The following is a 106023-nucleotide window of genomic DNA, read 5'->3' as shown; positions in this document are numbered from 1 at the left end:
CGACTTCCTCCAGTGAGGCTGCGGCCGCCGACCCAGAGCTACTGCCACCTGCTGTTTGTATAATCCGGCGGAATGTGGGCCACCTGATGTTCATAACAACATTCCCATAACAGATTAGCGTATCTGCTCATCATAAAAAGACGTGCACTTCGTTTTTTCGTTCTTCTTTCTTTTGTTCTCTTTATTTAACTCTTTCCAGCAATCCAGCGTTCTTCTCTCTCCCTTTTCTTCCCTCTCAATTCCATCTATCCCCTCCCTCCTCTTTCGTCTCTGGTTTTTCTGTCCTTTATCTTTCTTCTTGCTCCTCTCTCTATGTCCTATCTTTCTTTCTCCTTCTCTTCCTTCTCTCTTTTTCTATTTTTTACTTAAATTCCACCCACACACAAAGCATCTGGTAGCCACTTGCCCTCCTCCCTTGCGCACATCTCTATTGCACACCTCAAGCACACAACACTATCCAGCAGCCCCTGTCATAGCGACATACAACACTATATTACAGTGATTTCAATAATTCTGATATGCATTTAAATTTAGTGATTTTTTACAATTAAAATGCTCTGATTTATATTATATTTCCTACTTGTGCTCTGTGACTTGGCTAGTGTCCTATTGTATAACATTCTACCAATATATCTGCCAATATATAGATTTTTGGGGTTTTTTTGTCATTAAAACAGCATCCCCTGCAAATCTAAAGTTCAAACGAGTTACTACACAGTAACAACACAGAATAAAGCAGAGTTCCAAATCACACAATGTATTGTGTAAACTAACAAAGAGAACGTACTTGGTTGGAAGCTCATTTTTCCAGTGTTTGTATATCAACCATGTCTATTAATACTTTACAGCCTAAAGGACATTTTTCTTACTTTATTTCATTTGTCTGTTACAGGCTGACTTGCTGTATCAAGTGAATTTTTCTATCCGAACCAGTGGTTTTATGGAGCCTTTAACAAATATACCAAATTATGTAACTCCTGACATATAACTACTCTTAATATGAAGCGTTGCTTCCACCTTTATGATGTCAATATTAATGGCTTAACACTTTAATACTGTGCATTTCAGCCATACAACTGAATGTTCCAGACACTGACCATTGTTTTTACTACTGGCCAGCATCAGTTTCAAAATGTTTGTTTTCAGGTAAATATCTTGTGTGTGTGTTCTAGTCTTATCCGGTCTGCTAAGTAAACAAAAGAATGGCTCAGTCTTAATAAACCATGACCTAGATGTCTTAAGTCTTGTGTCAAAATGAATTCATTTTATAAACAAGACTTCATTAACATTGCCATAAAGAATCAGCTCAGTGTGATGTTTCGCCCGGACACTCTGGGAGAAGCTCCGCTCCTCCTGTTCTACAGGTCGGCACCCGAATCCTCTGGGTCGCATGAGCGGGGTCCTGACACGCTTCACTCATCGCCCGTTTCCCCCTTCAATGGGGATGTGTGCTGCGAAATCAGCAGCATCCCACAAGTGAGGGCTCCGGGTAGCAGGAGTCTAAAAGTTTCCAGGTATACCTATAGGTCTGCATATTTACAAAGTTTATTGGAACAAAATGTATACAGCACTGTACGTAATGCTCAAAGAAAATATTTATTATAACCATGGACCCCCCACACTTAAATATGTCCTCCATGTTAAAGCTGTAGGTGAAACGACTAACTGTATCTTTAAGATATTCCCTAACATACACTCTATTTAACCTTAAGACAAGAGCAGAGGCAAGGTGGAAATCTCAAACCTAGAGTTTAGCTAGCCAGCAGAATGGGACCATTTTTTCTGATATCTTAAGTGTTGGCGCCATTTTTAAACATTTTTTGCACCTCCCCAGCATTCTTAGACTTAGAGTCTCCAAGCACGTTTATGCTATAATTGTATGTGGTATTCCTTATAACACCTTCCTAGCGGTACAGCTTTTGACTGCATGATGCCTGGGTTTGCAATGTAAATCCCACTGATGGAATTGTTAAGTTATGAGTAATAAGCAGCATATTCTTTAACCAACTGGGCATGTCACTACATGATGATGGTCTTGTTGCAGGGAAACCAGTACAAGTTATAAATCGAGTGAATCTAAGTTAAGTTTTGTCCCAAGAGTATAGCCACATTTAGTGGATTGATGGCATGTGTTTGTGTCTCCAGGAAATAATTTCAACCCATGTTAAGTGAAAATAGGAATTGAGTAGGTGTACTTCTCATGCAGGTGATACTAGGTCATCTCTCCATTGTGAATGAGCATGTTTTAGGAAAATGGTAATGAATATTCTATTTTATCAAATAATCTAGGCTATTTACTAAAGAAAAGATTAAAAAACACATATTCACTGATTAAATGAACTATTAATAATAGAGCCATAATACACCTTCAAAAATTAGAGATTTGTAGGCGTCACATTAATTATTGTCTACATGGACACAACTCTTATTTACTTACCTTCCCGATAGAAACTGATAGTTATTTACCATGTAATTAAATCCTGTTATCATCGTGGACTTTTTTTTTTTTTAATAAGCACTTTCCTTAATTAACTCGTATTATCACTCATTTGTTAACTTGACTAATAGCAAAACAAACAAACCATCCCTATGTGTAAGTGATTTTAATAATGAAATCACGTAAAATGTAAGTGCTCCATCTCCCTAAGCTAAGGCTTAAAACAAAATAGGTATCTGTTTCTAGGTACATTTTCCAAATAAATATTTAGACCACATTCACAGCTGCTCTAAAAAAAAAAAGTTTAGGCAGAAGACTGTAATAGAACAGTCAAAAGTGATAGATCAGTGAGCACTGGGCAAATGGATACAGCTCACAAACTCAGGATAGAGGGACTCTTTCCTGCACCAAGATCCCCCCCATTCTAGCTTGCCAGTTACATGAGTTTACTTTTTAGTTTCCAACTCTGAAACAATGCTTAATATAATATGCATATAATAAATGTGGCCATTAGTATGGCAGGTGGTCGTGGCCATTTTAAAGACCTTTTGGAAGGAAAACCACAAAGACGTTTTGAGGGATGCAAAAATAGACAAAAAAACCGGGGGAAAAATCTAAACGTTCAAGGTAGAGAGAGAGGACATTATAGTATTTTGGTGAAATAGGGGACAATGAGAAATTCTGTGCTAGCAGAAAGAACAGATAAGTACAGTTAAGAGAATAAGACAGATAGAAAAAAGAAATAGCAGCTACTAATACCAATCAGCAGTCACCACTATCTAAATATAAGCCAGTATAAACAGAATAAATTGGTGTGAGCGCTATCAAATAGACTAGTTTGTATTAAAAACAAAATATGTTTTAATATATAATAATAACAATATACAATAATACAATTTGTATAGCATAAAAAATATCACATGTGCAAGTGAGCATACAAAGTGCTAACTAATTTATCAAACTCTGTTCTTAAGATTGTACAGAAACCTCACAATTACCTGTCCACGATCTATGATGTTACAATGTGATGTTATAAACAAGGGGGAAATCGCTGTCATACCACCAAGTACCCCCAATGTCTTCACAAGCATTTTGCTTCAAGAACAAATTTCCATTAACTTGCCACCATGCAGAGGGACAGACCCAACATTTTGTGTTACACTAATTGCGTTGGTTGCCAATGATTTGTGATTTTTGATACATGCCATGTTATTTCCCCTCTGGTCAATCAAATACTGAATTATTATTGGGAAAATGTAATTCCGAATATATTATCCATCATAATCATGGATATAACAGGTCTTCTCTTGCCCGAGAAAATCTTAATTTCTATGTTCATGGAATTGGACCTGGTCTGCGTGAGTGTCACTACTGCATTTTCAGGATCGTGGAGGCATCTGACACCCACACTGCATATATTAAACATTATTCTACTCTTTATCTGGGACATGAGCACAGAGCTGTTATGGTCTAGCTGCTTTTCTGCTGCATTGCTGGAGGCTTACAGCCTGGCTGGGTTGCCATGGCTACACTCCTGTCACTCCTGTGACTCAGCCCATTGTCCAGCCCACAGCCAACCCCTTTTGGCTATTTAAGCAGCTAAACTTCACTTCCTCCTGGCCCTTGTGTTGTTTCCGGCTGCAAGTGCTATTGCTGTGTTCCTGAATTCCTGTGTATGACCTGGCTTTCTCTGACGTCCATCCCAGCTCCTGATTCCTGGCTTGTTCCTGACTTCGCTGATCTCTGTATTCCTGACCCCGGCTTGTCTGAGTACCCGTCTTGGTTCCTGACCCTGGCTTGTCTTTTGGTATATGCTTTTGGATCACGATTTGGCTTTGTTCACTATTGTCATTACAATAAAGGTGATTGCATTTTACGTTTTGTGTCCGTCTGGTTCCTGGTCCCTAACATTACACAAGGGCCATGAACCCAGAAGGGGCAGGCAATCCACCAAATGTTTTTACCAGGCTGGACCAGGTAGACCAGCGCATGGACCAATTTGCGCTAGCTCTCCAGACCTTGTTGCTCCGTACTGCACATCTGGTTCTGCCAGCTCAGGTCCCCACGGCACAGGCTGCCTCTACACCTGCTGCTGCTTCCGCTCCGTCTGCCACTGGTGATTTTAATACTGCCAGAGGCTTGACAGGGTCTGCCCCGCTTCCCGAACGTTATGGGGTTAACCCTAATTTGTGCAGAGGTTTCCTGAACCAGGTCAGTATCTATCTGGAGATGGTACCTCAGGCCTTTCCGTCTGACAGGAGTAAGGTGGGCTTCGTGATTTCTTTACTCTCAGACAGGGCCTTGGCATGGGCGAATCCCCTTTGGGAGACACAGAAACCTTTAGTACACAATTACCCTGAGTTTGTTGCGTCTCTAAAACGGGTATTTGATGTACCGGCACGCTCTGCTTCGGCTGCCAAACGATTAATGTCCATTCGGCAGGGTACAAGGACGGTTTCGGACTATGCTATTGAGTTTCGCACCCTGGCCGCTGAGGTTGGTTGGAATAATGAGGCTCTCGTGGCTGCTTTTTCTAATGGGCTCTCGGATATACTTAAGGATGAGATTGCGGCCCGGGACCTTCCCAGTGATTTGGAGGAATTGGTCTCTTTTTGTATCCTTATTGACTCACGAATCCGTGAGAGACCATCCTTCCGGGAGCGCCTGCGGAGGCCTCCTATACCTTTAGCCCCGAGCTTTTCATCCCCACCCGTGCCTCCCTCTCCTCCCATGCCTCCTGGTCTCGACACTTCGGGCGTTGTGGAACCCATGCAGCTTGGATTTACTCGTCTCTCGGTTGAGGAGAGGGCCTTTAGGAGGAGGGAGGGTCTTTGTCTTTACTGTGGTAAAGCAGGGCACCTGCTGCGAACTTGCCCTACACGTCCGGGAAACGCCTGCACCTAAGGCTCCAGAGGGGACAGTCCTTAGGTGGCGTCTCGGCGTCCCCAGATATCCAGAAGGATAAACCTCTAGTCTCGGTGGGTCTCACTTGGGGCAAGATTTCCGTCATTTCAGAGGCACTCATTGACTCGGGGGCAGCGGGCCTCTTTATTGACAGCACCTTTGCTCAGAAGCACTCTATTCCGTTGCAGCTTCTGACTGCTCCACTTGCCATTGAGGCGATCGATGGCAGACCGTTACAGCCCCCGCAGGTCACCCATGAAACCGCTCCTTTGTCTATGGCTGTTGGGGCTCTCCATCATGAAATTATTCAACTCCAGGTGATACACTCTCCTCATTATCCTGTGGTTTTAGGATATCCATGGTTGCGCAAACATAATCCCGTGTTTGATTGGTTAAGGGCCGAAGTCTTGGCATGGTCGCCTAATTGTTCCAAAACATGCCTAGGGAGAGTGGTGAAGGTGCTAACCACTTCTCCGGTCTCTTTGTTGCCTGAGGAGTATCAAGAGTTTCATGATGTATTCGATAAGGGCCGGGCTGGTGAGCTCCCACCTCACCGCCCGTACGATTGCGCCATTGAGCTGCAACCTGGTGCCATACCCCCTCGAGGTCGAGTCTACCCATTATCTGTCGCAGAGAATAAGGCCATGGAGGAGTATGTTGCGGATGCGCTGTCCCGGGGGTTCATCCGTAAATCCTCTTCCCCTGCTGGGGCCGGATTCTTTTTTGTGAAAAAGAAGAGCGGCGAACTGAGACCCTGTATAGATTACAGGGGGCTCAACCGTATCACGGTTAAGAATGCCTACCCGATTCCACTCATTACCGAGTTATTCGATCGCTTAAAAGGGTCCAAGGTATTTACAAAGCTCGACCTGCGAGGGGCGTATAATTTAGTAAGGATTAAGGAGGGCCACGAATGGAAAACCGCGTTTAACACCAGGAGTGGGCATTATGAATACCTAGTTATGCCCTTCGGTCTCTGCAATGCCCCCGCGGTTTTCCAGGAATTCATAAATGATGTCCTAAGGGACATGCTCCAACAATGTGTGGTGGTATACCTAGATGATATTTTGATCCATTCCACCTCCATAGAAAGCCACCACGCTGATGTAGCCCGAGTCCTACAGAGGTTACGAGAGAATAATCTCTTTTGCAAATTGGAGAAGTGCGAGTTCCACCGCAAGCAGGTCACCTTTCTGGGGTACGTAATTTCAGAGGTCGGTTTCGCTATGGATCCTGAAAAACTCTCGTCTGTTCTCGAGTGGCCACGACCTGTAGGTCTCCGCTCCCTTCAACGGTTCCTCGGCTTCGCTAACTATTATAGGAAATTCATTCGGAATTTTTCCTCTATTGTTAAGCCTCTTACAGACATGACCAAAAAAGATGGCAATGCCTCTCTTTGGTCCCCAGGGGCCATCAAAGCTTTTGAGTCATTGAAGGCCGCTTTTGCCGCAGCTCCTGTTTTGGTACACCCGAAACCCGAACTTCCATTCATACTTGAGGTCGATGCATCTGAGACAGGGGTAGGCGCCCTCCTGTCTCAACGTCCTACTCCTGAGAGCCAGTTGCACCCATGTGGGTACTTCTCCAAGAAGCTAGGTGCTGCGGAATGCAACTATGAAATTGGTGACCGTGAGTTGCTTGCGATAATACTGGCTCTCAAAGAATGGAGGCATTTGCTTGAGGGAACTTCCGTACCAATCCTAATTCTCACAGATCATAAAAATCTCACCTACCTGTCCGAGGCTAAACGCTTAACTTCGAGGCAGGCCCGTTGGGCATTATTTTTATCCCGTTTTAATTATGTGGTCTCGTACCTGCCGGGGACCAAAAATGTCCGGGCCGATGCTCTCTCTAGACAGTTCTCGAAAGCTAAAGAGGAGTGTCCTCCTAGTCCGATTATTCCCCCAGACCGAGTACTGGCTACCATACGTACCAGCATAACATCTCCCCTCGGGGACAGAATAAGGGCCGCTCAGGTAGATGCACCTGCTGAAACCCCCTCAGGGCGATGTTTTGTACCTGTCAACCTGCGTACCAAGTTACTTTCCACCTATCATAATCCTAAATCAGCAGGTCATCCCGGGAGGAACCAACTTCTCTGGTCGGTTTCCCGTCTCTTCTGGTGGCCAGGAATTAACAAAGATATTGTTGCCTTCGTAGCAGCCTGTCCTGTCTGCGCGCAGACTAAATCACCCCGTCACCTTCCAGTGGGCCTTCTCCAACCCATACCTATTGGTGAGAGGCCATGGTCTCACCTTGCCATGGATTTCATAGTCGATCTTCCGCTGTCTAACGGTAACACAGTTATCCTCATGGTTGTTGACCGGTTTTCTAAAATGATACACTGCATCCCATTCAAAAAGCTCCCTTCCGCTAAGGAGTTGGCTACAGTTTTTATCATGGAGATCTATCGGCTACATGGGGTTCCCAAAGTCATACTTTCTGACCGGGGTAGCCAGTTCGTCTCGAGATTTTGGAAGGCCTTCTGTGCGCAACTGGGTATCCAACTCTCCTTCTCCTCGGCCTACCACCCACAATCTAATGGGGCTGCGGAAAGGGCCAATCAGGGCTTGGAGCAATTCCTGCGGTGCTACATCTCGGACCACCAAAATAACTGGTCGGATCTGCTACCCTGGGCGGAATTTGCTCATAATAGTGCTGTTTCGGCCTCTACCCGGTTCTCCCCTTTCATGGTGAATTATGGGTATCAGCCCTCCATGATTCCTGATAATTTCACTTCCCAGGGGATTCCGGCACTGGAGGATCATCTCCAGCAGATCCGTTCCACATGGGTGCAGGTTCAGGAGGCACTTCAACGCTCACAACAGTGTCAGGAGCTCCAGGCTAATCGTAAACGCCTACCCGCGCCTTCCTATCAGGTCGGGGAGAGGGTCTGGTTATCCTCCAGAAATCTCCACCTCCGGGTGCCCTCCCAGAAACTGGCTCCCCGGTATGTGGGGCCCTTCCGTATCCTGCGACGGGTAAACCCTGTGGCCTATGCCCTGGATCTTCCTTCTAACATGCACATCCACAATGTGTTCCATGTCTCACTGTTGAAACCTCTGGTCTGTAATCGTTTTACTACAGTCATTCCTCGCCCCCGTTCGGTGACTGTAGACAATCATGAGGAGTTCGAGCTCCGCTCCATAGTCGACTCTAGTTGGTTCCATGGGAGGCTCCAGTATTTGGTCCATTGGAAGGGGTACGGTCCCGAGGAGAGATCTTGGGTTCCAGCCTCAGATGTCCATGCTCCCGCTCTCCTTCGTGCCTTTCACTCGCGTTTTCCCCTCAAACCCGGCCCTGCTCCGCGGGGAGGGGGTCGTTGAGGAGGAGGTACTGTTATGGTCTAGCTGCTTTTCTGCTGCATTGCTGGAGGCTTACAGCCTGGCTGGGTTGCCATGGCTACACTCCTGTCACTCCTGTGACTCAGCCCATTGTCCAGCCCACAGCCAACCCCTTTTGGCTATTTAAGCAGCTAAACTTCACTTCCTCCTGGCCCTTGTGTTGTTTCCGGCTGCAAGTGCTATTGCTGTGTTCCTGAATTCCTGTGTATGACCTGGCTTTCTCTGACGTCCATCCCAGCTCCTGATTCCTGGCTTGTTCCTGACTTCGCTGATCTCTGTATTCCTGACCCCGGCTTGTCTGAGTACCCGTCTTGGTTCCTGACCCCGGCTTGTCTTTTGGTATATGCTTTTGGATCACGATTTGGCTTTGTTCACTATTGTCATTACAATAAAGGTGATTGCATTTTACGTTTTGTGTCCGTCTGGTTCCTGGTCCCTAACAAGAGCTTAATGATGTGTTGAGTCTAAATGGGGAGCATTTAACCATCTACATGACAGCACAGGGTATTCCCATACCACCCAGTACAGTAGGGTAGGGTAAGAATTCTATTCTCAAGTTGGTGGCACACGAGATTCAGAACATAATCCAGCATGTCTACACATGGTGGTGAGTAACATTTCAAATTGGTGAAGATTCTAAATTCCAAATGGTGACGATTCTGAGTTCAAGTGAGTTGCTATTCTAAACTTGAGTTTGTTTTAAGCACGAGAACATCCACAACCACAACTGTTTCGGCAAATGTGCCATCAAGCAGGCTGACCAACACACATAAAGACACTGCATGGATGGTGTGACGGGCCGCCCTTTACCCCGACTGGGTACACCCACCAGATGTTCGTTGCTTCCTCCCGGAACCGCAAGGGTTAACCATTTCCAGTGCCAGACGATACTGCGAGGAAGGGATCAGGAACTGGCTTGGTGTCCTCGATGTAATAGCAACGTGGCCTGCTGAGACTAGCCAAATACCGTGCTGTAATTGTCCTGAAAAGGACAATGTGTGATCTAGCGAGCCCCTGAAGCATTAGACGAGACTTATGTCCAGGGAAGTAACACAGTGTCTTATATACAGTTCAACAGGGAAAATGGCCATAAATCCTGACCACATATCCCCGCCCTGCCCAGACAGGCCCATACTCAGGCCACCAAGCCTAACCAATGTCCCCTTAACCCAAAACCGGGGTTTTCGCGTGATCCTGAGGGAGCCGTGGCGATATGAATAAAAAAGGGTCATATACATATGGGGAGATTCTGCAGAACCCCCCATGCATTTGCAAGGGGGACACCATGACATTTTAAAAGGATCATACAGCCATCATGAATTAAAGTACATATGAGGGCTGGAGTGTATCTGTAAGGAAATGGCTTAGTTACAATCACTGTACATGGTGTATGGTCATTCACGTGAAGAAGGAACAGCCATGGAACAGCCAACATTCCATTCAGGAAATAAAAACTTACTTTAATGTCTTGATACTCTCACATGGACTGCACTTACATGTGGTGATGTTCTTTCTGCTTCACATTTAAAGCATTCCAACCACACAAGAAATGAGAAGCCTTAGAAGGTTAGATAGGTCCTTCACTGTGGCACAATTTTTGAAAAAATAACCATGTATTTTTATCTTACAGATACTCAAAAATAATATTGAATATTATAATATCTTCCTGGTAAACCCATTCTATTTATACTAATAATAGGATACATCCTTTTTTTCTGAAACATTCATCTAATTCTCCTAATACACACCCTAAGCATATCACTGTTACAACCTTGCTCTGTTTTCAAAACACATTTTACAATGTTTTGTAGTAACATGGGAAAGGTTAGAGTGATGTATGTATTATATCATCATTGTATGTGCTGATGTACACCACATCATCAGATACATCAATAAATAACAATAACTATAATACAGGATAACCACAACAATTAATAATGCATTATATTATCTACAAGATGTAATAAAGGAGACGTGTTTCATGCACATACTGATATTATGATGTCATTCTATGTTTGAGTCACTAAGAGATGGAGAAACTTGCCCGGACTCATATGGAGTCAGTATGAGGCCAGATATATTGAATTTTAGCTTCTAAAAATAATGTCTGAATTTGAAACACAGAGTTCCTTGGACCTCTGAAAAGAAAACAGAGCTATATTTACAACACATTAGCCAAGGGGAATTTTTTTTATTTCCTTGTTTGAATTTAAAATGAATTAGCCAGTGTGTTTATTGCGTGTGAATTGGCAATGTGAGGATGTTTAGCGTATCAAGAAGAGGGGTTACAATTTTACAAATGCCTTCAAGAATTAGTTTAATATTTACCTCTCAGTTTGGCGATATGCTTCAATATAATGTAGACAATATGCAGGAAGATGAATAAATTGAAAAGGACCTGGATTAACAAGAAAGTCTCATGGAAAAACAAACATTTTTCTTTAACTAGAAGTGTTTTTTTAAAAAAAAAATTTGAAAAAAAGAAAATGCAGTATTTTTAATGAGATGCTAGTAACAAGAAAAATTACTTTTTGTTATTTGATGAAAGGAAATCGATTTTCTAAATGTGTTTTGTTTTTATGCAAAATTATTTATTGTCCTATTTTATTATTATTTTGGATTTTTTAAAACAGATGTTGATGGGGTTTGTTAATCCAGAGATCAGAAATATTCATCCGACATAACCTAAGCAATACAATTTTGGAAAGATTTAATATCAGACATCATTTGCAGTCGTACAATAAATGTCTTGATAATAATGTCTTCTCGTGATGATATATATGTACATATATATAAAAAAAAATATCGGCAAGTTTAAAAACAATCCTCCTCTAAATTACTCAAACTAAGACAGGAAATAAATGACAAAAATGATATCATTTTTTTCAACATAGTATAGCATTGAAATACATATAAAGAATAAATATAATATATAACGCTCACTCATGGTGTGATGTATGCATACCTATTGCTTTATTTAGAATATACTGGCCAGAGTAAATCCTAGAGGTAGTTATAGTTATATTCAGTATTATGCCAATAAACAATTCAATGTATAGAGTGGAAATAAAAAAGACATTGAACTCAATTCCATGAGCCATCTAAAAACCTGTCAGATCATACACTGACCCATGAGCAATTCAACTCTAAGGCACACATAAAAAAACCCCCAATCCTTAACTGCTAAATCCATATACACCTTAAGCAAGTGTATACCACAATCACAACACAACATACACTAATTCCAAGTCCAAACCACTGTGAGTCTAATAATATCAAAGCAAAGCAATGAGATCAAAGTAATTGACAAATTCAGTTCAAAGCAATTAAATGAGCTGTTAAAATATGTAGAGATCCTCTTTAATTTAGTCTTCTTATAACCAAAGTGTGTTGTGCATATTTCAAGTGTAATATATTAAACAAGTAATTATGCAAAATATTTTTTTTAAATTAGAAGTTAAAGTACAACTGATCAGTAAGGCATTTTATGCTCAGGTGTAGCTTTGATTAAATTTATTTTAATCCTTAAATAGGAATCAGCATCAAAGGGGATTATAACAGATTTTATTGTTTTTGACAGTAATTTTGCTTGAAAATGAAAAGAACATGGATGTCTGCCAAGACTCTTAAGACTGATATATTTCTAGCAAACAGTTCAATTCAATAACTTTGATGTGGTTAATTGAACGGAGATACTTTGGCAGAAAGCCAGACCAAATCAACAGGCAAAATGAAATTATTGATACAAATGTGGTATTTATTGATATTGACACAAACATGTTTTATTTTAACCCTTTCAATGCTGGTATCTATTTGATGTATTTGACATTCACAAAGAGTGCAAGAGATTAGCAAGATGGACTGATGAGGAGTAAGGGTTTACATATATGTGTATTAAGGCGTGTGTGTGTGTTTGTATATGGTGCTGGATAGTATGTGTTTGTGTATATGTGTCAGTGTATGGTATTAGAATAGGTGTGCTTGAGAGTATGGCGGTAGAGTGTGTGTTAGTGTATAGTGTGTTAGCATGGGTGTGTTACCGCATGAAGTTATAGTGTGCATTGTAGTGTTTGGTGTTAGCATGTGTGTGTATTACTGTATGGTGTTAGCATTAGTGCGTGTTAGTGTTAGTACTTGGTTTTAGTGTGTGTATGTGTTAGTGTATGGTATTAGCATGAGTGTATGTGTGTCAGTGTCTGGTATTAAAATGTCAGGGGTAAGGCCAAGGCCAAGGCATCTGGAAAAAAGAAAAGAAGGGAAAGGTAGGAGTGTCTTTATGTATGATATTGGGGAAAACATTTTATCTCAACACCATAACTATGCAAGTACATATTTATGTATTATGTACATTTTATATGTAAATGTGACCACATTCCAGTATGCATTATACCTTTTGGGATATACATTTTTTAAAAATGAAGCAAACCATGAAAGTTGAGGGCATTACTAAATCACTTATGAAAATATAACTTTCTCCCTCATCCTAGTGGGATCGCTAATCCTCATCTTTCATCTCTCCACCAGAGGTGTTATAATTGCCCAGTGACATTCTGATTCCAAATTCTTCAACCTCACTATCAAAGTCTTGGCCTAGCTGTCCTGCCTCCCACGTGGTCATTACATGCCCTGCCTACCACATTGCTATCATAAGCACCGTACTGCCCTGACACCCACACTACTATGCAAAAAAAATGCCTTTCTCCCCACCCTCAATTCTATTAGAAGCACTTTGTCCATAATGGCAATTTGTATGTGATATTTATCCTACACAAACATTAAGGGATGACGCTGTATCTTCACTGTCAATTCATCCTTTAAGCTCTTCCTTGTGTCCTTAAAGGGGTTGTTAATGTCGCATGCCTAATCCAATTGAGAATTGAATTACAATTTATATTAAATGGCTCCATATCGATCTGGGTTTTTGTTTCCTATTTTCGTATCCTCTTTTTTTGCTTCCTGGATTATCAGATGTTTATATGTACGTTATGAGTCACAGAAATTGATTGCAAATCAAATCTTACATGAATGTGCTGAGGTCCAAGCTCAGTTATGTAAACAAAGCTGTGGCAATATGATCTCACAAACCCAAACTCATCCTGGAAAACAAAGCTTTGTCCCAGCATAGAGGAGGTTCTAATCCTACGAAATGAAGTTTTACACCAATACCTGAAAGAATATATAAAATGTTTGAAGGCCAATCTTACATCTGGGTGCCTCAAGTCTTCTTGGTCTGCATTGGAATCTTTCGCAATTAGAACTAATGGAATGTGCTGCTTGAGCCTTATTGTAATTATTTATTAGCAAACATGCTAGGTATAAGTTATGGTATCACTGGCCTTTTTTATTTTCAAACCTTGCATATGTTTACTGCATGATATTTGTGATCCTAAGTGAGTATGGATTTCATATATGTGCTGAAACGTGTCCTGATATGCTGCATGTAGATCTATAGGGCCGCCAGCATTTTATGTTGATGACCTGCTATTAGAGAATCAGATGATCATGGAAGATCATGATATAATCCTCATATTTAATAGTTTCATGTTGTATATTAAAAAGCCATCTGTTATGCAGTGAGAACAGGTAGACAAGGTGCTTGCTTAAAGATCCACATTTTAGAGGAAGATGGACAATGATATGGCCCTGTGAGCCAATGTGTCCACGTTTCTTTCAGTTCCTGCCTATGCTTCACCTACAAGTCTTGAGTGATAGTGCTAACAATATCCATTCTGAAAGGTGCTTTGAATAAATGTCTGTCCCTGAGTGAAAAAAAATCTTCACCCATAAAATATGGCTATTAAGAGGATGGAAGGATTTGTATTCTGTTCTGCAATAACTGTAAAAACTAGGCAAACAGGTTGAGTATTACTACTTTTCAGAAACATTGGGACTGGAGACCCTGTGTCCATGTCTGATTCCAGGACAGCTAACCCGCATGTGCTGGTGCTAGAGAGCATTATCTGGACAAACCCAACCCAGCATGTCCAAGAATATTGCGTTTAGCAAACCGAATATCCAAAGATTAGCCAAACTTTAGCTGCCATGAGATTTCAGGAAACATTCTTTTATACAATGAGACAGTGTATATAAAGATAATATTGGTCACAACGTATACTTTTCAGTTAGATTGTAAAGAAGGGTTCCCTCTGTGAATTGCATGACGAATATACAGAATACTGCATGGCTGCATTGAAACACCGCATTTGTATCACTTTTCCTAGCTTCCATCTTGTCTCTTTACTGTAAAAAAACCCCTTCCCATTAGAACAGTATGGGGGTAGCGCTTTGAGTAGGAGGCTGAATATTTAATATTCAGCCGATATTTAATATATGTGAAATAGATCCTAATTTTTATTGCTTATTTATTCATGAATGCAAAAATGTAAAAAAACTATTTAAAAAAAGAATGATCTGAATACAGAAAGTATACATGTGTTCCATATACATATATATATATATATATATATATATATATATATATATGTTAGTATGCATTTAACATTATTCTATACAACTAGAAGATGTTGAGCTGAATGATCCAATTTGCAACTAAACAGAGACCACTAAGATCCTGAAATATCTATGTTTAGGTACCGACTGGCACCAAAACCACCATGTGCTTACAAGCATATGTTTATTATAAAGTACAAGTTTAATATAGTGTATTATATATAAACGCTGTCAGTATAGCACAGAGGAGTATGTGTTTTCAGACACCAGTAATAATATAGGGTGACTGTAAAGTTTACTAATATGGGCCATAAACCAGCCAGAGATAAATATGTGACTTTTACATGTATTGCATTAGCATGTTTTATGTGTTAGAACAAGTCAAGTCATTTTCAAACTCTTCTGTTAACACGGTTATGTATTTTATTGCTTAGTAATGCAACTAATCTCACTGGCATTCAAAGAAGCAGAAGGACATTGCATTTATCTTAGATCACCTATGCCAGAAAAGCATTCTCTGATTCTGTGTAATTCCCACCATCCTACACATTACACTGCATTTCCGAAATTAAACCTACTAAGTCACTTCAAACACTGTAGCCATAGGTTGGCAAAATGGCATTTATTCAGATTCAAGGGTGTTCTCATTGAAAGGTGAGATCATTTCTAGATCTTGAGTCTAAATGCTCGCTAGAATTATTGAGAAATTGTCTTCAATTTAAAATAATAAGCAGTCATACTCCTTTAGGTGACAGATGGATCGCGGTTAGATGATTTGGACAGGAGGATTAAGTAAATTAAGCAGGCAAAAGAGAAAAGGAGAGGCATACTTTTAACCCAAAATAGTATAGGTTAAAATATAATAGTATGATTAGCCACCTGGTACGATTAGCCACCTAGTATTTCCACCCATATTCTAGAGCTCCTGTGGGTAAATCTACTCAGAGTTCCCAGGTATGCCTACAAGAAGAACAATCGTATTCCTAAAAACACACAATAGGGCGTATTGTGTATTAAATTACATTTTTACATTAAAAGTGCTTTTCCATCTACTCTGCGGAATGTTACCGGAAATGTAGGATAGCAATATTGTTTCTAGTAATGTGAAATACCCTAAACCTTCCTGGGCTTATAATCATGGCAGGAGACTTCAATATCAATGTATACTGTAAAGAAGATACAAAATCTTTCAAACCTAGAAAGAAAGACTCTGATCAGAGAAAACTTGAAATTCCAAGAATTGTTGCAATTCCATGGCTTCTATGTTATATGGCGATGCATGAAGATATGGAGAAATCATTGAATTCTTTCAACTAAATAACACATCATATATGTCTATTCTGACAACATGGCTTGCACATAAAGCCGTTATCAGGGGACTACTTTTTAAACAACACAACTTTGTTGAATGGAAGCACCTTTCACAAAAGAGGAAATAGACCAAGCTATAAATTCCTTAAAGCCGTCTAAGGCACCGGGGCCCTGATGGCTTTTCAAACTGCTACGTCCGTACTTTCAAAAACATGCTTTCCCCATTTTTGCCCACTGGAATACCCGGAAGCAGAGATTACCATATTTCACTTCGAAAAGCTGGGGAAACTCCCACGTACACCAGAAAACTTTAGGAAACTTTCTCTGCTGAATGTAGATAACAATTCTGGCTAATCGCTTGAACAATATCTTACCTCAACTAATTGAGAACGACCAAGTAGGCTTTACCCAAGGATGTAAAATCTCTGATAATACGAGAAGATTCATAAACCTGAAGTGAGTAATACATCAAAGGGAATGCCCAAGCTTATTTATTTCCCTAGAAGCAGAAAAAGCCTTTTACAGGCTACACCGGCTGTGCGTTGAAAAAACTAATTTGGCTTCCTAAACTCCTTTGTGGCTACAACCTTAACTCTCTACAGCGCACCACCTGCTAAAGTCTTTTACGCGAGTTTCAAATCTGACAGTTTCCCCATCACCAATAGCACATGACAAGGATGTCCATTGCCACCATTAATTATTGGCAGCAAGAATCAGAAATGATACGTGCATCCAACACAGGGTCCAGGAGCACAAAATTGCTCTGCCAGACCCATTTAATTCTATTCCAGCTTTAGTAGACCAGTTGGAGGCATACTCAGGGGTTTCTTACTATATCAAAGACAAAACCCAGGGACACCCAATATATATATAACTCCAGACAAGTTGGGAAAACATGCAAACACTAGCCAACAACATACACTAACACACGCTAACTCTAACATATACATATATACACACTAACTCACACTATTCATACATATATAAAAAATAAACGCTGACTCTAACACTATACACACACACTCTGCATATAGATTCACACACACAAACATACACACTTACAATAACAATATACAGTACATTAACACACATATTAACACACACAAATTGGCTCCAGGATTTTAAATGTCCGTACGAGCAACTCTATCGGTCGCCTACAGGGGCCTCCTCTGCCATCAACCAATGAAGTACACCTGTACAAGCCCCCTGCTGGCGACCAATAGAGTCGCTCGTACAGACTTTTAAAATCCTGGTGCAGCAACTTGGCTGACAGAGACCACTGGTCTCCCTGCTCCAACAGTTGAAGGTCCGTATAAGCGACTTTATTGGTCGTTCGTACCAAACACTACAATGCACAAACTTTTAACTGTTGACCAGTGGTCTCTGCCGGCCAAGTTGGTGCTGTGCGTTAAGGGGCTGTGCGAGTGAGCCTATTGGTAGCCTGCAGCTGCCTCCTCTGGCATCAACCATTAGAGTCACTTGCACGGCCCTTTAACCCCTGACAGCGAACCTACAGATTTCCGCTCCCGTTAATATTGATTGGACCCAGCGCTCTCTAGCATGCAATCACACCATCCACACCAACCCCCCCAAAAGTATGTGCCGCACTGACTCTGTAGATTAGGAGGAAACAGTGCAGGTATTAATCAACTGAATAAGACATACAAACACTGTATTTGCAGGTATAGATCAATTGGAATTCACATAAAAACACGTCATTAAAAGGTATATTTAAAACCCCCTAAATTACAGGCTCAGATCACAGGTTGCACACCCCAAAGCCAGCCCTGGCGTCCACACTGCCCACACAGCAATCACACTCTTATCATACCCAGGCAACCAGTAAATGCTGGTACCTAGGCATGATGGGACTTGCTGTGATTGCAATCACACTCCTATCATGCCAGGTCAGCCAGTACATGCTGGTACAGGGTGGCTGTAAGATATGTGTAGACCCCATACTGCTGGCAGCATCAATACACAAGGGGGGCAGCTAGCTAGGTTTCAGCATGTACTGGCTGATTTGGCATGATAGGAGTGTGATTGCTAACAGCAATCAAAGTACCACCATGCCTAGGTTCCAGAACCTACACATCCAACCAGTAAATGCTGGAACCTAGGCATGACGGGACTGTGATTGCTGTTAGCAATCACACTCCTATCATGCCAAGTCAGCCAGTACATGCTGGTACAGGGTGGCTGTAAGTGATGTGCAGACCCCATACTGCTGGCAGCATCAATACACAAGGGCAGCTAGCTAGGTTTCAGCATGTACTGGCTGACTTGGCATGATAGGAGTGTGATTGCTAACAGCAATCACAGTCCCATCATGCCTAGGTTCCAGCACTTACACATCCATCCTATCACACACACACTCATTCATTCATATACTCATTCATTCACAGATTAATTCCCTCAATCATGCATACTCATTCAAACACCCTCCCCACCCCCTTACCTGCACTGCAGCTCCTCGATGTCGCTCACAGAATTCAGCAGAGGGCGCGGCCTCCCTCTGCGTTCTCTGGTACTGCACAGAGGAAGCAGGACTGGAGAAGAGTCATGTGATGCCACGTGAACTCTGCTAGGTTCCGCTTCCTCTATGCAGTACAGAAGACCCTCCTACAGGTAAGTAGCAGGGCTCGAGGTGCGGCCTGCGTAAGATCGGTTGCCCTGGCGGGCCGCACCCTCTCTCTCCTCCGCATAAAAAAAAAAAAGAAGACGGTATTTAAAGTCGCATTGCGACTTTATTCCAAATTCGGCAGGGGGGCAACAGGGGGGGAAAGGATTAACCTAGGGGGGGCAATTGCCCCCACTTGCCCCCCTGTAGAGACGCCACTGCTCACATGGCAAATAAACGGTACAGGTTCGGCAAGTGATCCGAAACAGACACGTGAGTGGTGATCAGGTCCAGCTTTAGGCCTGTAGATGGAAACACTGCTCATGATACTAAAGAAATTAGATGTCATTCAAAAGACTGAGAGCCTCCCGCTAGGTTTTCTTGTACCCCAAGCAAATTATGGCTATAGCTCCACTTCTGAATGCAGATACAAAGAATACACGATATGCCACCTACCAGCTCACTGTCCTCGGCAGTCACTTTGTCCTCAAGAGGCCAGGTGCATGCTGATATTGCTTTGTACACATAATTATGGCAATATAAATGTTATCAATCATTAATAAATGTTACTACAGGATTTTTTTTTCTGCTTCATTGATTAATCCAAAATTAAGTGAAAAAAAGAGTGACAAGACTCTCTCGGAAGCATTCTGTAGAGCTCATAAGCCCCTCTTCTTTGCCACTCCTAGTAGCCCACCATGTCTAGCAAGCTTGGGATGCTGCCATGTCTAATTTGGAGGCTAAAGACAAAAGAGGAACTGTATTGTAAACATGTGGGCCTGCGCCACCAGTGACCGCGCATCCACAAGTTGTAAGGAGGCAGCCACCATTTAAATTGTTCTTAAATTCTACAGGGCCAGGGACAGTGACACCATGGCATGGCCCTAGTTAAAACACCTGTCGCTTATAAAGATCACATATGGCGTTCGGCTGGGTGTGCCACATTTTTATCATGTCACTTATGTTCCTTGTTCATCTGCTTTGGTCTTTGTGTTTACTGATGGCTTCAGCTTTTATTCCTACACATATGGGGACCATGCTGGATACCAGCATAATTGTGTCCAATTTCACCAAAGGGCGCTGGGGCATTTACAATTTTAATAATTCTAAAATGAAACCTAATCTTATACTATTTCATCGTGTTGTCAGAAGCTGTAGACCAGGTGATAAGTTTGTTTTTCTGGGACATGCAAGGACCACATCACAACCAGTCCTGTCATCAAAGAGGCAAAGTGCTGCGATTTACACGCATCCAGCTTCCCTGGGGAACTTGGCAGAGCTCCCTGTGAAGTGCTCTGCAGGGAAGAAAGATCCCATCTGAGCTCTGCAGCTATCAGTCCATCAGAGGGAGGCGTTGCATTTGCCTGTGTAGGAGGGCAAAAAACATTGCATGAAAGGTGTGATCCTCCTCCTGCTGGGGACATTAAGAGGTGACTGATCACAGGGTATAACATCTCAGCCTCATCTGCTACCCATCAGGATGTTTTAGGAGCCAGGACCACCTACAGGTGGAAGCTGTGTGTATCACAATGAGCCTGGGAGGTGGCTGCAAGGATCTGGAGCAGGTAAGTAAAGAAAGTCTGTCTAAAGACACAGTTACTGCTCCTGATTCTCTGTTTTGATCTGATGTCCTTACATTTGCTGAGTATATTTTGTAACAATCATTGATAGGCTTGTTTCTCTGATCTGATCTTAAATAGAGATGATGGGATTAAGAGGCATTGGTTTAAGTGTATAAGAACTGTGCAGTGGCTTGTCTGTGGCAGTCAAAGTGTTAAAGTCAGAATCATACACATCCATGTGTCTTGACAGTGTGTAGATACATTCCTTAGTCTCATGCTTTCTTGAGCAAACACTCCTCTGAGTCAAAGACTCTGCCTGGACAGCTCTAGAGCTGAAGCTTTAAGTTCAGACAGTGAAGTCTGCTTTCTTATGCTCTGTAACTCTTCAGGATCTATATCAATTTAGTTTGTTGATCCCAATCACTTCTTTCATAGTAATAGCGCTACAGAATATGTGGGCGCTCTATAAATAAATTGTAATAGAATGTCATTATTTAGCACAGAGCATTCTCAGTAATTCTCATGTCTCTGGGTATCTCTTTTGCATGCAGAGAGCAGTAGATAAATGGAACAGCCTCCCATCAGAAGTGGCAGAGCCTATTACAGTAAGGGAGTTCAGACATGCATGGGAAAGTAACAGTGCAAACTAGCATCCATGTAATGGAATATAATTTATAATAAGAATAAATCATATTTAGTATATGTGAATGTATAGTCTCTAGCCAATGGTTTTAAAGAGGTATTTGTTTTATTTGTGGCAGTTAAAAATAGAGCTTTTCTTAACATGACATACATGACTGCTTTTATTTATTGCAGAGTAAAGTTCTAACCTGCCTTCTTTGGTCTGATAGATAAAATTTACAAAGTCCTTATCAGAAATTCATGTGATAAACTACACAATGTCTGGATCTCCAGGGTGACCATATGATTAATGAAGGTCTATGGCAGAAGGAATTAACACAGACTTACCATAGACTTACCTTTAAATTAATAAGCAAATAATGCCTGGAAGTTGTCAAATATCACAATTTGTAAAAAAAAATAATAAAAAAAGCGCATTACTTTAATATGACGGAAAAACCTATTTAAAACTTAACTGCACTATTATATACCTTACTGTGCTGCCTAATCAGAGAAAATCCTTTTCCCATGGAACTTCCTTTTAAAATGCTGCTACATATGTTAATCATTCAACATAAAGTAGATTTCTGTCCAGTAGTAGATAACTGGTGGCATTCCAGCTCCTTTGGACTACAACTCCCAGTAGGCTGACTGAGCAGTTTGGCGGATGTAGTCTTTTAGCTGCCTAAGCATTGCGTCTTTATGAAATCTTAAGAAAATGATAATGCAAATCTTACTTTAAATGGTAAAATTAAGATCTCCACAGTAACTAAAGACATTCTAAAAACAAAGTTACTTTACTCGCTGATGGGAAAGATGTAGAGGGTGTCCATATCATGCTGTTGGATCCCCTTAGTTTGCTATGCGGTTTCAATTGGTGGTTTTAATCTTACTGAGCGGGTTGTAGATAAATGGAACAGCCTCCCAACAGTGGTGGTAGCGGCTAATGCAGTGAGGGAATGTAAACATGCATGGAGCAGACATTAAGGTATCCCGAAACTAAGACCAGATCAAGGACTGATTAAGGGCTAAGTGTTTACATCAGGAAAAATGGGCAGAGGAGATGGATGAAATGGTCCTTATCTGCTGTCAGATTTTCTATAGTTATTTGCAGTTAGTGATTACGCAAAGCTCGTAGTTAATATAAGTAAGGTTTGCTTAAAGGTGCGATGATAAGTAGTTTCAAATTCACTAAACATTAGTGAAGATTGAGGTTACTATTCAAAAAAAAAAAAAAATTATTTATGAAAATAACTTTGTATTGGTATTTTATCTGTATCTTGTTTTGACTGTTTTTTTGTAACTCTATGATCATGTGTTCTGAAAGCACAGTAGCACTGTCTACTATTCAAATGTTGTTTAGCGTTGTTTGCTACTTTTTGCTAGAAACAGAAATTTTGAAGTAGAATGAATATATATCTATATGCACTACTGTCCAAAAGTTTTGGGTCACTTAGAAATGCCCTTGTTTTTGAACGAAACACACATTTTGTCCATTAAAAAAACATGAAATGGATCAGAAATACAGTGTAGATGTTTATGTTATAAGTGACTATTGTAGCCGGAAATGGCTCATTTTTAATGGAATATCTTCATAGGCGTACAGAGGCCCTCTATCACTCCCATCACTCCTGTGTTCCAATGGCCCTTTATCACTCCATCACTCCTGTGTTCCAATGGCATGTTGTGTTTGCTATATATATATATATATATATATATATATATATATATATATATATATATATAGGGGAAGAGTCCAGCTGATGAGAGTAAAGAAAAAAAAACATTAACCAATGAGTTGCTTGCAAGTTGGAAGTTCCAAATTACAATGTTTGCCTTGCATCCCCAGACAAAATATATTGAAAATATCAATTTAAAAAAACACACAGACCATAACTAGAGGCAAATATATCAAAAATACCCTATGGTAGACATAGATCCAATCCCCGTGCTGTGCCCAGTGGGATGAGGGGGTTGTTAAATTTTACTCTCAGTGGCACAGAGGATGGATTACATGATTTATTGGTTTAAAAGACAATATTTAACAGTCAGTGGAGGAGCACAGTATATATAAACATGCTTCCACATAGCCAGCGTCGTTTTAGAATCTGCTGCTATCTAATGGATATTAGGGGTTTGGTTTTTTTTATTTTACTTTCTGGTCCCTTTCCATGGGCTGAAGATGAGGACTCTAGTAGTGATGTATTAACGGGGGTCATTGCGCTAGTCATGATGCAGAGCAGCGTTCCCAGACTTACCAGATATCCACTGTGGGTCTTCTTTCTTTTTTGCCAACTCGCTACATTGCAAAGATGTCCACGGCATTCCTGGGTGGCAACATACATACCAACATAGTAATTTAGGTTGAAAAAGATGCATCTCAAGTTCAATCCCATTGTTGATCTAGAAGGTAAAAGTAAAAATGCCTCAAAAAATATCCATGATGGCAATTTGATTTCTCATTGATTTGTACTGTTTTTACCACTTGTTGGTTCAACCATGAATCCCTTTTTCGTGTTTGATTTTGGGGTAATGAAGGTATATATATATATATATATATATATATATATATATATATATAAATAATTTTTACTTGAAGTTATAGGAGTTAAAAGGATGTTGGGGTACTTTTTAAAAAATATATGATTTTTTTATTTTTTTTCTTGTGTATTGACACCTGTTAGAAGGGAATACAATGCTGGATTCCTGGATTCTGTGAAAAAAGTTTTATTGTACCAGTGCTTCTTAAAAGCGACATCTTGGCAACCCTGTTGTGGACGTACTGGTACGTCAAAAGGGAAATCTTTATTCTAATTGTAGAGAAACCTTTTCTCTGCTTTGGGTAAAAAAAAAAAAATCCTTTCTTAAAGTCTAAATGGATGACGTCTTGTTCTTTGCACAACCTTATTAATGAACAGGTCTTCATTGTCCCTGAATATATTTGTATAATGATATCATACCCCTCTAAGGCACCTTTTGTTTTCTAGTAAACAACTGCTCCAAGCCTTTCTTCATAAGTAAGGTGTTCCATTCCCAATAATTAATTAATTTTGTAGCTGGCCTATTCATTTCTTCTAGTTCCACAATGTCCTTTCTGAGAACAGGAGCCCGGAATTGCGCAACATATTAAAGGTAGGGTCTTACCCTAGGCTTATGTTGAAGGAAAACTATTTTTTTTCTTGAGTCAATACCTTTTTCATACATGACAATGTCTTGCTGGCCGTTTACTCATATTAAACACTGTTGCTAAGTTTAATGTTGATAGTTATTCCCAAGTCTTCATTTAACCCAATTTAAGGTATTTTATTTGGTTCCCACAATGCATACATGTATATTTGTCAATATTAATTCTCATCTGCCACTTGGCTGTCCATTCCTCAAATGTGACCATATCTCTTTGCAGGGAAATAATGATCAGTTCAGACTGCATTATCTGACCTAATTTTGTGTCGTCTCTAATCAATGATATACAAGATAATTAATAAACACATTGCATAGCAGTGGGCAAAAGACAGAATCCTGAAGCACTACATGTAACACTTTTAGTAAATAGAGTTCAATCTAAGACAGTTTTCAATCCAGGTACAAACAATGTTGTCTGAGCCTAGCTCTATCAATTTGTGCAGTAACCGTTTATGTGGAATTGTATCAGATGCTTTTGCAAAACCTAAAAAAATTACATCCACTAAAACACCCTGATCCTTGTGTTTCTTTTCCTCTTCAGAGAATGCAATTAAGTTTCAAATAACTTTCCTACCATAGATGTCAAGCTCGCAGGTCTGTAATTTGGCTGAAATTTTGATCTGTTTTTTAATATTGGTACCAATTCTGCTTTTCTAAGCAGTTTGGGGCCAAGGTGGCACGGAGAGACTGTTTAGGGGCTAAAAGGGCACATACAAGCTGTTCGGGCCAAAGATTGGGGACAAAGAGGTTTGAGTTTATGCAGAACATGTGGCATGTAAACCACGTGTTGCCTTTCATTGGTTGTACTTTTGACACGTTACATACACTAGTTGTTCGTAAATATGTTGGAATATGTATGTTTGTAAAAGACTGAAATGTATTTGGAACGTACTTTGATTATTTCATCCTAGGGTAATTCATTTCATACATGTGTTAATATGATGCCAACAGGTGTTCTTGGTAGATGAGATATTTTAAGAAATAATAGAAGGTTCTTTACCTTTTAATTAAGAGCTCACTGGTCCACACCTAACACATCATATCCCTAATCAGAAGATAATAAATAACAATCTAATGCAGTTTTATGCACACATACCAATAATTAATGCACATACAATACTCACTTTCATGTCTCTCTTTCATACCCGAGTCCCTCCGTCCTTCTTTCCTAGTAGCTCAGAATGATTCTTGGTTATATCTGTATCATAGCGATCTGCCTTTAAAATCTTAATGAAATGAATATAAATAGCAAAAAAGTGTGTAGAAAGTATGTAAATAAAATGCATTATTCAGTTCCTTAAAAAAAATCAATATTTGATACTTGGAAAAGTTTTTTTTTTATGTAATCCAAACGTCAGTTTGTCAGATGAATATGGCCAGCGGTGTAAATAGGTCTGGTGCTATACTAGCCCTGTCCCTTCTGCACGGTATGGGTACAGCATGCTGCCTTGGACTTGGACTATTGGGCATCGGAGCACTGAGGAGCTTAACCCCTTAAGGACAATGGGCAGTCCCTAAACCCATTGAAAACAATGCAATTTGAGCCCGTACATGTACAGGCTTTGTCATTAAGGGGTTAATCTTCTGATACAACGACCTTCCCTCACTTTTGCAGTAGAGGTGTTGTTGGACCTGCCTACATGCTTTGGAACAATGTATAGATTTTATTCACTTAATTGATAAAGTGTGCAGCTCAACATTAAATAAAAATCCATAAAATGTAACAATGACAAACAAAAATGGAAGCTATACATAGTTTTGATGAATGAATTTATTTAGGTTAAAAGCTGAGCAGGCGGCAGTGACTCTTTAAGTATTAAATATGGAAGGCAGACAGACTACCGTCTCTCAGCTTCTTCTGTTCTTCTGTCTCTTATCCGGTATTAATGTCTATGACTCATAGTGATTTACAAATAAAGTGATAGGAACAGAATTGTACAATGTCCTTTTTAAAGATAAGGCCTTAAAATACCGTATATTATTATTACTAGCCATAACTGTCAGCGACCGATTATATATAGTCTAAATGTTATTTCACTAAAAAGGTTCAAAAGGAGATACACTTTGCTTATACAGTGGCAAGAAAAAGTAAATTAACCCTTTGGTATTACCAGTTTTTTTTCTGCATTACTTGTTCATAAAATATGTTTATTAAGCTAATAACACACAAACAATAAAAATCTTTCATGCCTTTATTGAACACACCTATTAAATGTTCATACTATTGGTGGAAAAATAAGGGAACCTTTGGATCTAAACTGGTGAAATCTCGTTTGGCAGCAAAAGCCTCAAACAAGCACTAGCTACGGATCAGACCTATACAACGTTCATGAGGAGCTTTAGACCATTCTTCCTTTCAGAATGATTTAAGCTCAGACATACTCTGGATGTCTGATGTAAACGTCTCTCTTGAGGTCATTCTGTTCTGTAGTAGATTTACTTTGATGTTTAGAGTTATTGTAGTGCTGTATCACCCAACTTCTACGGAGCCATCCTGACAGTGCCCTGTGTGATACCTTGATAAATTTGGGAACTCATTGTCCCCTCGATGATGGAAAGCTGTCCAGGCCGTGAGGCAGCAAATCAGACCTAAATCGTGATGCTTCCCCCACTGTGCTTCACCATTGGGATGATGTTTTCATGTGGGTATGGGGTGCCCTTTTTACACCATATGTAGTGCTGTATGTTCTTCCCGAACAATTCAACCTTAATTTCATCAGTTCACAAAACATTTTTCCAGTAGCGTTGTGGAGTGTTAAGGTGCTCTTTGGCAAACTTCAGGCGAACAGCAATATTAAATTGGAGAGCAGCAGCTTCCCCTGTGGTGTCCTGCCATGGACTCCATGCCTGTTTAATGTTTTGCGTATGGTAGACAGAGATGTTAACCGGTTCCAATGATTCCTTCAAACCTTTAGCTGTTACTCTAGGGTCCTTTTTTTTACCTCATTGAGTTCTATAGTTGATTGCAATAAGTGCAGTCATCCAGCAGGTGGAGGGGAATTGGTGGTCCCAGTAGGGCAAAAATTTGCTGGTTTTAAAATTTTGTGAAAAGGATGATCTGTGAAAACACACTGAAAAAAATTATAACTACTAATGTATCAAAAGGAATTACTGACATTTCTATATATATATATATATATATATATATATATATATATATATATATATATTTCCTGTAATAATTAGTCTGTTTACATAATATATATTTTTTTATGCTGAGTAGACAGAAACTCCATTAATACATATTCTCGTTATGGCTTCTACTTCTGCATAATCAAAGAGGATGTTTCCTTAATATTTTTGTACTTACCTGCTGAGATTCCCACAATTACTGTAATGAGGTCATCTCAGCTTTCTACATTGTTGTCGTTATTTTGGCAACATTAAACTTCATGTCTCCTACTTGGAAGTAGCATTATGGTTTTTTTCCCAGTATTTTCTCAGAATGCACAAAGGCAGACAGAGTGAGGCTACTGAAGTTTAGCCTTTGTGAATGTGTAGTTTGATCAGTGAGACCTTGTAGAGAATACATGCTGTATAATAATGGTCCAAAATACCTTCCCTCAACAACCAATTCTCTGACACGACCACTACATATATATTTATATATATATATATATATATATATATATATATATATATATATATACTGTATACAATATAGATAGATATATGTACCAAATTGTAATAACTATGCCAAGTAAATATAATGGGGGGATTTTTTCTAGCGTTCAGACAGAACCATTAATAAATGTAATATGTTTAACGTGCTTCAACAAAAAATTGGAACATGAGCTCCTGCTACATGGTTATTCCAGTGCGCTCATCTGGAATGAGGATAATTCCTGATCATTTGGTTGTATTATGTACACAGCATTGCTAATGAAAAGGACTAGTGAGTTAATGCAGCATTATTTTATTTGCAATCTGGTAAAAAGACAAATATCAGTTAAAATGTGTCATTCGTAAGTCATCTCCGTGATTTTCATTTCCTGTTTCCCATACTTTGGGCAGCATTGAAAATTTTTGGTGATTTTCCAGGTCAAGCTTAGAACATGTTGAGTTGAGTCTGTTTTTAAACATGTTCGTTCCCACATATTCTCCGTGACGGCACCATCTTCAGGGCTGTCATTCAAAGGAACAATAAATACATTGAATAATGATTTTAAGCTTGTGAGCAGGGCCCGCTTTAACAAATGTATCGGTTCGTAGTCTGTCAATTCTAGTCTAGCCGTACCTCTAGAATTAATGTTTTATAAGAAGCGCTGAGTAAATCGATGGTGCTATGTTAATAAAAGATAATAATAACAAAAACTCCAATGTTTTATTTCTAATATTCTAATTTCACACTACTATATTACAATGATGAGTTACACGAGCATGATAGCAGTAATAGCAGGCTGCTATATTGTTCGTTAACCAAAGAAGGCATTCACTAAAAGGTGAAGAGAATAGGAAATTATATGATCATTTTATGTCCTACTTAAACCTCAGCGAGCCAATGAGAGTGTGAGACTTGAAGCCTATTGTCTGACTCACCCAGGCTTGTAATGAGTGGGGCAGGAGTCATCATACCTGGGAACTCTCTGGGTATTTGACTAGGAGTCTCTGGGGGAAGAGCTGCTTCACTGGTTCTATAGGACACCTTTCTCTTTGTCTAGGTGGAGGGAGCTATGTTTGACCACACGCACCACCTGCCCACTTGCCCTCCTACTCTCCCTAAATTAAGGCTGTTTGGGCTAGCCTCGCCTCCACACTTGGATAGCCATTCTTGAAAGAAGGAGAGCTCCAGGTGGCCTACTCTGGGAAGATCCCAGGTTTGGGAATCACGCTAGCATATAAGCAGAATAGGAAGCTACTTAATACGCCATTGGGCTAAGGGGCTTTGGGCTCCCTGCAGCATCACTACTGAATGGGCTGGTTAAGAGGGAGAACACTGATCTCCCCAACTGGGCCATTCACTCTATGGAGAGCTGTGCTGTGTCAATACAGTACAACAAAGTTTAAAAACAAAAAAACCTTTGTAAGTTGAAACGTCAGCAAGCCATGTTTATGGTAAAATAAGAATTCTGCGTATGAGTGTACACGGATATTTTGTTGTACCTGATATTCTGAGGAATGGACAGGTATTACCTTTTCAGTTGTAGCTGAGCTTTTTCATTTTCCAGCAGATATTGGCAGGTGTTTCACTCCCTAATAACTATTCTTCATTGACAAACCTGTGATCATGACTATTATGTACCTTTGTTTATGTATAATTATCTATGCTAATCAATTGTACTTGACCATAAACTAGAGCTGAACTAGCTCAAACTCATCCCCATTAGAAAGTTTTGATTTTGGTCCATACAAAACAGGTACAAGAATATTCCATATTCAGCGGGTAAGACTGGTTTAAGCATTGGCTCAGCTTGTACATCTTGAATCTTAACAATTATGCTCCCTAAGCACTGACTTTTTTAATGTTTGGGATACCAAACTTAAACCATAACCCATATATATACAATCATCACATCCCAGGCCCATTATATATATATATATATATATATATATATTGTGAGCTGGGATCATATAGACAAACAGTCTTAGGGTAGAAATACCACACTGCAATATGTTCCATGAAACATAGACGCCAGCCACCACCATGCCCCTCTTCCTGTTACAAAATATATTTATATCAGATATATCCGGAAGGCTCATTGCTTCTGTTGCATTATCCGTATAGAGTTATCCACTTTTCTCCATCCTAAGAACTATCTACAGAAACAGCCACTCCGGAGATCTTCCACAAAACAAAGCCCAATGTGACTACTAATATTTATATTACCAAATGGGATGTATTTATGTATATGTCATGCTGGAGACAGGAGTTCATTAGGCTACATTTGTTATTACTGTATAAACAATGTTGAAAAACAGTAAATTTTCAAGAACGGTGAAGGGTGTAGAAAACTAGACACATGTCCATGTAATTAATATCTAGTACTGGAGAGAAGGGAGATGTCATAAAAACATTGGCATACTTTAACAAAGTACAGGAGGGAAGTTTATTTTAGAGGACAAATGTTAGAACAAGAGACCTAAAACTAAAGTGTAAGGAAGTCTTGCTTTACAGAATGGTAGATAAATAGAACAGCCTCCCTTTAGAAGTGGTAGTTGCATATATAGTGAGGGAATTTAATCATGCATGGGATAGGCCTAAAGTTGCCCTGGATCTAAGACAAGACCAACGACTGATTAGGGACTAGACGTGCTAAATGGTTCTTATCTACTGTCAAAATCTATGTTTTCATTTGGAACAAAACACACTCCATTTTTATACTCAAAAGAAAACCGCAATCTGCAGACATTTAAGCTGTAAGAGTTTGGAAAATTGTTACATATTCCTAAAGCTTCTTGATGCAAAATGCATGCGTTCTTGCATATGATTAATGAAAAGTAACCGTATATGGCGCCCTTCATGATCATTTGTTTCATTTTCTAATTGTGTAGTTCACGCATTTTAGGTAGCCCAAGTGTTTCATATTTAAATAAACAGTAATTCTTCTCCCTCATTATATTGTCTCTCCCATAAGTTGCTGACTGTTGTTGATTGGTTCAGGCAGCCTTTGTAAGGATGGTTAAGGAGAAGGGAGAGGACTTTTTAGTTTTATTGTTCCCATTTTGTAGCAGACAGGGGGCTGCCATTAGTTTATTCTCATATGTGCATTTACTGGTTGGCGATCATGATTTCAATACCAAAAAAAGATTTTGGATTCTCAGAATTTGCTCGGGTTTCTAATATATCCATTTTTTCTCCCCTATTACTTTGTTGCAGCTATTCGCTGCTTTCTCCAAGATTAAATGGTTCTAGTAGTGATAAAAAAGTAGAACAGTGCTGTATCATATCTTCCACATGCCTATTTAAACTTTTCAATGAGTTATTTTCACACTTGGGAACTTCCTCATAGTGCAGGGCTGGCATCCTTCAAGCTCCGACCAAGTGGGTCAGTAATACAATCAAGGCCTGTCGAAAACACATTTACAAAAAAGGAACTACACAAAAGTGACTACGTGTGTATGTGCAATATATGAAAAAAATATTTAATTACCATCCTGTCCCCTTGATCAGTCCCACCGCTTCCCATTATCCATACCTGGGAATTCTCTGAGCTCCAGGAGAGCAGCACTTCTCCCCCGCTCCCACTATAGGCTAGCCCCTCCCCTTCATGAAACCACTCCCATAGAAGACTGAGAGCAGGTAGCCCACCCTGCAGAGTTCCCATTATGCCAGTATCCCCCAGGGGGGTCTACTCGCCTCTAGATAAGGGTTTCCAGGACAGGGCAGAGTAGGAAACAAAAAAAGTGGTTGTGATTAGTAGACTTGTGCATTCGGATTCGTACAACTTGCAAATTTACAGAATTTGGGTGAAATTGGCAATTCGTACGAAGCCCCGAAAATGAAGCCAGACCCCCCTGCTTAGAATTTTCATCCAAAATTCATTGGGGTCTCATTTACTCACATTCTGTCACACTCTCTCATGCTCTCATGCTGTCTGAATGTTTTCTCTGGTGACCACTTCCGCTTCTTTGACCACTTCTGTGAGAATGAATGATAACAACAACTAGTAATTAGCTTTTGGGGAAAATTTAAAGACTTCCTTAGTATAGCTATAAAACATTATACATGTTTATATTAAGGGTCTATCGAAAGCTCTAACACTTCTTAATATAGGGACCAGTTCTGTAAATAACACAACTGCATTATAGTGACAGTATATAGAGAGATATAAAGAACATGCTCTTATTGGTAAACAACACTTGTGCAACTACTGCGAACGGACCCCCCAGGGGAGAATACTAGGAGGCTCCGCTTCCTCCTCAGGGAAAGTGCTCTGTGGCTTCCTGTGACTTCTGGTTACATCACAGCACTGCCTACAAACAATGTGTACGGCACCTACCTTGCAGACGCGTGGAGGTTCCTCTCCGTCTTCCCGGCAGAAACGCCGGCACCGCTCACTGCTGAATGAAGCAGCCGCTCGCACGCGCGGCCGCTCCATGAATATTTATGCGGCTGACCGCCGCCTGGATTCCGCCGCGTCGCTATGGCGATGGTGGACGCGGTTACGTCCTATACGCCGGGGAACGCCTCCCCGGGCTATTTAAACCTCGCTCACTCCTCCACCGGTGCTCAGTTATACTGGTGCTTCCGTATCTATTGAGCCCCCTCGTGTTTCACGTTATTCTTCAAGTTATTTCTGGTATCCTGACCCTGGTCTGCTTAACGGCTATCGTGTATTTCTGGCATCCTGACCCTGGCTATCTAAACGACTCTGAGTACCTCTGGCATCCTGACCCCGGCTATCCATACGGTTCCTGTGTACCTCTGGCTTCCTGACCCTGGTCTCCTTAACGGCTCCGTCCAGATCACCCGTGCTTACAGCTACACCGCCAAGTGCCCTGTTATCCTCCTCAGGCCCCTTGTGCGTGTCCTGTACTGAGCAAGCGTGTTCCTTTCCTGCACCCCGGATTCCTCCTGGTAAGACGAACCTTACACAATGTTTATAACAACACTTCCAACAGCAGGGGTAATAATGATACACAAAAAGCCCTAGCTTAGCAGAAAACTTTTCTCTAAATTAGAAGAAATACCAAATAAAACAGTAGTAATATGTTACGGAACGTTACACCTTTTTACATGAGCACACAATGTGAGGGCCGGGGGCATATTGCCTTATACCCCTATATGCCACTCTGCCATTTAGAGGGTTAAAAGGCATATTATGGGGAAGAGTGGCATATAGGGAGGTTTAAGGCATTCAGGAGGCAGAGTGGCGTATAGAGGGTTAAAAAGGCATTTCTGGAGGCAGAGTGGCATTAAGGGGGTTAAAAGGCATTTCACAGAGAACTCTGCCTCCAGAAATACCTTATGCCCCCCATTTAACACTCCCCCGACCCCCCCCCAAACTTACCGGTGCTTCTGACTTCCCTGTCATGTAGCCGGGGCAGCGTGTAGATCCCACGCACTTACGCTGCAGCCGGAAGGAGGCGTGGCTATCAGCGGGGGTTGTCTGCATCCATCGCGCAGACAACCCCCGACTGTCAGAGATCAGAGTTCCCGATCTCTGACAGCCGGGGAAGGTCTGCGTGATGGACGCAGACAACCCCCGCTGCTAGCCACACCTCCTTCCTGCTGCAGCGGAAGTTGTCTACGCGAATCGCGTAGACATCTACACGCTGCCACAGCTACACACCGGGGACTCAGAAGTACCGGTAAGTGGGGCGGGGGGGGGGAGACAAAAGGATCCAGGTCCCCTGCAGCTGCGGGGGATCTGGATCTTAGTCGTCTCATAGTCAGACCTATTTGAGGTCTGATTATAAGACGACCCCGATTATAAGACAAGGGGTATTTTTCAGAGCATTTGCTCTGAAAAAAACCTTGTCTTATAATCGAGCAAATACGGTATTTTATATGAATGTGTAGCATTTTGGGAAGTATTTTCTGAATGGCATTTTTTTTCTGAAAGCATTTTTTCAGTACACATAGAAGCCACCTCTTGCTTTTATCTTCTAATTGTACCGGACAGAGATCCAAAACTCTTACATGGAAACATCTCAGTAATAAAAGTGTCTCTCCCTCCTTTCCATATTTTGACTTACAGCTGAATTAATGAAACATGTTGATACATTCCCTGATTTATGGATACTAAACCAGTTGCTATCTGTGCTTTGATGTTTCTTATCTCTTTCCTGTGTTTAACCCTTTCACCTAACATCATTCAAATCTAGAATCAAGTTTCTGATGCTGATTGAGATGAAACCAAACCAAAACAGATTCAAAGTGTGACTTCTTTCTATAGCAGTCGGCCCTCTGGAATCCATACAGGGGCCAGTGTCTGAGGTCACTGGCAGGCTCACAAACATTCTTTAATAATTACACAACAAGTAGTATTCATTTTCCTTTTCTGAACTGCCAGGTTAATAGATATTGACAATTGATCTATCCATATACACTATATGACCAAAAGTACGAAATCCCATTCCAAAACATGGCCATCAATAGAGAGTGGTCTCTGCCTTCTTTGTGGCAACCTCCACTCTTCTGGGAAGGCTTTCCACAAGATTTGGGGGTGTTTTTTGGGGAATCTTTGCCCATTCATCCCGTAGAGCATTTGTGAGGTCAGACACTGATGTTGGACGAGAAGGCCGGGCTCGCAATCTCTGTTCCAGTTTATCCCAAAGCTGTTTGATGGGGGCACGGCCAGTCAAGTTCTTCCACACCAGACTCATCCAACCATGTCTTTATTGACGTTGCTTTGTGCATCAGGAAAGAGCAGGAAAACTTACAAAAATCTTTGCATGGGTCAAGTGTCCCAAAGTTTCTGCTTTCCCACTGTGATTTACCTGCAGTAGTCTGCGAGTTATATGCAGAATGGAATTTATTATAAATGTTGACTCAATCTATGAAACCCACAATTTGATAAATATTATTATTATCTTTTATTTATATAACACCAACAATTAGACAGTGCTTGTCTGACAAAACTAGAATTGACAGACTAAGACGAACAGATACTTTAGGGAAAGTGGACCCAGCCCGCAAGCTTACAATCTTTCTCATTATCTTATCATTACTGCAGAATGTGTATCCACATACAAGTAAATACACTTTATTTATCTGCAAATAACTGGCACGTAGAGAACATTAGGGATTTCCCAAATCCCAGTACTGCCAGCTTGCCCCACTGGTCACATCTGGTAACATTCAGCTAATTAGAAGAGCTCAGTGTTTGGTAACATGCAGGTTCTTAGCACATACCAAATAAAAGAATGAAAGTAACCAAAACTGAATGTTTTTCTAAAAAGCCCTTGTAGGTACACAGTGCATTGCTTTTATGACATTTCAGTTCTAAGGTTTTTAACCTTAAACTTGGATTGGTGAACTCAGAGAGCCATTGAAACACAGGCCTTTCCAATAAAAATCAACCAGCTACAATAGTCAGTTACAACATTAACGTCTGCACTGTGTTTCTGATCCATTTCATGTTACTTTAATGGACAAAATGTGTTTTTCTTTTCTAAAACAAGGAAATATCTAAGTGGCTACAGTATATGTAAATATATATATATATATATATATATATATATAAAAACACATATAAAATCTTGGTGTAAAATATATTTCTGCAGAAGTGACACCATTTTCTACCTCTCGTTTACCTGCCTTTGTGGCTCCAAGGCTCCAGTGACACTCATCATCATTCAGGCAAGTGGTCATGGACATTGTAGTCTCAGTTTCTATTTGTGACGGAAGCCTCCATCACCGGGGTCCTTGGAGAGGCCTGACTGCCAGCCTCCTCCCTATTGACTATGGGCCCTGGGTTTGTAAAGACCCTGTGGCTACCCCCAGCAGTATCATCTCATCACTGGCTGAAGGAATTATCTCTGGCAGACAGCCAGGATCTGCAACCAGGGAGTAACCACCCTTGTTTTAGTTTAATATCAGACCCCTCACCCCCATGGTGCATTATTATGTTGCCCCCCCCCCCGTTCCCCCAGTGCCACTACTACAGACATTTACCCCGGCCATCCCTGGAACTGATTTGGGCCAGTAGTAGATTGGGACCCTATTGTATTATGAATCCCATTACTGCCCCTGTTGTCTCTGGGAGGCAGATTAAGGGGGCGATTTGTATCCCAATATCTTGTTGTATGTTAATGTGTATTTTGCTGGATATATCCAGCGCTGTGTGTGAGAAATAAATCAGTCTTCGTTTTGGTTTATAGCCTACACTGAGTCTCGGCTAGTGACTGGGAAACCGGGGAAAGTGTGTGTCCCAGGCTAAGGGACAACAAGTCAGCGGACGTAATCGGTCGGACTAGCCAGATCCGTGACACTATTTATTTAGTGACAAGGCTTTATTTAGCATTTATAATGTATAAATGTCCAATCCCTGCCAGTAAGAACGGTCATGTTTTTCTGTTTTTCCTGCATGCTGACAAGCTACATGCAGGCCCTTTATTTGTTCATTTACACTGTATGTATGGACACTGGCAACTATACTATGTTGCAAATTCTGTACAAAGATCTCTGCCAACAGGTCGGGATCACAGAGTCCGAAAATAAGCTGCTGAGCTGTTACTGACAATTTCTCTTTGATTTAAAAGTCGCATGCAAGACTTCCATTAAACATGTATGTTATCAATCTGCTTATAAAGTGCAGATGATAGCCGATTGGCCTGTTTTATCTTAACATTTTTCCTTTGCAAATGCAAGAAGGGATTTATCAGAATCTCCTGTTTGCTACCTCTCCCTTCCCCACCAGCTCCTGCTTACCAAAATGAGCACGTGAAGGATGGCAGTACCACTATCTTGTTGTAAGGATGATCTTCATTAGCATGAATGAGAGAATAATTAGGAATGAGAATAAAACTTTTGTAATCAAGAATGAGACATTTCTAGAGGAAGACTGTTTTGGTCTGCAGGCAGAATTGGACTTGAAATAATTGGCGTCCTTGGGCCATTTACTTAAATACCTGCTTCTACTCTGAGTGGGGAAAATATTCGTATTTCTTGAACAATGGTCCAAAAAGCACAGCCAAAATTACACCGGCTTGGTTTAACAACAATCAGCGTCTCATTTTGTGTCAAATGACAAGTGTTCTTGGCCAAAATTAGGAACTAGGAAAAATTTTACATGATTAAATAATTATTTCTGAGAAGGGTTGGGCAGTACTGGGAATTGTGGTTCTAATGCTGCATTTAGTTACAAAAGTGTTGAATTAAAAAGAATTGATAGAACAAAACCTTTCTAAGGAATAGTCTAGTGTCCCTTACAGCCCCAGCACTGCATTATTTAACCTATATGGAAATAAGAAATATTTTCCTCTTTGGAAAACAAAAATAAGTACTTACCTTTATGAGAAGGTACAGCTCCACAGAGGTCCACATATCATGCAAATTTGCTTTTGCTTTTCTGTGCACATACACAGCGCAAGCGCAGCGGCAAACAGGAAATGTGAGAAGACATCTCCTGCAAGCCTTGTAGCTGAGTGAGGGGGAAATAAATAATTACAAGAGGGGATTATTATTATTTATTGTTTTATATAGGGAATCCCTCAATGCATTTGCAGAGGATGAAGCAATTGTGTATTTCCATGTTGAGGTGCCCTTGGCCTGTGAAGCAGCACCCCCATCTTCACTACAGAGAGTTGGGATATGACTAGGGTAACCACATTTTATTTCTGCCATTCAGGGACACACTATGAAGATTACACACACAGTTGTATATATATATATATATATATATATATATATATATATATATATATGCGTTAGACATGCATTTTTAACTACATGATATGTACTTATCGCTTCGAAGTAAAGACCGTGATTGAAATATGATTTTGAAATAACAGCTGAACTGGCAGTTGTTTTTCATTCTTTAATATTAGCACCTGGTGCCGAAATATACTAATATTAGCCTCTGCTCCCAATATATATAAATATTAGACCCTGCTGCCGATATATATTAGTATTAGCCCCTGCTGACAATATATATTAATATGAGACCCTGCTGCCAATATATATAAATATTAGACCCTGCTGCCACTAGATAGCAATATTAGCCCCTGCTGACAATATATATTAATATTAGCCCCTGCTGCCAATATATATAAATATTAGAACCTGCTGCCAATACATTTTGTATTGAAAAAATTGGCCCCTACGCGAGCAATTCCTTGGGCCCTGCTCCACTCTCCCTAGCATGCAATCACTCCCTCCACTACCATACCAAAAAATATATTTGCCACACTGAATCAGACATATAAATCCTGTATTTGCAGGTATACAATAATAATGCAGGGAAACATAGCATTGCAGGTATAGATCAACTGGAAATCATGTAAACTTAGCACTAAGGGTATAGATTTAAAAAACAACACATGAAAGAGCACTCCAGGTATTGATCAACTGAATCAGACATACAAACCCTATATTTGCAGGTATACATAAATAATGTATGGAAACAAAGCATAGCAGATATGGATCAACAGAACAACACACAAACCCATGTATAGATCAATTGGAAATCACATAAAAACTCAGCATTAAAGGTATAGTTAAAACCCCCTAAATTACAAGCATAGATCACAGATTGCACACCCTAAAGGGAGTCCACACTCCCCACATACAACTTGACCAGCACACAGATAACACACATAGGACTTGCCATCTTGTCAAACAGCCCAGCATGAGTCAGCTTTGTCCCATAAACATCTTGCCTGTGCCATCTTGGTCTCCAAAGCTCAAACACCCTTCTTGTGCCATATTTCCCTTTCCACATTCTCTCACTCATTCACATAATGCATCCACACATTAATTTATTCTCTCACTCATTCTCATTCTTTATTTAAATATTCTTACTACCCCCTTTCTCTCTATCTACCCCTCCCCCTTCTCACTATCTAAAAGGACAGTGTTTCAAATCCATGTGGTCACCCTACTCTGTGTCTTAATTTTTTTATTGCAATCTATGAAGGCTGTGCTGGCCCAGATTTCCTTTGTCCCCTGTAACTAGCCCATACTGGACACAGCTGTCAGCTGTCACCCTGGACCGCCCTAGGTCTAGTTGGCCTATGCCAGGGAGGGAGAAGATGATAAATTAAAGGGGACACTCAGCAATCATATACATTAAAGTTCATATGTAGGCTGGAGTGTCCATTTAATAGCTATACAGTCATCAAATTTCTATTATGTTAAAATTTTGCACCACAGTAAAAATATTTTGCACCTTGAAAATACCTTGGAAATACTGGCACACATATATAAACAACGCATATGATCCCACAGCAAAAGTGAGGGTGCTCGCATTTGCAAGTGCAAGGAGAGAAATCTGCAGATGGTGTTAGGAGCTACAAAGGGGAGGGAGTGAGTGGCTAAGGGTGTGAGTGTGTATGAGTGTGTAAGATTGAGAATCTATGTATTAGTGTGTGTGTTAACATGAACATGTAAGTGTTGGTGGCAAAGACATTTTGTTTGGGGGCTATGATGGCACAGGCAGGTTATTTGGCTAAAAAGATTGCACTGGTAAGCTGTTTGGGGGCACAGTCAAGTTATTTGTGGGCAAATATGGCACAGGCCAGCTGCTTGGGGGCAAATAATGCACTGGCAAGCTGCTTGAGGACAAAGATTACACAGGCAAGCTGTTTAGGGGCAAAGATTGCCCAGACTAGTGTTTGGGGCAAAGGCCACACAGACAAGGTGTTTTGGGGGCAAATGTGGCACTCACAACTGTTTAGGGACTAAAATGGCACTGTGAAATATGTTGCTTGTGAAGTCAGGGGAGGGAAATTTTCACACCAGGACCCTGTGGTTTCTAGTTATGTCATGTATTAAATTGTATGAATTAGTGAAAAGTATTGATGAATATGTATGAATATGAGATGAATCAGGATGTTGCAAGGCTATTGAGGGTCCAGAGCAGCTCGAACACTTTACAAATATATACATACAGCCACTCTAACACCATAAACATACATACATATACACATGCCCGCTAACACTTTATACATACATACATATACACACTCTTGCAACATACTGTACACATACAATTTTAGATACATACACACTAATAACCACTCTAACTCCATATGCTTACATATACATACACATACCACTTTAACATCAGTTATGCATACATGCACACACACACCATACACCAACACCATATACTTACATACGCCTTCACACTCTAACACCATACTCTTAAAAGTATAAGCACACAGTATCTAAAACCATACACTTACATATATACACACAGCTACTCTCTCTGATAAACTATGCAGCTTACACTCACCCCTTCCCTCAGCCTCCATCTATAAGGAGAGCTACAAGTTTATTTGCAATGTTTATTACCTACTGTGAAGATAATGTATCTGTTTTAAATGACTTTGTTTTTGGAATATTATTTAAATAAATTTGGCACCAGAACGTCAAAATGTCAAATGTATGAAGATATACGAATTCAGCAGATCTGTAGTAAGAGGAACTGTCTAACCCATTGCAGGCTGTAACATATTACATGTACAGCAAATGGATCTATGCATTGACCCTATGGCCCTACTGGAACTGATACATTCATGTGTTAGAATGTGTGATTTTTATTTTACTGTGTAATCATATAGTTTATGGTGGGACTGCAGTAGCAGTACATACATCATACGATTGATGGTTATCCCATTATTGTCATACAACTTGCATACGACTTAATCTTAAACATCTCCTCTGTATTGCTTTAGCAGCAGTTTTTTGCTTAAATATGACATCATTACGATATTCTGCCTAAAAAATGTAGATGAAATTTAGGCTTTTTTTTACAGCAGCCACCGTTCAGCACAAGTTCCAACCCCACCGAGGAATACCTGGGCATGGGAGCCCATGGGAGAGTAGGTGGTCATCAGGTTGGTCTGCTGCAAACCCCATGGTACCCATCAAAACCATCAACCTCTGGCAGCAGGAGGTAATAAGGGTGCAAGTGCAAATATAAGAGATGAGATGTGAGTGAATGAGACAACGCCTTGTTGCTTCCTAGCAGGAGGAGGGGAAGCGGCAGCAGCAGCGGCAGCAGTAGCTTTGACAGGGCAGGGAGGGCTCAGAAGAGACCAGGGCTGTGTGAGCGTTTTGCACGCACCGGATTATAGCGCTTAGCGGCCGCCAAACGGGTGGAACGCAGCCGCCGGGGTTTAGATGATACCAGGAGATCCAGAGCTCAGCATCTGCAGCAAATCCAGCATCTGGGTGATTTAGACACGGTCACGATCCATGAGCAAAGACGTGAGCTGGATCTGAAGGAGTGGGACTAGCTGCCATCGATTAGGCACAAGGCAATGGATGAGCGCTCAGATGTGTAAATGAATGGCGTGTTCTATGGAATGGTGCAGTGACACGAGCTGCTTTCTATGGATGGGGCTGCATGTCATTTAATCATAGAGGTGCAAGTCATTTTTTCCCCGTATGAACTCAGAGAGGACATGATGTCAGAGCTTTGCACCGGCTCTGGGGCTAAGAACATGAGTGTGTAGCAGATGGGAAGATTTATTGGGTCACTGTGCTGCATCAGGAGGTGACACTCATTCAGGAGGAGTCCTCATTCAGGTCCTCATTGCCATTATCGGACACTCAGGGAATCCTATTAGATATTTTATGGGGTCTTAATGACTCCACTCACTGTGATTGTGCAACTGGTGGTACGAAGGAGACTTGGAATAGCACTGTGTGGATGGAGGCAATTGGTTTGAAGGCCATAGTAGAGCTTATTATGGTGCTGATGGTTACTTATTGATGTTGTGTGTGTTGTGTTACATGCATCATTTCTATTGAGGTCTTGTTGTTTGGCACATAAACTAATCACTTGGCTGACATGTGTAACACTTTAGCAAGGTTAGTATATAAAGGAAGCTATTGCAGGTCCTGAAATATATTTGTCTATACATTGATGCAGAATATACATTAATCTCTGTTATTTGTTTAATGGATCTGCTTTACAAGCTGACACAAGAGGTCTGATTGTTAGGTGTCATGTTACTATGTGTCCTTTGTACAACCTGGAATATTATATTTTTTTGATTTTTTGGTTTAGGATCAGCCACCACTGAATAAGTCTGGGCCTAATATAGACTGGAGATCAGAGAGGCTATTATAGCTATGTCTTGTGGACTGCTACTTGCTAAGCCAATGCTTTAGTTAGGAAGGAGATATTCCTACAGGTAGTTCTTTTCCGGTAATTTCCAGGCCAGAGCATCCCCAGAGGGTGCCAAAGTGTCACCCTCCTGGCACCTGTCATAGGGATGGGCTGCGCTCCGAGCATCCACGTGTCTCAGAGTGGGGTGATTTACTGCCGGGACTCGGATGAGTCCAATTCCCCACACCAGACTACCACCATATCTCAGGGCACTGCTGCCACCTTGCATGGTCTCTTCATCAAGACAGACGCAGCCGACTCCATCCCTTCTGTGCTCACCTACCAGAGTCGTTACCCGGCTGCTACTCGCACAGGTTCCCGCAAGGAACGCAGGGATCCAGGACAACAGAGCTGCATAGAGGCTGAGACACAGACCAGCCACACCAGTGTGAAGGTAAGGCTGTAAAATCAGGGATCGATATACAGTACGTACTCTGATGAATGAAGTAAAACCGGTGTAGTCACTGTGGAAACCATTGTTATTAATTGCATGGTCAGAATTAATATACGGCCTCCGTTATTTCACTTTTCAGGTAGGCAGAACTATAGTATTGAAATACTGCAAAACTAATATTATCTTTTATTTATATAGTGCCAACAATTTATGCAGCGCTCCTTACAGTACGTACATTCAAAGGGTACATTAGATGGTCCTGCTCACAATCTTACAATTCATATTTATTCATTATTATTATTATTGTATAACATAACAATTTGAATTACAGAACAACAGGTGAGGAGGGCCTTGCTCAAATGAGCTTACAATCAACTTCAATACTTTAAATACTTCATTGAAGTATGGGCCAGCCAATGCCACCTCTATATTGAGAATGCACGGGTCTTGTCTTCGATTGTGGACATAAATACAGGTGCTGTTGTATGTTAACACTACATTTTGTCCATTTGGAATGGAAACATTCTCTGGTTAGTTTTGTGGAAAAAAAATTGTGAAAAACTTTATTTTGGCAACATTAGGGGTGGGCTGGCAGCTTTTGAATGAGATGAGGCAATGAGAGGATTTAATGAATGATCACATGAGCAGATATCATTATTTTGAAGCACGACATTGTACACTAGCCAGACTATGTTCTAAAGCCAAAAGTGTTCAGCTGCTGCATTACCCAATGCGTACTAGAGGTCTGCCCCCTCTCTATTTCACACTAGAAGCTTATGCGTAGCTTCTTAAGAAATACTCTAGCATGTGTCTCCTGTATGAAATTAAAGGTGCTGTTCCACTTAGATAAAACATTCATTACTCTCTTTAGTATGTTAAGCAATTAAACCTTAAAAGATCTGTCATCTTATTTTTTCCACTGAAGGAGAAACAACTTATCAGTGCCAGCTTTTAGGTTCCATGATAATTAAGTGTCTCTAGCTATAAATAGTTTACTGTCCCTGATACCCCACTATAGAAGAATGCATTTTAAACTACACTGGGTATTTTAATATGCATTCTTCCAAGAGTACAGCACAAGAAGTGGCTGGGGTGTCCCTATACAATTGTTTTTTTGGGGGGGAGGGTTTGGACATTCAGATGTACTATGATGATACAGAATTAAAATGATCACTCTAATGCTACGTTTAGTTGCAAAGGCTTTTAAAGCAGCACTGTATTCATTGCTGGCTTTAAACCTACCCGGGCCTCTAGGTAAATGACTTTTGCCCCCTCCCCCCCATCAGGTCAAAACTGGTCAAATGCCAGTTGGGCCAGTGACTGATGGCACTTTCTAAGTACCTTCCTTGCTGCATATGTGGCACATCACATCTTTTAGTATGGAGCCATCAACTGAATCTACCTGGCCGTGTAGCGTGCAGATGTGTCCAGCAGGCACATGCCTAGGGTGCCTAGTGGATAATATGGGACTGAGAATGGGCTACACAATACTTAGGACTGTAATTACTGATTGGTTTGTGGTTTGTATGTGTAGCTTACAGTATTAGGTTTTGCTTGAAGTGCATAGAGATTAGTTTAAACGGTCTGTCCCTATGATTGACTGGATACGTTTTTGGATTTTTTCCAGTTTCCTTAAAAACTAAAAGCACTACTGATGGCAAGGGATTGTTAAGGTGGGCCCATAGTGCCCATGTGCTGCCTGTATAAAGACCGAAGGTTTCCCATCAGAGACCATTAATCCTGGGTTCTTCCCAGGAACATCTGTCACTTGCTCTGCAGCAGAGCTGTAGGTACCTCATCCTGCTTCAGCATCATACCCAGGGATGCCAGGTTCCAAAAACATATAGGACTAAAGCTGACACGCACTAACGCTAACACTAAACACTAACACGTACACACGCTAAGACCAAGTACTAACACACACTATTGCTAACACATAAACCACATATGCTGACACACTCATACTAACAGTATACAGTGACACACACTCACTTACAGCACACACTCACACACATGCTTACACCATACACTACTACACATGTATACACACCATGCAGTTACACATACACACTCTTGTTGCCTCACCCCCAGTTCTTACTTCATTCAGAGCCTTGGCTTCAGTGCAGCTGGCACTCTCCATGCAAGTTTCTGCACGCTTTAAGGTTATTAAGCAACTGAAGCATTGATTCTGTGAAGTTGCCCGGTAGAAGTAGGAATTGGCATGCAGCCCTAGAGACATGGGGCTGAAGTATGCCCACCAAAACACTCTTCGCTTTGGTCCCTTAGCCCACCTATAGCGACCCCTCTAATCATTCTTCATAAGAGGAACTATTGGTTGTGGTAGAGGAAAGAGAAAGGTGATAGTGTTGAAGTTAAAAATAAGACTACGCAGAAACTGTAGCAGGTGAGGGGATAGAAGTGCCTACAGGATTTTGGGGAAGAGTTGGGAGGAAAAGCAATGCATTGCTCAACATTTCAGCCCTCATACATATGTGCTGCATTGTCACCCTGAGCGGGGTTTAAAAAGATGGTGCAGTTGCTACACTGTCTCGCTCGGTGTGTTATGCTGCTTGCCTTTAAGATGTAAAAGTTTGTAATATTTTGGCCCTGCAAGTGGTGTGATAAAGGTGAAAGAAACCCTGCCATCTGACAACGTGTAGGCACCAGATCCTGGGATATGACAATGGCCACCGATCTGTTGGGAGATTATAGGCCTCCTTTGTAATCATCAGATTTGCATTACAGAGGTCAATGCTTAGCCAACACAGCTTCTGTAGTACCCCTACCTGTACTTCATAAGGGTCAGTGGACTAATACATTGGGACATGCAGTTTCAGATAGGTACTTTGGCTCAAGCCTAAGATAGTGGTATCACTTAAATGCACCACCATACAGGTTCTATGACCCACAAAAACTGCTCTCATGGATATGAAACAATTGTTTATAAAATACAATATTAAATATATGTGTGGCACAATTATTGGCAACCTTTTAGTCAATACTTTGAGTAGCCTCCCTTTGCCAAGATGACAGCTCTGAGTCTTCTCCTATAATGCCTGAATACATGGCAAGGGATCCAAGACCATTCCTCCTTACAGAATCTCCACAGATCCTTCAAATTTTGAGGTTGGCGCAGGTGGACTCTCCTCTTTGGTTCACCTCACAGTTCTATGGGAACTGGGATGACCATGGTAGGATATTGATTTCATGGTCAATAAAACATTTGGTTTCCTTTAACTATAGAACCCGATCCCATTTTAAGTTCCAGTAGTGTCTGGCAAACTGAACATCGTTGAGTTTGTTTTGGGATGAGAGTAGAGGCTTTATTTTTGAAACCCTTCCAAACAACTTGTGGTGATGTAGGTGACGTTGAATTGTAGTTTTGGAGACTTTCTGATCCCAAGATGCAACTAACTTCTGCAATTCTCCAGCTGTGATCCTTGGAGATCTTTGACTACTCGAATTGTCCTCTTCACAGTGGGTTGAGACAATATAGACACACATCCTCTTCCATGTTGATTCATAACATTTCTAGTTGACTGGAACTTCTTAATTATTGCCCTAATGGTAGATATTGGCTTTTAAATGCTTTCTCTATTTTCCCATAGCCACTTCTCATTTTGTGAAGAACAACAATATTTTGCCACACATAACAGCTATATTCCTTGGTCTTACCCATTTTGATGAACTGCTAAGGCACTTTGGCCTATGTGTTACCTAATATTCATACCCCTGTGAAACAGGAAGTCATGGTTGAACAATTTCCTATTCTTAGTCACCCAGATGCACTAAAATACTTAAAATAATGGGAACATACTTCAAATATATTTTTTCTCATATGAATTCATAGGGGTGCCAATAATTGTGCCACACATATATTTAACATTGTTTTGTTTGCAATTGTTTGATATCAATGAGAGCAGAGTATTTGTGCATATTTTTGTAAGAAAAAAACAAAAGGTTAAACAATAGAAACTATTTTTCACAGCCTTCTTTGCTCATACCAACGGTGCCAATATTTGTGGATGCAGAAATAAACATATTTAATAAATTACTGATTTTTTTTGTGTGTGTGTATGTTGATATAGATGGATGGGGAATTCTGGTTACTTTTTACGTTTGTAACATTATATCTTGTGATATATGGTTTGCCTTTAACTAGGACATTTATGAATAGCTCAATTTAAAAAAAAAAAGGTTCCCCGAGGCAAAGTGTAAGTTGTTTAAGGCTTTGTAAGGCTGTCACGTGTCAAATGTAACTATACCAAACTCATTTTAGAAAAGATGGTGGCACTCTTAAACTTTTATTTAAAAAAAAAAAAATAGTTTCTCAATAGCCAGTAGCAATCTAACCTTATTAAATTAATGCAAATTGAACAGAATGGAAGTTTATTTCAAAAGAGGAGAAATGTTAGAACAAGAGATAATAACCTAAAACTAGAGGGTCGGAGGCTTAGAGGGAATTTAAGGAGATTTTACATTCTTGAGAGGGTGGTAGATAAGTCAAACATCTTCCCAGCAGAAATGATAGCAACTAATAGAACGAGGGAGCTTACATTGGGAAGACATATGGTTATCCTGACGTCTCGTCAAGGACTGATTTCTATATTTCTATCTAAATCTGGAGCTGTTGACAGGTGTTCTATAAATTTGGGTTTATTCGTGTTCATTCCACTATTGGACTTAGACTGCAAGCTCTGGATGTTGAAGAACATCTGCAGAGGATTGATTAGTCTTAATTTTCCACAGTAATTATTATTTTATAAGTAAACAAAAAGATGTTTTTTTTCTCTGGTTGTTTATTTTCAACATGGAGCAGAACAAGCTCCACAAGTTTTTCCCCATGGGACAGTGATGTGACGAAAGAACATGTGTCTTTTGTTAACTTAATGCATCAGTTCTCATATTCTTTTCCAAGCTTGTTATTTATTATTTCCCCTCCGACCTTAATTCATTTCAACTGTAAAATATACATTTAGAAACATTTTCTAAGAAATAGTACAAAGGGTTATAGATTCAGAATACAGTTTGCAAGGAAGAGTTACCCAAATGAATGGTGCACGTGCCTTACAAAAAGTAGTGATATTTTAAATTTTAAACAAGCTTTTTGTTTATAATAAATATTTTAAGAAGTACTTTTAGGAATTTGCTAAAAATAAAGTGCTACGTGTCTGAACTACAGCAAAACAGAGCATTTTAACATTACTTCTCTTCCTCTTAATAGACAAATGAGATTCGGTGGTCTTATGGTTGACAATTTAGCCAGAGGCTGTTTCAGCCTGGCCATTTTTCCCTATTACAGTAAAAATACGAATTACTAATTTACATTCTTTGAAACATCAACACATCATGGGGAGAGTTGGCAAGAGTTAAGTTGGGGGAGGGTTGCAGTTCTGGAAAGGGGGCCCAAGTATGTAGCAGCCAACAGAGCATATCGAAGACAACATCCCAATGGTTACAATCCAGTATCACCCAAAACAGAAAGGGAATGCATATAAACTCATAAATGGAACACAAAAAGGATTCATTCATTGATTAAATTCCTTCTAGATCTCCTTTTTTGGAATTGCACTTAACTATAAATTAAAAAAGTTTAAGGTAGTGGCTCATTTTTTAACATCAGAGTAGCCCAGACCAGCCACTTACTGGTCTTCTCTCAAACCTCAGAACTTGCTGAATGTGTAATAAGTGGCAGACAGTAAAATAGAGTCAGCACTCCCTCAATAGTTAACTTCCACATCGTGCTGCATGTCATATCCCATCACTCAGCAGTAAGGATGGCATCTCAGAGGGTGCGGCTGGCGGCGCTGCCTGGGTTATGCCAAAGGTAGATGCGCCACTGATTGTCTGTGCAGAATGTGGAAGGGCCTGGGGCATTACGTAGAGCAGAGCATTGGAGGACTGCTGTTGATTACAAAACTATAGTCAACAGCTGCTAAGGGGTGGCCAAGCATTAGCCACCATTATTCTATAATAGATCCAAAAGGCTTTTAATTTTGTTTACAGAATAGTTTACAGGCATAGTAATTTTAGTGCTTGGCAATATGCCTATATTGGCCTATGCCGACACATTTTGGTCAAAAAGAACCACCTCCTGTAATAACCTTTAATAAGGTTATATAAAAAATACTCATTTATGCCTTTAGGAGGGTATAAGTGCAAAAGCTGGGAGGAGGGTACTAGTAAATTAGTAAAAATACATATGGGATTATACACTTAATGCGTTTATATCGCAGATTAGTATTGTGTTTTTGTCACACTATAACGAATGTGAGATTAATTGTATTGTAACATAGTTCATAACATGTTACCTGACACCCTACTTCTGTAGGTGTGAAAATTGTATTGTTGCATGAGGGACTCTCTGAGGATATCATCTTCCAACGCAATACACGATCATTTCTTGTGGTTAGAAGACACAATGTTTTAATGTACCTTCCAACATTCCAGGTAAAGGGGGCACCACTTCACCACTCTCCTTACCAAATTGCCCCACCGTACTTCCTGAAACAGGTGCACCCAAATCAGGACTTCCCTGCATGACAGTTGTGAGCTAAGTTTTTATTTCAGAAAAAGAGTGACCTCCATTTAGTAAAAGCAATAAGAATTTGAAATGCCCCTCAAAATGAACATAATGCATTCGATTAGGATGTCCTAATCTGGGAAAATCAGATTGTTCCCATCTTTCAAAGAAACATCATAACTGGCTTTAAAACAGAGTTTTAACATTCATTGTTACCTTTAGCATCCATTGGTTTAAATAGGATTGCAACTGAGCATGTGCATAAATGCACCCTGCTTCAGTACAGGCACATGGGGCAGAAGTTCAATAAGATAAAGTAAAAAAAGACTCCAATATATTTACGTGAAAATAGGTCATGAATGTATCATTAAGTTGTCAATTCTCACCAGACTGCCTTCAAACCTGTGGGTTTTAAGGAAAAACATATCATGTGATAATATATTGTAATAATGATACTAATAATATAATTTTATATATATTATATAAGTATAACCTTTTATATAAGTTGACCTTTACTATTCAAACAAGATGCCAGTATTGCCACATCAGTACTTGGAAATTCAGTGAAAACAGAAATAACTTTTAGTCTGATATTGATTAACTGAAATAAAGGACACTCTTCTGTTTTAGTAGAACTTAATGAGATCGGTGAGCAATACTAATTATCTACCAAACACTCACAGGAAACAATGAAAATAACATGATAAAATGGAAAAATCAATGGAAGCATAATTGCTATTGTGTGTAATTGCAAAATAATGGAATCCTGCTAAAGACAAAGCATTATGCACTTCAAAAAGGGTATCTCAAAGCCAGTTCTGCCAATGGATCGTTCCACTGATGCAGTTAATAATTAACATATTCGAGACCTGGACTTTAATTTTAGGGTCACAAGACAGACAGACATATTTACAGAGGCTTAAGCTGTACAACCCAGTTGTTCCTGTCTTTGTGGTGATTTGGGATGTGGTTAAGCCTTTACTGGGCTGCCTTTTTGGTGACCCTCATCAGGGGATGAAAGAGAAAGTATGCCTATTTTAATGGTCTTGAGTGTACTATTTGATAGATTAACTCCAAACCTAAAAATTAATTTTACCTCTAAAAGACTTTTCGTCTTGCATTAGAAGCAGGAAATCTTAGCACAGCGTTGATATTGGAGAATGGTGGACAGCTATTCTAAAGTACAATGCTATGATATTGTGTTGGTTCGTCAAGCTCTTTTAGACACACTTTTAAAAGCTACTGTTTATGTATCTTTTGAAGCACTATTTCCACACCGTATTTACGCATAAACGTGACACGTTAAGCCACCTATAGCTGTATACCAGGTGAACAAACATGTTTTTGTACATTAAGTGGAACATATGAACAATTATGATAACTATTGTGGGCTCCTGTGGTCATCATCAGCTCGGTTAAGAGAACACATGTCCTTTACCTCATTAGCAAAAATGGATACAGTAGGGCTGGTAAAAGAAATGAGTAAAAAAGATCACTTATATCACTTCTTATCATGCCCTTTCAAGTCTTCATCTAGAGTTTAAGTTTGCAAATAGTTCTTCAGCTGTCCTTAAGATGCCAGAGGTTGTGCAATTCCTGGGGAGAAAATGAAATGTGTCAAACATGTCAAGTGCAACCCATACAAGATAATAATTTAAATTTACCACAATTTCTATCCATTTATATATGCTGAATCTGCCCAGTTGGTCCATTTAAGTGTTATTAAAGATAATCATTATTTAGATGATGAAATAGTTAAACCATAAAATTAAGCCAATATTCCAAACATAATTTTGTTTTGGGGGCCCTTTGGCCATTATTATTAGAAATATCTAGACAAGATATTAAGGTGAGTATTCCATTCCAGAAGCCATTTAGTAAGGACCTAATACAGAATGGACCATTGTAGTTTCCAAGTTGGGCTAAGCTTTTTTCAAAACTTGTAACATTATAACTAGTCACAGGCATTTTCTTACTTGATCATATCTAAAAACTGTATATTGTTGTCAGTAATGATTCTCAAAAGGTATATAATGAGGCTTGTGAGCAGGCCCAGACTGTCCATCTGGTACATCAAGCAGATGTCTGGTGGGCCGCTGGCTGGTAATAGCCCATATTTACCCTTACCAGTGTCAGATTTGGTCTTGGAAAGTGCGACTGCATGCTGTGAGAGTGTAAGAAAGTGGCTGCACATGGTCAGCCAGTGGCCATGTAAATGTTATTAAGCTCCTCATCAGATGCTCTCTTTTTATAAAGGTAGATTTAAAAGTGTGTTAAGTTACAGGTAGGGTCAAGGATCGCTGAATGTATATATTCCTCCCAAGTGTTCACAGGACAGTCCTGATTTTACGGTACTGTCCCAATGTCCCTCCAAATAGCCCTACAGTCACGCTTTTACTGAACTTAAAAATCAGTTGAGTTCTCATTGTGATTGTATATACTAGATGTTTAGTAAGTATTTTCAATAATGCCAAAAGCTTTTACAGCAACTGATCCCCTTTAATATTTACAGTTTATGGCCTCCATAAAGCATCCCCATTAAAAGGGGTCTGATAGTCTAAAGAAGCTTGTGATACCTTTCAATGGACCACCATTCCTAGATTAAAATATTTTAGATTTAAGGTGTCCTTCTGTAAATGCAGTAGTCTGTGTTCAACACATGTAATATGTTAAAACAGGCAGCTTTTTCTATTGGTAGAAAGCACAACCCCCTATTGTATTATGTACAGGACAATAGTCTTTTATAATAAAAAGATGCTGGTTTATGTGAATTGTGAAGCCTGTAAATTGGGAGCCAGTGTGAGGGTAGAGGCTATGGAGGATTTATGGGTCCTAAATACCTTCCTTCCACAACTCTCACATAAACTTTGCCACTATATATATATATATATATATATATACATACATACATACATATCACTTATCTTTAGCAGAAGCTCCAGAGGTGTAGCTCCGCATCTTCAATATTTTACAAAGTTTTGCACTGATTAAAATACTTGGAAACTCTCTGGGTTTTGCCTAGTGACTCCGGGTAAAACACTGCTTCCCCGAACCACCACTGGAAAACTCTGGGTCACGGCATCAGTTTTGTAACACGCCCCGTGATGTCAGCGGGAACGTTCACTGATGTCAGCGGGAACCTGTGTGACATCCTGCCTGCATCCCACAGGGGGGGCTCTGGGTAGCCGGAGCCAAAATGTACCCGGATATGCTGATTTCCTGCTTGAAGCGGTGATAAAAAGTGCATTTCCTAATGTCTCATTATACCCCTGAATAATTCGCCGAGCAGTAGGTATATCACTTCTCTGGAAATGTGTTATATAAAACAAGTAAACAAAAAAAATAACATACTATTATATGAAATAGTATAACACTATGAACTGGCTGTCTTAAAATGAAAACATATATAACGGGCTAGTTACACGTATCATACTTTTAGAGTAACCTATTCTTATGATCTTTTGATCTGTATCATTACGCAGACAAAGCATGGAAGAACATAAAAACCCTTTCTTCTTAAATTGTATGAGAATATGTCATATGATGATAGTTCTGTTCACAGCTTTCGTTTGAAGAAACAAGGCATAAATTCATTCCCCGGTTCCTCTAACATCTAAAAAGTGAGATCTTGAAAATTAAACTTGCTGGCTTTATTTATAACAAGGAGCATGAAGAACTTTTAAGGCCTGAGGCTAGATTTGTAAGCTCATTAAATGATTTTTTTGTTACATAGAAAAGTGTAAATTTAATTTTGTGTAAATGTGGTAATTTGTATCTTTTCATCAATCCAATCCTAGTAAAAACTCTTAATCACAAGTTTTGAATTATAAATTATAGTTTGCAAAATCTCGAAGAAACGTTATATACATGAGTTATTTGAGAGAAAATACCACTTAGAGGAAATTGATTGAATTTTTATTTTATAAGAAACAGGGTGTTTGTGAAGCTATTTTGTTTAGGAAACTTGGCATGTCTACAATTTGGATTTCCAACAGACATAGAATTGATAAACTATAAACAAACACATATACACAGCGTTTAAGTGGATTGGTCACTTTTCCCAAAATCTACATATAAAACTTCAGTTCATTAAGTAACCCATATAACAGTGTTTACAGATTAAATGTGTTTACAGATTAAAGAAAGCAGTACATTTGAAGAAAACGTTTATTTGAAAATTTACCACACCTATTGCCCCAAAGATCCACCCAGTCTGCTAAACCCACATAATTGGGATAATTTAGCTCCGCCTGTTTATTTTGGTGCAGATTATATCACACAAACATACCCAGATACTCCAATTTACATGAACAGACACACACACATACTAACATACCCAGACACACATACATACTAACATACCCAAAGACACGTTTGCACCCTTGATGTGTGCGCGGCTTCCTTGCTTCCTCAATTGCCGGCACACAGTGTTTGGGAATGCTGAATGCAGAGGTCTGAGACCACCTCCCTACCAGGACTGTCCGAAAATTGGAAGTTTGCACATCCCGCAAACGTTCACTGGCTGAGGGATGCGCACAGACAACCTCCGCTGCTGCCAGCACTTCCGCTGGGGCTTCTATGGTAGAGCACCAGAAGGTCATGTAATGCCGGCGCTCCATGATAGAAGCCCCAGAGGAAGTGCCGGCAGCAGCGGATGTTCTCTGTGCGCATCGCACAGATGCCCACCGGCCCACTGAAGGATTCAGTTCTCCTGGCCTAACACCACCCCTCCCCCGTGAGCCAGACCACCCCTGCATATATTTCATATTTACACAATACTTGTATGGGAAAACCAAAAACATTCACCTTGTGACTCATACAGTATCTATCCATGTGCAACTTTATTAGGGTAAGAAGCGGAGACAGTTTTTGTTTTTTGTATACATTGTACAGCCAATACACTGTTTTTGCAGCATGCTTACACCTGTTTGGTAGGCCTCATATTATACATTTGTATTATTTGAGCCTGAGACTAGTTTAGCGCACCGACATTTCTTCTTTTCCCTGTTTGCACATATTTGAGGTTGTTGGCTCCTCATCAGTCTGGTTGCAGCTTGCTGTCCAGGGGTTAAATGGGAGGAGGTTTAATTGCACCTCCCCCAACACATTAATAAGGTTTTGGTAGCCGTATAAACTGCTTTGTGTGCCCACTATGTAGGAGGTGAGAGTAGGTTCTCACCCTATTGAGAGTGTGCCTTGAGGTGGCGGGTGAGCTTAATTATGCTTTGGCAAATTCATATAACCAAAACCTCTCATTTATATTATGTTTATATATTTGTTGCCAACTTTATTAGGGTAAGAAGCGCAGACAGCTTTTGTTTTTTTGTATACATTGTACAGCCAATACACTGTTTTTGCAGCATGCTTACACCTGTTTGGTAGGCCTCGTATTATACATTGTTGATACAATGCCACAGACCACATGGTTGCTTTATAAATATTTTGTATTCCTTTAAGGCTTAGTGCACAGAAAAGGTGGCTCTGAGTATCAGTTTAAAGATCAGATGAGGGGTCTATATATCACAATATCTCTGTTGTTGCTTAGAAATAGAATGCAAAACGCCTGTGAATTGTTCTGTAAGTGGTTTCCATGGATACAAGAGGAATCCACTCCTACTCTTTTCTGATTTTCTAGTACCGTAGATGTAGAATAAGCATTGTGCAATTTTTTAATCTACACTGTATTAAACGTTTGTCAAAAATGATCAGTTAAAAACGGTATTAGTTTAATTAGTATTTCTTGGGTTTGTGTTACTATTATAGCTAAAGGGACAGTCTAATGCCCCATACATCTTATGAATATCTTTGGCCATTTGAAATGTTTGAAAGTATGTATGTATATACACTCCCTAGAAAACATATATATATATATATATATATATATATATATATATATATATATATGTATATAGGTCACTTAGAAATGTCAGTGTTTTTGAAAGAAAGGCAAATTTTGTCCGTTAAAAGAACATAGAATGGATCAGAAATACAGTGTAGATGTTGTTAATATTGTAAATAACTATTGTTGCTGAAATGGCTGATTTTTATAGAATATCTTTATAGGGGTACAGAGGCCCTTTCACTCCCATCACTCCTGTGTTCCAACGGCACGTTGTGTTCACTAATCCAAGTTAAAGGTTAAAGGGCTATTTGATTATAAGCTAAAAAGCTCTCAGTGCTGATAACTAGGGGCTTAAGAATGTTTTCTATAAGGCCAGATATAGATTCAGTGAGAGTTCCTGAATCAGCACTGAGAGCTTTTTACAGGACATCACTGATTTTCTCAATAAACTGAGCAAAGTTAGTAACCTCCCTGCCAATACTATACTTGCAACCATGGATGTGGAGTGTTTATATAGCAGCATCCCCCATAAAGATGGTATTGAGGCCTGCATCAAATTCCTCTCCTCCAGCAATGCCACACAAAAATATGATAGCGAAACCATCGCCAAGCTCATAGAATTCATACTGACACACAACTATTTCAATTTCTATGACACTAAATACCTACAAATGACCGGGACAGCCATGGGCACAAAAATGTCACCGCAATATGCCAATCTTTTCATGGCTGACTTGGAACAGAGATTCCTAGCCACTCACCCCCACAAACCGCATAATTATTATCGCTACATCGACGACATCTTCATAATATGGACAGAAGGAGAAGAAAACATTTTAAAATTCCACGAATCTTTCAATTCATTCCACCCATCTATAAAACTCAAAATGAATTTCTCAAAACACCGTGTGAGCTTCCTGGACTGCGCCATAACTGTCACCTCCGGCTTTCTTCACTCTTCCACAGACAGGTACAGCTACCTTCACAATTCAAGCTTTCATCCCAAACACACTAAACAAGGTATCATTTACAGCCAAGCCATCAGACCGTATTTGCTCTGACACTCAGGACCGAGACAAACACCTGGGCGTGCTGGCAGAGTCATTTCAGAAGAAGGGCTACAAGGAAAAAACTATATCCAAAAAAATTTAATCTGCTGTAAGAACACCACGGGAAAGGCTTCTAGAATACAAAAAAAAGGATAACACAAGCAGGATCCCTCTGGTAGTTACCTACAACCCAACTCTTGAGGAAATCCGCAAAATTATTAAAGACCTACAGCCGATATTCTCAGAAGACCCCATACTGAAAAAAATATTCCCTCAGCCCCCAATACTGGCATTTAAGCAACCACCAAACCTGAGGAAAAGATTAGTGCGCAGCAAACTGGCACTACACAGAATGGCACTGTACCATGCAACAAATCCCGCTGCAAACTTTGCCAACATATATGTGACAGCAACACAGCCAGTCACAACAACAAAACATACATCATCAAAGATTCTTACTCATGTACATCGGCAAACGTGGTGTACATGATACAATGCTCTGCATGTGACAAAGGGTGCTACATTGGAGAAACTGGGCTTAAGCTGCACCTTTAGAATGAACCTGCACCGAAGCTCCATCAAAAACCATGAGGAAGAAAAATATTGCACCCCGGTAGGACATCATTTCACACAGAACAATCACTCCATCCAAAACCTAAAAATTAAAGTACTCAAAGGAAATTTCAGAGACTCTCAGGAAAGAAAAACATTTGAGATGAAAATGATAACACATTTTAACACCATAAAAGAGGGACTTAATGTGGATTCTGGTTTCCTTACACACTGCCAGAACTTCATATGAACTTCATCTAGTCATCCAATGTCTAATTGCTGTTATTATCTTTGATGTTTTATTGTGGTTATTGGTTCCCTAAGTTTATTTGTTCTGTCCCTGGGTTATCTCTCTACCTCTCTGCATTTCTCACCTCCAGACCTATTATTTACGACACCCCACTCAACCCCCCCCTTCTCTTATACCATCACTTGTTTTAAGTTGTAACCTCTATCATGTTGATTAGTATTGCTTCAGACCTGATGAAGGGAGGATAACTCTCCAAAGCTTGTCTATTTAATATTATGTTAGTCCAATAAAAAAGGTATCACCGCATACTCTGCAATACTCTATTTTTTGACATCGTGTCTACTGGACTAATACGGCTTCACCCTTTTACATATATATATATATATATATATATATATATATATATATGTGTGTGTAAGTTAGTGAATCAGGCCCTCTGTACCTATTGGTATTGGTTAGGGGTCTGTTAGTTTTGAATCTATGTATTGTAAGAAGCGCGGCGTAAATTGTTGGTGCTATATATAAATAAACAGAGGTTTACTAGATTGTGTTAACGTGCAAATTCTGTAAACAGCACATTGGAATTGTACCATTCAATTGAATATGCTATTTAGAATTGGTTATGATATTATTTCCTCTTTCGATGAAAATAGGACTCTATTGATGTCATCATTTAAATTTAAGTATGCACCATGCCAAATTCAACAATTATAGCAACCTTTTATCAGAGGGTATACCAAAATGGGAACGGTAGTAATTTTTTTTAAACAAATGGTAGGGTGTTTATTGTTAACGCAAGATTGTCTAGTTGTTATCTTCCAACCATTGTGTAACTTCCATAATGTTTTGCCAGCCTGAAATGCTGATTGATTGTTATGCAAGTAATACTTCTGTTACAATGTATTGAAATGTAGTACAGCCTGTATTTGATACAATATGACAGTTACAATATGGTTGTAATATTTTAACAGTAAAAAACATATAATAACCTTTTCATAGTGGTTTGAGGCCAATTTGCTTTTGAGGGCTTTTATTGATCATATTCTAATTTAGAGACAAATGCAACGTTTAAATAATTTTAAATAATGGTTTTTGATCTGTGCATATCAACCAATTATTTTTTTAGCGTGTATGCTCCTTTAACCTTGACTACTTCTGGACAACTCCCAGGATCTTGTTGGGTCTGGATCTAAACGTTTGCGGTTGACATTTTTCTTACCGTTCTCTAAAGAAGTGTTAATTTTACGTGACCTACAGTATATATATATATATATATATATATAATGTGTGTGTGTATATATATAGGTCACTATAACAGAAAACTATATACAGTATATATACATTATATGTGACATAGAATATAAGGGCTTGCATCCAATGAGAGCACAAAAGACAGCATGAAAAAATGTCTGTAATGTGCATGCGCTGACATCATTGGATCAACATGGGGGTTTTGAGGAAGAGGATGGATCTATTAACTAAAACTATTTGTGTGTGAATGCAATAAAATGTGTCTAGAAATAATGATCATGTAGAGGTTTACAATAATGATAATAAGCGCTCAAATGAGGAGCATGCTATTCTGTAAAATACTACTACTACTGGGAGCACCAGTTAACAGTGATGACCCTATAAAAGTTGCAAACTTTGGATCAATCACCATAGATCTAAAAGGAATGTTTCCACAGATTACCCCATGGTGAGTCCTTGTCCCAGAACATTGGACATGTTTAGCAGAAGACCTTCATACACTTGATAAAGACCTCATTGTGAGATCGAAATGTTGTTGCTGTTGTCCTTCAATAAATCTGCCTGAGCTGGAACCCTTGAGTGCCTGCAGCCTTTATTTATTTTGATCTACTGGGGAGCTGGCCCTTCTTGGCACAGTTAAGCACCTGAGTTCCTTTGGTGTGTGTGCAGATTCCTCATTCTGGTGACTTCAAACACTTTAAACATTTAGCTTTTTAAACAGCTCATCGCAAACATTCTCTTATAGTGACTCCCTAACTGTGGTAACCAAATAGCTTTAATAATGATTCTAATCAAAGCCATTATTAACCCCTTAAGGACCGGGCTCGTTTTTTCTTTTTGTACCCTGTGGGACCGAGGCTGTTTTAATACTTTTGTGGTGCTTGTCTTCAGCTGTAATTTTCTCCTCACCCATTTAGTGTACCCACATAAGTTATATATTGTTTTTTTCAGGACAAGATGGGCTTTCTTCAGATGCCATTATTTTGATCGTATCATCTTATTTACTATAAAAAAAATAAAAAAAACATGGTGAAAAATTGAAAAAAACCCACATTTTATGACTTTTATTTGAAAAATCTTTTACTCACCTAAAAAAGCAAGTAAAAATCTAGTAAAATAGATTCTACTACTTGTCCTGAGTTTAGAAATACCCAATGTTTTTATGTTTTTTTGCTGTTTTTTGTAAGTTATAGGGCAATAAGTACAAGCAGCGTTTTATGATTTCCAAATCTTTTTTAACAAATCTGGTCAGTCTGCCTCCATCTCCTCTTTGGAACATCTTTGAAGCCGGTTAACTCAATTTAACCCATTCAAACCATATATTTTTGAAAACTAGACACCCCAGGGTATTCCAAATGCTGTTATTTTAACCCTTTCCATGCACCAATTATACAACTACACTTTGTCAAACTTTGTAATAGTAATTTTTTTTTTTTTTTTTCACACAAATTGTACTTTAGTTATAGATATACAGGTCCTGGTATATGCCACTGTCAAACAACACCCCAACGTGTGTTCAGGAACATCTCCTGAGTGCAGTGATACCCGACATGCATGGGTTTGTCGTGTTGTTTGAGATTTAAAATGCCACATTTGGGAAGTGCGCTTTTTTTCTCCATTTTGGTCAGTCTGTACCTATGCCCTATCTTTGAGCTCGGCCACTCCAATTTACCCCATCAGCCATTTTTTTTTTATATTAGACACCCCTTGGGTATTTGAAGTGCTTTTATTTTAACTCTTTGTTGATATTTTTGAGAATTTTTATTTTAGTTTTTTAATACTTTTTTTTATATTTTTTTACACATTTTGCTGGTACTGGATGGTTCATCTAGTGACATCACTGCATAATTATTTTTAAATGTTAGCACATTTTTTTATTATTTATTATTTTTTATTTTTTATTATTTTTGTAATATTTTACTAATCACATTGTGATTAGAAAGCTGGGCTCCATTGACTTGCATGGTTGAGTGCAGTACCTGTATTCAACCTGCAAGTGGAGCCAGAGTTCTCTAGAGGGTCTGGAGACCGTCTAGCGAACTCTTTCATCTTTATTGTTTTTTTTCCCGGGCCGCCGCCATCTTGCTGATGGCGAAGATCACCGGCAGCTGCGGCTGTGACCGCTCTCCGGAGCGGTCACAGCCCATCCAGAGGTAAGTGTTTGGTGTCGCTGGATGCCTCCTGATCGAGGCATTCCAGCGACACCATTTAAGTTTAGGAGGCGATCGCTGATCGCCTCCTAAACGCTTTTAAAACGGGCGTCCCCGGGGCTGTTGACGCCCCGGGGAGGGGCCAGACATGGCCCCCGATGCCGATCTCGGCCTTGCTGAATGCCTCGACATCGAGGCATTACAGTAACGCCGTTTAAGCGAAGAAAGTGATCGTTGATCACTTTCTAAGCTTATTTAATTTTTTGACGGTTCAGGACTGTCAAAGGTCGTTAAGCAACCGTTTTTCCATGACGGTCCTGAACCGGCAAAGGTCGTTAAGGGGTTAAAGAGGAAAAGATTTTCTAAATTGTCACCGTTATAAATTGTCACACAGAAATCTCAGCTGTCATTTTCCAGTAAAACATTCTAGTTGGGATGCTCAGATATTTCAACTTTTCAACTTGGGTGCTGGGCAAGCCAGGGCTGGCCTTTGGGGTGTGCGACCTGTGATCTATGCCAGCTATGTGGGTCAGTGAATACTAATGTCCATTTTTAAGTCAATAATTGCACAAATACCCGGTGGAAAAAACTAGGGAAGCCTATACCAATAGCACATATAATTAAAAAGTTAATTTAATGATGTGATAGTTGGAGTTATGCTGTACCACCCTCAGTGTCAAAAAGTTAATAAATCACGGAGTTTGGGGAAATTTGTATTATGATTTTATAAGTAAAGTCTTTAAGGGGGTACTACACATTAAAGGATTTAATTACTGTAGTATACTACATTTTCTTGTCTTTGTTCACTAAAACACGATGTTATTTATTCAGAAGGTATACAGAGTGTTCTGCGCAGGTTCAACGAGTTCACGCCAAAAAAAACTATTGTAAGTCGGTCACTAAGCAACTAGTTGAGTATTGATAAAAGAAAACCAGACTACAGCATGCTTCGTACACACTGTATGTTACAGCTGGTGATGACCCTCATGTAGAAAGTATCTAGGAGCTACTATCTCGCATAATAATGGGATGTTATCATTATAGGAAACGTAGAATCATGTGGCTATTGGCATATATATATATATATATATATATATATATATATATATATCTTTGATCTTTGTCCAATCAGATCACTCTTTTGACATCACTACTGCTATCCTTAAACTTACAGTACAACCCTATAACTCTAAAATTAAGCTTATTTTGAGTTTTTGACCCATCTGCATACCTGCCAACAATCCCGAATTTCCCGGGACAGTCCTTTTTCTTTCAGTCCTGTCCCGTCAAATTCGGGTTAATTAGGTATGCAAATGTAGGTAGAATAAATAAATATAATACATTAAATAACTTTAGTAATATAATAAGAAATGTACCCCTTATTTTTAATAACACCTATTAAATTTAAATTTAAAATTAAATTAATAATAGACCTTTAACCAGCTGCACTACTACTATCCTTAACCACAGTCCTGAATTTCCCGGGACAGATCTAGAGACAGATATATATATATATATATATATATATATATATATATATATATATACTGTAATGTACAGTATATCAAGCCCTATGAATAGCAAGCCAGATGGCAGCACTAAGAATCTGTTGCTTTAGTCATATACACTTAATTGACAAAGTATTGGGACACACAACCATTTAACCAACAGGGGCTTTTATGACATTGTGACGACCCCCCAAAATCTAAATATTAATTTAGGAAAAAACCAAAAAGCCTGAATATAAGACTACCCTATAGGAAAAAAAGTTTTACCAGTAAATATTAATTCATGTAAACAATTTTTTGATATTTAATAAAAGCTATGATTGAGAAAAATATATTTTTTTATTTCCTTTTATTTGCCAACCTGCCCCCCCAGTTATGCACATCTGCCCCCAGGGTTGCCACTCTGCCCCCAGAAATGCCTTATACTCCCTATTTGCCACTCTGCCCCATGATGTGCCTTTTAACCCTCTATATGCCACTCTGCCCCATGATATGCCTTTTAACCCCCTATATGCCAGAGTGGCATATAGGGGGTTAAAAGGCATTTCTGGAGGTATATATATATATAACTGCTAACAGCAATCACACTCCTATCAAGCCAAGGCATCCAGTACATGCTGGAACCTGGGGATGATAGGAGTGTGAGTACAGCCTCCCTATGCCATGCTACTACCACCACCACCACCCTTACACATCCATGCTATCACACACTCATTCACAAACATTTAAATACTCATTCATTCCATTAATCACACATACTTGCTCAAAAACCCTCCCCCACCCCCTTACCTGAACTGCAGATCTCTCACTCGAGGACTTCTGCAGGGGCCCGGCTGTGCGAGCAACTTCTCTGGCCCCGCCCCCAGAGGAAGGAAGGGGGAGGCAGAGTTATGTGACACTCTACTAGCTTCCTCTAGAAGTTCTCCTGCTGCTCGCGACCAAAGCACCGGTAAGCAGCCTGGCCCCAGCGGACATTTTTTTGAGGTCTGATTAGAAGACGACCTCGATTATAAGATGAGGGGTATTTTTCAGAGCATTTACTCTGAAAAAAACCTCGTCTTATAATCGAGCAAATACGGTAATATGTATCCAAAGGTCTTTCCACAAGATTTTGGAGGGTTTCTGTGGGAATTTCTGCCCGCTCATCCAGTAGAGGATTTATGATGTCAGATACTGATGTGGAAAGAGAAGGCCTGGCTCACAATCTCCATTCCAGTTCATCCCAAAGGTGCTTGATGGTCTTGAGGTCAGGGCTCTGTGCAGACAGTTAGCTTTTCCATACCACGCACATCCCACCTTGTCTTTATGGACCTTACTTTGTCCACTGGGGCACCGTCATGCTGGAATAGAAAAGGGCCTTCCCCAAACTGTTCCCACTAGCAAAGCATTGTCCAATTTGTCTTGGTATGCTGAAAGGGGCCAAACACATATTAATGACAGAGGGTGGACCAACTGCATATAAATGTCTATGTTTGTAGAATGCAATGTCATAAAAGTCACTGTTGGTGTAATGGTCAAGTGTCCCAATACTTTTGTCCATATATCGAATTAGGGATAGCCTCATACAGTCTTTAGTTGGTAAGGAGTGGGAGGAAAGTGGGAAGAGAGTGGACATAGCCAATTGATGCTGTCCTGCCGTCACCCTGGACTCCACATCAAACACAGAGAGTTCAAACATATGGCAGAGAAGCAGCTCAAGCAGTGCAAGTATTTTGCTGGGTAGTAGTGTTATTCGAGCAAAAATGAGAGGAAAGTGAACAAAAAAGAAAGTACAAGGACCAATAGAAATATAAAGGGATAAAGGAGGGTCATCAAGTGGGAAATGCATTCAGGTATTCCAGCATTCTGGTGAACCCTTCTCATTATTTGTTTCTCCCTGCATTCCTATACTTAATGGGCCACCCCTAGCAGCTCAACTAATACTTATCAGCGAGTAGGTTTCAATGATATGGCATTCTGGATAGTCATCAATCTCTAGTAGCTTTTACTGTACATGTACTGTATAGCTGCTTTGTTTGTGAAGGTGGGAAAAAAGATTGTGAAAACCAATTGAACAATTCTTTACATGTGATTTTCCAAAAGGCTATTTTTGGGTTTAGAAAGCAATTTGTAAATTTGTGAGGCTGGGAAAGGTGTCTAAAACAGAATAAAAACGTTTTTTTTTAATCTTCATGGAATTATTAAATGATAAATTAGATTTATGCCATAAAATTTCATATTGGGTACTACAACAATTTAAATTATACCAACATTCTCACAACAAGGCGTTGATGTAATTAGTGAATAAGCTGTGACATAAAGTCATGAATGCAGTGGTTTGGTTGGGGAGATCCCCTGTAACGGGTTGATTTTGCAGCGGGGCACTGGGGACTTGATCGTCCAAGAGGGTGATCTGCCCACCCTGGTTTTGTAGCAGGGGATCGCCGTAGAGTGACCACATGTCCCGGATTTCCCAGGACAGTCTGGCAGTGGGACTTTATATCCCAGGTCCTGACAGCCTTAATCCCGGAATGGGAGCTCTGAGAGAAGGATGACTTCTCAATTCTCCTGATGGCTGAGAGTTCAGAAGAGTGTAAGCTGAAGCCAGCATCAGGTAACAAACCGACTGTGTGTGATGTATGTGACTGCGTTTGTTTGTGTGACTGTGCTTGTGTAATTTTATTCTCTGAAACTGCTCATGTCTGGTAATAGAGGGGTTGATTCTCTGAAAGTGTTCATGTCTGGTAACAGAGTGGTTCATTCTCTGAAACTGCCTATGCCTGGTGACAGAGAGGTTAAGTCTCTGAAATTGCTCATGTTTGGTAATACATGGTTTAATTCTCTGAAACTGCTCGTGTCTGGCAATAGATGGGTTAATTCTGTAAAACTGCTCATGTCTGGTAATGACTTTGTGTAGTATATTATAATATATAAATATATAACAGAAATAAAATGTGTACAAAAAATAGGAGAGCGCAAAACCTTTAAAGCATAAAAGGCATAAACATTCAGCAACATTCAACAACATTCCTGGGTTGCTGCTAGAATAATAATGACCAATAAGTACACAAAACAAAGCAAGAATTCAGAGCATACCCATACCATTCAAAAAATATCTATCTAAGGCATAAACACTGGGCATTCAGTCACAGTATATGGCCATATATTGCTTAGCCCACCACTATGTCACAGTACTCCAAATTAGTCCGGTCTAATTTTCTATGTCTATATTGCTTACCAGTGGGACTGCACTACATTTTAACCCAGATGAGACTCTCAAGAAATTAAACCCTTCTCTGCAAAGCATTAATGAGGCACCTGTGTGGAAGGAGTGGTGATAAAATGTGGTCACCCTAGACTGCCGCCTCTTGGACCTCCTGCCCTAGGCCTACTCAGCCTAGAGCAGGATGCGTGACTGCATGAGCATTCATCATGGGGTGGTATTTACATCTCATCATGCTCTGCTAACTGGACATTACCAACAAACACGAACCAAACATGCACAACCAACAGGCATCTATACTTTCAAGGCATTTCCTCTCCAGAGTTCATGTTCCTCTTTCCTCCAATGGATGCATCTCTCTTCGAGATTAGAAAGTTTGCTGGTTATGAGTGAGTATCATGTTCACAGTCGCAAAACGTCACAATACCTTCTATATAAACAGTTGTTTTTTTATAGCTCTGTTGTATTTTACAGTCATGGAAGCCTTTTTGATGCCTTCTAAACAAAGATAACACCTATCTTCTTACACAGAAATAGAGAGACACACAGCATTTATTGGTAGTTAAACACTGTCTGGTTTGGCCATTTTATTTGTTTTAAAACCCTAAACTCTGGCCTTGCTTATATTCAGGATGAGTTTTTGATAATGATTTACATGTTTAAATTCATGGTTTTTGACTGTGCCCTCTTATCAGACAATATCTGGTTGCTTGAAAAGTATATGACGTTAATTGTCTGTTTTTCTGGCAAGGTTAATCTTGCCCCAGAGGTCCATCTAGTGGTTCGTCAAATGGAGGTCAGGCAGTTTAATGAAGTTCTTGTACGCAATAGAAGCACTCTTGTGCGTACTTAAGTGTCACTGCAGACGTCTGAGCAAACAACAGATGACAGCGCCCATGTAGAGTACAGCATGGTATATGCAGCGCTTTTTTGAGTGAATAGATGTCTATTTAATGGGACAACATCTACAACACAACACAAGTGGTCACCGGGTTTTTTGCATTTTTGTTACGTCTGTTGAAAAGAACATTACGGAACAGAATCCGTAAGGTGTAAGCAATTCAATTGGTAATTCACCAAGTCTGACAAGGCTTAGAAAATCAAAACAAAAAAATTGTAATGTAATAAAACATTAAAAACCAATATTTAATGATTAATAGAAAGTGTTTAAAGACCTGAGATATTGTAGTAGCACAATATATTATAGGACACAGTAGGGGTGATTTGCCCAAGGTTCAAAACCATTAAAGAAACAGAATCCAACAGTGATGGCAAAAACTGAACTAGATGGTCCATAAATACAACATACAAAGTGTAATGTGTCTCTTATAGACATCTATCAGGAGTTTGCACTAAATAAAGGCACCCAAGATGGACATGTATATGGGTTAACAATCATCATACTTGTTAAGGGGTTGGACATGTTTCTAAAATGCTATCAATTTAAAAGTAATACTGAAAGAATTGTGGTAATTATCTCCTTGCCTAAATATCTAGAAACGTCCTGTTAGAAAAGGTCATGAAAGGTTCATTTTTAGTTGCCCCTAATCTCTACAGTAAGAGGGGGAAAAAAAGAACATTTTGTTAACTTTTGTTTTCGGCAAAAGTGGGACAATTAACATTGTTGATTTTGAAGGCTATGTTAAATGGGCGGTCCTTAAACCCATTGAAAACAATGCATTTTGAGCCCGTACATGTACGGTCAATAAGAGGTTAAACTGCTAGATTAGGTTAAGTAGTGCAGAAATTAACACGTTAAAGAGAAAGAGAGCACAGAAAAAATAGATTTCATAAGAAAATTTGGTGCTTTCATATGTTTCTTTGGGGCTCCCTCCTCATTTTCAGACATTCATATACAAATTTTCTATTTGTATCTAAAATTCATGTGAATCAGAATACATAACTCTAATAAGAGCTATTAATCTGCCCATTGTTGAGCCTGCTGTAAAACCTCTGCTTTTTTCTGATGGTCTACACAGTTTTTTTTTTTTGTTTAGATGAAATCTGTATAAAATCTAACATTAGTATTCATTTAAAAATATTCAACTTAATGCTTCATTTAAAAGAGGAAAACATTTTTGATGATACTATCCCCTAAAACCACCATCTGGAAATCAGTTCATTAAATACCTAAATGTTTAAATGAAATGACATTATCGGTACTCTTTAAGATCCATTACAGTGTCCCTAGTAATCATTCAAAGAGCTGGATGACTTTATGACTGTGATCTGTCTTATCACTCTTCCTGGCAAAATGGAAATAGATAGAGCGGCGTTACAATGGCAGCTTTGATTGCTATATCGTAAAAATAGTTAGCATTAATGACACCTTTTAGATAATATTACCGATAGGCAGCTGCTTGTGTTTTGATAAGATAATGGCTTACAAGTTTACTGCTATTTTTTGGACCCCAGGTGTTGTATAAAGAATAATTTTTTATGTGTTTGGAGGTGTGGGGCAAATCACACTACATCAGCCAACATGTACATACAGTGCATGGAGTCCTAAACTCCTTAGTAATATCACTGCTTGGTCAATTTCACTGCCTTTCTTCAGTTTAACACATCTTCCAACATTTGAAATGACCAAACTGCGACCTGTTTGTTTTAGGGAGTGCAGTAAGACCTTCGGCTGAGAGAATAGCTTCTTATATGACTTTGTAGCTATTGATAACTATTTTTTATGATGACTGGGATACTCTCTGTCATGCAATAAAAGAAAAAGAGAAAAGATGCTCGGTGCTTTTTCCCAAAATGATGTTTGAAGTCCTCAGTGGACCCGGACTACCAATCTTTTCCTTCCCTACCTCCGTAGCTAAAAAAATTAGTCTTCAGAGACCTAGGCCACTGCGGCATTTCTGTGTAAAATGCCCAGCAAACATTCTGAGCTCCTGGGGAAGAAAAAAGATACTTTGTGTCACAAAACCAGAATGTACCTGCATGGGAGTTTTGCTAAAGCAAGAATCAGTTGAGTGTTTGTTAAGTTTATTCTAAGTGGATACCAAAAACATAGTACCCTAAATCAGCACATTTCATGTAGCAGCAGAAGCAAGTCCCAGTGAAGAAGACACTGAAGGTATGTTCAGAGAGGTAGTATATGAGCCAGGAAAGAGTGTCACGTATGCCATGAGCATTGAGTTTTTGTAGGAGTAGCGAGTGGTCAACTGTGTCAAAGGTGGCTGCAGAGGGGTCCAAGAGAATAAGCAGTGAGCACTTTCCTTTTGTCATAGCAGAAGGTTGTAAGTGATTTTAGTAAGTGCAGTTTCTGTTGAATGATGTGGAGGGAAACCAGATTGTAGAAACTCAGGCAGAGAGTTTCAATAGAGGAAATTAGTTAATTGGTTATAAGTTAGTCGTTCCAGCAGTTTGGATGGCAAGGGGAGAAGAGAAGCTGGAAGGTAGTTAGATGGGGATGTGGGATCAAATGAAGAGACATGTTGGCATGTTTAAATGTGGATGGGAATATGCCAGAGCACAAAAGACAGATTAAAGATATTGGTTAGGGTTGGGGTAAGGACACTAGAAGGAGATGGTAGGAGATGGGATGGTACAGGGTGGAGGGCACAGGTGATGAGGTGGGAGGATGAGAGGACCTCAGAAACTTCAGTTAGTCATGTGGAAAACAGATGTTTAAGGTTATGGGAAAAGGAGGAGAAGAATGAAATAAAAAAAGTGTGTCAACTTGTTGCAAGCAACAAAATGTTACCTGCTGTGTTTCTTCTGACATTTTCAGATGAGATATTGCCTGTGTCCCTGTCACCAGAAAGGGACAAATTCAAAAATGTTATTTTATGTTCATCACTAGTTCAAGTAAATCTTACATTTAACTATCATTATTGAAGGTAAGATAAAAGTCTTGCTCTGCATCCCCACACATCTTGTCACAACAGAGATTGACATCTCTAAGGGCAGAGCACCTCTTCCACCAATCTATAAACCGGTATGATGGTGCAAATTTTGCCACCACGGCCATGCCCCATTGTAGACAATGCAGTTATGTTAGGAAGGTAAATACATGATGGTCTATGTCATAATCAGAAAGTAATAGAAAGAATAGGATTTCTGATTAGTTTTTGCTAACTATAGGTGGAACAGCTTGGCTGGAATACGGACTAAACATAGGAGGAATACACGTTATGAGATAAACTCCTATCAACTTGACCACACCAACTGGATATACATCCATTCCTGAGGGTGTAGTGGAGTCCTACAAAAAAAGATGTTTAGGATTTAAATGGTTTAATTATTACTTCATCCTGCGCATAGACAACAACAGAGAAGATACTTTGTAGGCATGTACACCCCCAAAACATAATTATTCAGATGTTAATAATTGTTCAGAGCAATGATACAAAGGCTACTTCTTATTCTGTGAATACTGGTGCTCATAAAGATATAGCAGACTTTTTTGGACTACTCTAACTCAACAACAAAAAATAACATTAATTAATTAAAAACAAGTTAATAAAATTGTATTGCCAATTCACAAAATTGCAGTTTTTTAAGTACATTTTCCAAGCATTTAGTCATTAAAAGCTGTCCTTACTGCTTCCAAAAGTCATGATGCTGACTGTTAAAATGTATACCGTATAGAAAACAAATTTTATTTTTCTTTTAGCAGGTATCTTCAGCAGAACTGTGGCTTGGACCTATGAGACTAACGTTGGATCCCATCCAGGTACTGGCATGTTTGAGATTTGAAATTTATGGAAACATAAGGCAGAAAGCAAATTTAAGACATCAGTATTTTATTCAGCAGACAAAAATTGTTTAGCAAACATTTTGGGGACCACTGTGAGGAAACATCTTCCAAAAATACTCCATTTGAAAAAATAAGTAAAAGCTTATTGTGGATTTAAACCAAAAAAATCTGTTCATTATTGTATTCCATTGTTTTCTCTGTTGTTTCTATTCTCCAGTTACTCAGAAACGTTGTGTCCACATACACAAAATATATTTCTTGATCTTGGTGGGTAGGTATATATTTTTGCAGACTGATGTTTTTTAATATGGCTATATGATAGTTGGGTTCCCTTCATAGAAATAGCTTTTGGGACCTCAGAGGTCTCCTTTTCAGATGGAATCATTAGGCCATATCCACATGTCTTGGTAGAATTAAGGAAAATGTATATAATTGTATTTGTTTAAGAGAGAAGGCAATACCTTTCCTTGGGCCAAAACAGAAAAATAAGTTGAGTCAAATAAGCTTTCAAGACCATCTGTAGAAAAACCATCTGAGGTCACAAAAGCGTATCACTAAAGGCTCCTTTGTAGAAATACAAATGACAGTTTTCAGTTATCTGACACTATATTGATTAGTTAGCTTCTTTGCATAATACACACAGAGGTGAAGAATGCAATAATAAAATTCTACAGACAGGGAAAACCATACATAATAAATAACTGATTATTCATTATTACCTCTGATCTTGTTGTAACATACCATATGCCGTAGTATATGTCACTTATAAAATATACAGAGTCTCAGGATCTTGTCAGTTTAAGGACCGACACATGCTCATAATTGTTTATTTAGTCGAAAGAAGGCTTACATGTGAAAGACTAGAAGACAGTGGGAAATGTTGCTCTCTGACGTCAGCGCTTGTCAGTGTGTATGTGTGTATGCGTATGTTGTGTGTGTGTGTGTGTGTGTGTATGCGTGTGTGTACTGTATTAGTGTCCCCAGTGCAGGGGACGCACTCTAAAGAGGTCACCAAGTCCAGGAATTTATTGATTCCACCACAATGCAGAGTTACCATGGCAACAAACACCAACAAAGCAAGGCCAGGGGGAATACTGGCATGTTTACAAGACCCGAGACTTAATGATTGTCATTAAATCAAAGGAAAATAATTCAACCTTTCCCATGGCAGGGTATTTGCAAGCTCACAAAATGCTGTGCATGTCATATTTCGTAGTTTTTTTCCCGATGCACTTAAAAGTCTTCTAGAGTTTTAGAAATAATACTTTACATACATTTAGATGCAGTGTAAAAATATTTCAGTAAAAACCAAAAGTGATAATACTTATATTGTCGCCCAAGTGTATTTAGTTAAAGTCTTCTGATATATGCCATGGAAAACTTTTCCATTGATTTATATTTGTTATATCTACTCACTGATGTCCAGTTGCCTAACGGCAAACTTGTTTTGGATATTTTGCTAAGATACCAAGTAGAATTTTGTACACAAAGGAGATTAAGCCAGTCTGTTGCCTGTCTCAAGATTGTAAGCTTGCGAGCCGGGCTCTCTCCACCCAATGCATCGGTTTGTGTTAGTCCGTCAATTCTCGTCTTGTCAGACCCCTTGAATATATGTATTGTATTGTAAGAAGTGCCTAAATTGTTGGTGCTATATAAATAAAAGATAATAATTAAAAAAAGAAAGCTTACCAGTGTCTTACTCCAGTGCAAGATTTGAGATGTGATCTTTTAGTCTGTCATTCTCGCTGCTTAGTCAGGGCCTTTTCCCCAGACCTCAAATATACTCAGCTGTATAGTAAGTATAGTATAGTAAGGCAGATTTGGTATTTGGTTTGGGGACTTGTGGTTGCTCAGTTAGGGTTTCATGTATGTGGTCATCACTTGAAGGATGCTTTACGCCAGACCCATTTAGTGATCATGACCGGGTTCGTGGCCATTCCAACTTATCGGTACTAGGATATCCGATCATTGATGTGTATGGAAAATGTGGAGTACGAGCAGTAAAAACAAATGGTAAAACCCCATATCTGTGGCAGATGAATTCTTTCTGTTAACATTTCTTTTCTGAATATATTACACTAGTAATAAAAGTATTGTAAATCCTAAAAAGATTTGGCCCCTCTCTGCAGTGGAAAAAATATTAAAGAAAGGGGTCTTGGAGAAAAAAATGAAGAATCAGCATTGGCTCTGAAATATAAAGAAAATAACATGTCCCGGTCCTCGATCTGTCGCAATCATTATTAGTTGCCCAGTTTGGTTCCTATTAAGTCTTTATAACATGTTTATACAGTAATGTGTGCACTATCATTGTTTGGTTGTGTGTCCAATATACCCAAAATGTTTTGAATTAACCAGCATGGTTCAATCTAATTTGCCATGAGATCAACACAGTTTTGTGTTTCCAGGTCCTGTTAGTATTCGCAAAAGAAGATAGCCAGAGTGATGGCTTTTGGTGGGCCTGTGACAGAGCCGGGTACAGATGTCATATCGCTCGGACACCAGAAACAGCACTAGAATGTTTCCTGGATAAGCATCATGAAATAATTGTTATAGATCATAGGCATTCGAGATATCTTGATGCAGATGCTGTGTGCAGGTATGTAGCGTAGTGCTATTTCAATGTGTCAGATTGAGCCATTATTTGGATATCTTATTTTGCAGAGGATAGAACAGCCTTTTTCTCACTTATGCATATCCTCGGTACCCATCTCTGTACCCCTGCCCTACCTTCTAAGAGAAACCATCTTTGAAGATAAAGAATAAACACCACATCTTTTATAGAAAGGTTTTTCTGTGAGGCAACAGGAAGCGTTTTTGGCAATCGTGGATGCCAATGATGGACTGAAATATTTACAACCTCTCACACCCTAACACTATAAGGAGTTGTAGTTTATATAGCTAGATTTAAACTGTTCTGTTAAAATGTTCTGTTGACCTGTGAAAGAAAAGTACTAAATTAGAAAAAATAAAAGCAGAAAAATGTATAAGGTTTCTCATCCTTTCTTTCTCCTACATTGTACCTTGGTGTATCAGGAACAATGATAATTAAAAACCAACAGACTAATCGTATAACATAGATTTTGAACCGATCTTTTCAGTGCCCTTCCACAGTGGGAGATTGAGGGTTACATTTCTGTAATTTGATTTCTATATTCCAGAGTCCGCTTGCTAAAACCTCACATCTAACTAGGATTTCATTCCAACTTCCTCCCTGGAATTTTTGTTGGTTCACAAGACTGGTCCAGATTTATTGGAAATGTTTAGTACAGCTGTTGCCTACATCCAAATGTGTTAAATGATTTGACCTTGATTGTGTTTGTAGCAGTTTTATATTAATATTGATATTCTATAGCGATGATTTTAATGGGGTAGAATTATTGACGTTCAGAATAAATCATCTCACATGTAGACCATAGCTTATAAACATCACGATTTGCATGAATTACATTTTTGGGATGTTTTGGGACACCCACTCTACATTTGTTTTACATGAATAATTCTCGCTGATAATTTGATGTCTTGAAAACCAATGCAGTTGGCTCCAAATCATTATTTTAGATACTGGAGGAGCGTATCAGTCTAGAATCCTGTGTGAGGAGTCACATGTCTCTATTTGTCTTTTTCTAGATCAATAAGAGCAACCAAACCAGCAGAGCACACTACAATATTAGCAGTAGTTCCACGGGTGTAAGTTGCTTTTATTTGTTTGCTATCGCTACCTGTTTTTTATTTTGGTTATTGTTCGTATGCAGTTTTTTCCAGTCCATGTCATAATGTCAGATATTACAGTGATGCTATAAGAAGCTGGTTATCTCATGTTGGAAATGTGATAATGGACCCACTTGACCGTTGCCATACATAGCAGAAATCATTATTTTAAACCCATTCCGTTCCACTTTAAAACCCAACCTGCATTGGAAGTCCATGAATTGTCTTTCGTATTAGGTAAATAATTTCTCAGGGTTAAACAACAGGTTAATATGATTGGTATTATTACATCTTATTCATAGAGCCAGCAGACTTTATGGCGTTTTTAGAATGAAGGGCAAATACAACAGTAACGTTAAAATTCATATACTTGAAGACAAACTGGAGACACTGGAAGACAAAAAGAAAATGCAAGAAACGGAAGGGAGTACTGTAGTTGTTGTGTTCTTTCTTTTTGCCATTTTTTCCAGGGCTGAATTTACCACCCAAGTGTCTTCCCCTATAGTTGACCTTCATATCACTGTGAGCAGGCAGGGTAAATACTGAATAGGGCAGAAAACAAAATGTCATTTTGTTGTTTGGTTTTGCGTATTTTTTTCATATATACAAGGGATTGAGGAGGATTGAGGAGGGTAGCATATTAAGTAAAACTATATTTGCTTTTACTACAGAGCTTCAGGACAAGAAGAAACATCTGTCCTTCCACTTCTTCACACTGGATTCAACCGGGTAGGATCTAACAGTCGGCTTTACCAGCGCTAGTTAGCATTTTTTCTGCAGGATAAGTAGTTAATGAGTGACTGTCACCTTTTAGATTCACAGTCCTTGTATTCACAATGCCCAGTAGGCTGGTGCCTAATGCCGCCAAACAAATATAATCTTTGCTGCTCATGCAGCAGATCTCGTTCAGATCTTTTGTTTTAAGGATTTAGTTTGACCTATTAATAGCAATTTATGACATACCCAGGGGCATAACCCCCCCCCCAAACAGCTGGTATGTACCAACATTGCCCCCAAACAACTTGTCTGTGGCTTCCTTGCCCCCCTTTCCACCATACATTCTGGCACATATATATGCAGACACGCTTACACAAATGACACACACTTACTCATACTCACTAACTCATAAATGCTCACACAATTACACATGCATGCCCCCTTCACAATTACACGTGCATGCTCACACACAATTACACACACAATTACACATGCATGCTCACACACACACACACGCAGTGTGCGAGCAGCTTTGGTTTCACCTCGGGGTCATGACGTCACGTGACCACGATACGTTCCTGTCTCCCTGTGCCCGTTCAAAATAGTTTTGAAACCAAACTATTTTGAATTGGTAGAAGGAGACACGAACAAAGGGTCGCCTTGTAGTTATTCCAGTGGACATACCTGGAAACTTGTCACTTTAATATAGTGTCATATGTATATAAAACATGCACATATTATTATGCGTGCGTTATGTGTTTGTACAATTACTCAATACACATTATTTCTGTTTTATTTGGTTTTTTTTACAGAGATTTGTGGAAAACAGTAGTATGATTGCTTGCTATAATGAGCTAATCCAGATAGAGCACGGGGAGGTGCGTTCGCAATGCAAACTGCGGTATGTAAAAACAGTATTGGCCTCTCAGGGCATAAAGCACAATCATGAGATGTGTCAATAGCCAACCATAGACCAGCAGTGTACATAGCACTCGACATAAAATGCTTTAGATTCAGACACATCATGGTTCATTGAGTCCCAGAAAATTGTCACAAAACATTACATTTTCAGCTCATGTCTATTAATTCTCCTAATTACTTTTTTTGAGGTTCAAAGGCTCAGAAAAATATTTTCATTTTACCAGCCGAATCAAAATTATTCATTTTAAGTCCCAGATGTGGCCGTTGTACTTACATCACATTACATTCTAAAAATATATATATATATGGTTGCATTTCATGAAAGAAATTTTAGTGTAAATATGCATTAATGGTAGCAGTGTTGCACTAATGTTGAAAGTTTCAGGTGAGGACATGTGAGTTGTCTTTCAACTCTCATGCCCTCGTCTGAAGCTAATAAGAGTCACTTGTGTATTACGGTTCTTAATACGCACATTGTTTTGCAAGAGTTAAAATGTAAGGACATGCGACTGAAATTTCTTCTGGTCAATCAACATAACCTTTATCTCGACTGTCAACTTGACTTCTTAGTGAATAGACCCAATTGTTAAGAGTAACCTGAACTATTTGTTTATTACAGGGCCTGCAATTCAATATTCACAGCCTTAGATAACTGTCAAGAAGCCATAGAAATAACAAGTGAAGATCACATAATACAGGTACATTTGTCAGAATAGATATATCTGTTTCAGTTTCTAAAGTTTATTAGTTTAAAATCTCTGTCTTACACATTCCTTGGGGGCAAGATTATCTGGCAGATGTGCATTATATAGAATGGTATGAAGGTGTTTCAATGGAAATAGATTATTTAATCTTTAATATTATTTCTTAAATAATAAAAATAATTCAAATATAATGAATATTAACCTGTACCCCGATAAGCAAATGTTCTACTATGTGACACATTTCATTGTGGATACAGATGATTTAGAATAGTTTATCCCATGATTTACTGGTCATTGCCCATCTAAAACGCATGTACTTTATCTGGTGGTCCCAGATAATGGCAATAACTAGGGTGGCTAATTTTCTTCTACATGAGATGGGTTTAAAGATCTAGAAGTACCCCATGGCAAGTGATAGAAACTATACCTAAGCTATATAGAACATGATATTTATGATCACACATTTGTTTCAAGATAAAATACATCATAGCGATACAAAGAATTTGAAGAATAAAAAGAATCTGTAATTCACCCTCCAGTGGCAAGCAGCTACCCTACACGAGCATTGTGCGACCTGACATATACAGAAGCATGTAGCATTCACAACATGGTTTTACTATTTATTTTACTTTTTCTATTTATTTTACTTTTTCACATTGTCTAAGACCCAAGGAAATATATATATTTTTTTAGGAAATCCCCTTTTAACATAATTACTGGTAGTTAAATTAATAATACTGAATAATCCATCTAGAAATCAAAAATATATACTGTGAATATATTATGCTTTATTATACAATGCCATACCAAAAACTCTTTTGCAATGACCCTTTCTCTGATTGATGTTTGATAACTACAAGCGTTCTAAGTACTTGTAACTTGTCAGTATATTAATCCAGCCTTTGAACGGATGATGGGATATCACAGGGACGAACTAGTCGGTAAAGAGCTCACAGAGTTGCCAAAAAGTGACAAGAACCGGGCAGATTTATTGGACACAATCAACACGTGTATCAAAAAGGGAAAGGTGAGAACTATGGGTATATCCCACAAATTTAGAAATATACATTGTATTATATACATATATTCACCTTTTCAAAGCACCGTGATTTACAAATGTGTTTCTAATAATATCATCACCATTCAGCCACTCAATGCACTCTGTTTGACAGAATGAATTGTTACATTTCTCCCAGTGTCCTTCTGAGAGGTTCAAAATAGAATAAGTTCAAGTATTTTAATCATATTAAATTGAATTGAGGCTTTTATCTCTATTAGATACAGGATCATTTGTGATTTAAGAAATTATTGAATTTATTCCGAAATCATTTCATTATTACCAAGAACCCCAAAATATAATAAATAATTAATAACTGATATGTCAAAAAGTGCACCATTGTTTGTATATGTGCCCCATGGATTTTTTTATACTTTGACTTATTTATTTTTGCATAAAGATAAGCATACAGGTGCTCCTTTCTGATAGGAAATCCACTTTGACCATTACTCATTCATATTTTTTGGGAACACTTATTTGTCATGTGAAGAAAGGTAGGCACTCATAGGTTGTTGCAGTAGAAACTGGAAATGTTTCTAAATTACGAAGTTTTTCTCTTACGTGATTAAAAACAGAGAACAGGATAAAATTAGACAGCACCCTTAATAGAGCATTCAGAGTAAATACAGAAAGCATTCAAAATATAGATCGGTATCACAGAGGAATTAAAAATATGTAATGTATTATTGTTATTTCTAATCCTTGGGTGTTTTTTCTTAATTAACCAATTTGGGTTTTTCCACTGTTTTTTCTTTCCTCTTTTTATTGTCCGAAGGAGTGGCAAGGGATTTATTATGCAAGAAGGAAATCAGGAGACAGCATCCAGCAACACGTGAAAGTAACCCCTGTAATTGGGCAAGGAGGGTGAGTACAAGAAGTCTGGATCATGTCAGGTGATGTGTACTTGTTCTCATGCCGGTAGATTATGACGTACACGTTATGAAAAAAAGTATTGGGACACCTGACCATTATATCACAGAGGAATTAAAAATATGTAATGTATTATTTATTTTATGTCCCAGTATTGGGACACCTGACCATTACACCAACAGGGACTTTTATGACATTGCATTCTGAATAAATAGACGTTATTATGTAGTGGGTCCCCCCTTTGCCGATATAACAGCTTCCACTTTTCTGGGAACGTTTTCTACAAGATTTTGGAGTGTTTTTGTGGGAATTTTTGCTCGTTCATCCAGTAGAGCATTTGTGAGGTCAGGCACAGATGTTGGATGAGAAGGTCTGGCTTGGAATCTCCGTTCCAGTTCATCCTAAAGGTCAATGGGGTTGAGGTCAGGACTTTGTGTGGCGGTTCAAGTTCTTCCACACCAAACCCAGCCAACCATGTCCTTATGGGCCTTGCTTTGTGCGCTGAGGAACAGTCACGCAGGAATAGAAACTGTTCCCACAAAGTTGGAAGCATAGCATTGTCCAAAATGTCTTGGTATGCTGAAAGGGGACAACTACATATTAATGCCAGAGGGTGGACCAATTACATTTTAATGTCTATGTATGTAGAAACTGTTCCCCCAAACTGTCCCCATAAAGTTGGAAGCATATCATTGTCCAAAATGATTTGGCATGCTAAAGGGAACAAATCTTGTGGAAAACCTGCGAGCATTGTGGCATTTATGTAAATACGTAGTCTTAGAACAGCTCTGGATGACTAACAACTGTATATTTATGTTACTAGGAAAATTAGACATTTTGTGTCTACCAAGAAGCTGTGCATTTCCAGTGACAACAACAAACAGGTGCTCTTTTTATTCATGTTTCCGTGCTTATTTATATATAAACAATATGTTTGGTTTTGCTACAGTTTTATTGATTTGCTATCTACCCAGTATCTATCATTACTCAACCTCCAAATAGTTGGCATCAGAGGTTGGAGCAGCTCCCCAGACTCTGCTCTTGTGTCATTAAGGTGTGTAGTGTTACCTCGCTGCAGCACAACTCCCTTTCATTCTATGTTTTAAAGGAACAGTTGGGCCCTCGAAATTGTATTGGTATTTTTTAATGCATTTTAAACTAAAATTTAGACATCTTAACATATGCGGAATTATAATGTGATTGTTCTCTTTATTACTAGATCTACAAGGTAAATCGAGATGAGAAAAGCTCTGGAGAGAACACGCTAACAGGTTGTCTACTTCCATATGTTTTTCTAAATTGAAAGAAAAGGTTATTTATAAATTGTGTTTAAAATAATGGAATGTAATACTTAAAAGCAAAATATGTCTAGTGGTAAAAATCCAGAGTCACACATTACAATTGAACATACACAGGGGCAGATCGGTTGGGGAGTCAGGGGGTTAAAAAAAAGGCGGGTCCAAATTGTAGTGGCCCAGTCGCTTAGGCTGAAAAGCTATAAAGAAGCCACCAGGCAAGGTATAGGGGGTAAGGGAGATAGGAAAGAAGTAGGAGAGAAAGAGGCTTAAGGGAGGGAATGAGTATGTATGTGTGTATTTATGTTAGTCTGTAAGTATTAACTGTCTCTGTGTGACCATGACTGTGTATATATGTGTTAAAGGGAGTGTGTGTTATGATGAGGGAATGTGTAAAAGTGTGTATATGTTAGCGTGACTGTGTGTGTTAGCATGAGTATGTATGTATAAGTGTGTATTAGCATGATTGTGTATGAGAACGTGTGTGTTGGAGGGAATGTGTGTTAGCGTGAGTGTGTAAGTGTGTGTTAGCATGAGTGTGTATATGTGTGCCAGTGTGCGTTAGCTTCCAGAGCATAGACAATGGGCCGATGGGACTATTTGTTTTTGTCGGCCTCCTATGCCTCCCCTAAATCTAGAAAACAAGAAATAGGTTCATTCGAATTTTTGTGGTACTGAAACAATTGGAGGGTGCTTCAGCAGACCAGGGCCGGCCTTAGGGGTGTGCGACCTGTGCATCGGTTTTTTTTTTTAAACTTTATTTAACATCCCTCATGTTAAATAAAGTAAAAAAAACCGATGCTTTAATTTAAGTCCCGGGCAGGGGCGGCGAGCGTTTGCTCGTGAAGTTTTCAGCAACCGTTTGGCGCCCTTCACTCTCCGTAACCCCGTCACGGTGCCGGCATTTCATGTTACGTGCCGGAATATGACATCATATTCCGGCGCTCAACATGAAATGCTGGCACCGCGGCAGAGCGGGAAGACGGATGCCTCTCGCCCCCACTGCAGGACTCCGGCAACAAGGTAAGTGAGGATAATGAGAAGTAGGGAGGGGGGGTAGATAGTTAGAAGGGGCAGGGGGGGATAGTGAGAAGGGGCAGAGGGGGAGATAGAAGGGGCAGGGGGGTTAGTGAGAAGGGGCAGAGGGGGGGATAGTGAGAAGGGGCAGAGGGGGGGGGATAGTGAGAAGGGGCAGAGGGGGGGTAGTGAGAAGGGGGCGCTCGAGGAGTAGTCTGCACAGGGCACCAGAACACTTAAGGCCGGCTCTGCAGCAGACAATCTTGTCATACTCCAGTATTACCAAATATGCTAAGGTTTGAATTTGTTTTATATAAAAAAAAAACTATTCCCTATCTACCCTAAATATATAGGTTAATAAAATATAATTCCAATCATCTAAAAACACTGCTGATCTGCTGTAAAGGGAGACAGCGGGCTGTAAACTGAGCAAAACATATAACCTATATATTAAAAAAGTAGCTAAGACCACCAGTAAACGAGTAAGCCCTAAATAGAGACTTCACTAGTATAATCAAAGTATAGTCCATATAGCAGATGCCCTTTCTATACAGCTTTTGTAAGCATGAGCCCTGACACGCGTTTCCCTGCTTCCTCATGTGGCTTCATCAGGTACCATGTGAGGAAACATGGAAACATGCCTCAGGGCTCACATTCACCAACATTATATAGTAGAGAAGGCTTCTGCTATTATTCTTATTCTCTATTCAGAGTTTATTAATTAAGTGGTGTGAAGCCTTAGTTGCTTTGTAAATATATAATGTTTATGTTTACTCAGTTTACAGGCTCCCTATATTGCAGAGATTATTTTGAATAAATGTTATATTTTATTAACCTATTTATTTAGGCAATTGTCTTTCGTACCAATTTTATATATTTATAGTTACTTAGGTTTCAATACTTGTGATCTCCTTTGAAATCCATTAACAGGACACCTTTATTGAGAAATGCTTTGAAATTGTTTTATAGTAATTTGTTTCGTCTTTTAAAAAAATATTTATGTCTAGCTTTTTTTAAACATGACTTTTAATTACTTTTGTTATTTATTTTCCACCTTCACAACATGAAGTGTAATTTTGGATTCAATTTTTATAAAGTGTTAAAATATTGATAGGACTCATATACATATACACAAATATGTATTTAAGTACAGTATACATATCAATATTGTGTATATATCTGGTTATGTATAATTGCTTTTGTGTAGTACCCTTTTGCAACCTTTTTTTACATCATTAAGATCTGATAAATCATATTAAGTGTATAATAATGCTGAAGTTTATTTCCAAGAACTGCTTAAAGCAAAACCAGGGTCAATGAACATTTCAGGTATTCCATTAGAAACAGAGTCTGATATACTGAGCTTGTTTGACGATAATACAGGATCGTTTAATGGAAGATGGACAGTGGCTGATGGATTTGCTGCCCCTTGTCTGTATTAGCTAATGTTCCTTTGCATTTATCTTTCAGAATCCCACTCATTCAGACATAAAAATAGACGGAAAGAGTCTGTAGATGTAAGGTCTATCACATCCCGAAGTAGTGATGGTAAGACTATTCAGATGCATTCTAAAGATCGCATTTACTATAAGAGTAAGAGAATATATTTGCATTAAAAGCATAGGGAGACCACTTCAACTCTGTGAATGTATCGGACACACAATCCATTAAGAGCAACTGACTACATGGTAAGAAGATGATTAAGGGTGGCCCAGTGGAGTTCATCATAGGACAACCTGTGACATTCCACAAAATGTATTACATGTATGACATTGGTGCACCTTAGAAAGGGTCAGAAATGTCAGTCAAGTGGTCCCATGTTGCAGCTACTGTGTGGTGCCATGCCATTGTCTGAAGGTATGGAGGAATGTAAATCCTGCTAAAAAAGACTCTGCTCAGTCCATAAATTGTAAATGTCATTTCATCTGCTAAATATGCCTGGTCACCCAGCACTTCTTGAAGGAGAAAGCCACTTAAAAAGTGATTTAAAATGCATAGTGAATTCTAGGAATGTGTCATCCCAACTCAGCATTTATGGAATGAACCCAATAGACCTTGTTCTCTGGCAAATGTAATGTTATTTTCACAATAGTTTATGAAATCTGTGAAGACGCATGTCTAACTCTTACTGTGTAAATATTGTGCAACACATAATTATTGGTTGTTGATTGTTGACTATTGATTGTATCCCAAACCCACTAAGTGCAAAATAAATTGTACTTTTAATAAGGAGAAGATGGTTCTCTGATTGGAGACAAAATTTTCATAAATAACCCTGTCTATGTCCTTTTCGCTATACAGCACCAAGTTTACAAAATCACAGGTATTCATCTATGGCTCGAATCCACACCATGACAATAGAAGCTCCGATTACAAAGGTAATTAATCCTAGTACTTTTATTCTTCAAAATGAGAATCACTTATAACCCCACTGTATGTAAACAGCAGTCACCTGACCGAGGCTACTTTGAAGGATACGATGTTTGTGTGCATTATATACACGTGTTGGTACTTTTGTCCAAAGGATGCACGTTACCCCTTCCAATGTAAAATATACCATAGCTCAGTGCCCAACACTAACACACAAACTACTAATCTACGCGTTAATGGTTTTGATGAGTTACTGAAAATGTTGTTGTACAAACAGTTTTCATCATGCTGAATAAGCCATTGTCGTCCATAATCATGTTACAAATCTTCGTCAAAACGCCAGACACCAGTTATTACAACCTATGTGCACACTGATTACCATGCTTTGGCGTGAGCAGATATTTGTTCTTCATCTCTGTTCTGCCACTGATGGTTCTAAAGTAAATGAACGCTAAGTTTAACTTGAATACATGGATCCGTTTGTGCAGCCTGTTCCTAAATGTTGATATAGAGCCAGTAATAATTTATTGGCTTCTATAAAATAAGATTTCCTTATGACACCTGCAATTTATTACACAGCAACATTTGCAGAGCAGAGAGAATTATATTCTTTATAGTAAACTCTCACGCTGCCTTGCATAGTGTAATCATTACCATTTACAGATGGTGCTGTTATTATAACCATTCTTGCCATAGATTATAAACTCATGGGCAGGGTTCCCAACTCCTGTTGTGTCTGTATGCTTAATATATGTATGTGTCAACCAAATTCTACAGCACTATGCAATATGTTACTATATTATAGAATAATAATAAATACCAATAATATCTGGAGCTCAAGGAGGTAAACTGACATAACTTAAGACAGTGCTCAATATAATCTCACACTTCTGCATATCTATAAATATTTATGATTTTTTATATATTTTTTCCCTTCTCAAGGTCATTAATATAATAAATGCAGCCCAAGAGAGCAGTCCTGTCACAGTAGCAGAGGCTTTGGACAGAGTTTTGGAAATTCTACGCACAACAGAACTCTATTCTCCTCAGTTGGGTACCAAAGATGAAGATCCTCACACCAGTGATCTTGTAGGAGGTCTAATGACTGTGAGTTAAAGGGGTGGTATAGCTTGATAACAAAAAATAACTGCCCCTCAACCCAAGTTCAAAAATACGGACAAATTGTGAAGTATGTAAGGGGAGCATTTTGCTTCCTTATAACATTTTTAAAAACGTATGCATGTGGGGTGTTATTTTTATCAGCAGCACCTAAGAAATCCTAAGTAAAACTGCAAAAAAACCTGAATTTTTTTCTACTACTTTTTGACATATTATTTATACTAAATGATCAACGATGCAAAAAAGTCATACAAAGAGAAAGCCGTGTCTGCCCTTGAAAACACAGCATATAATTTGTGTGGGAACACTAAACATGGAAAAGGAGAATCAAGGCTGATCAAAGACATAGTGAAAATGGTAAACCAGCTCCGATTACCAAACAGAGTATAAGCCCTGGTCACAAAGGGGTTAAAGGAGCTATCTAGTCGCCTAAACATTGGCCATGCCCCACCATCCATCCCCTAGTACAATATTAGCTATTGATTAAAAAAAAACTACTTTTGTGATTCATTTAAATGGGGTTTTTTTTATTTTGCTTTTAATTTCCAGGACGGCTTACGAAGGCTTTCAGGAAATGAATATGTTTTTTCCAAAAGTAAGTTTTATATGAATTAATATTTTTAGTTATTTTGGGGATCATGGAAGATAGGTTTTGTTGTTTTTTTTTGCTAGTACTCCAAAGATAGCTAACCAATGGCAATTGTTACAATTATACTGATTAAAAGTCAAACAGTACATATTATTACTATTTTTATATAGAAGTTTAATTTTAACTATCCCATAACCAAACATCGAGCATATGCAGTGACGTAGCAGTAGGTATTTGCTTCATATGGATTAACGTACAGTGCTTTTCTGGTGTAAATGAGCTTTTCCGGTAATGTCAACTTTATTTTTTCATATTCTAGACATCTATCACAGCCATAGCCATCTTCCTGTGCCAGTAACTATTAATGATGTGCCACCTCGTATAGCACAAGTACTGGAAAACGAAGACTCTTGGGATTTTAACATATTTGATTTGGAAACTGTTACAAACAAAAGGTACGTTTATCTCCCGTGTTTGCTATAAATTAGTTTATGCAGTAGATTTTAGAGATGTCTTAAATAATAATTTGTTTCAGAACCTAAAGGATGTCCTACCTCTGTGACCTAGACTAGGATGCAACCACAAGGAAGCCGTATACAGGTCTCAGCTATTTAAAATAGTAAATACCATTCTGAAAAATAAATTTGAAGTTAACGTTTCTTTTTAATATAGTGGAGAATTGTATTAATACCCCAAACAAGTTAATTCCTAGATTCAATTCTAGTCATCATGAGATGAAATAAAAAAGCATGCAGGATTATTGCAAGAATTGAGCCTTCTGTTTATTTTCATAGATTAATTAAGAAATACTATAATAAAATAATAAGAAATATTACCTGGATATTTTGTTCTGCATGTACAACACACAATTTTGCTAATTATTCACTTACAATAGTTATTTAATAAAACAAATATCTAGAAGGACCGGATTTTTAGTACCGTATTTATAACTAAAATAAGAAGCGGAAACCCTACCTGCGTGTCATATGCCGATAAATCCTTCCGGTCATGCTGGAATAGAAAAGGGCCTTCCCTAAACTGTTTCCACAAAGTTGAAAGCATAGCATTGTCCAAAATATCTTGGTATGCTGAAGCATTAAGATTTTCCCTCAATGGGCCTAGCCCAACCAATAACTAAGAGGTGTGTCCCAATACTTTTGTCCATATAGTGGTACACAAAGCAAGGTCCATTAAGACATGGTTGGATGAGTCTGGTCTGGAAGAACTTGACCGGCCGCACCAGGGGAGGGCTGGCAGCCTAAGGCCTGGGGTGCAAGTCAAGTGAAGTGGCCCGTTGTGCCACGAATCAGCCCACCATACATGCCCATCTTTTCCTGAACGCATTTTCATTATAAAAATACAAATATGATTTAAATGTGGCTCAACATAAGTAAATTTAATAGCAACAAAGGATGGTAAAAAAAAAGCAAAACCTAATGCCCCCCTGATGCTCAGCCAGTTAAATGCCCCCCCATGATACTGGCTGAGGATTATGGGAAGTATAGTACACAGCAGCAGGGAAATTGTAAAGGCTAATATGAGTACCCTACCAGGATCACACCTTAAAGTGGGCTGATTGGAGACAGAGCTGACACTGAAGAGCTTAATGGGGACAGCAATGACACGGGGGCTGAAGGGGACAGAGGTGACACTGGGGGGCTGAAGGGGACAGAGGTGACACTGGGAGGGGCTGATTGGGGACAGAGATGACACTGGGAGGGGCTGATTGGGAACAGAGGCATACTGGGGAGCTGAATGGGGACAGCAATGACATGGGGGGCTTATTGGGGACAGAAGTGACACTGGGGACACACTTACATACACACACACATACCTATTTTTTTGTTTTTAACGAATACAAAAAAATATTATATAGCTTGTACAAAAATAAATTGGTTTACTAACCTTCTACTTCCACTTTTGGGGGGTTTCGTCTAGACCTCCATCCCCTGGTAGCAGCAGACTGTTTTCTATGTATACAGGATGTCAGTGACACGACATCCGCTGCTCCAGCAGTCTGAGTGCGAGGGGGCGGAGCTTTCACCCCTCACGCTCCTCCCATCACTATGCGGCCATCAGATTGCTGGAAAACTGATCTAAACGGCCGCTGGGTGCTGATGCCGCCGGCCGGAGCTACTTTAATACTTTTAAAAAAAAAATGTAATATGACAAGCCAGATCGGCTATTAAATGAAACAAAAAAGTATTAAAGTAGCTCCGGCCGGCGGCATCAGCACCCAGCGGCCGTTTAGATCAGTTTTCCAGCAGTCTGATGGCCGCCTAGTGATGGGAGCAGCGTGAGGGGTGAAAGCTCCGCCCCCTCGCACTCACCTTTCACCCCTCACGCTGCTCCCATCACTAGGCGGCCATCAGACTGCTGGAAAACTGATCTAAACGGCCGCTGGGTGCTGATGCCACCGGCCGGAGCTACTTTAACCCTTTTTTTTATTTATTTAATATGCCGGATCGGCTTGCCATATTAAAAATAAATAAATAAATAAAGTATTAAAGTAGCGCCGGCCGGCAGCATCAGCACGCAGCGGCCGTTTAGATTAGATTTCCAACAATCTGATGGCCGCATAGTGATGGGAGCAGCGTGAGGGGTGAAAGGTCCGTGTGAGGGGGCGGAGCTTTCACCCCTCACGCTGCTCCCATCACTTGGCGGCCATCGCATACGGCCGCTGGGTGCTGATGCCGACGGCCGGTGCTGCTTTAATACTTTTTTTTTTCATTTAATAGCCGACCCGGCCATATTAAATTTTAAAAAAAAGTATTAAAGTACCGCCGGCCGGCGGCATCAGCACCCAGCGGCCGTTTAGATTAGATTTTGGGCGGCCTGGGGGGCAATTGCCCCCCTGCCCCCGGCCCAGCACCTGGGCCACACGGAGTCCTGACCTCAACCCCATCGAACACCCTATGGGATGAGCTGGAACAGAGATTACGAGCCAAACGCTCTACTGGATGAATGAGCAACAATTTCCACAGAAACACTCCAAATAATGTGGATATACATTACGAGCAGATACGTGTACATTAAACACAATGCACAAACTCTGAAAGAGACAAATTACTTTTTACCCTCACTTTCATATGTATTAATTACAATGGCTCCCAGCAATCAAACAACTAGATGTTGGAAAGACAAGGTCACTTTAAATTCTAAACCAGTTTTCCAACAGGGATTTCGGCTTAAAGTAGATTTGTCACTTTTCCCATGTAACACATATATATATATATAGGGGTTTAGTACATTAAATAAACTTATGAAAGCGTGCCTAAGGATTAAAAAGAACAATATCTACATGTTAACATCTATCCAAACACAACAATGGCAACCACCTTAACTATCTGTTATGCTATTACCGGTACTTTTCCTCCCCATGAAGCCCTTCTACCACTTCTACCACCACTGTCTTTTTTTGCCAGCCTTTTGGGGAGGAAGGGGGCTAAGAAGAGGAGATCATTTCAGGACAGAAAAATGGATTAGTGCTGGCTTTGCCATGGGCTGCTATCAGCGTACATGAACTGATATTTCAAACGAAACATCTCCAGAACAATTACAGAAAACACACAAGTTATAGTTAGTTTCCGTTAATGAATGTACTTATGCTAAAAGCTGTGATGGCAACAATTCCTTTTAAATAAGTTAGAGCATGCAAAGAGATAGTTGTACTAAAGGGAGAAGTTAACAGATACATTGAAAGACAAAATTGCCAGCTTTTAGCTCGATAAAGCAATGCTTCACAATTAAAGAGCAGTGATAAAAATTGACAATGAACATATTTCTGAATGTAGAAGAAAAATCCATGTTTTTTGGGGGGGTTTTTTGCAGGCCGTTAGTCCATCTTGGATTGAAAATCTTCACCTGTTTTGGAGTGTGTGAATTTTTGAATTGCTCGGAAAGCACTCTTCGCTCATGGCTGCAAGTAATTGAAGTGAACTATCACTCAACCAACTCTTACCACAACTCGACCCACGCAGCTGACGTCCTGCACGCCACCGCGTTTTTTCTTCAAAAGGATAGTGTTAAGGTATTTTATTTGTTTGTCATGCAAAAGGACATTTGAGTGTATGATTTGTCACATTAGTCGAAAGTTTCCAAAATGATCTATGCTTATACTGTTAATAGTATGCGATGACATATGTTTGCATTGAACGGATTAACCAGAGGCACTCAGGACATCATTACAGTACCAGTACGAAAACCCTCTTCCATTCTCAAACTGGTAGATGAGCAGCATAGTGGCTGAACCAGATCAATATAACATTACGGATGTGAAGTTGAAGTCGTATGAACAGCTATAGAAACAAAGCAGTATATGTTAAAGAGACTGTCTATCTCAGTGCTATGTCCTTTTTCCCCAAAATATTAAATTTTATAGGTCTCTATACTAACTTAACCTATGGAATGGCATTTACCTATCTAAGTAATCTATATTATATTAAGTTATCTATATGTATTTAAAACCCATCACATGTGTATACCTTGGGAGCAGTCATCTTAACTTCCTTTTCTAAGTATTTGGATAATTACTCTCTCTATTAAGTTATCTCTTCAGTGGTGTTGATTGGTTCAGACAGCCTTAGTAAGGATAGGGTCTGGAGAGAAGGAGACTTTAGGACAGGTAATTGATTAGATAATGCTGGCCCTGCCGCTCTGAGACGTAGCTCTTAATTTCTACAAAGTAAACTTTTGAGCTAAAAACCCAACAATTGCCAAACAAGCAGCTCAAGCTAGTTTAAAAAAATGAATATAGGGTTTGATGTGGGAATTTACACATGCATGGGATCAACATATCCTGAAGTTAAGACAAGACCAAGGACTGATTACGGAGTCTTTACATCAGGAAAAATGGACAGAATAGACGGCTGAATGGTTCTCCTCTGCGGTCAAATTGTGTGATTCTTTGTCCATGCTTTCTCTGACATACTTAAACTGACTTGGTTCTAAGCTTTGTTGATCGATTGGTAGAGTCATTTTCTTGTTGGGAGTTTTAAGAGGGTTAAATCATCTGAATAATGTGCTCTTCTTAGGGAAGTCTTGACCAGCTGGATAAGGTAGCATCGCTTATAGCTGCCACCGTCCATGACATAGATCATCCTGGTCGAACCAACTCATTCCTTTGCAATGCTGGCAGTGAATTGGCTGTACTGTACAATGACACGGCCGTCTTGGAAAGTCACCATGCTGCGCTGGCCTTTCAGCTGACAGCAAAAGACAACAAATGCAACATCTTTAAGAACATGGACCGGTACGTCAAATGAATAATAATTCACTGATGTACATTTATAGCTGCCTAAAGGTATATAGGGATGTTGTACAAAATATATGGTACATTAAATACTTTAAAGTGCTAGATGTCTGCTTTGAACACAAATGATTTTTATTTTATTAAGGTATAAAGGTATTGAGTCATTTCTGTACACCTTATCTACCAGCCGTGTAAATTTTTAGGGCATTTTTGAGAATACCCTTGTTACTTAAAACAGACATATATGGTGGGTAGCCCAAAGTATGTCTGTGAGAGCATAGCAGTTACCCATTCCCCTACTTTAAGTCTTTCCCATAACAGTTCTCATTTTGACCCTCCTATAAGGGTGCAATGTGTACCTTCCACTTACCATTGGAAATGTGTATGTGATCATTTCTACTGATGTGCTAAACCACGGTGCTTCACAGTAATCATGTGTGTTTTCTTCATTAGGACTCAGTATCGAGCCCTTCGCCAAGCCATTATTGACATGGTTCTAGCAACAGAAATGACCAAGCACTTCGAGCATGTGAACAAATTTGTGAACAGCATCAACAAACCCATTGCAGGAGAAGACAGCAACTCCATTGTAAGAAAACGAGGTGTTGGTTATTTAATTATCGAATCGTTGTTAGGTGAGGAATCACTTTATACATTTATGGTGTTTTTTTTACTGAATATATTACAGAGTGAAGGCAGCGACTGTGAATTTCCCACCAGTGTACGAAATTCCCCCGAAAACCGCATTCTCATCAGACGTATGCTGATTAAGTGTGCTGATGTGGCCAATCCATGTCGCCCTTTGGATCTGTGCATTGAATGGGCTGGGAGGATCTCGGAGGAGTATTTTGCTCAGGTACCTCACTGTCGTTTTGTGTATTCATAAAAAATACCACCAAGGAAGGGCTGTCATCATATGGTCTGGGGAAGGGGACCCAGCAGAGTGGCCCATAAACACAGCCGATAAGACATCTTTGAAACACAACATAAAGTCACCAAAGGGGGCTGCATAGAGTAGAATTTGATTGTAGATAAGAGCCATTAGGCCCATCTAGTCTTGTTTCCCTGATGTAGAGGCACTAGGATGGCAGCATATGTTGTGTCCCTTAATCAATCCAATGAGGTCTGTGCCAATAGAAGGGGTGAATATCTGTAAATCAGTTATAATTCTGCCACCCATTTCTCACTTGTTTCTCATGCATTTCCATTCCACTGTATTGGATTTTCCTTTGTCTTGCAGACCGATGAGGAAAAGAAACAAGGTCTGCCAGTTGTGATGCCTGTGTTTGACCGACACACATGTAGCATACCAAAATCCCAAATATCATTTATAGACTATTTTATCACAGATATGTTTGATGCATGGGATGGTAAGTCATTAGATTTCTTCTCGTAATTTTGCCAAATGCCAGTATTTAGGGTTTAATGTCCTATCCACTGAAATCCCATGAAAAGTAAAAGTGTTTATCGGAGTCTAGTAGTATTTTAAAAGTAGATGTGTATTTGATTTTCTATTATTTTATTAGCTGACCTTAGCTTATTATTGTAGCTTACTCTGTGATACTCAGCTTCATAACACCTTGAGCTGTTTGCTTTATAGCAGAGCTTTGCTAGTCATTTCTAAGGTTTAAACTTTGCTAGTCCTTTAAGTTCTAAAAGCACTTTGTTGCTATGTCAAAAAAATGCAATTTTAATCGCTTTAAAATATATAAAATGGTTAAAGGCAGCTAATAGTGTTGTAAAACATCATGGGACTTGTCTTTTGAAAAAAATTGAAATATATCCCTTCGATTATGTCAAGTGGTAGCATAGTGACAGATTTTTGCTGTTCGATGGCGAATATGGGTGGCCACATTCAATTTTCCCACAAAGTGCGGGGCCAATATGTGGACTGGTCAGCAATCATGTTAAAGGTATGCGTGTACTTGAAAACGGCCGATCTGGTCACCGTACCGGTGATTCATGTACCAGGATTATGGTTCTAAATCATCTCCGAGGCGTGTTAGTGTAAGATTTTCACTTTGCACATAGCTCACTAAGAGCATGAAGCAATCAAGGCAATTCCTAGCTCCCTTTGAATCTGTTTCGGGCTGTCCGTCTGCCATCCTGTAGGGCCACACATACACCATGTTTTTACCCTTCACCTATGTGTTGTGTTCTGCACTTGGTTCTACCAGAATGATCTGCCCTCCACCAACAGTAGCTGTAATCCGTGATATCACATAATATGCCATCTGGGGGCTATTTGGGTATCAGAAGGTAATTTAAGAAAACACAGAGTCATGACCAAGGATAAAAAATAATAGTGCAAAAACTGTTAAAAGTAAATATTATCGAGGAACTCTATGGTCAATATTTTTCTTCTGAACTACTACGGGTTGTCGTTGCTCAAGAAAATACGATAAAGATTATTTTAAAAACTACTGTTTGTTTTTTTCTTTCCATCTAGCTTTTGCACATTTGCCAAACCTCATACAACACCTAACAGAGAACTTCAAGTATTGGAAATCATTGGACGAAATGAAGTGCAAAAGTCTAAGGTGTTCGCCGGAATGAAGCAAACAAAGGAAAGTCAAACAGTGACCTCTCGACCTACCTGCACTGTGAATTATTTACTAAAGGAGTCTACAGAACAAGGAGAATTAACATTTAGTACGTTTAAACATGAGGATCACTTATTACCACTTGCTGGCAAAACTAACATATAGTAGATTATTTAACAATCAACTTACTACAGCCAATTTTTGTGTTTGCTAAGAACAGTTTTTAAACCTAATGTATTTGAAAATCTGGAATTGGACATATTTAGTGTTGGAAGCGCACTCCACCAGCACTCAAAGGGTACTTAAACTATTCAGGGCTGTTGTCTTGTAACCATTTAGATAACAGAGCCGTGCTTTGCACAGTCATCAGCATTTCCAGGGGTTAAATCATCATTGTTTTGCTGAAAACAATGAGCAATGGAGCTGAACATATTTTCTGAAAAAATGTTGGGCTCCGAGGGATGTTTTTTTACAATAGAAACTCCCTGTAGTTATTTTATATAAAAAAAGGATCCGTTTCATTTGCATGCATAAAGCACCCCTTGTTGAGAGGTGCACGGGGTAGAGATACCGTTGTAATTTCATGGAACGACCAAGATGGGGTGAAGTCTGCATGAAATGGTTTTGTTGCTGATCTTCATGCTTTCCGTAAACTCGGAACCCGGAGAAGTATCTCTCACTGGAAACCAATCCAAGTTATCATGTCTTAATTTTTCTTTGCCCAGCTTCACTCTTATTTCACGGACTAAAAATGTGGAGGAGTAAGCTTTTTTGGCGCGTATTTGCTGCATGTATGATTGTTACAGGCTATACGGTAAGACTTGTGGGGGCCCTTCATTCTGTTGATAATTTAATAGAGGATCACGCATCTTAAAATGACACAAGGCCATATTTAAAACTGAAATAGTTAGGTTTACATTAATGACCGCAAAGACATTCTACAAATTACACAGAAACTGTAGATTTTCATGGAGTGGTTATATTCGACCACCCTAATTTATGGACTATTCAAGCAGGGTTGTCCCCCCCGCTGTTGTTGCACTATAAATGCCATCACACTGAGCCAACTTCTGGAGGGCTGTAGGTCTCCTAACCCTAATTTAAAGGGCTAACCATTACATCATTTATGTGTTCTACAGATTCATTATCTTTTTAGAAATACACCAAATATACAATTATAGATATATTTAAAATCATGTTGTCTAATCCAATAAAGCCACTAAAGTCGGCAGTAAAGGCATCAATATGTCATGTAACAAAATATTGCAATTTTACCAGTCTAATCCTGATGGTCGCAAGTTGCCATGTTATCATTGTTAGGGTTAAGAAATCATAATTTATTAATATAGGGGGTATATATGTCACATTATATTTCAATTTTAATGTCAAATATGCCTAATAAACATAGAGACCATATCCCTCATATTACCATTCTGTGCCTAGCATGATCCATAACCAGACACATATACTGCATTATACACTAAATACAGTACATGATCTTCATTGTACAGTGATAATAAGAAAGAGGCTTTGCAAATACAGAGAACCCCTGATATAATATTTGAGCCTATTTTTGAAATTATAAATATATTGAATAGAAAATGTTTTTTTTTTTTTTTTTTTTAATTTAAAAGAGATATTATCACAGATTCACTCACTATCTAAAAATATATTTTTCACACAGACAGAAATCATTGGCAAATCACTGTGGAAAGCGAGGCAGTATGACATCATGCCCTAGTACTTACAATGAGCAGCGGCAAAGCTGAGCAAGTCACAGAGATCTGGGCTGGAGATCTGTTGCTGCTCTTACAGCTATACCCCTGGCTTAAATAAGGGTTGCCATCGGTTGCACAGTTTATACGCTTTTTTAATTCTTCTGTTTGTAACAATCGGAAGATAAAACAAATAATGACAAAAATGATACGAGTACAGTCAGCTCCTTTCAAATTGGGTCACTGGCTCTAGATTGCCTAGGGGCCCTGGCAAAAATATTTACAAACATGCAGTATATTTAGTTTTAGACAAACTAAGAAATGAGCTAAAAATATATTTTAGTGATATTATGATAAACCCATGTCATGGTCTTTCCTTTGGTCTCTATGGTGACATTTATTTTACATATTTATTAAAAGGTAAGGGTATGCAAGGTGGCCGTATGGCACAGAAGACACCGAGACCCCTGTACGTGAACCTTGTTGCCATCTGAAGCTGGCACTGCCATTGGCCTCTTGCATTTATTTTCTTCTAATCATATGCAACATGGTAACCTCATGCATGCGGGTTGTATAATATGGCATGAAAAATCCAAGTGAAACTATGTAGCAATTTCTCAAGGGACATGTGATAGGATAAAGCAACTGACATTTCACCAATGGCATAGACAGTGAATCGGGGCCCCCTGTGCATAGCATTTACACAGGAGTAGAAACCTAAGGGAATATTTGTTACGCAGACTGTAGACTCAATTAAGCCAACATTTTGGATCCAAACCGAGTTGATGAAAGATCACCAGCTATGATACTGGCTCCATCAGAACCAACCTTATGGTTTCAAGACCCCAAAGCAGATCATGCCTATGACAGGTCTCCTCCTGCGAATGCATTAGCTTGTTAACATTGAGAATATGGTGGTGGTGGCCCTAGCACCAGGCAGCTGGTTAGGTTGCCCATATAGTAGGGTGGGCAATGGGATCCATCACTGTTAGATTTCACATTGAGACACTAAACTGCAAGAAATATTAGAAATATTAAAGGAAGTTGAGTTACATTAAATGATATATCGCTAAGTGCATTTACATAGACGTTACAAGCTGTAAAAGCCATTGTTTTATTTGTATAGGGTAACATTGAAAGTGCAATGTATAGGCTAGAGCCAATGATATCTTTTAAATAGTTTCAAGGGTATTTAAATAACAATGCTCCCAAAGCACAAATGCATATTTTTGTACATCTCACATGATCATGATTTTAAGTGCAAACTTTTAATGCAGATTTTAAGGTGGTTTATACAGTACCATAGAGGAACTATATGTACATAATGATTTCAATAGATCATTTTGATTTAAACACCGAGTAAATCTGAAAAAAATATTCAGTAGTGTTTTATAAAAACTGCTGTTATATGTACTGTGCTGTATTTAACAGTTTTATAACCAAATGCTGCATAGGAAACACCATTTAAAGAAAAGGTGAATGGCCAAAAACCTCTCAGAAGTAATTCTTTATGTAATATTTGCGGTATTCAAATTTTTGGAGGGAATGATTAATAGTTACATGACCCAAAAAGGTACTTATAGGTGTTGTCATAGAAACCAAAAAATGCTACTGTCTGTTTCAGCGTTCACATCAAAAAAATAAAAATAACAAGATTTGCTAAGATTTATGTTCTTAATATAATAAAGGACCCAATTAATGTTTTGTCTAACGCCGGCCACCTCTAACTTAGGCCGTCAATTAGAAGCACAAGCTTCTGTTAGTAAATTGCTCTGTTCTGCAGCAAATTGTGTGACGTGCTGATGTCTCTTGAGGTTTGAAGCACACTGACAAGCTAATATGAATCCGAAGCCAAGTCACATCAGTTATCCACACATTCAGCCGGAACCCCAATCATCTTGAGATAACCGCTGCAAACCGCTATTCAGCATGTTGTGATGTAAATGGTGCTTAACCCTGTGGTGGCTGACATGATGCAGCAGTGGTTGTACAGCACAGTCTGACATTAAGTCACCTAATGGTAACCTGGCATTGTTTAAACGTGATCAGAAAATATGTAGATGACTGGCCGAGCTGCAAGCGAATGTATAGAGCAAGATCAAGAAATGGCTACTAGTTCTTGGCCCCAACTACTTTAGAAGATCATCATAAGGTCACCATACAGAACAGATCTAGTGTAACATGAACTGGCTTATCTATGCATTAACTTGTAGCTCGGCTAGCACAATGTATAAAATGTCTTGTTTGTTTGACATAAACACCATAAAACTGTTAAGGTAAGGAATTCTCTTTAGTTGCTTAAACCCGGTGCACCCTGTAAGAGTCTCAGTGCTTTTACATTACTTTTTCCTCTGCCATCACCAACCTATGGACTTTTGTCCTTCAGAACCACTGCTGTTAACATGCTTTAGCCGGGAAATGAAGTATAACGCAGTGTCTACAAAATAATTACAATATTTTCAACAGGTAGCGACATAATGTGCCAATGAGTTTTCTATGTTTTGTACCAATTGAAACAACTTCATAAAATGTACATGTAGAATGAATGTACAGAAGCTATATTTTTGTTAGAATTCTAATAGTATACGCCTTTGACATGAAAACCAATGCCGTTTACTTTGTATTATAATGCTACACATATAATGTCTAGTGTGTTTGTTATGTTTATGTATTTTATTGTAAGCTGAATGTTTTAAAAGCTATACAGTTTTTTTCCTCCCTAAATACCTTCAAACATTTGAAATCTATTCCCTGTGTAACTTGTGTGCCTCCTTTGTCATTGAACGGTAACAAATGCAACCACACAGTTTTTATCTTTTGGAATCTTTTAGCTTTGTATGACGATAAAGAGTACATGGATATGCTCAGAGATTATGACTGTGAAAGACAGTGCCTGACTTGTTTCTGAAGTAGGGGAGGAACATAACCTGGACCTAGTTTAAGTAAGCCCCCCTACTCAACGTGAATAGAGTTCAAAAGGGTTCTCCCATGGTAGGGACTTGGTGAAAGAGTGCGGGACATCATGTAGCGCTATGCAGCTCTGTACTTTTGCTTCTGACCTGCCAGTCAATTAGTAAATCAATGGTGGCACCCCATTCTCCCCCACATGTCCTGCCCATACAGTCTGGTGGAAAGAGAATTAGCTGCAGCTAACAAGCGGCGCCACTCAACATTACATTTATTTACATAGCGCCAGTGATGGAAAAAAATCCCACACAATAACAAACTGGTACAAAAGTAGAAGAGGGCTCATCCATTTAGAGAACAGTAGGCACATGTCTAAAATACTCACTCCCCGCTCCCATTCATATGGTTTTGTGCCCTGGAGTAACTGGAATGTTAATCCAGTCCTGGCATGACGAGAAGGGGAGCTGTCACTCTGTCAAACAAAATCTAGAAGGTTTCTGGCAGCTACGTACTGATATCTGTCTCCAACTCCGGTACTTTGGGATTTCAAGCACACTATTGGAGTTGGGGTGGTTCCGATTCATCACAGATCACTGCTTATAAAATAACCCACTGGTTTAAATAGTAATGTTGGCTGAGAAAAAGTCCATCAAGTTCAACCACATTTGATCCAGAAGAAGGCTTAGATTACTTAAAATTAAACAACTCAATCTGCATTCATCCATAACTATTCTAGAAGGCAGTTTCACCACAAGAGGTTAAAATAGTTCTCGCAGTAGCACCTAACTTTAATCGTATAACATATATATATATATATATATATCGCAAGATGTATTTTCAACTCTAGCTACAAGCTAGATATGGAGTAAAGTCTTTACTTAGCTAACATTTATCAATTACCAGCAAACAAGAAAGTAGCATGCATTAAATATTTACTAAGATTATGGGAGAAAGTATGTTATTCTTGTTGGTCACATTGCAGAATGTGTTGAAAAGTAAATACTGCATTGTCAAGTTTGGTAAATCGCCTGCACGTGACATTCTGCTGATTACAGAAGCAGCACAAAGCTGTACTCAATATAGGTCGGACACGTCAGATGGAAAAAATGGAGTTTCATTCTTTTACATGTCAATATATGGACATATCTAAGACATACATGCAAGAAATGCCACTGGACATGCATATGCCTGCTGTTTTAGGCAAAGCTTTTTAGCAAAACATAAGGCTTGAAATACACCTAAAGACAACTGTTTGTTCAATTAACAATCTAATGTTAATTCCAAAATAGAACATACAAAAAGCTCAGAAGCTATTTATCTGGTACGGGGTTATTGCTGTCTCCAGACCTTGCAAATGTGCTGCTACAGAAGTTTGTTAAAACTTCAGGGTTCAGATGTTCTGGGTGAGAAGGGCCTGAAAACCAGATTCTTCTGTTCAAGAAGGAATTGATATGCAGAGAAAGCGATGATGTTAATCCGGACATTACAATATGTGTGCGTTAATGGATGCCATAAGATCCCCAGGGCCTATTTTATATTGCTTTATTCTTTTTTGATGTAAAGATCTATGAAAATGTTGAAGTCCCAAGACGACTTCTTCTGAGGTACAGGTATTACGTCCACTCCACAATTTGTTCATACCTGTAAACGGACGTAGTCTGTCTCATTAGCTTTTAGGAAGGTAGCAAACTATAGAATTCCTGAGAGGTGTCTGGATTTCACTAACAATGACGCTTATTGCTCACCTATAATGGACAACTTGCATCCAGACAAGGAGAAATTGGTGGAGGGATGGAAAAAATAATAAATACTGGCTTCCTCAGAAAGGAAGACTAAAGTTTTGAAGTTCAGAGGTGACTCCTTACATTGCCAAAAAAGTGACGACCCTGTCTTTTTTTAGCCGAAAAGCAAGATCTGCCAAGACTTCCAATGTTGAAACCCTAGCATTTACAATTCCAGAGAAGCATCACAAATATAGTCTATCACCTTTTATATGGCAGCCACATTCCAAAGATTGTTTTTACCAGAACCATCTGCACAAGATCTTCCTCCATATGACTTAGCCAGACCTTGACCTCGCAACAAAGTTTTTGTAATGTATAATAATACATAATACCATATTGGCTCGGATATAGGCCGCCCCTGTGTATAGGCCGGACCCTAAAAGTTTGGTGCTTTTTTAAAGAAAACATTTTTTTAATAGACATGCTGCCACTCTGTCTCAGACCCCCCCCCCAAATATGCTGCCACTCTCCCCCACCCGAGATATGCTCCCACTCTGTCCCCCCCCCGAGATATGGTGCCACTGTCCTCCTCCTCCTCCCCCCCGAGATATGCTCCCACTCCCCCCCCCCCCCGACTTACCAGAGCAGACTCCCGGGTGTCTTGCGGGGCCGGCGGGGGACATCTACGCAATACGCGTATACAACTTCCCGGGGTGCCGGGACTCAGCGGATGTGCCGGCACTGGAAGTTGTATACGCGTATTGTGTAGGTGTCCCCCGCCGGCCCCGCAAGACACCCGGGAGTCTGCTCTGGTAAGTCTTGGGGGCAGAGGTAAAAACGCATCGTGCGGACGTTCACCGCTGCCGGTGAACGTCTGCACGATGCGCTTAGACAATCTCCCGTGCCAGCACTCCCCCCGTGGGAAGTGCTGGCAGGGGAGGCTGTCTGACCATATCAGAGAGTAGGATACGGGTCCCCTGCACCGCTGTGGGGGATCTGTATCCTAAACCTGCTGCCTGCCCGGCGCTCGGAACTGCATGTCCCGGGCGTCGGGCGCTAGACCCCGAATATAGGCCGCACCCCCACTTTAAAGACTTAAAGTGGGGGGAAAAAAGTGCGGCCTATATTCGAGCCAATACGGTACATGCTTCAGAGCCCATTCTCCCTTCCTGCCCATCTGGTCTTTAAAATGTGATTCATTTTCCAAAGGCAGTGTAGCCCTACAGTTGGATTTGGAAGCTGTTGTATACAACTTTTTGTTTTAGACCTACCAAGTCCAGGGTGTTGAGAGGAGTCTCTTACAAAGGCCCTTAGGGGGCTGAAGGGATAAGGAAACAAAGAAGACCCCCAAAGGAGAATAGGCAGAGGCTTCAAAATCCAGGTTACATATAGAATGGAGTGAAGAATTTGTGGATAGTAGAACCAGGAAGCAAGACACAGACTGGGAGGTGAGGGAGACGGCGGCTGCCTCAAGGTGTTCCACAGAAGTGAGGCATCATCAAAATCAATATAATGGAATAACGATGCAGTCATTATTATTATCTGTAATGAAAATTTCACAAATGTATTGGACACAAATACGGTCTAAGGTAACTGCAGCATTAAAGCCACCATTTTTGAACTACCATAGTAAACATAGGGGAAAGTGCCTCTTTTGGACCCAAATCCCTCTGCCCCTCTATTCTAGAAAGTCGGAATGTTTGCTAGGCATGAGTGTATCACTATGTTCTATAGCCCTAAAAGTCACTATTGCTCATAGTAACATCCGGTAATGTGTTTATAAATTCAATTGTGGAAATAAAACACATTCTTTTAAATAAAGCACCAATTCACGCATATCATTCAAAAAACACCTATTTAAGGCATAAATATTGGTGATTCTGTCATACTATATGGCTACATATTGTTTGGGCCACCACTATGGCACCCCAAGTTTGGCGCGTGCTATCTAATTTTTATGGCTTTATTGCTCACCAAAGAGCTGAATCAGATGCCTAGCTGATGGTATTGCATGATGGATAAGTATCTGCCTATAATTCTCAGCATTAAAACCATTAACTCTGACCAAATGCCCATCTCCATTTGCAGAAATGCAGCCCCAAACTTGCAAGGAACCTCCATCATGCTTCTGCAACAATTATTCTTTTGCTGATCTCCAGCAAACAAACTGCAGTCTGCTACAGCCAAATAATTCACATTTTGACTCACCAGTCCAGAGGACCTGCTGACATTTTTCTGCACCCCAGTTCCTGTGTTTTTGTGAATAGTTGAGTCGCTTGTTCTTGTTACGTCAGAGGTATGGCTTTTTGGGCGCAAGTCTTCCACAAAGACCACTTCTGAACAGACTCCTCTGGACAGTAGATGAGTACCACTGGGTCCCACTGTTTTCTACCAATACTGAGCTGATGGCAGTGCTGGGCATTTTGTGATTGTGAAGGAAATAATATATCTAACTATATGCCTAAAAAATCCCTGTCTGCAAGTGTGCCTAGAATAATTGACGCTATTTTGAAGGCAAATGTTGTTCATACCAAATATTGGTTTGATTTAGATTTTCATCTAATTAACAAAAAAAAACTATTACCATGTCTAATTTTTTAAAGCATTCTTAAATTTACAGCACTTTCTTCACACCTACCTAAAACATTTGCCAAAGTAGCTGCCCTCCTCTTCCATGATCCAACGTTTCATGCTACTGATTGGCTGCTTGAAACAACCAATCAGTGACAGGAAAGTGCTCCTTTTAAAATCAATGAGGGGTTTCTACCAATTCTCACTGGGGTGACTCTAAACAGCCCTTCACACGCAGCTTTTCCCGAGCCAGCACTGGATCTGGAGGGAGACGAGTATATCATGTGCAGGGAGATGTGTTCGGCCAAGCATCTCCTGTAGGGCATTTGGTTGGGAGGTGTAGAAGGGGGGCAAATGCATATATGAGGATTCTGCAGAATCATCTCATTAAAATAAAAGACAGAATAAAAAAGGACTTAACGGTTCGAAGCATTAAAGTGGATATAATGGCCGACGTCTCTCTTTAAGCGTTTCAAACATTTGTATTACGAACAGGTATCATAAGACCCATTAGGCTCTTATCTGCTGTCTATTTCATCATACAAAAGTCACTCCATTCTATTCTAAGCTAATAGCACAACATTTATATAGTAATAAAACAAAGTGTATGAGTAACATGCAGTAATTCATCAAATATGATCTACAGATGAATGGTATAATTTGCAACATAATATCACTATAAAGTGCTTCTTTTTCCACTACCTTTTTAGTATCATTATATAGCTAGTAGATACATGGGCCGATATCCATAACAAACATCAGAAATGCTCTGATCTCACTCAATATTACATTTGCCAGGGCGGGTTTTATTGTGCCAGGTGACTGCTGCACCTAGAAGGGGATCCAATTTGGAGGAGGAGGTCTGGTGTCCTCCTGGGTTGCCATGGAAGCCCCTGCAATAAATGGGGCACGTGCAAAAGAGCTCTTTACCACCAGTGGCATTTTAAGTTAAGCTTTAAACTCTTTTTAAAAAAGGCCTCACTCATTACTGGTTTTTCTGGTTTCTCATTCCAGGGTTACCTCATATCTCTTATTTTTAAGAAATTTGCAGAAATAAATAATGCTAAACAGGGAGCAGCAGTTCTGTTGGTGAAAAATCATGGTCAAAAAAAGAGCTAACAGGAGAACGACAAGTCTCGTTCAAGCCATTAGAAATACTTCCCTACTCTTTACAAAATTGGTGTGCAGAAGGGTATTGCTGATAGTACTGAGAGGAGATGGGCTACAGAAGATCAAAAAACATTGCCACTGACTTAACTTTAACTTAGGAGTCGACATCAAGGAACTGCAGTGTTCAAGGACATATATCATATGTGAAAAGTATATGGATGCTCCCTCCTCAAAACCTTTAGCATTATAGACATAATGGGGTCTATTCACTAATGGGAGAGCTGGCAAGGGAGTTGTGGTTTTACCTCCCCCAGTATACAATATTTCATAGAGCCAATTTTCAGGAATGGTTTGCCTTGTCCTGTAATGTATAGGCAAGTAAGTAAAATGTCTTCAAAACTTCATTCATGTAAATGATACATTACACAGGGCGAGTTCATAATGAAATCACAACTTTCCTGCAAACTCACCCATTAGTGAATAAACCCCATTGTTTCCACATTTAATATTGGGGATATCATCAAGTTAATTTACCACAAGTTATTAAATTCAATAAAGTGTTTTATTATTACACTGAAATAAATATTTAAACGCATAAATAAATATCCCTTGTATTGCAATACTGTAGATTATTGGAGCTGAGCCATCTAAACTGGAAACCTATTAGGTAGGACGGATAACACAAAGGATAATTAAGGGATTTTCTGGGTCATGCACTCTTCGTAAATATTAGAAAATGCACGCAATCAACTAATTAGAAAGCAGATATAAGTATTATGTGAGCTCCACAGTGAGCAGGTCAAAAACACTGAAAAGCACACTTTTAGAGCGACTCAATTCCTTAGACAGACCTAGTTCTTCTTCAAACGTTGTAAAGTACTGTTCTTCTCATGAGCAGAAATGGTGAAAATAATGCAACACCAAGAACAGTTTATTAACTTCAGGTTTTATCTTTTTCCATGTTATCATTTTAGAGTAAGCGTCATGCAACATTTTAAGTACCTAAGACAAACATTAAGAAAGAAGTTTTAAAAAGAAATATCTGTACACAAATAAAATATTAAGAGTTGCTTAATTATTGAATTGGTAGTTTGTTTTGTTGCAAAATTATAGGTTCTAACATTTGTGATAAGCAAAAATAAAAACACATTTTGAACCATATGATCATACGCTGAACATCTTTCCTTGAACACTATCCAGGATAATACTGCAATATTCGTTTGTAAATACTGGAAGAGGCCGTTAGGTATGTTAGCTGAGCGTAAAACGGGGCTGAAGGTCACCATTCTGGTCCAGCTTTTGAAAAAGCAGCAAACTACGTAACCTGGACTCTCTTATTCCTTCTTTCCATATTATGATGAGCTGGTCAGCAGAACATGTTACCAGACCATGATCTGTGAAGTACAGAAACATCTACAAGAAAGAACACACACCGATTAGAAACCGTATTTTTTGTTAAACTGAGTCAAAAGAAATTCGATTCTTCTGTGCTCTATTATGAGCTCCCCTCATCTACCCCCCATTAAAGGTGGGTTCAGCAACAAAGTAGGGGGGGGGTTACTCAGGAAGTCTGTGAAACAAGAATACCAATTCCAGCCTCCAAAGAGGAAAGCATTCACAATAGCTAAATGTATTTACAGGTTCTACCACATGCTTTTTGTTTGCCTGAGGAAATAATAGTTTCGGAGGATGTGATCTGTGGCTTCATCCGTGGCAGAGCCAATATTATCTATCGAGTTTTCGGTCCTGAAGTTTTCCTTCTGCTCATTTCAACTCTTACAAAGCCTGCCTGTACCAATCACCAATGATAAGCAACAACATAGGAGAGATCCTGGGGAACAGGACGTTAGGGGGGCTTCTCCCATGCCATACACATAACATCGGTTTCAAATACATATATTTGCTTATTTTAAGAACAATTACATAATTAATTTTTGTTTAGACCAGTAAGTACATAGGAGTTAGCGAAAGTGACAGTTCACCATTAAGTTCTCTGTGTTGTGTTTGCCAAAACTCTATGGCAAGGCACATATGGCTGCCAGCTGAAGCATTTTAATAAAGAGTGGAAACAACCAATTAAATAACTACAACCAGTGAGTTGGGATCTTATGCTGAGATAAAACTATTCATAGACTGGCCACTAGCTACCTATCTAAAATTAATTTATTTGAAGTTACCTATACAATTGCCTTTCAATTTATTATATGTGCGTTATTCAGGTATAAGCTCTACTCCTCAAAACAGAACAAAGATGTGATGGTGACTACTGGCTGCATCTGTTCTAATGTCACAAACCAGGACATACTGCACCTGTACAGACGAAGAGTGACCAATCAAGTCCCCGATAAGCTCCAGAGAAGCTACAATGCCATTTTCAGGTATTTTTTTCACCGCGTGATTGACCTGTTTGCCCGCTTTTCCGAATCCCCACATACTGAAAAAACCTGCTCAACAGAAAAAAAATTAACGCAAATTAATATAACATGAAAAAAATACAACTTTAAATTCTGGCAAATAAAATAGATTCCCCTTCCTCGTGGTTTGAAGGGACACTTAAGTGATCCCCTCAGCTCCAGCGCTGGCTCGAGGAAAGCTGGTGGTGTTGGTCTGTTCAGAACCCTGTGCGCATGAGTGGAAAGTGTGGCCACTGCCACCAATGGGAGCACTTTCCTACCACTGACTGCTTCAAAGGAGTCCATCAGAGGAAAGAAATGCCAGATTATATTAAAAAAAAAAATAGATTATATAGGTGTAACTATTAATAAATCAGGATCAGGTAGGAGCTTTATTTTTGTTTTGGGAGAAGAATGCATTTTGAAGTACCTATAGCAATTGAATATGTATTCTTGTATAGTGGGGGAGTCGGGGACAGTAAACATCCCTTTAACGTAACATTGTGAATTCATTGAGCATTCAGTTGTAACATTAATTTCATAAAGAAGGCAACCCCACTGATTCTGTAATAAGCACTTTCTGTAAGGTTCGTCTGCATCTTGTACCTGACGGAACTGCTTCGGCATGAAGCTGTTGTTTCGATCGTAACGCCCAAATGCGAACACTTCCATCTTCTGAACATGAAATTAACTGTCTGAAAAGAAAGAAGTTCAAAGCCAATTGAGTTTATTTAGAAATCTGCCAAGCAAGTCGCAGTTAACTCATCACCTTCACTATTTAGTGAAGGGCCAACCTGTGTAGGTATTTTGTGTATATCTCACTTTTAACCATGTATTATCCAGGGCCAGCTCAGGTTACGGGTGAAATTTACAAGTTTTGGCCCTTCATTATTTGAGGTTTCTTTTTCTTGTCAGCATTACCTGTTCGGTAAGTTTGCGATGTGCTGTATGTTTGAGTCATGGGCTCTCTTTTGAAAAGCAATCACACGCTTCACTTGTATGTTGTAGACATAGATACCACTTCCCACAGCAGCAAAAATACTCTGAAAAAAGAATATTAATGACAATGACTACATTAACAAAATACAGAATGACACGCCAGCATGGGTTCATGAAATATGACTGAAATATACGACCGCTCTGTCACCTTATCTTGGACTAGTTCCACAATCTTACTGACTTAATGTATGACTGGCTAAAATAATTTTCTTTATTGTGAATTATGACATCATTGAGAAGTTTATCTCTAGTACCAAAGTAGTCCTTGTGCATGGTCCCTACCAGATAACAAAATAAATCCTATAACAGAGGTTCTCCCAACCGCTGTGGAAAAATCTGATATAATAACCAGCGATACATTTCAAACCAAGTACTAGACACCAGCTGGTACTTTATTACCTCTATAAGCGTCCTATTTTGTGTTGTTAAATATGTGTGTAATATATATAATATATAGAATAACGTACGCAAACTCACACAGATCTTTCATTTCTTATATTTAGGTAATAGAAATAAAAATGCATGAACTTGTCATGGCTGTAAATGTTTATTAAATACACACTGGCTTACACAGTTATAGGGCACGCCAACTTTAGGAGTTAATAATCAGGAAATGGTATGGCCTGTAATCTATCACAATATAGTGCATATTCTAGCTCGAGTACATAATCTTCATCTGCTGCTATTCTAATTAATATTTCAGCCACAAACCTACAGTTTTGGAAGCTCCCCTGAGGGGCATCATTCCAAGTGCTGACCAGGTAGTGTGGGCTTATATTAGACATCTAAGCAATCATAGAAAAGCAATCACTGAAGATCACTATTTGTGGGCACAGTAATACACATTATAGCACAGCTGCAA

At 39.3% G+C, this 106023-nt stretch overlaps 2 protein-coding genes across 2 annotated transcripts in view; one reads left to right on the top strand and one right to left on the bottom strand.

The window, feature by feature from the left end:
• Positions 1-42264: 42264 nt before the first annotated feature.
• Positions 42265-91755, top strand: LOC149276068 (high affinity cAMP-specific and IBMX-insensitive 3',5'-cyclic phosphodiesterase 8B-like). Its single transcript, XM_089503916.1, has 21 exons — positions 42265-42552; positions 69498-69557; positions 71987-72177; positions 73209-73268; positions 73961-74018; positions 74819-74907; positions 75547-75625; positions 76518-76658; positions 77464-77552; positions 78382-78442; positions 81313-81432; positions 82192-82248; positions 83183-83347; positions 83909-83954; positions 84268-84403; positions 87780-87978; positions 88982-89199; positions 89653-89807; positions 89895-90055; positions 90440-90569; positions 91649-91755. The coding sequence occupies exons 1-21, from the start codon at positions 42265-42267 to the stop codon at positions 91753-91755; spliced, it is 2610 nt and encodes an 869-aa protein (XP_089360042.1).
• Positions 91756-103020: 11265 nt separating this feature from the next.
• LOC149276067 (WD repeat-containing protein 41-like) overlaps positions 103021-106023 on the bottom strand; it is a gene marked incomplete at its 5' end in the record, with an annotated part of 6108 nt that continues 3105 nt past the window's right edge. Inside the window, 4 exons of the mRNA XM_089503929.1 lie at positions 103021-103182; positions 104080-104213; positions 104769-104857; positions 105084-105205. Coding sequence (XP_089360055.1) covers positions 103021-103182; positions 104080-104213; positions 104769-104857; positions 105084-105205 — 507 coding nt within the window. The remainder of the gene's footprint in view (positions 103183-104079; positions 104214-104768; positions 104858-105083; positions 105206-106023) is intronic.

The sequence above is a fragment of the Sceloporus occidentalis genome, unplaced genomic scaffold (assembly GCF_023333645.1).
Source record: "Sceloporus occidentalis isolate IW3139 unplaced genomic scaffold, rSceOcc1.0.p SCAF_248, whole genome shotgun sequence".
NCBI classification, from domain to species: Eukaryota; Metazoa; Chordata; class Lepidosauria; order Squamata; family Phrynosomatidae; genus Sceloporus; species Sceloporus occidentalis.
This window is presented reverse-complemented; position numbering and strand designations above follow the sequence as displayed.

Coding starts and splice junctions, on each gene's coding strand:
- LOC149276068 (XM_089503916.1), top strand. CDS start 42,265: ATGGGCTGCGCTCCGAGCATCCACGTGTCTCAGAGTGGGGTGATTTAC. Junction 42,553..69,497: donor CCAGCCACACCAGTGTGAAG/GTAAGGCTGTAA, acceptor TTTTTCTTTTAG/CAGGTATCTTCAGCAGAACT. Junction 82,249..83,182: donor TAGAAGCTCCGATTACAAAG/GTAATTAATCCT, acceptor TCCCTTCTCAAG/GTCATTAATATAATAAATGC.